This window comes from Cydia splendana, chromosome 23 (genome assembly GCF_910591565.1).
Source record: "Cydia splendana chromosome 23, ilCydSple1.2, whole genome shotgun sequence".
NCBI classification, from domain to species: domain Eukaryota; kingdom Metazoa; phylum Arthropoda; class Insecta; order Lepidoptera; family Tortricidae; genus Cydia; species Cydia splendana.
The window spans coordinates 5,227,269-5,371,447 of NC_085982.1; the positions used below are offsets into that span (position 1 = coordinate 5,227,269).

At 38.5% G+C, this 144,179-nt stretch overlaps 1 protein-coding gene across 1 annotated transcript; it reads left to right on the top strand.

Annotated features, from left to right (window-relative positions):
* The first annotated feature begins 2,090 nt into the window (after positions 1 to 2,090).
* On the top strand, positions 2,091 to 94,207 carry LOC134801896 (sex peptide receptor). Its single transcript, XM_063774548.1, has 6 exons — positions 2,091 to 2,102; positions 37,350 to 37,642; positions 38,573 to 38,810; positions 72,548 to 72,648; positions 88,165 to 88,303; positions 92,828 to 94,207. The coding sequence occupies exons 2-6, from the start codon at positions 37,389 to 37,391 to the stop codon at positions 93,374 to 93,376; spliced, it is 1,281 nt and encodes a 426-aa protein (XP_063630618.1). The 5' UTR covers positions 2,091 to 2,102; positions 37,350 to 37,388; the 3' UTR covers positions 93,377 to 94,207.
* Positions 94,208 to 144,179: the final 49,972 nt, after the last annotated feature.

Below are 144,179 nucleotides of genomic sequence, written 5' to 3' on the forward strand. Positions count from 1 at the left end.
TTGGCTACTTTTAGTTCAGTGGATACAGTCGTGCAATTAGGACTGAAGTAGATGGAATGCGTTTTATGAGAAAATTGCAAGATTGCTGTGGTATAGGTACCTTTAAACGTTAGTATAGTATATAGATATATAAACATAGTGCTTTGGGGTAACTTCGAAAGCGGGTTAATTTAGAAAATTGAAAATATACACGGTGGCTAAAAATAACTGCATTCCCGTTGCCAGGGAGTTTTTGGCTTATACTGAGCAACTTTTATTACCAACCCTCCCATAGAAAATGGACCAGCCAAAATGTATGAAACAGCCAAATTTTTTTTTCGCGTTTTCGGGTTTGGCCCCATAGTAAAAGTTAAAAGTGACGACGGGAATGTAGCTATTTTTTAGTTTTTAAGCCACCCTGTAGGTACATATAAATATAAAACCTGTCTTTAGTTGTCTGATTTCTAAATCATAAATCATAAATCATTTATTGTTTCGTGATAAACTTAGTGTACATACAGAAGTAACATGCTTAATACAAACATACATCATTACAAGTTGTTTACCACGAAATGGGAATTTCTCTAACTGATAATCTTTATTTGACCTTCATAATAGAACTAGAACTAGAACATAAACTAGAACTTCATAATATACCTACATATGTAGTACATATGTACCTACGTAGGTATATTATATGTAGTCCATGTCTCATGTTATATTAACTGGACATATTACCCCTCAGGGCAAATATTCTCTTCGCTGGACCACCGCAACACGGCATTCGCCTCACAGCGCGATTCAGGAATTGAATTAGAGATTCACTAGATATCAAAAAGTAAAGATATGTGACGTTCCACGCCAAAAGGTACCATTGCCCCGGCTGAATATTGAAGCGGCGTTGATAATAGCGTAAGCGTCAGCCGCCATAAAATGCCTTTTCCCGAGGAACGTCACATGTCTTTACTATTTCATACAATAATTGACAAATTTCATACAATGATTACAATAATTGATATTGAAAATGGAATTCCTTTCCCATATAAATTATTTTTCACATTTTTACTGTAATATCATTTCTTTAATAATATATTTTCATTTTATATAAATTGCATATGTTATGACCTTATGACATCATACGATATAGATATATTTTTTTTTTTTTTCAATAACTAGTATTTTGTATTGTTTGCAAGTTTGATTGTGATATTTGTAAGAATATTATTAATGTCAAAGTATGCACGCAGCATATTATTATTTAGGTTAGGCATTACATTAAATTTGTACATCCGCATTTGTGGATAAAACATAGTGATCGAAATGTATTAAAAGTACCACCTGTATTTATTACCTATGTTATACAAATAAATTTCTGATTTCTGATTTCTGATTTCTGATTTCATATCTAGTGAATCTCTAATTCATTTCCCGAATCGCGTCGTTAGATAGATCATCTTACGATAGATTTAAGATATGCAGCCCGATTGAGATTTCAAGGACTTGTTACGATTCAGGACTCTATCAAGAGATTTTTCCAACACTTTATATTTAAAACTCATCTCCTCTCTTATAAAAATCATGTCTATACCTAAGCAAAACCTCTTTTTGACGCTTAATATTGCCCCGTTCCTTAGAGTATTTAGTAACTGGAGACGTCATGGCTGTCATTTTCTGTACAAAACAGTCTGCCGATTTTTGCGGGGGAGGGGACGTCAAATGTATTGCTATTTCTACATGATTTCTACGTAACGTACAAATAGCCATCTCAAAAGTTTGCACAATTGTGCATGTGCAAGGTTTTCGGCAGAGGGGTAAGCTCTTAAAGGCGACTCCAGTTATTAAATGCTTTAAGGCGTTCGTAATCTAAAAAGGACCTAACTCCATATTCTTTCAAATGACATTAAGTCAATCTTCTTCTAAATAAAGTAGGTATTAAAAGGGAGAATTGCTAAGAGCAGGAGGCTATTCTAATTTCATAATTTGCTATGGTTTTGATTCGACGTCGACGATCATCTTGTTGTTTGGCGCTTCTCACGCACAACTTTCACTTCGTTTGACTACCGGTCTGGCCTAGTGGGTAGTGACCCTGCCTGCGAAGCCGATGGTCCTGGGTTCGAATCCCGGTAAGGGAATTTATTTGTGTGATGAACACAGACATTTGTTCCTGAGTTAAGGTTGTTTTCTATGTATGTAAGTATGTATTTATCTATATAAGTATGTTTATATCGTCGCCTAGCACCCATAGTACAAGCTTTGGTTAGTTCGGGGCTAAGTCGAACTGTGTAAGATGTCCCCAATAGTTATTTATTTATTCGTTTCATATGCACCAATCAGTAATGAAGCGTCTGGTTGACGTAACTGGTGACCGAAGACCTGGCGGCTACCTCGCACAACGTATCAGCATTGCGATACAGCGAGGAAATGCCGCCAGCATCCTTGGTACAATGCCTCAAGGGCCTATTTTAGATTTAAGCTAGTTATTAATTTCGTTTAGTAGTACCACTGTATATGTATATATTGTATGTAAATAAATGATTTGAACAATTTCTAGAAAAGGACTTAACGCCATATATTTTCCAATGACATTAAATCAATCTTCTTCTACTTAAAGTATTAAGGGAGAATTGGTAAGAGCAGGAGATTGATTTTAATTTCACAATTTTTTATGGTTTTGATTCGACCTCAACGATCATCTCTTGGTGATTGGCGCTTCTCCTTCATTTCGCATGCACTAATCAGAGGGCCTACCGCGAGCCACGTTCGACGTGTTGCCTCCCTGTCACACTTACGAACGAATTTACAAGTGCGACAGAGAGGCAAAACGTCGAACGTGGTTCGCGGTAGGCCCTCAGAGTGAGCGATCTTCAAAATCGTATCAGAATAAGATCAAAGCCGTAAAGTTGTTGAATCGGAATCGGCTCCGGGAGTGTTGTCTTCTTCTTCTTCCTCGCGTTATCCCGGTATTTTGCCACGGCTCATGACAACTAATCCCAAGAATTGGCGTGGGCACTAGTTTTTACGAGGCGACTGCCATCTGACCTTCCAACCCAGAGGGTAATCTAAGCCTTATTGGGATTAGTCCGGTTTCCTCACGATGTTTTCCTTCACCGAAAAGCGACTTGTAAATATCAAATGATATTTCGTAGGTACACTGAGAGAAAAATCATCACCAGGAATTAATAAACAGTTCTGTACTGGGGGAAAAAATGAAGTTTTAGTAGTAATCATGGAAGTTTCACTATTTCTGTAAAATTTATTTATTTCTACAAACAGCTCAGTAATACTAAATCTAATTTCAGCAAACAGACTTTAGTAAATGGAGCATTAAACAAAGTTCAGTATTTGTTACAATCCATTTTTATTACTACTAAAATTCTCCGATTTTTACTAGTAAAGTTTGTGATTTTTGGAAAAAAGCATCTGTGATTTCAAGTTATGATTTTAGTAAATGTCTCACTTACATAGTTTTGTAATATCTAAAAAACGAGTTCGCGGGAATAACATTACCCCATTTAAAATAACAATTCAGTTGTTACTATAGCGACATTACAAAGTTTACTGGTATTTAGTAGATAGACTTGTTGTGTTTATGTTCATTGTTGTACCAATCACTAAACGAGTTTTGTAATACCAACACAGCGAAACGAATGTTAGTGATTTTAGTAAAATTTACTACTTGCTACGTTCATTTGGTTAGAGTTAGTATTATGTCGGATGTCGGGCGGGCGTGTCTCGTGTCTTCTTTCTTTAAAACATACTTAAGTTAAATAATAAATTTAGGATATATTGTGGGCCATGGACATATTAACCCGCGACCTACTGTGTAGTTGGGGTCTACAGGAATATATTGTTCTGCAACTTCGAGCTAGCTGTTGTTATTCTAGTGATAATGACATCATAGGTAAATCTAAACTGTTTGCAATTCCAACCTCCCTAGCACAGGTGCGCCGCGAGAGCATGTTGCGCGCGTAATAACGACTAGTCTCTTTCTGACTGTATGAATAAGAAAGGAATGGGTAGAATATCTCGACAGGCTTTTATAGTGCCTCTTTAGTACAGAGATATACTACCAAATGCTTTTTTATTCATACAGACAGAAATAGAGACGGGTAGCTACCACGCGCGCGACATGCTCTCGCGGCGCCCGTTTGCAAGGGGCGGAGGAATTGCAAACAGTTTAGTTTTTGCCTGTGACGTCATTATCTCTAGAATAACAACAGCTAGCTTGGAATCGCAGTACAGTTTAGTAAAACCTATGACGTCATCGTCTCCGATATTGCTAAAGCACGCTTAGTTTTCACCCATGACGTCATCACCTCCGATATTGCTAAAGCACCTCTCGGAATAACAAAACCAAATTTCTGAAATATACTCTAGCAAACTTCAAATTACAAATATAGAAGTTGTATTTCCTACTAAATGGAAATTGCAAAAGTCAATTTGTTCCTATTAGTTGACTCTCCTTGTCCCCGGATTAAGTTTTATTTTTGTAATTCTAAGTGTTTTTTTGTTAGTTTTTTGTCTCAGTGTACATAAATTAAGTTCCGAAAAACTCATTAGTAGGAGCCGGGGTTTGAAACCGCGACCTCCGGATTGAAAGTCGCACGCTCTTACCGCTAGGCCACACCAGCGCTTTTTTTTCGGCTCCGGGAGTGTAGCTAAAAGCCGTAATATCCCGTTTTACATCAGAGATGATGTATGGCGCGTGCCGGGACGCGATCCCCGAATTTGTGATTGATTATTATAATGTTTGATCGGTAATTTTCTACTCGTGCAGGTAAAGGAGTGTTTTCAAAGGCATTTCTATTTAAAGTTGTGCCCATTTTTTTATTTCAACTTTATTGCTCAAAATATATACAACAATGTACAAATGGCGGACTTAATGCCAAATGGCATTCTCTACCAGTCAGCCATAGGGCCAAACGGACCTACAATTGGTGCAGAGAGAGAAATATATTGAGTGAATTAAAAAAAACCCAACTATACTTATAAACTACATAAATAAATAAAATATATATAAACTACCACACGTTTATAAAATACATACATACTATGAATATAATAATGATGGATATTATTCGAACTCGAGTTTTAGCAAATGCTTACGTAACACTTTACGTAACGTTTTTTTGCGTTAGAATTGAGAATTTTTATATTATTTCTACTCAGAATCACGAGCTTTTTCCATTTTTACTGAGAATAACGTGACCCGAAATTTTTGGTCCGTTTGGTCACGGTTTTCTATACAACCTCCTGTGACCGTAACAAAACGGACAAAAAAATTGTATGAAATTTTGGGGACACTTTTTTTCTTGTATTAGGATCGAAAGAGCTCGTGATTCTGAGTGGAAATAAATATAAAAATCTAAATGCAAGTTTGGGGTAAAACTTTAAATAGAAATGCCCTTGAGCAAACTGCAAAATATAATATTATGGCTGATGGTAAACGATACCCCGGTTTGACGGGTGTAATTTGGCTTGGCCTTTAAAAGTGCGGAAAACTAATACCAGACATAGTTAAATATATATTACTTAAATGTTTATGCCAGTTTTCATGTTAGGGGTCATCCATTAATTACATCACACGAATTTCTAGGTTTTTTGACCCCCTCCTCCCTAAGTTTGTGACTCCTCCCTCCCCATTATCACAACATACCAGGCCCCAATTTCACCACAGTGACAGGTGCGACAATTGTAAAATCACTGTTGCTGACGTCACAGGCATCCATGGGCTACGGTTACCACTTACCATCGGGCGGGCCGTATTCCTGTTTGCCACCATCATTGTATTATTTAAAAAAACTTTATTATATCGGAAAAAAACAGATATTTCTTTTGCGAAGTTTCTGACAATTGTCAAGATTTAGAAGAATTGTAGGTAATTCTTGACAGGTAATGAGGTATATGTCGGAATTTCGTGACAATTGTAGTGTTTCTTGTGACAATTGTCATAAACTTAGCAAGAGAAATATCTGTTTATTTCCGATATAATAAAGTTTTTTTTAATAAAACAATGATGGTGGCAAACAGGAATACGGCCCGCCCGATGCTAAGCGGTAACCGTAGCCCATGGATGCCTGTGACGTCAGCAACAGTGATGTTTTACAATTGTCGCACCTGTCACCGTGGTGAAATTGGAGCCAGGTCACATCGTCGACGACGACACACAGTAACTAATTTAAAATATTTAATTCGCTGTACAGTTAAATAACAGATTTTTGGAACAATAATCATTTATATTCGTTCAATTTTATTTCCTAATTAGTTTTGGGTTATAAAATTACTAATACCGGGTGTGGCCTGTAATATGAGCAAAAAATTAAACTGTAAGCTGTACTCCTCATACTGACCAACATTTGTTCAGCGACTTTTAAAAATAACTTGTAGTTTGATTTTTAATGCACTTTAAAGTTTATTCTAAGACGCAATGTATTGCGAATATTGTTATGTTTAAGGCATGACAAGCAACGTCAATCACAATGATATGGAGTGGCGATGGCGTCCATTGAAGATAATATTTATTTTGTATGAAAAATAGGGAGTCTAAAAACTTCATAATTTTTAAAAGTTGTTGAACAAAAGTGTCACCGTTTGAGGAGTACAATCTATGTTTTAATTATTTGCTGATGTTACAGGCCACACCCGGTATATCTTTTTTCAGAAATATTTTGATAAAATATTAATAATAGGTACAACCTACTTAATTCGATTTGCCGATTTCGTTGAAAAAATGTGACGTCACACCAGGGGGGGAGGGGTTTGCTAAATGTGACCATGTATGACAATGAGCGGAGGAGGGGGTCAAAAAACCTAGAAATTCGTGTGATGTAATTAATGGATGACCCTTAACATGAAAACTGGCATAAACATTTAAGTAATATATATTTAACTATGTCTAGTATTGTGTCACATTTTGTGGCCCCCTTCCGCCCCTAAATGTGTGATGTAATTAATGGATGACCCCTTAGCTTGTCGTTTTAAAAAGAGAGCACAATTTCAAATGTATGGAAGCGGCTTTATGGCGGCGGATTCGTGTGACTCTTAAGACGATTTTCATAAAAAAATATTTGTAGTTTAAATGTAATAAAGTCAAAACCTCATTAATACACGGATCCCTAAAAAACATAGCTTTTTGTGTGAAACACTGTTGAGCAAAACCGATGTACCCGGAAAAGCATCTTTAGTTTTTGAAATTGGCTAATGATAACGTATACTCATTGTACCGAATCCCGGGGCATCTGGTGCTGTATTCCTATCGCTTACTTAGCGGGTGCGAACGTTCGCCTCTTTTTTACAAGTCAAAAGTCAAAATATACTTTATTCATGTAAGCCTAGGAACAAGCACTTACGAATAGTTATTAGGTACATATTATCTTAATCTAATTATCAGAGCAATTTATTGCTGTTAATATTATTCCATATTATACAGATCAAACACTAAGAATTTCACAAAAGGATCATCAAACATAAAAAAAATTGAATTGATCCTGGTGTTTTTGGGTTCACTCAACTCAGAATCACTAGCATATTCAATCCTGATGCTAAAAAAATGTCCCAAATATTTGTATGAAAATTATACTTTCCACTGCGTCACGCACATACCTACAAACAAGTAATGTTTTCACACTAAAACGTGACGTAATGGAATGGACATTTTGCGACTACTTTTTTTAATGGTAGTATAGATAATGCTGTCGATTCTGAGTGGAATGAGCCCAAGAATGTCCAGATTTGAAAGAATCAGGTTTTCAATGTTTATTTTAGAAAACGCCCGGGTGCGTCGGGAATAACACGACCATAAGACACAATAGCACGCTGCCGTTGACGTCCCGGAAAAAAGTTTTGGTCCGTCCACGGTTAATGGAGTGAGAGGGCCCTTAAAATGTATCCTGGGCAACTTGCTGCAAAAATTGGTTATTATTTGTTATAAGTGTTTCACTAATCTGAGGCAGTTGGTAAAAAAGTTGCGGGAATTTCTAGTAAAAGGCAGCTGAGTTTTGAGACTACAACTAGTAAAATGTAATACTTACTTTACTTTATAAGTATAAATGTAATATTACTTATAAATTAACGTTACTTTACTTTACTACATTCTTCATATAATAAACATGAGCTTCCTATATCATAGTAATGTGGCGATAAACAGTATTATGCGAGTATCTTCTATCTATTTATCTATAGTCGGTCAAACTACTTTGTTAGTAGAAAAGGGCACGAAGTTAAATTTTGTATGGGACGATAACCCTTCGCGCCTACATCAGCCGCTTTATTCTACTGACGGAAACGACTTGACAGACTATAGTTTTACTACAGTACTCGTAGGTATTCAATATTGATGACTGTATTTTTTCTTTGTTTCAGGTATGACAAACAGCACAAAACGAATGGCACCATTCAATTTAAAAAACTACGGGTAAATTGTACCAATTCACCGGTTAACGTCACTTATTTTATCAAGGAAATTGGCAAATACACTGGCGACATCAACACGGCTGCAGTAATTACATTGTCACCTCGAATGTCACCTTTAACTTTATTAATCGAGCCCATCTAAGTACTCTAAGTTAACTCTGCGCCTTAGCACTCCGTCAATGTCACTTTTAGATTAGATGGATTCTAGACTTAGAGCATTTAATAACTGGAGTCGCCTTTAAGAGCTTACTCCTCTGCCGAAAAACTTGCACAATTGTGCAAACTTTTGTATGGACTGACATGGCTATTTGTACGTTACGTACAAATCATGTAGAAATAGCAACACTTTTGACATCCCCTCCCCCGCAAAAATCGGCAGACTGTTTCGTAAAGAAAATGACAGCGATGATCCAGTTACTAAATGCTGTAAGACTCTAGATGACTAAACGATTAGTTAGGGTTACGTACCCAAAGGGTAAAAACGGGACCCTATTACTAAGACTCCAATGTCCGTCTGTCTGTCTGTCTGTAACCAGGCTGTATTTTATGAACCGTGATAGCTAGACAGTTGATCACAGATGATGTATTTCTGTTGCCGCTATAACAATAAATACTAAAACGTACGGAACCCTCGGTGGGCGAGTCCGACTCGCACTTGTCCGGTTTTTCTTTAATAATGAACTACAACCTACAACTCAGTGAGGTTGCGGACTCCCAGCTCCATTTTAGTCGCCCCCTTAAGAGTTCGAATTATTCCTACCATAAAATATTCACTTTTTTTCAAGTAATTTCGCGTTTCGCTTATTTATGATACTTGTTGTGATTTCATTTAGAAACGACTTTCAGGGGCTTTTACGAAGAAGGAGACTAAAAATAGATATTGGGATTTTATATAAAGCTGAAAAGTATTTAAAATTGTTTCTTCAGGGAGGCATTCAAATTTTACCAGTGTATTGTTTTAATAATTTTGAATTCATTTTGCATTTTTTACTGGTGGTGAATATCTATCTAATCTATATATCTACCTAATACCTTTAAACGAGCAATTCTTGTTTATTTATTTATATATATCGTCGGGTGACAAGCAAAACTCACTGATTACCACCACAAGTTCATAGCCATAGTGAAGGTAGAAGGTAAGGTTAAGGTTCATAGCCATTAGTACTAAAAAAGGTCGATTTTAGTTTAAATATTTTTAGTAGGTAATTAGTGAGTTTTGCTTGTCGCCTGACGATATATTTCGGGAACGGAAACGGCTCTAACGATTTCTATGAAATTAGCTATATGGGGGTTTTCGGAGGCGATAAATCGATCTAGCTGGATCTTATCTCTGGGAAAAAATGCATTTTTGAGTTTTTATATTTTCCGAGCAAAGCTCGGTCTCCCAGATATTTATTTATTAAAACAACGTTTGCCGCCGTGTTGCTGCTGCGGTTATGATTTTCGATCCGTCACTAATTTTATCAAGGAAATTGACAGATCCTAGCGCTTAAGTTTTCATCTATTTTTTTTCCTCAGCCTTTTAAATGAAGATGGTATATACCGGGGTCTCCGAAACCCAGACTATAGAGTGTTCAAATATTACTTTGAGTTTTAAACAACTTTGATTGATAATATTTTGAATTTTATTATGTATGTACGTTAGTGATAACGCGTTATTGATGTACATCGTACAGTAATTACGGTCATCAATCAATCAATCATCACCACAGTAATTAATATCAAAAAACCGGTCAAGTGGGAGTCGGACTCGCGTTCCAAGGGTTCCGTACATTACCCAATTTTTAAAAATGTATTTTTTTATGTGGAGCGTGAATGAAATGTCTTTAAAAAACCCGTAGGGATTGGATCATAAACTAAGTAGGTAATTAAGTCCGACTCACGCTTGACTGCACATTTCTAATAGGTTTCTATACGTAAAGAACTATTTTGTGTATTTTTTACCCAGTAGTTTCGGTGACAAAGAGAGAGAGAGGGGGGGGGGGGGGTCGGACAGACAGACATACAAACGCACGAGTGATCCTATAAGGGTTCCGTTTTTCCTTTTGAGGTACGGAACCCTAAAAATTATAACACCTCATTCTACAAATAATGTCTAATTACTTTGAAATTAACTCTTATTTTAAAATGAAAATAATCCTTTTCTGACCTACTTATTTGACCCAATTAATATCGCTAAGGTTAAGCAGAACCCCATCACTCAAACGGTCTTCTTAGTGTCTAAATTTGCATTTAAACACACCTCATAAAAGGCTCATTACAATTCCTCTCGGATCACTTTACAATTGTCGAAATTTTACGTTAAAACCTCCAAAACAATACAAGCTAAAAACCACCCTGGGTTCTGATTGTCAAGGTGTAGATTGCAATGATAAGTGGTACAGTTAAGGGGCAAAATTGATTACGGTTAGCACATGAGATATGACGTGTTGCCGTGTTTTATGATACCAATAAATTTGGGTCGAACGTTTTGCTGAATTATAGATGAGCGTCAAATAACTTATTAGAGGGAACCTATGTTAAGTATGCCGCAGAATATACGAAGGCATATGTTAGGATATGATCTGAATACCTATTAGGAATTTTTTTTTACATATTTACATACAAGATATATACAGTGGTACTACTAAAAGAAATTAATAACTAGCTTAAATCTAAAATAGGCCCTTGAGGCATGTACCAAGGATGCTGGCGGTATTTCCTCGATGTATCGCAATGCTGATACGTTGTGCGAGGTAGCCGCCAGCTCTTCGGTCACCAGCTACGTCAACCAGACGCTTCGCGATTTCTGCGAACAACTTGTGCACGCTAGAACCCCATGGCCCTGGAGTTTCAGTATACAGTGTGGAAAAATAAGTCGGGCCCTGGAGGGAAACTACCTTAAATCCTTAAGTTGGCTCATTTTACTTAAAGGAGACGTTCCTTTATTTTTAAAAAGGAATAAAACTGCATTCAAAGATTTTTCTTTTTTTCTTCAATTTTGCTTGTCTAAAAATATTCTTGAGTACTAAATATTCGAGTTTATGGATATTTTGTACGACAGACGAGTGTAAGACCTAATGTTTCTTGGAGAAATGTTATCATTAACATTAACTGTATCGACTAGTAGAAAAAAATAGCGAGTGTTTATGTTTTGGAAGTATTACTCGGTTCGATTCCCGGTCGAGTCAAGCGAATTTAAAAAAAATCTTTGAATGCAGTTTTGTTTCTTTTTAAAAATAAAGGAATGTCTCCTTTAAGTAAAATGAGCCAACTTAAGGATTTAAGGTAGTTTCCCTCCAGGGCCCGACATATCTTTCCACACTGCATAGTAAAGAAATTTATTGACCCAAAAAAAAAACAACATAATAATAACAGCATAGGTACCTTCAGATTCACAGCGCAGGCTTCGTCATCATACAGACAGCTCATCCACCTCAGTATCAGTATTAGGTAGGTAAATTTGTATATAAATAAAATTGAAACCTAGTTTAGGTGTAGACCACTACCAAACCCTGTTATCAATGTTGCAATTCATTGAAATTTTGGGTTGACTAAACTGTCTACTGAGGGGGTAAAATAATTTAATAATATCAAATATCAGATATCGATTGAATCCACAAATTAAATAGCGTAAAAAGCGTTTAAATGTAAAAAAACTGGACAAATGTAAGTCGGACTCGCCCACCGAGGGTTCCGTACTTTTTAGTATTTATTATTAAAGCGGCTACAGAAATACATCATCTGTGAAAATTTCAACTGTCTAGCTATCACGGTTCATGAGATAGATAGCCTGGTGACAGACAGACAGACGGACAGTGGAGGCTTATTAATAGGGTCCCGTTTTTACCCTTTGGGTACGGAACCCTAAAAAACTACTATAACCCAACTTCTCCAAGAAACTCATTGGTACGAGTCGGGATTGGCTTTACGTTTGGAAGCATACGTTTACCGCTGGGTGGCCAGAGCGCTTGCCGAGCAAATTAATTAGCGAAGCTGTCATATTTAAATTTTATAGCCTATTGCGATTGTATATCATCGTTATAATAACAAATAGCTTTCCCAGTATTTTATTAAGAGTGTGATAATACTAGCATCTGCCTGCGACTTTATCTCTGTATTCTGACTGTCCTTAAGGCCCATATTCGTTTTGAAATACCTACCCAACGACATCACACACTGGTATATGGTTCAAACAAAAAAAAAATCTTACCCACTTTTCGTGTAGGGAAGCCACCCTACGAGAATTTTTATTTTACTTTTTATGTTACGACTTTGTCGGCGTAACTAATTTATATATCCATGCGAAATTGCAACTTTCTAGCACTACCGATCACGGAGCAAAGCCTCGGACAGACAGACGGACATGGCGAAACTAAATATAATAAGGGTTCCTAGTTGGCTATTGGAACTCTAAAAACTACGGTTGCGTGATTATGCGTAAAAAGTTATCTTTTACCGTCATTTGGCTTTCAGTTTGTCTTGTCTCAAAAAGTAGTCGCACTACTTGCATGTAAAATGAGCGATAAATTATCGCTCGATCAAACAGTGTAGGTAGGTAGGTATGCGTTGATCGATATTTGGGAAACACTACCGGATATCCGCGACAGAACAACGATTCCGCAATGGCGGTAGTAACATGCTATTCCTGAACACAATAGAGAGACACTGATTTAAGGTAATTTTCATTTTAACTTGAACTTTAAAGCGCGACTTGTTTCAGTAACGTCTAACCGTCACATTCCTGACAAAATGTATGGGGTTTGACATTGACTGTCAGTTTTGTGACGATTGCTAACCGGCCGTTAATGGTACACAGTTAAGTGAAAATGCCCGTTGTACAATTTAATAACATCATAGAGAGCTTACAATATGTGCGTAGATATTAATGCAGTTTAATATGTAACTGTTCATAATTAGACATTAAATCAAATGCCTTTCATTATGTGGTGGTCACATAAACTATGTACTAAGGTGGTGGTGCTGGTCGACGCGGTCCCAATACATGTCATCTTGAAACTTAAGTCATTGTCAATAGAGGTGACAGCAGGGTGCCATCTATTGGGCATTAGCATGTCGAGCACTGGTACCACCACCTTATTAACCGAGTTTTGTAAATCACCTCTTAAGCACTTTACAAGTAGGTACGCTGTACAGTCAGCAGCAGAAGTTGCTAAGCGGGCCAGGTGTTCAAAATGATCTTGTAGCGACTTTATTGTTAAGAGAATAAGAGCATGTCAAGGTAAATTTGAACACCTCGCCTAGCAACTTATGCTGCTGACTGTACGGGAAATGAGTACCTACGTTCGCGCGGTAGACAATTTTGTGGAATGATCCTGAATATAGAAATGATGCAAACTTAGGCTTTAATCAAAAATAATTTCGTTGGATTCCTCCATTGATAACGGGGTCTCTAAATATTCTATTTTAACCTCAAAGACACTTTACTAACTTTCACAGAACGGGAACGTTTTAAGACGAGAATTCTGAAACAATTTCACGGCCCGAAGTTCCAATACTTGTAAGTCTATCCAATTACAGAACAAAGAGGTTTTGGTATACATTATCAAAAAGGGTTTGGGGCGTAGATCGCCTATTATTAGATAGATCAGGGGTCAGCAAATGGCGGACCGCGGTCCGGATCCGGACCACCAACCTATTTTATTATTTGCTTATTTAATAAACTCAAGTAGAAATGGACCGCGATGGTCATTTTATTTTAAGAACCTGACCCCTGAAGAAAGTAATTGGTGACCCCTGAGATAGAGCATACATGCTGTTTTAAGTGTACGACCGAAGTTTCGGTTTCGGCAAGTTTCGGCATAAAAATCATGTTATGGCCGAAGGTCGGATTCGCCCAAAAAAACTGCTGAACCTTTCGGCCGCGCCGAAACTGTATTTTCGGTAGTGTCCGACCGATGTTTAGATGTTAGTTTCGGCATTAGAATGATATAAACCGGACCTTCGGCCAAAACTAGAACAAAACCGAACCTTCGGCTTCGGAAAAAAATCAGTTTCGGTCGGTCTCTACAGTTTTACAACGTCTGGTTGTACTTCGCGAGGTAAATACTAAACGACGTATATACTAAACGACTTTTGTTATAGGACCAACCTGATATGTAGTCGCAAAAAGTGACTGTTTTATAAATTTCCATCAGTTAAATCTTGATATTTTCTAAAAAAACAGCCATTTATGCAGCTCATAAGCGTAGTGCAGTTCAGTCCACGTTAACAATAAATACGCATGTAGGTAATTTACGAATATCAATAAAAACTGAGTTCTGAATGTGTAAAACGGGGGCGTCTTTTTAAACGCTTCAAAGTGCGTAGTGCAACTCAGTTGAATTAATGCTGATGACGGCGGCTCTTCTTGAAAACTTACAATGCGAAGCCTATGCTATGAAGTCTACGGTTCGGAGTGTTGATGGCGCCTTTATTATTTCAAAATGGGTATTTTTCGGTTACGGCTCTGAATGGGGGATGTAAACTGTTTTGTTGTCCTTTTTAATATTTCCCGCCAAAATAACTTCCCGTTAACTTCTTAGGTTTTTTGTGTTTTCATTTACATTTAGGTAGGGTAATTCGCCATTAACTGGCCACCAAGGCGGCTAGTTATTGAAGGCTGGCCAGTTATTGAAACCTTATACTAAAACGAATTCTGTTTATAGGTGAATAGAATTCATTTTTAGTTTAGGGTGGCCAGTTATTGGCCGGTGGCCAGTTACTGGTGAATTACTCCACTTATTTAAAAAAATTTTTTTTTTTTGCCCTAGTGCCTTTTTAAAGCGAAGAGTCTCCATTTCAGTTTGGGCAAAAACGATTTCGTATGTGCGATTGTTCGCCAATATACAGGTCACATTTCTAAACCGATTTTCGTGAAGTTTTGTTAACAGGTTCGATAGGTATTTATGGATTTTTTTTAAACATGACGGGGCCATGGGGCTTCGCAAGGTCTGCAGATTTGGTAACAAATCAAAATATTTTATTAAATACTAGCGGCTTCGCACGGGCTAACAAATTATACACCTGAAACTTCCTCAAGAATCATTTTATCGATAGGTGAAAACCGTATGAAAATCCGTTCAGTAGTTTTTGAGTTCATCGCGAACATACAAACACACAAACAGACAAACGCGGCGGGGGACTTTGTTTTATAAAGGGGCCCACTGATTAACAATCCGCCGGACGGTGTCGGCCTGTCAGTTGTTCGGAACTGTCAAAATTTTGTTCTAACGGACAGGCCGATACCGTCCGGCGGACTGTTAATCAGTGGGCCCCTTAAGGTGTAGTGATGTAATTTTGATTTGAGTTTTCTAAATTCTTCTTTACGAGTAGTAATAATGTAAGATCTATTTCAGTTTATAATAGACAATCAGTGTTCAAGCTCAACGGCTCGATTCGGGAAATGAATTAGAGATTCACTAGATATGAAATAGTAAAGATATGTGACGTTCCATGGCAAAAGGTACCTTATGGCGGCTGGTGCCGCGATTCGGGAAATCAATTAGAGATTCACTAGATATGAAATAGTATGGTTATGTGACGTTCCACGGCAAAAGGTACCTTATGGCGGCTGGCGCTAACGTCGCATAGCGCCGCAATAATATTGGAGCGACGTTAATAATAGCGTAAGGGCCAACCGCCATAAGGTACCTTTACCCGTGGGAGGCCACATATCTTTACTATATCGTATCTAGTTAATCTCTAATTCATTTTCCAAATCGCGCCGCCAGTAGCAATAGTATTCTAATTTCATAATTCTAGTTTCTACTGCAGCCATAATAAAAAAAAAACATTTATTTTTAACATACCTACCACAGAAATCCATAACAGGTTAGTCGAACATGTACAGTCGCCATCAGATATATCGGAGCGGCTAAGGTGTTCACAATATCTGAACACGCGCTCTAACGCCCTGACAATAGAGGCGTGTTCCGATATTTGTGAGCACCTTGGCCGCTCCGATATATCTGATGGCGACTGTACATGCAGGAACTTGTAATTATGACTATGACTATCTATTATACAATGCCCGCAGACGAAACTAGAATATTCATAAAACGCCCCAACAGTTTCAAACTCCAGAGTAGAGCTTACAAATTTATTCGCAACAAAGAACTATCGCAATTCATACAAACGCAAAACATAAACACGCAAAGAAGATAACACAACCAACTTCTGCTTCAACTTAAAACGTGAGAATAGTTTGTTTATTCTAAAGTTAGATAAACTAGAGATAACCGGGTTTTCTACTACAATCCAAAACAGCTTAACACACATGGTGTTTGCGTATAAAAAGGAGCCTTATGGCTATTGGCATTTACGTCACTTCACATTGTATAGATATTATTAATTAAATATTTTTTGTTGCTAGTGTGTTGGGAGCGCTAAGCGCCTTAAAGTTGAATTCTAATGTAAAGTATAAGTTTCTGCTATTTCATTCTTGTTTGACTCGGAATAACTTTATGGTCTTTAACATTGACAAGTCAATAATAAAGAATGGTAAAACCAGTACGATTCGTATCTCTATGAGCCTGAGATTTTGCTACATCACATCTACTAGAGTCTGTGCGATAAGAGAATAGTTGTGGAATGTATTGGGCCCCATACGTTTCACGACTCTTCTCTTTCCGCACAGACTCTAGAACTTTTTCTTTTAATTCAAGTACCTACAGTTACACACAATAAACTAAATATAATAACTTTCCCCAAATCACCCCCGGCATGGTCGTAAGAACGCTAGCGGCGTTACCCCTCTGCATCACCAAACTTAGCCTCTGTGCGAAGAAAGCGCCCTCTCCAGATCGAAGAACAGAATTATTAGAAAGATGTTTATTACCCGTTCGTATGTTACATTCTGTCCAACAGAACGGTGTGTTTTCAGCCTGTGGGTGAGTTACTTACGATCTACTTATATTTGTCTCAAAGATTTGTATAAGTATTATCAAACTGCACAACGGGACTTAATCGCGTATTTAAGTTTTAAGATTTACCTCCGACGTTTCGAGGACGGCGTTGTCCCCGTGGTCTCGAAACGTCGGAGGTAAATCTTAAAACTTAAATACGCGATTAAGTCCCGTTGTGCAGTTTGATAATGTTTAATAATCGTGAAAGTTTAAATCAGTGATTTGTATAAGTGTCAAGTAGTGTGTGCTGTAGGTATAATTGTTAGAATACGTACCTACAGGGTAAATTTATATAAATTTAAAATGTTGCTGAATATTGCCTTATCCTACTTACAACTATGTAATTACAACCGGGTAGGTGGAGCGGTTGTTCGCTTGCTGGGCAGCCTACTCCTGTCTTCTTTTGGTACGACTATAGAACGTATAAAATAAAGATAGACATTCTTTAAAAAATACGTGTCTCTGGTATTAAATACAGCTTTCACCGTTATAAAATCTAGGCAGCGGTTTGCAACGCCCTAGTTCCTAGCTTGTTTAAATTTGATCAAATTTGCTTAGTGATGCGGGCTTTAAATCTATTTTAGTTTATAAAATTACAGTCATGAGTTTCACGGAAGTGGTTTGCAAGTTTTTATTTCAGTCTTGAATAATATTATAAGTACTGAAAATAGGATTTGTGAGAGAGTAGATATTAGATATTTTAAAAGAGTAAATTGTAATAGTGTTGTTGTTAGGCGTTGTTGTTGTTAGGATGTCTCAAAACTACCTTGTCTCAATATTTTCAGAAATATTTTTCACTTAAGTACCTACTACTCATCTTATACAAAAAGTGTAATTTTGATATATTTCGGCCATTTAACTCTTGAAGTTTTCTATGAGCGGGACAATTTTTTACGGTCCCATTGCAAAAGTTTGTTTAAAATGGCCTTCATATAGAGCGACATAAAATAGTAGAAATAAAATAAAATGGAACTAAAATACTTCCATAGGCAATCCATAGGTACTAAATTGTTGCCATCATGTTTAAGCTTTTTACGTCAAAAATGTGACAGTTACGTAGGAAGTGGCGCCCTCAATAATTTTCTACAATTTCTTGTCGGACATATCTCCAGAATCCAGAATGGTGTGACTTGAATTTGTGTAACTTATGATCTTATTCACTGTAGGTACAAAATGCGTCCTGACTTTTATTATTTTTCATTTTAGGATTAGTCTTGGATTAGTATATCGATTTAGCCGGTTAGCAATCATTGTATCATAAATCTTTACTTACTGCCCGATTCGAACTTTAAGCTAAGTCAATTAATAGATCTAGAAACGATATGGATTAGATGTGTTAGTGTCAAAAGTGACGTTTTTGTTTGAAGAAACGTCACATTTGACACTGACATATCTAATCCATATCGTTTCTAGATCTATTATTTGACGTATCTTAAAGTTCGTTTCGGGCCGTTTTATTATTCAACTTGCCTAGAGTTAGACCAAGATAAGTCTGCAACGATTTTGATAGCACTCGCAGTGAAATTATGACGTATAAATAACACTTGCAATGCGTATGCTATCAAAATCGTTGCAGATTTATCTTGGTCTAACTCTATTAATTCTACTTTCGACAACGACAACGTTAACAATGATATCTCAAGTTAAATTCACTACCACAAACGCGGCCAGTGTCCTGTACGGTTACCATCAGTTTGTCACTGACATAAACGCCGTCGAGAACGTAATTTACTTTCTATACATCTCGCTCGCACTCGCATATTAGTGCAAACGGGATGTATAGAAAGTAAATTACGTTCTCGACGGCGTTTATGTCAGTGACAAACTGATGGTAACCGTACTGGGAACAATGCCTCAGGTAGGGTATTTCACTACCTATACTAGTCAAATCAGTTTATTTTTTCGAACAGTCAAAACGTTCTTTTTAGGGTTCCGTACCCAAAGGGTAAAACGGGACCCTATTACTAAGACTTCGCTGTCCGTCCGTCCGTCCGTCCGTCCGTCCGTCCGTCCGTCCGTCCGTCTGTCACCAGGCTGTATCTCACGAACCGTGATAGCTAGACAGTTGAAATTTTCACAGATGATGTATTTCTGTTGCCGCTATAACAACAAATACTAAAAACAGAATAAAATAAAGATTTAAATGGGGCTCCCATACAACAAACGTGATTTTTGACCAAAGTTAAGCAACGTCGGGAGTGGTCAGTACTTGGATGGGTGACCGTTTTTTTTTTGCTTTTTTTGGTTTTTTTTTTTTGCATTATGGTACGGAACCCTTCGTGCGCGAGTCTGACTCGCACTTGCCCGGTTTTTTTTTTTTTTTTTTTGGGTGTTCAACTAAGTTAGGATGTTTCTCCTTTCACTATTGCAATGACGCCGGGGCGTCCGGGGAAAAAGAGGGTGCCAGAGTCCAGAAGGGACTCAGGTCTTTGTTGTGATGATGTCTAAATGAGTCGGTGAGTCAGTCAGAAATAAAAACTGCTTAGGGAAGTGAATGTCAGTAGTCTGTGTAAGTTAGTAACATGAAATTGAACAGTGGAGAGAAGGATATCAACCCGGATCGTAGGGCGGAGCCGGGGATGACCGACTGACGGGTCCCGGGCTCTCACCCACTCTCCTTTTAGTAATGTTAGGGCGATACCTGCATGAAGGAGCACGCAAGACAGCACCCATTTCTTTGAGTTTAGACAATAAAGAGTCAAATTCTTCTTCTGACGCGTTTGTCACGTCAATTGACGGACCTACGGGAAAGCGCCTAGGCGGATTAAATGAACCTTTGTTTATGGCTATCGTGAGCTTATCCTCAGGGTCCTTGAGGACATGCTTAGGGCGTCTATTTCTTGAGGCAGAAACTGGATGTGGGGTGTATTTAACCATCTCCCTGATGAGGAGATTGGGGTTGTGGGGTGCTTTATCGAAGTATCGTCTCGATGTCATGTTCATGAAGTGAGCTATAGATGTTATTCGTAGATCTCGGTGGAGGTCGGCCACTCTGATATAAATCGGAGCGCCGACTGCACTCCTCAGAAATCTATTCTGCAGGATCTGGAACTTTTCGAGACGATGCTTCGATGTGTGTGCGAATACAACACTAGCGTAGGTTAGGATAGGTCTTACACATGTTTTATATATGGTAAGTTTGTTTCTTGTGGCCATTTTGCTACGAGGGTTAACCATTGGATGGAGCCGACCCATGACGAAGGCGGCCCTGTCACGAACGGTCTTAATATGGGATTTGAAATTTAGTTGTCTGTCAAGGGTGACCCCTAAATATTTAGTTTTGTCAGTCCAGTTTATGGGCCTGCCGTAGAGTTGGATGGGTGGGTGCAATTCCAGTTGTTTACTGTAATTTTGTCTCTTTCTAGAGAAGAGAACAGCCGCGCTTTTGTCTGGATTGACCTCAATTCTCCATCGGTCGAACCAACTCCCAAGGGAGTCGATAGCCCGCTGGAGAAGCGAGGTCAATCTTGAGGGGATGTGGGAGGAGGCGTAGATTGCGGTGTCGTCGGCAAAAAGGGAATAGTGAACTCCTGGGATCTTGGGGAGGTCATTAATATAGAGGGCAAAGAGAGTGGGAGACAAAACCGAGCCCTGCGGGACACCCGCTCTTACCGGGTGACGAACCGAAAGGGTTCCTTCGACTCTGTAGCTAAAGCATCGTTCTGACAAGAAGTCTCGCAGGATGTGTACGAGACTGTCTGGCATTTGGATCTCAAGCAGCTTGTAGAGCAAGCCGCTGTGCCAGACTTTGTCAAATGCTTTAGCTACGTCTAGGAATATGGCTCCTGTTGGAACCCCCTTCCAGTTCGTCAGCCAGTAGAGAATATGTTCAGTTAAGCGATGTACTTGGTGAATACACGAGTGCTGGGCTCTGAACCCGAATTGTTCTTGTATTAGTAGATCTCTGGAGTTCATCTCCTCCAATAACCGAATATGAATAATTTTTTCATACAGTTTGCCTAACGTATTTAGGAGGGAGATAGGTCTGTAGTTTGCTGGCTCATTACTTGGTTTTCCAATTTTTGGTATTCCTATAACTACTGCCACCTTCCAGGCTGCCGGGAAGTGACAGTTAGTCAGGGCAGCATTGTATATGTCTACTAGAATGTTAACCATGTTGTCCGGGAGTAAACGTAGCAGCCTGTTTGTGATGGTGTCTTCACCCGGGGCTTTTTTCGGTTTTAATTTCATTATTAGGAATTTGACCTCTGTAAAGGAAGTTAATCTAAGGGGGGGATCTTTAGGTGCAGTTGAGAGTCTATCGTCAACCATCTCTTCCACCAGCGGAATATAGTCAGGGTCTGTGGGTTCCTTGCCTGGAGAGCATTGAGATTCTAAGCTGGTCGCTAATGTTTCCGCTATTTCATCGTCAGTGAAGGCTGGGGTCGGGAGGTCAGGTCGGATCAATGGTGGCATAGAAACCACACAGTCTGCCTTGAAGGACCTCGCCAGCCTCCAGTACGCCTGGTGGCTGGGAGACAACTCCTCAAGGAAACCGTTCCATCTATCTTCTCTAAACTCCCTCACCCTGTCCTTCACCTGTCTTCGGAGTCTGTTGAGCGTGTTTTTATTTTCAGGCGAAGGAAACCTGTCGTATTCCCTGGTGGCAAAGTTTTTGTTTTTTATTAGATCCCTAATGTCATCTGGGAGACGCCATTTGTGGTCATCTTCAGCTGGTATTTCCTTTGAGCAATTGTCTATGATTTTACGGATGCCGTTAGTGAGGGAAGTAATGACAGACTCTACGTTACTTTTAGTGGTTAATGGGAGCTGAGAAATTTCGTTCAGAGGGCAGTCTTCCTTGTGTAATTCAATCCCTACGTTGACCCAGTTTGTGACTTTTTTGAGTACCGGTGTATGACTAGCAGGAGACCCTAGGCGGAGGATAACAGGACGGTGATCCGAGTCCATTTCATGGATGACTTGAATGGAACTCACCCTTAGGGCGATACCCTTCAGGCAAGCCACATCGAGGACGTCAGGTCTGTGTTGAGGGTTATGCGGGAAGTGGGTAGGCTCTAGTGGGGCCAACATATCTATGATAGGAGTGGAAAGCAAGAATTTATGTAAGTTTCTGCCATTTGAATTGGTAAAATTGCAGCCCCATTGGCTGTGCTTGGCATTGAGGTCGCCTGCCAGTATGACAGCCTCATCAATGCCAAACACCGCCTCAAGGTCGGATTTTACTATAGCTTTATCAGGTGGGAGGTAAGCGGAGATAATTCTTCCTACTATGGAATTTATATGAAACACCAGCATGTGACGTCACAATCAAATTACATACTCTTTATAGTTTGACACGGGTTTAAAAAAAGAAATTGTGTCTAAAAATAACTGCTGTCTACGTTTCTCTATTAATCTTCTGGTGCTTTATTTCATGCATGGTCTAAAATAATTTATTTTCAATACAGTCATTACCTGCCCTATTTAGGTTTAGACTTATGATCATGTGTTTAATCTCTGTTTTAATAAATATCTACTACAAACAGAAAACAAACAATTCCAACTGGGTAGTTGAACTGAATATTTACCAGCGTCGCGATAACGAACCGTTTAGCTTGTACAAACTTTCCCGTTTAACTTACACGGACTGAATTATTCGGTTTAAGTAGATTTTCGCACTGACCAATTACATGAGCACGTGGAGGAAAACTCGTACAGAGTTGAATTAGCTATTTTAATAGAGTGACTTAATGTAAAGGTCCAACCACACAGCACACGTAGTGCAGCACGGCGCCACAGAATAAATAATAGTACTAGGTACAGAAGACTCACTCTCTAACAAAACGCATCTGTTACGATCAGCACAGATATGGCCGCTAGGTGGCGACAGCGCCACGCGCGGCTTATGGCAAACCCCAAAATTGGGGCCGAACGGATGTACTTTTAGCTACCTGTAGCAAAGCGACGAAATCGCGGAGTGAGCCACGCCTGACCGCGCACGGCTGCGGCTTTCTGCATAGCAGTAGCCTAGCCTTTACACCGTGTGAAAATTCGATTTACGTACAGCACATAAGATCATAATGAGAAGATAAACATAATTTGTTATTAAAATCATTTATTTACATACAATACAGTGGTACTACTAAACGAAATTATTAACTAGCTTAAGTCTAAAACAGGCCTCTGAGGCATTATACCAAGGATGCTGGCGGCATTTCCTCGCTGTATCGCAATGCTGATATGTTGTGCGAGGTAGCCGCCAGCTCTTCGGTCACCAGTTACGTCAACCAGACGCTTCGCGATTTCTGCGAACAACTTATGCGCACTGGGACCCCATGGACCTAGAGTTTCTACTACAAATGGTACAAAATGGTACTTTAAACATAATTTTGACGAATGTAGCTTTAAAGTGTAATTTTCATCTTGAAATAGTTAAATCTAAATTTATCTAAATCATAATCTACTTTACCGTCCGGTGCGGTAATTAGCACTATACGTGCCTATGTCAGGGCTATATGTACTGTAAAACGTTGTACGATACACGTGCCAATAGGTGATCCGCAACTCGTATAGATATAAAACACTACCTTCGGTCGTGTTTCAATTTATTGCCACATGTTGCGAATTTCCTACTTTTCCCACTTTTCCCACTTGTATCGTAAGGAACTATATGAGGTGTACAATTTAACTTTAATTTATCATAATCATGATGATATTTCAATAACACTATACAAGGCCAATCAAATTTATTGCTTACCCAATCCCAGCAAGTTTGACGGTGAATCCAATTGAATACCTAACTAAATATAACTAATGACAGACCCCTCGGTCTTACCGGACAACTTAATATAGACCGTATGGGAGACAGACACAGTAGGCCAGCGAGATCTCCAAACTTTCACCAGAGGGTCATAGCTTAAATAAACCAATAGAAGAGACCAGTCAAGCATAGGGTCAAACAGAGACATAAATTCGGGAAAGCCTAATATTTTATTACAAAAATCTTAATCACGTGCGTAATCTGACCCACCACGTATTAAATAATAAATAAATAAATAAATAAATTTTCATTTATTCAAGTAACATATGACTCATACAATTTGTTAGTATACAGATATTATAAATTCTTATGTCTAATGTTAGTACAAACTTAATTATTTACACAAATTAAATATAGTACAGGCTGCAAGAAACATGCTTCTCACAGCAGTGCCTCAAGTATGGACAGTCGAACCTGTCCGCGATAGAACGCAGGATGGGGTTGGGGCTGGCCCGCACCCGGCGCGCCAGGGATGAGCATCGCTTGCGTATGGTCGCATAAAAGCAATCCATACGCGCCTCCGCAAACATCCCAGATGCGCTACAGCAGCGGGGCAGCCCCACCAGCACCCGGAACGCGTTGTTATATCGGACCCGGAGGGCTCCATATGCTCTCTGCGTATAATACTCCCATAAGCTGCATGTGTATAAGGATGTACAAAAGGCTCTAAACAATGTGACTTTAACTTCTCTTGTACATCGAGCAAACTTACGGGCGATCATGTTAGCCCTCACAGATAGAGCCCTCCGTTCCCGCTCTATATCCATATTATCCCTCATATCGGATGTCACAATATGGCCTAAATATTTAAAACTATTCACCCTCTCCAGTGGTGTGCCATTTAATTGTATTGAAGGTACCTCCCCTATCCTGTATCCTCTCGGCTCAAACACCATGTACTGCGTTTTGGTGACATTGTATCTAAGGCCATGCGCAGTCGCATACTTCTCACATACTAGAAGTAATTTACGTAGTCCGCAAGCCGACGCGCTGAGCAGAACCATGTCGTCTGCATAGCTTATGTTATTCACACATACTGAGTCAATATGACAGCCGACATGCATTCCGCCCAGCGCCTCGAGAAGCCCATTTATATACAAGTTAAAGAGTGTGGGCGAGGACAACCCTCCCTGCCTCACTCCACACTCCAACCTATACGGACTAGAGAGAATACCTGACCACCTAACGCGGTTGACCTGGTTTCCATACCTTAGAATACGAACGGTTTCGGGTGGTATAGTGCTAAACTTGGCTTTTATACCTGTTATTGGCTAAGTTTGAGTTGTGCCGTTCTTGAGAACGTTCTCCGGTTACTATGGGGAATATTCTCAAGCAAAAACGTTCCCTATGCAAAACAGAGTGTTCCCGTGAACGGCACAAATATGGCTAAGCCAGTGCCATAGGTATTCTCTCATTATCCCGCTTATGTGGGCCGATTTGGAATAGCTAACTGTACCTATAGGTAAACATCAGCTCAATGTACAGAAAAAACGTGAATATGTATGCAATGATATGTAGGTATGTACAGTCAGCAAAACTATTAGGTAATAGGTACTTACCTAGCGCTTAGCAAATGATATTTGACGTTACACAGGTAAAGGTACCTTACGGCGATTGGTACCTTTCGTCATGTAGCACCGCATTACTTAATTGGAGTGCCGTTAACAAACAGTGTAAGAGCCGACCGCCATTAAGGTACATTTACCCATGGAACGTCACTTAACGTATTCACTTTTCAAAAAGTGGTTAAACTTTGAAAAACCAGCGAACCTATAACAGGTAATGATGTAAATAATAATTTACTTTAAAACGAAGCCTGTCTCAGGCCTACTGTATTTTTTTCACCACCCGACTGACCAATCTGCGAGTAATGAATTACAGAGCTAAGATGGCCGCCATCAATTAGTGGTTTAGCTAACCAGAGGGCGCTAACGAAGGGCCACGCAATAATATAGCTACGAGCAAAATATAACGGAGATATATACTTTAATAAGATAAAGAAGACCAGTTTTTCCTTTCCCGTAAATAATAAATAAATATTATAGGACAAATTACACAAGTTGACTAAGTCCCACAGTAAGCTCAATAAGGCTTGTGTTTATGGGTACTTAGACAACGACATATGTATAATATATAAATACTTAAATACATAGAAAACACCCATGACTTAGGAACAAATATCCGTGCTCATCACACAAATAAATACCCTTAGCAGGATTTGAACCCGGGACCATCAGCTTCATAGGCAGGGTCACTAGTGTCACTACCCACTAGGCCAGACCCTTAGGAAAATAATTCCATACTTACTTAATAGTTTGCCTGAAGCCATAAGACGTGAAAATAATAAGCCTACATTTAAAACTATGTTAAAAAAAAAAACAACGGGTTGCACTCCGGGAGTGCCGACAGAAGTGAAAACTCAATAACTAGTATAAAATGTTTGCAGCACTATGTATAATTGACCCATCCTCCTTTCTATTGAAAAACTTTAGTTCCGAAATTGCTGGCCAGTGAACTTAAATTTGTAGCGTTAATTGTTTAAAATTCGAATAGAAATTGTAAAGTTACCTTGCAGACCTCGCATCTAAATATATTTGGTCATGATATTTTGAGTTTTATTCACCAGTACTAGAGTTCACTTTTAGTAGCGATTTCATCAAGATGAGACTTTATTGAATTATTGAATTATATTGGAGTGATATAAAGTTAGAATGTAACTGTGAGATCCTCGTATTTCAGCCCGTACAAGATTAGAGCTTTATTGCTTAATATAAAAGTCCAGTTTTAAATAATTGACCTGATTATGATACGTTATGACTAAAGTTCTTTGGTGAATAACATTGTCCGTCACACATGACATAAGTCACGCAAGCGCCCTGCGCCGCCTACATGAAACAGCCGGCTCAGGCATACATTTTCACCGTGCGGTAGAAAGAGAGGAGAGACGCCTTCGCGTTACGCGTTACGCTGTCCCGAGTTTATCATTTTTTCCCCACCTCAAAAAGTGCTCAGCGCCGCTAAAGAAGTTTTCACTTCAAAAACACTACCATAATATATTGTAGTAATTTAAACTTTAAATAAGTACATACAATTTATAAGTTATTAAGTTAATAACTAGAGACTGATGACCCCACAGTCAAACTCATTGTTGCGTTTTGCGGGGCTAGGGCTATGCCTATTTTTAAGAATAACTGTATTGTTATTAAATAAAATAAATAATAAAAATAATAGACAGGTCGTCAACGTCCCGTAAAAAGATCGAACACAGGAAACGAAATGCAACGTTCAAGATTTTTCACGATTTCGGTGCTGGGCCTAAAGGAAGGAAAGTTCATTCATCTCTCAAAATATGGGTAAATGTACGGAATATGTTCTGTATGATATATTTATACAGTAGATTTCAAAAATATGTTTACTCTTTTGACCTTACTCCTTTTTGTAATAAGGCGAAAAATCTCTGTCTTTCTGTCTGTCTGTTACCTCTTCGCGCTTAAATCGCTGAACGGATTTAGTTTAAATTTGGCATATAGATAGTTTGAGTCCCGGGAAAGGACAAGGACATAGAATAGTTTTTATGTCGGAAGTCATCCCTAAAGAGGGTGAAAAGGGGGGTGAGATTGAGAGAGTTAATGAATTGCCTAATATTGTTATAAGCCTAAGCTTATGCTCAAAATATATTATTGCTATTACACTTTATCCAGGCGCTATACTTACTCTAGTTGCTGTTACTGATTCCAAGCAGACGAAGTCGCGGGCAAAAGCTAGTGTAAATAATATGGGCCTACTGTATTTTCTCCACTGACCGACTGACCAACTATCTGTTAGTAATGAATTAAGATGGCCGACATCTATTAGAGCGATTTACCTAACGAGGGGCCGCTTCATAATATTGCTACTTGGAATATTAAGTTAATATAAACTTTAGTTCAGTCTGAGAGAAATAATTAAGCAAGGGTAACTATTACATTTAATAGGGCATTTAAAATGCCCTATTAAATTTCATAGTACAGTCACCATCAGATATATCGGAGCGGCCAACGTGTTCACAAATATCTGAGCACCTCTACAATCCAGACAACAATTTTTGAGCCATTACCATAACATCAACTTTTTCTAAAAGCACTATAATATTGTCTTACTTACTAGCTTTTGATAAGTTGATAACACTTATCAAAAGCTATCTCGACAATATTTCTTCCCCGACTGTAGAATTGGCCTGATGACAAATTTTGAAATCCCTTTTAGTATTGTCGGTACACTTGTACTGGTTCCGAAAAACACAATATTTCAGCTATACTTGGTCTAGCAGATCTTGTCAGTAGAAAAAGGCGGCAAATTTGAAAAATGTAGGCGCGAAGGGATATCGTCTCATAGAAAATTTGAATTTCGCGCCTTTTTCTACTGACAAGATTTGCTTGACCATCTATATATACTCATAAGATTTCACATAAATAATTGCATTTTTTTTATAGCTAGTTTAAACCTCGCGCGAAAACGCCTCGCAAGCCATTTGTGACGTCATTAATTAGTTGGTGGAAGGGTGACAAACATTATTTACATACTTACAGTTACGAATTTTCCCTTGAATCCGAATGATATTGTAAATTCAGCACCATATATTATGATTATTTACCATACATTACAAACATTAATCACAATAACTCATTGTATACAAAAACTCTCACACGGTTGCAATTTAAGATGAATTATTTAGATACCTAAATTTGCATTTCTGAGTGAAAATCACCGACGCCGGTTTTACTTTTTAATTTTTCATTTTTTCTGGTTACGACAGCCAACATGGCAATGATAGTTCCATTCAGCCAAATAATTAAAAAAGTTTTTTGGTGAAATATCATATTATTTAGCATTTTATTTATTTAATAACAAATAAATATTTACTTTACATCGTGTAATAATATTTTCTGGACGTAATAAATGTTTAGTGGCGAAATAACATTTTTTTTTTAACCTCCAAACTCTTTGGTGAGGATGTATGGATTACGGTCAATGAGGTTGTCTATGCTGCTCTAAGAAATACGTCATGGATTGATGACGTCACTCCTTATGTCGCTTCTGATTGGCCTTTCAGTCAAAATGGCTGATTGGAGAATTTTGCACTTTTATTTTATTGAATATATTAATAATCCTAATGTTTATACTGAGATTGGGCCATTTTTTAGAACCATATTAACATATGTTTCTTTGAAACTATTATTTCCATGATTCTTTGTTACTGTCATCAGGCCAATTTGGCACTCTGGTTTCGAAGGGAAAATTTAACACCTTGTTTTAATTACAAAATATCTGGGTGACATATAAAACATAAATAAAAACTCCAAAATGCGCGTTTTCCTAGAGATAAGACCTAGCTAGATCGATCGATTGCGACCCTGAAAACCCATATATATATAGCAAATTTCATCGAAAGAAGAGGAGCCGTTTCCGAGATCCCCGAAATATATATGTATACAGAATTGCTCGTTTAATATCTCTTGATGCAAAAATAAGTTGAACATCTTACGTATTCTTCGATGAACAAACGTTCGCGTGATGTAGGAATATTGATAGATGTAACAGCGACATCTACCAGTAAATTTAGTAAACACTTTAACTCGTAATTAGGTGTTTTATACACCGACATTTTTATAGAAGAATTGATTCTGGGATCGAAGCTCGCGAAGTATGGCTAAACTGAAGAAAAACCCCGTGTATCTTTAAAAATACGTAGTTTTTCTTGATATAAAGGGAAAATTTTCAACAACAATACCATTTTTTTTTATTATTCTTCGCAATGAGTTTCTAGACGAAATAACTTGAATTCCTACTAAATTCCCTATCGTAGAACTATGATATTTTATATGTAGATAAGCCATACACTAACATATCAAGCGAAAAAAATGATGCCAACCAATGCTGCCAACGACACGGCAGCATTAGTTACAATTTGTTTACAACTTCATACGCAAATGCGTAAAAGAGACGGCACAATTAAAAGAATACCTAACCAAAAAAGAGAGCTAGTGTTTGTCACTTGCGCGTGAATTTGGTAAATCAGTGATACCACCATAACACGACGGCAAACAGTGAATAAGGCGCGAAGCGTAAAACTTATTAAGAAAAAAAAATATCAAAGACTAAGATGTTTGACAGAAGGTGCAAATCATTTTAATGCAGTTGTATGTAGTAATGTACTCGCTACCGAAGTAAAAAGTTTTCATATTTAGTTATGTAAATAAAAGATATTATATTATACTCTTTATTCATCATTTTTCTTATACTATAGAAACATTTTGACAAAAAGCAAACTCAATAACAACAAAATCCTTTATTTTACTAACAATTTTATGTTATTAATAATTGTTACTGTGTGAGAAAATGAAATGCCTGACAATAAATACTAATTTTGTAGTAATCTTTGTATAAACAGCAATATACCTATTTACTTAATTGACGCGACCCGGACAATAATATGGCAGTAAAAAACTTCAATATTAAAATTGAAATTTAAGTATATTTCTTTTATTTGTACGACAAGCACCAAACAACGAATGCAACTTACCATGACGCGTCTGCTATGATAATCTATGTACGCAGTTGGTGCGTCCTTGTCATTCTCGCTGATGAGAACATAAACTTATCTCGTTCTGTCAGCCGGCGAAAATGGCGGCTGGGTTTATTTAATTCAAGATTAAACCGAAGAAAAACGGGTTATTTCAGCTTTTACTTACCAATGATATGTGACGCCGTCAATTTTTTTGCGCTTCCGCGGATAATTTGAGCATTTCAACATAACGCAGGTCAGCATTTTGTTGCTTAATACACGTTATTTGTGGAAAAGTATTAACCGGTGTACACATTCGCACTTGCGTCAGGCAGACTGAGACAAACTCGTACACATGACACGAGGTGAGTGCTTCAATTTTGGAACGTGTATAACACATCTACATATAAAATATCATAGTCGTAGAAATTTAAAAGGCACATTTTCTTAATTACAGTAGCCAATTAGGCCATTGTTAGCCCATAGATTACGAGCCTAAATCACGAATTTAAAAAATATCTCAATCTAGTTTTACTAACTCAAAAGGGGCCCATTGATTACCAGTTCGCCGGACGATATCAGCCTGTCAGTTAGTCGCAAAAGGTTCCAGTTCCGAACAACTGACAGGCTGATATCGTCCGGCGAACTGTTAATCTGTGGGCCCCTTGAAGTGACTTTCGAAGTAATTGTAGCGATTATACAAGCAATTATGTTGGTACAGTGTTCAGCCAGACATTCATAACACTGTAATAACTATCTCTCTGTGAATATGCATATGAATTAGAGACAAGCAATAAGTAAAGATTGTCAATCTGCACACTCAACAAAAAACGCTCCTACGCTAACGAGACAACCTAGCAAAGCGCCCTCTCTGCACGTAAGAAGGTCGGTGGGTAAACATTCGCACCTGAATGGCGGAATAGGGTATGTGACTACTAGTCAAATTAGTTTCTTTATTCGAACTGTCAAAACGATTTTGCTTCTATGGAATTTATATGAAACAATAGCATGTGACGTCAGAATCAAATTAGTGAATAGAATCAGGCGTTACTTTACGGTTTACGGAAATCCATTCTAATTAAAACCAAAATATTTACTTTGCAAATCCGCGAAAAGATAACAATCAAATTACCTTCTCTTCATAGTTTTATACGGGTTTTAAAATAGAATTTGTGTCAAAAAGTTTCTCTTTTAATCTCTGGTGCTTTATTTCATGGATGGTGTAAAATAATTTATTTTAAATACAGTCAAATACCCAATATTTCTGGTAGTTCGTCTGAATAAATATTGTACGAGTAGGTACTGAACTACTGACAGATGCAAGACTTGCAGATAAGTTTCATGAGATCACCGCATTAATGATGACTCACGCTAGGCCGGGCCGAGGCGTCCGACATGTCATTTTCTATGTCGGTTGATCGGTGATCACGTGGTGATTTCCATAGAAAACGAAGCGCCGGAAGCTCCGGCTCGGCCCCGGCCCGGTCTAGCGTAAGTCATCCTTTATTGACCAAGCGTTACCGAAGGTTCTCCTCTACAAGTCGGCGTCCTCAACCTTTGAGTATTTAGTAACATGGCCGTCATTCTCTCTACAAAACAGTCTGCCGATTTTTGCGGGGGAGGGGCACGTCAAATGTATGGCTATTTGTACGTAACGTGCAAATAGCCATGTCAGATAAACGTCAGTCCATACAAAAGTTTGCACAATTGTGCAAGGTTTTCGGCAGAGGGGTAAGCTCTTAAAGGCGACTCCGGTTATTTAAGCTCTAAGTCCTCAACCGATAATTTAAAAGTTTTTATTTGTAGATTCATTTTTTGAAAATTCTTCAAAATGGCGGAGCCATACATTTTTTCAGTTTTAAGTTATGCTCGCGAGGAAAAATATGAATAGACAGGTGTCTTAAGCGCCTTCCACAATATTTACGACTGGATTTGTGTGGATACTAGCAATCCTTTTTATTTAGCGGTCGCTGTATAATCTACATATGTAACTACCACTAACTTACATATGTACACACTACACTAACTTACATATGTCCGTGTAACGCCGACAACTTCCTTACCCGTAAGCCTTCAAGATTAAATCTCAGCCCTCTATTAACAGTGACAAATTATTCAAAGGTTGCCCGTAACGCCCAACTAGGAACTTTCAGAACATCATATGTTGAACCATCGTGCCGTTAAAAATTGGGCTTTAATCCGTAACTATACGGTTGAATTTTGAAGTAGCTTTAATTACAATTTGTAGATTTCAGTAGGTAGTTCTCGCCAAACCTGTCACTTTCAGATGATCCTATCTTATACAATCGAGTGGTCGAAAATTGTACTCTAATGCGTTACAATACGGTTGCATTTGCAAGTAATTTTCATTACGATTTGTGGGTTTTGGTAGATAGTTCTGATGTGTGTAGTGAATAACTTATATGAATAATTTATTTGGTAGGTAACTGGTGGCTTTAACTTTGAATATTTCCGACAACGACAAATGGGTCGTTTAAAGGGCGTTTCACACTATCCGACACGAAATCGACTACGAAATTAAACATTAAAATATCTGTGTCAACGACAATTTTTGTGTTAGAACACAAAGTGCGTGTAGACAGAAAGTCTAACAACTAAAGGATGCTTCACGCTAGAACGGTCCGGGTCCGGGCCGGGCCAGGGCATCCGACACTTCATTTTCTATGACGGGTAATCGGTGACCACATGAAGCTTTCTATAGAAAACTGAAATTTCGGACGCCACGGCCCGGACCCGGACCGTTTTAGCGTGAATCATCCTTAAATAAATAGATGTTGATATCGGAAAGGACCTCCGATTTTTTCAAACCCAAATTACAGATTCAAAACTGTTATTGATCTGATAAAAATTTCAGATCGTTTCTAGGGTTGCACTACCACACTTTGGCATCGCAAAGTCACTACAGAGTTAACAAACAGGCCAATTCGAGTTTTAGTTATTTGATCTGTTTCCGATATGATACTGATCTATCAGTGTCAAAAGTGACGTTTTTGTATGAAGAAATGACGAATAAACTTAGAGCATTTTAGTAACTGGAGACGCCTCGGCTGTCATTTTCTGTACAGAACAGTCTGCCGATTTTTGCAGGGGAGGGGCACGTCAATGTATGGCTATTACATAATTTTTACGTAACGTACAAATAGCCATGTCAGATAAACATCATATAAAATTTTCACAATTGTGCAAGGTTTTCGGCAGTCGGGAAAGCTTTTAAAGGCGACTCCGGTTTATTAAATGCTCTAAGCGAATAAATAAAACTCGAATTAGCCTAAAATTCTAAGACGCACGGTAGCGAAACTTGGTCGTTTAATCCCACTTAAATCTCAAAAGTTGTAAAATCAAGTTGATTATACTATTTAAGAGGCCAAACAAAGCTTGCTGTATAAACTTCGTCGAGAATTCAATTTAACGCTATCCAGACTCATTGTTGACGAAGGGACTGAGAGACAATCTTGTGAATCTTATAAATAAATCTAGTTTAACTTCTTAAGTTATTCTAGTCTATTATTTAACTATGAAGACGAAAATACGAGAAAACGGCGGCGGTATCATGGTCGCAGTTTTATCACTTGTCCTGTCATGCGTCACTTTCGCACTTACATACTTGTTAGAATGTGACAGGCTGATGACAGATGATAAAAAACCGACCATATTAGCCCTACAGGAACAGTTTGATAGAATGTCGTGTCTTGCAGTTTCTTAAGTGACTTATTTGACTTAAAGAGCCGCAATTGTCCCTCCAAAGAGCCGAGAGCCGTGTTTTACTGACTTTTTTACGAGCTTTTACTTAACTTGCATTGTATGTACCTATGTAACTATGTTTGTATTTGACCCACTTCCCGGTTTCCGATGAAGCTGAAAATTTGCATACGTGTATTAGTCGGGTAACAATGCAATATCAAAAAGAATAGATAGTATAGAGGGGTCCTGTCATTGTAAATTTTGTAGTCACTGTAAATTTACTGCCATCTATCGACATACGACTAAAACTCAAAATGAAAACGTATAAAGTTATCAAAAAATGTATATATATGGATAAATTATTTTATTATTTTTATATCATTTTGATCCATGTTCATTCACTGATATCTATGTGTTAAAATTGTTAAATATGAAACGGTGTCGTCACGCCATCTAGCCGAGGATAGGCTAAAGGTGTGTGCGGCATCTATTCGAGAATGACTTTTACTTGAATTCCGAGGCACGTTTTTTCCTTAGACTTTATTCGTCTTATACGAAGTTATATATGTCTTTGGCAATATTATGGTACCATGGAGCTGATCTGACAAGTTGATTAATACTAAGAGGCCAAACAAAGCTTGTTGTACAAACTTCGTTGGAAATTCAATTTAACGCTATCCAGGCTGATTGCTGACGAAGGGACTGAGAGACAATCTTGTGAATCTTATAAATAAATCTAGTTTAACTTCTTAAGTTAAGTGTATTATTTAACTATGAGAGACAAAAATACGAGAAATCAGCGGCGGTATCGTGGTCGTATTTTTATGACTTGTCATGTCATGCGTCACTTTGGCACTTACATACTTGTTAGAACGTGACAGGCATGATGACAGATGATAAAAAACCGACCATATTAGCCCTACAGGAACAGTTTGATAGAATGTCGTGTCATGCACTTTCTTAAGTGACTTAAAGAGCCGCAATTTATTGTCCCTCCAAAGAGCCGAGAGCCCCGTTTTACTGACTTTTTTACAAGCTCTTACTTAACTTGTATTGTATGTACCTATGTAACTATGTTTGTATTTGACACGCTTCCCGGTTTCCGATGAAGCTGAAAATTTGCATACGTGTATTAGTCGGGTAACAATGCAATATTAGGGTACCATGGAGCTGATCTGACAAGTTGATTATACTAAGAGGCCAAACAAAGCTTGTTGTATAAACTTCGTCGGGAATTCAATTTAACGCTATCCAGGCTGATTGTTAACGAAGGGACTGAGAGACAATCTTGTGAATCTTATAAATAAATCTAGTTTAACTTCTTAAGTTATTCTAGTCTATTATTTAACTATGAAGACAAAAATACGAGAAAACAAGAACATTTAGATAGAATGTCTAGTCTTGCTATTACTTGAGTGACTAACTTGACTTAAAGAGCCGCAATTGTCCCTTCAAAGAGCCGCGGTTTGCCGACTCTTTTACTATAATATTCTTATTTTTAAACAAGCAGATACGTCTGCGAGCGATATTCCAAATTTTCTATTAAACGAAAAAATTTAAAAATTTACGCTTCCGGCTGGGCTTGAACCCGCAACCTCCGCAACGGAACACGGATACCGGATTTTGGAGGTCGCGGGTTCAAGTCCTGCCGGAAGCGTAAATTTTTCCATTTTTTCCTTTAATAGAAAATTTATAATATTCTTGTACGTAATTATAATTAAAACAAAGAAATTTCCTTAAGACACGACATTCTATCATATTATATTAACAACAAGCATGTCGCTACAGGGATCAAAATTATATTTTCTTCGCCCTTAGGCCCCGTTCGCACGGCAGCTTTTTCAACGCGCGTTAAAAAAGCGTTTGAATGACACAAATGGATAACCATGTATGTATTCACACGAAGGCGGTTTTTAAGCGCGGCGCTTTTTTATCGAGCACTGTTCGATTTTCGGCGTTGAGCGTTGCCGTCAAATTGAATAGACCATACGGAACTCCGTGTATCTGTTCTCACAAGCGTTAAAAAAGCGCCGGCGCTGCTGTCAGTTGGCTGTCAAGTGTCAATTTTTGGTGTCAATCGTCAAGATTATTATTAGTTTCACCTTAAAAATGTCAACTTATGCTTACAAATTCCTGAAATATTCAAGCTATATTCAAATAATACGTCGTAATAGCAAATAAAGTATGGCTTTGCTGAGATGCGTACGTGGCAGTACGACTCACAAGTGATTTTTAAGCGTTCATATGAACACAAATATTGGAAACGGTAAAAAAGCGCCAACGTCGGGTTTTAACGCAACGCTTTTTAAGCTGTCGTGCGAATGGGGCCTAAATCATCAATTTAAATTGGAGTATGCATTTAATTAAGGAATATACAAACATATTTCCTTTTGCGTGGATCCATTTCACCGTTCAAATTGGCTTTAAAATGTTTCTAATAAAATGAAAATGAACGATGTTCCTTTGAAAATAGAAATGGTGACATTTGAAGTGGGTTTGTTTATCAAGTACCAATTTTCCGCATATATTTATGTTAAAAAAACTTAAATAAATATTCTTTATTGCGCCAATAAATAATTATGTAAATGGGTGAATCAACTTTTTTTAAGGCCGTCTGTTGTTACCTATATACCTAGTAATATTTTTATTTTAATGTTCGTTGTAGTTTTCAATATAAAATATTATTATTGGTACAATAGAGAATACTTACTTAGTGATGGTTTAAAAGTTAGTCCCTTCTTCTTCCTCGCGTTATCCCGGCATTTTGCCACGGCTTATTTGAGCCTGGGGTCCGCTTGACAACAAATCCCAAGAATTGTAGGCACTATTATATTTATACGAAAGCGACTGCCATCTGACCGAAATATCAAATGATATTTCGTACATAAGTTCCGTAAAACTCATTGGTACGAGCCGGGGTTTGAACCCGCGACCTCCGGATTGAAAGTCGCACGCTCTTACCGCTAGGCCACCGGGGCTTAAAAGTTAACGCTCCCAAAAACAATTTAGGTATCCCGATAAAAAAAAAACAAAATAATACAGCACCTTTTTCTCTTGTCCACAGATCAAAATGACATAACGCGATGAAAATTTAACAACCAACATGGAGGCTTCAAAAGAATGGCCTGACTTCTTCAACAGTACGAAGACCTTCAAATCCGGCGCGTTTGAAGAGCCGTACGGTGTGAATGACGTCATCGATGTGTCTTCGAAGATCAACTATACTTATTACGATAATTTGACTGCGCCCGATTATACGAACTTCACGACGGACAATTTTTGCGCGTCGAACTTCAGCCATGTTTATTTAAATGTGACTTGCGAATTCCCTATTGATTATGCTGAGCCTATGTATGGGTAAGTGTTTTGGTATGCTAATTAATATTATACTTAATTATTAGTTTCGCCGTTATACGCGCCACCAGCATGTGCATCCGAGGCACACGCCACCGCTTTAAGTCCACCGCCAGGTGGCTTGGGTTCGACGACGGTCCCGCCCTGCCACACATTGATTGAAACCCCTTTTCTACCCTACCTATGTATTATCTACCCCTTTGCCTATGTATTATGATTGTTATGATTTTTATTACTATATTAAATGGTGTGAGTTTACGTTTTACTTAAGAATGAACGACGCTATGCAAATAGGTACTTGCATTTTGGGATTAAAATGTAAAATGTTATTTTCAGAGTAGGTACCTTAATTTTTTGCAAAATATAAATGTGTAACAAAATTTAAAATTGATCTTTATAAATCTCTTAAAACTCACGAAGTCCGTTCCTAGTATCAACTAGTATAATTATATATGGAAAGGACAGCAAAAGAATGCAATCTAAATAGACTAAGGGTCTGTTGCACCAAACCGTCTGTCACCGTTAAAGCGTTCGCTAAATTTATATTTATGGGAAATTTCATACTTCCCTGCTGTTTGACGTTAATCAGTCTGTTAAATGTGGTTGGTGCAACTGGGCCTAAGTGTCAGTTGCACAAGCCACGCTTGACGGGGTGATCAGCGTTACCCAACAGTCGGTCTAGTTGCGTTCTCGCGCGCGACTCCATAGTCTCCATACATCTAGCGCGACGCACGCAACTCATGCTAGACCGCCAGAGAACAATGGAACTTTCCAGAAAATTAAATTTAGCTAACGTTTTACCGGTGACAGACAGTTTGGTGCAACCGATCCTAAGACGTCTATAGCTGTGGTTTACTCATAAGGAAGACCCATGTCAAATTGCTTCCAAACTGTATAATGTTTGACCTAATAAACTTTTTTATATCCTTCCAGATACATCGCACCGTTCCTGCTAGCCACCACCACCGTTGCCAACACACTCATCGTGGTCGTCCTGTCCCGCAGACACATGCGCACGCCCACCAACGTGGTGCTCATGGCCATGGCTCTTTGCGACATGTTCACGATGCTCTTCCCCGCCCCGTGGCTCTTTTATATGTACACGTTTGGGAACCACTACAAGCCATTAAGCCCCGTGACGGCGTGTCAAGCATGGAACTATATGAACGAGGTAAGTCATTAAAAACTGAAAAATCAAAAAAAAATATGGCCGCTATTTTAAACTTGTTAGTTAGTACTAGTAGTCCAATTTTCGCTGGACCAAATGTAAAATTATACTGAGAAAACAATCACATAAAACCAGCATAAATCTGCAAGATTCCAAAACAAACATAGATTCAAAATAGTTCAAAACTAAACATGCGCACTCCTACAAACGTGATGCTCATGGCCATGGCTCTTTGCGACATGTTCACGATGCACTTCCCCGCCCGTGGCTCTTTTATATGTACTCGTTTGGGAACCACTACAAGCCATTAAGCCCCGTGACGGCGTGTGAAGCTTGGAACTATACATATGAATGAGGTAAGTTATTTTCAAATAAACTTTATATAGGTCTGAAAAACGTAAAACTGCCATTGTGTAGGTACTTTTTAAATTTATAAATATAGATTCACACTAGATCAAGATGTAACGTTTATCCTAAGAAAATAATGACATAGACATGAGCATAGACCAATTGGTGTCATGTCGGTATTAGGTAGCTTATACTTAATCGAAGAAAATTTGGACCTATTTTATACTACACCGACAAAGAAAGCCAGAATAGGTATTCCAGTTTCCACAACAAATATATAAAAAAATCGGTCTAAATATGCATTACAGCACAATCCACGCCATAATATCCATAACCGATATTTTAAGAAAATGATCCTCCGATTTTGTCACCAGAGACTTATTTCATAACTCAAATCCGGCATTACTCTAATCCCACCAGCAATATTACTAACACCTTCTAAAAACAACTCCCGAAAGGCAAATTATTCTTACTTTACCGTAAGTAAGGAGACCATCAGACTAACAGACTCCGCAAATAGGAAGAATTTCGATTCAATGCTGCTGGGCACAGGGCTCCTCTCTTGTGCGAGAGGGCTCGGGCTATAGTCATCACGCTGGCCATTGCGGGTTGGGGACTACACGAACACCTTTGGTTTCCGTACGATGCTTTCCTTTACCGAACAGTTAGTGGTAAAAATATGAAATGATATTCCGTTCACACGTTCCGAAAACTCATTAGGTAGGTCCCCGGATTTGAACCCGCGACCTCCGGATTGAACGCGGACGTAAGGTCCACTCTCCAGCCTCAACATAAAATCAGAATTTTAAGAGTTAGTTATCCCCTGGACAAATAACACTAACCATGGTAACGAGTGACACTAACAACAATGATCCACCCTAATGCTCCATCTTGTAGATGAACTACTGATGTACGTACTTTTGGAAACTTTGCAAAATTATAACATTTTGGAGACTTCTCATATTTTTGTATGGAAATCGAAATTACTTTCAGTTTTTTCCTGTGAAAATTTCCTAAAATTACCGAGAACGTTCTGGAAACTTTCCGCCACTCGCACATATATAAGAAGAAGTGATCTGTGAAAGGGACTGATACATAATGACTGAGAGTAAAGTTAAACTTTCCTTTTAGAGAGAATAATAAAGGGAGTGACTGACTTTGAATCGATAGGGATTTAGAACCAATTTATTTTTGAACAATTCGTAATGGATGAATACAAATCCATCATTGTGACGTCAGTTGATTATGGCTCCTCTACACGATGACCTAGCGATGGACCAGCGAGATGGCCATGTGATGGTTGAGTGCACGCACTATGGAATAGGCCAAATGTAGATGCGTACGCACCATCGCTGGCCTACCTTTGATGTGCGGGCGAAAAACCGACACCGTGGCCATCTCATCGCCATCCCGCCGCACCATAAGCCATCCGACACCACTACCCTACTCTACACTCTGGCCCATCTTAGTGGGCCAGTATGATGGCCCATCGTGTAGAAGAGTCATTATATACGAGGAAGCAATGAGGCGTAAACGACTTGCCTGATGATAGTGATGATGAATAATTGAACACGGTAGTATAATTGTCCCCTGCCTAATATACGGCCACATCTCAAAATGTATGATAATAGGGAGTATTACTGCAATGTTCTGCCGCCAGAGTGCAGCACTAGTGCACATAGTAAACCATAGAGTAACTTATACATAGTAGGCCTTAAATAGTTTTTGGACAAGTTTTCACTATGACATTGATGCATCAAGGCGGTTTGTTTACAGGTGGCCTACCGCGAAACGCGAAAATCGAAATTTCGTTATCTGCCTCTCTATCGATCGAATGGGCATTTTTGTGTTTCTGGGCAGGCCCTTTTATTGTGCTAGTGACGCCCTCTACGCAGAGTTTTGCGAAAATTTTACTTTATTATTTTTAATTAATTTTAACAAACAGATACTGTCAAAATGACAGATAAAGACAAAATACTATTAGCTAATTAAGAGCCCATCAACGTGCACACTAGCGCCACTGCTAAATAATCGTGATCATTTAAATTTAATTAAAGATATTTAAAAAAGGGGGCCGCTACTTACTGTATTTTGTATTTAAATACTTTTTGAATACAACAAACTAGTTTTATGTTGCTGGATTCGTCAATCTATGCGTCCAAAGTAGCGGCCCCCTTTTTTCAATATCTTTCGTTAAATTTAATTAATCACGATTATTTAGCAGTGGCGCTAGTGGGCACGTTGATGGGCTCTTAAGGCTTGTAGCGCGTTTACGAATAACGCCATTAGTACAGTCAGCAGCAATCTTTGCTAAGCGGGCGAGGTGTTCAAAATGATCTTGACGCGACTTTATTCTTGAGAGAATAAGAGCGCGTCAAGGTAATTTTGAACACCTCGCCCGCTTACCAACTTCTGCTGCTAACTGTACGTAGGGGCAAGTAACGAATTCGTAATGTTCTTTATGCAACACTGAACATACTCGTACAACCTTCACGGCATGCACGCTCAGCCAATTTACTTTACCTACTAGTGCTTTTGCTTTTCCAATACTCCTATACTCGTTAAAAATACACGTATCTAAATGAAAAAGCTTACTAGAACACTTTAACGTACACTAACGGGTTTACTATTTATTGACTATACCAGGCGTGGCTCACTCCGCGATTTCGTCACCTTGCAACAGGTAGCTACAAGTACATCCGTTCCATACCAATTTTGGTGGCTAGCCATAAGCCGCGCGTGGCGCTGTCGCCACCTAACAAAACGCGTCTGTTACGATCAGGACAGTGTTAGAGACAATAGATCGATATTGTATACTTATTTATTTATTTATAATTTTTTTTTTTTTTTTTATTAATAAAACATTCGATATTTATAATGAATACCAAATAATGTTAATAATAAAATAACAATAGCAGTTAAATAATGTCACAATAATTGACTTTTTAGTTTACTTAATTCTCCTTTTTTTTTTCTCAAATGTATGAATCTTGTATACTTATTTATAAATCTACCTTTAATGTAGTTTAGTCATGTAAGCCTGACCTGTAATTTATATTATCAATAAAATATGAGTATGAGTAGAGACTGAGTCTTCTGTACCTAGAGGTACTATTATTTATTCTGTAATTATACCTACAGTTTTACAGAAATTTAGGTACAACGGCAAACTTAAGTTTGTACGTTCCTTAAGGAATAAGGGATTTCTGCCAGCGAACCAACTTAACCAATATAATTATAATCTAATTTTTACTAAGCAGAATGACAGATGGAGAGTTCCTATATCGATAATTGAGAATCGGCCTGATAGAAACTTTAAGATACGTCAAAAATTTGCTAAAGATACGGCATGGATCGGATATGTCAGAGTTAATAGTGACGTTTAATTCTTCAAACAAAAACATCACTTTTGACACTGACTCTCAAATTCGAACTTTAAGCAGGGGTGCGAAACTCCTGACTTCGGCCAAACACGACTCCGCTCGGCTCAGCATTGCTCCGAGCAATTATTAGGGTTGGCACCACTTGACTTCCTTTTGCGTGCACGACCACAGATAAGATAATCACTTGAATTTTGACAACCCTAATAGCCGAAAGGGATAGTGCCTTATATTAGAAAGGGAGAGCATGATTCGACCCTGAACCGCTGTCAAACTTCGGTTTTGTAGGAAGTTTCCTTTCTGTACGACAGGACTATTATTTATTCGTGCTTTAAGATGGATATGTCAGTGTCAAATGTGACGTTTCTTCAAACTAAAACGTCACTTTTGACACTAACATATCTAATCCATATCGTATCTAGCCGTAATATTTGACGTATCCTAAAGTTCGAATCGGGCCGTGAGACATCCAATTCATATCGTATCTTTAGCAAACTTTTGACGTATCTTAAAGTCCGAAGCAGGCCGTTTGTCATTAAATTTCGCCCCCTAAAGTGGAATAATATCTAATTATGTAGGTATTTAGTACGAGTATATTATTTACCTATTTATGTTCTTATATAGTTTATCCGTCGTATTTTATTGCGTCTCTATTGAGTCTTGATAGATGTTGATGGGCGGATATTTCAAGGCAAAATTAGACCGTTTTACATATGTGGCCATTTTCACTCAATAGTGTACCTTCCATTTACTTTTTTTCGATAATCCATCAACTTTTGGGTTATTTCTACTCAGAATAACGAGGACTATCGATTTAAAACGAAAAAAATGTGTCCCAAAAAAAAATTGTTTTGTAACGCATTTTCACATATATTTTGTATGGACCGTTACAAAACTGACACCCAAAATTTGTATGAAAACTTGGGATACTTTTTTCTTTGTCTCATTCAATAGTACTCGTGATTCTGAGTCGAAATAACCCAGAAGTTGATGGTTTTTTGCAAAAAAGTACCTAAATGGTACCATTTTTTCTGAAAACCCCCATGTACCTATTTGTTTATTTTCGCTTCATATTAACAAGTATTTTACACTCCTAGTATTTTACCTCCAAGTAATAGACCAAGAGCAGCGTTCCAATGCTAGTTAGCTACGTTATTGTTACGCAAATTGGTCTAGATGCCGGCTCGTGTCCATAATAAGCACGTTTACCCTATTGGCAGCGTAAAGACCTGTAATGGCAGTTTGCCCTAGTATCGGCTATTTTGCCTGAACTGTTTCCAGTTTTTTATAGCTTCAATCGCTTACACGTGTCCTATTTTACACCTTAGCCTGTTTAGAGAAATACCTAAGTAAGCTTAGTATTCACTACAATGGCTCCATACATGAGTTTATTAACTTGATGATAATAAATTGTATGGGAGATATTAGTACACCGTATTATTAATAAGATTGGAACGCACTACATAATTAAGCTTATAACAAATAGGCTTTCGCAAAGCTCGGTTAAAACTAATTATACATAAATGCGTTTTTATCTTTGTTTTTGTTTTTCGATCCTAAATCGAGAAAAAAGCTATGGTTAATATACAATAAATTGTGTCGAAATATTATCCATAACGTTAATATTCAGGGAGGAAAATGGGTACTACATTTGTATGGAGATGCGGTCATCCTATATCGTCTAACCCCCTTATTCATAAAGGCGCTACAAACCTCAATTAGCTAATAATCGTTTGTTTTTATCTGTCATTTTGACTAATGTATTTATAAGAAAGGGATAAAACATAATTTATCTAAATCGTGCCCGTAAAGTTTTATGAATCAAGCGAATATCTCGACTCCTATTCGACAAGTGACGTTTGACGTATCGTGTTGATCTCCCGTTGATATAGGAAAAATCATAAGTTCTCCAATACGTACAATGGCAAAATTTGACATTACCAATCCACAGTTAGATGACAACCAAACCAAACCGAACTAACCCCGAGTTTAGAGTTGAGTTTTGGTTGTACCAAATGACATTATCCACAGTGGATCGAATCAACACTTGATAGAATCAACATGTAATAAAATCAACTGTTGATTTAACGTGGATGCGAAATCTGACAGTGGACATTTCGAATTTGGCCCCTGATCTCCACAGTTTTTACCTGTCCTGTGTATGCACCAATCGTACCATTTGCACCAGGGATGTTGCTGATGCAGATTTTTTGACATCCGCGGACGCGGATGCGGATATTTAAAGGCTCACATCTGCGGATGCGGATGCGAATGTCAAGATTAGGTACTTAAAAAAACGTCAAATATTACATTTTTAGTAATTTTTATTATAAAAAAAACGAAACGTTCAGTATTTGAGCAAGAATATAGGTGCGTTATATTTAATAAACAGTAATTGGGCCGACTTTTCTGGATCTAGACGATTTCGTTATAGGTAGGTACCTAATGACGAAATTACCTAGCACTTACGCCGCCGCTAAGACGTTCCTGTACCGACTTGTTCGACATCCGCATCCGCATAAGCTCCGCATCGATTTTATGCGGATGCGGATGTTGAAAATAATGCGGAAGCTCCGCGGATGCGGATGCGGATGCGAATATTCGCAACATCCCTGATTCGCACCTATAATTTGGAATTTGCTACAAATAGGTATAACGTTGTTTATCGAAGGGTTCAATGCCTTTTGTAAAGCTTCGGAATACACAAGGCAAGTCAAATCAAATTACTTAACGTGCTCTGTACAAGCGGAAACGTGTCACTACAAGTTATGAACGCCCTGAGATACGCTACTTATAATGACAATACACCGTAGCATTGTAAAGGAAAGAGGTGACACGTCATAATTTCATAGAAGTTTGACGTTTAAATAACACTTGCACTGCGTGTGCTATTGAATTTGTTGCAGACTTATCTTGGTCTAACTCTGGGCAGTTTTGTTGTAACTTCAACCTTTTTTAAGGTCACGTAGCCAAACTGGCACAAACCAAACCCTTAGGGTTTCGTCATGTCCGTCCGTACGTCTCTATCCGTATGTTATAGCCATTTAACTCAAAAACTATATTAAGTTATTCAATCGTGTCAAAGTATTAAAACCAAAGACATAATAAAAGGTATAACAAAAAGTTACATTTTAATTAAATTTGAAATATAGGTGTATTTTGTGAGCCGCTACTTAGGTATTTCGGATAAAATAAATAAATAAATTATGTACGACATGCACTCCACACAATTAACTAAAAGCGAGGAAAATTCTGTAAAAAATCAACGGCACACCATTCGATAGGTATTTGAAAAATAACTTTAAGGTTGCTGAAACATTTTTGATTAACCGAATACTTTTGAAATTAATCGCTACGCAACTCCAAAAAAATTCGTCCCAATAACTTTTGATCCGGACGTACAAAAAAATTTAATAAAACTAAGGAAATATTTCACGAGTTAAACATTATCTTCCACGAGTGAACTCACTCCATGGCCCACATTCGAATTATACAGTCAGCAATGTCATTATGAATAAGGGCAGTCGCATCTGTGAGGCCCTTTTCTTTCACTGTGCCCGAAGGGGCCTCGCGCGAGGCCCCCTTGGGGCGCAAGGCCGTGGGCGAAGGTCCACTTCGCCCACGCCTAGCTACGCCACTGAATAAGGGGGTAAAAAAATAAATAAACGCGAAGTTCGAGTCATACTGATACAACAGGAAACAACCCACGTTATCTAATCTGTCTTAAAGGGCCATCAAAAAGCTGTCATCTGGAGTACTGTTTGTCAGACCCCCCCTCATTACTCAGAGAATCTGAGGAAAACGTTGAAAATAATGTTACCAATGACGTTACATAAAAAGATCGCTTTCAATGACTCTTTCAGCGAGTATACAGGGGTTTTCAGCAAAAATCGTACCATTTACTTTTTTTTCGAAAAACCATCAACTTTTAGGTTATTTAGACTCAGAATCACGAGTACTATTGAATGAGACAAAGAAAAAAGTGTCCCCAGGTTTTCATACAAATTTTGGGTGTCATTTTTGTTACGGTCCATATACAAAATGTATGTGACAAAACTGACATATATTTGGGACACATTTTTTTTTCTTTTTAAATCGATCGTCCTCGTCCTCGTGATTTTGAGTAAAAATAACCCAAAAGATGATAGATTTTCGAAAAAAAATAGTAGGTAAAAATATCCATACAGAGTGTTATCCCAGTTAAAACTTTCATACTTAAATTATTAAGTACGTAAAAATTTACAAAATTCTACCCTATAGTAAAACCTACTAGAAACAGACGCACGAGAAGTGGGCTTCGTTATAATACTCGAAGCCTGTTATAACTTTGCTGTCGACTGAGGGTGCACTGCAATTATAAAATTTTGACCCGGAAATATTCGCGGGATAAAATTATAAAAACGCTCGACGTATTTTCAAACTCTGGGAGTTTCATTCATTCATTCGTTCATTCCTAAAATATACATCACATCGAAATAAATTGCATATACTTAAAATAGACAGTGGTCACTCGCGGTAGGACTGGTCCATAAATTCAAAGTCGCTCAGCGAGCTATGGAAAGGGCTATGCTCGGAGTCTCTCTGAGGGATCGTATTCGAAATGAAGTCATCCGTCAGAGAACTAAAGTCGTCGACATAGCCCTCCGGATTAGCAAGCTGAAGTGGCAGTGGGCCGGTCATATTAGCCGTAGAACCGATAACCGTTGGGGTAGACGAGTTAAAAAAAAAACGCTTTTAGCGATCCGCGCATACAAGGAATGCTGTTATGAGTAAAAATGCAAACTTGCAACTATGACGTCTCATAAAAATAACGCTTTAAATGGTGTCTTAACAACGACAGGCAAACCAATTCTAATTTGCATGTCTTCTTAGAGCATTTAATAACTGGAGTGGCCATTAAGAGCTTACCCCTCTGCCGAAAAACATGCACAAATGTGCAAACTTTTGTATGGACTGACATGGCTATTTGTACGTTACGTACAAATCATGTAGAAATAGCAATACATTTGACGTCCCCTCCCCCGCGAAATTCGGCAGACTATTTCGTAAAGAAAATGACAGCGATGACATCTCCAGTTACTAAATGCTCTAAGACATGTCTTACGACATTCTTTCGGCTCGATTCGGGAAATGAATTAGAGATTAACTAGATATGATATAGTAAAGATATGTGACGTTCCACGGCAAAAGGTACCTTATGGCGGCTGACACCGCGATTCGGGAAATGAATTAGAGATTCACTAGATATGAAATAGTAAAGATATGTGACGTTCCACGGCAAAAGGTACCTTATGGCGGCTGGCGCTTACATCGCATAGCGCCGCAATAATATTGGAGCGGCGTTAATAATAGCGTAAGCGCCAACCGCCATAAGGTACCTTTACTCGCGGGACATCACATATCTTTACTATATCGTATCTAGTTAATCTGTAATTCATTTCCCGAATCGCGCCGTTTGTCACGTTATTTGTTTCCGCTTACATTTACTTATGACTAGAATCCATGTGCATACGATCTTAAAACCATCGTCCCGTCACTAGGCCCCCTGTATACTCAGCCATATCGTTATCACAAAGCATGTTCGCGCAAATATTTCTCGTTTTGATACAAACTTAACACAATGAAAACGTCGTAAGCGGCCACACGATTCTTTGTACACTTCAGTCATTTTCCCATGACGATGCAGATTTCTTTCTTCTTCCTCAATCCGTAGCCACCATGTTAGAAATAATCGGGAAATGGATTGTGCTTTAATCCCGAATATCATAAAGGAAGCGTGAGTATGCAAATATAATAGCTTTGTATTCTTTTTTTTGTACGTTTTTGTCGACAATTTCATTTTTGATACAAGCTTCTATAACAGACTTTTCTATTAACCCTTTCAGGCAAGGGGAACATATTTACCACCTTATTTTGTATTTTGTTCTTCATAATGATCAAAACCTTTGAAAAACTGACGACCTCGTGCTCATTTAAGCGTTAATCAGTCACCCATCGAGACGATTGTAACCACTAATAAGGTTGTATTGTTTTAATGAAATTTATACTATCAATCGAGGTGAAGTTATTGAGTGTTTGATCAAAAGTCGCAATGGCGGTCGTAACAAGCGAGTCCTGAAATATATCATAGAGAGCTTATAATATGTGTGTAGGTAAAGTAGTGTACTGTACGGAACTGTACATAATGAGTCACTATGTCACTATGTACCAGTGGCCTAAACTACTAGTTATAGGTACGTTTCGTTTCTCGATCTCTACAAAGGACTGTGTCTTGGCTGTGCCCTACCCATATCGACTTTCAGCGTTCACATCCACCTAGCAATAAGCAAGTTGCAGAACTTAAGGAACCTTCTCAAAATTTCCGAGAATTTATGAAAGTTCATGCCGAATTTGGCCTACAATTCGATAAGCATGCTATATATACGATAAATTTAATCACATTTCTTACAATCTCATACATATATTAGATTCCAACGGACACTTCTTAGTAAAGAAAATAAGCTAAAGAGTAATTAAACCATGTTCCTGTTGATGCTAATAACGCTCACTTCAAAGAAAAACATTCATACCACTAACGCCATACTGTTTTAAGCACTAAGTATCAAAATTGCAAAAAGAACTGCGATACAGTAAAAACTTTTTATTCCAATGACTTTAATTATAAAACTTACGTCAAAAGTGAATAGCGAACGAATATGGAACGAATAGAGTCGCTATGGATTGTGTTTTCATATTAATTATTAAATATTTATTTGATAGTATTGCATGAAATCTAGAAGAGCACCAATTTACAATTAGCTTTCACCGGCTTTCCCCACTGAAGTCGTTTTTTACTTCTTTAAAATTGATTAACTTTTTTAATAAAACCTTATTTTATATAACCGAAAATAGGTTAAAACTTAAAAATACATTAAAATAAAGGGAAAACTATATATCTAACCCAATTTTTTTTAATAAATTACCTATATGATAAACCTACAAAATAGGAATTTTAACTTCTTTGAAATAAATTAAGTTTATTATTAAGTGCCTTTTAGGCAAACATTTGTTTTTGAAACATTCTTTTTTGGAATGAGTTACTTATCGAATTTATTATAACAATCCTGTGATTGTTACTGTGTTTCTTCTCTCTCTGGAATTGAAGTAAATATGTTTACTTAAGTGATTGGTTTTAATAATATAATATAATAAAACAGCTCTAGATGTTATAGTCTATTCCGGTTCGCATGCTATGTCTTATTCATTTAAGGAAGTCGTATTAAATATATTATTTTATTTAAAAAAATGTATTAACCTAATACCATCATCATTCGATTTTTGTTCCTTGACAGCCTTTAAACGCCCAATCTCATCGATATGTTTTCACTATTTACGGCACCTTATTTCCTTGTAATAAGGCATAATAATATTTAACATGGCCCGATAGGTACTACAAGGCAGAATTCTTAACCTCAAAATTCCGCTTTTATAATGTTCTGTGAAGTGTCCGTGAATTTCTAATAACTAACGGGGCTTTGATTTCATGTTTGGAGTCTAACAATATACCACCCATGTTTATCGAGTGTTGGGCCAAACTTGTATGGGAGCGGAACATCATCCTTTTCATAAGAAAGTTCTCATGCAGGTTTCCACAGAAAGTTTCCGTTCAGATTAGGAATTATTACTGAATATTTACGACACTCATTGGCGTATATTTCAATTGTCATAGAAATCGAAACTAACTGTAATATTTGGCAATAAATGTGCAGAAAAAAATACCGAGGATATTTCATGGGAACTTAGCAATTTTTACCGTACCCAAAGGGTAAAAACGGGACGCTATTACTAAGACTCCGCTGTTCGTCTGTCCGTCTGTCTGTCCCTCTGTCTGTCTGTCTGTCTGTCTGTCTGTCTGTCACCAGTATCTCATATCTGTATCTCATGAACCGTGATAGCTAGGCAGTTGAAATTGTCAGAGATGATGTATTTCTGTTGCGGCTATAAACAACAACAATACTAAAAACAGAATACCTATCTATACATATAATAAAGCTGAAGACGGTCGAAAGTCTGTACATGGAAGATATTTAAAAAAAAGTTGGCTGGGGAAACTTAGAATCGATAACAGAACACGTTCCAAAAGTTTTTAGAATTTTTGTCTGTTTGTCTGTTTATCTGTTTGTCTGTTTATTTGAACGCGCATCACGTGAAAACGGCTGAACGGATTTTGATGAAAACTTTACTAATCTGTCGAGAAAATCCCCGGCCAGGTTATAGGCTATAAAAATTCAACCCCTAAAAGGGGGGGTAGCCACAACACTCGATTGACTTAAGTTTGCCCCTGAATCTTATGGCGCTACTTAGGAAAGAGGGGCAAACTTTTTTCAAATATGTGCTACCACTATTGAGTACCCTGGTAAACTACCAGATGGAGCTGAATTTAATACGTTGTGACATGAATAAGCCACCGAGGAAAGATTTTGCCACATTAACTCTAAGTTTAGAAGACACGGATATCAACAAAAATAATTGAATAATTATGTTGATTTAATAAATTGATATATATATCGAAAAATGTTCGCGCTCGCTTCGCTCGCGTTTTCAATAACTTTCTAAGATATGGCGACTGCAGCAGCATTACTCTGTTGAAACTTTGCTGCTGCAGCACTGTCAATTTTCGTGATAAAATGATGTGGCTGACTTCCATACTAAAAGTAAAAAATGTACAACTGTCTAACTGTCTATCATATTGGGTTTTTATATCGAAAAATTTTCGCGCTCGCTTCGCTCGCGTGTTCTATTACTTTCTGAGATATGGCGACTGCAGCAGCATTACTCTGTTGCAACGTTACTACTGTAGCACTGTCAATTTTCGTGATAAAATGATGTGACTGATTTCCATACTAAAAGTAAAAATGTACAACTGTCTATCAAATTGCGTTTTTATATCGAAAAATTTTCGTGCTCGCTTCGCTCGCGTTTTTAATCACTTTGTAATATATGGCGACTGCAGCAGCATTACTCTGTTGCAACGTTATTGCTGTAGCACTGTCAATTTTCGTGATAAAATGATGTGACTGATTTCCATACTAAAAGTAAAAATGTACAACTGTCTATCAAATTGCGTTTTTATATCGAAAAATTTTCGCGCTCGCTTCGCTCGCGTTTCAATAACTTTCTAAGATATAGCGACTGCAGCAGCATTACTCTGTTGCAACGTTGCTGCTGCAGCACTGTCAATTTTCGTGATAAAATGATGTGACTGATTTCTATACTAAAAGTAAAAATGTACAACTGTCTGTCAATTTGCGTTTTTATATCGAAAAATTTTCGCGCTCGCTTCGCTCGCATTTTCAATAACTTTCTAAGATATGGCGACTGCAGCAGCATTACTCTGTTGCAACGTTATTGCTGTAGCACTGTCAATTTTCGTGATAAAATGATGTGACTGATTTCCATACTAAAAGTAAAAATGTACAACTGTCTATCAAATTGCGTTTTTATATCGAAAAATTTTCGCGCTCGCTTCGCTCGCGTTTTTAAACACTTTTTAATATATGGCGACTGCAGCAGCATTATTCTGTTGCAACGTTACTTCTGTAGCACTGTCAATTTTCGTGATAAAATGATGTGACTGATTTCCATACTAAAAGTAAAAATGTAGAACTCTGTCTATCAAATTGCGTTTTTATATCGAAACATTTTCGCGCTCGCTTCGCTCGCGTTTTCAATCACTTTCTAAGCTATAGCGACTGCAGCAGTATTACTCTGTTGCAACGTTACTGCTGTAGCACTGTCAATTTTCGTGATAAAATGATGTGACTGATTTCCATACTAAAAGTAAAAATGTACAACTGTCTATAAAATTGCGTTTTTATATCGAAAAATTTTCGCGCCCGCTTCGCTCGCGTTTTCAATGACATTCTAAGATGTGATAAAGGTGACATTCGGGTGGCGACTGCAGCAGCATTAGGTACTCTGTTGCAACGTTACTGCTGCGGCACTGTCAATTGTCGTGATAAAATGATGTGATTAATTTCCATTCTCAGCTGTAATGCGGCAATGAACGTCACTCAATTTACCAAAAAAATTCAATGTAATATTGATGACCCTAGGGAGAGGGGGCACCATGGTCTAGAAATGCTTAGGGCATCAAAATATCTTAATCCGGCACTGGTCGTTTGCGGAGTCAAATGATTTGGGACTCGCATTTTATACGCATTACCATGCATTCCCGAAAACAATCGAATCATTCCCGAAAGTCTTGCAACGCATTGAGGTTACAAGGGGCACGTGTCTTCCTCAGGAGTCTGAAGAAGACCACCGTGAGTGGCGGTCTAGCCACAGGCAGGCCGCTTCGCTTTCGCTCGCGCGCGTATACCTTACGGCTTACTGTATCGTCCGATATACACCTACTACCTACTCTGTCGTTTAAATCACGTGTAAAATTTGAATAAGGGTGAAAAAACTATTGACTTTGGAGTGTAGTTTTATTTAGTGGTACCTAATTGTAAAATATCTGGACTACAGTCCTCTAGCATATCCCTCTGTCAACTTTACCTACTTCAAGTTCCGCCTCCAGGGGAGAGGGAGAGAAATTAGGATTAGAAATTAGCCGCTTACTGACACAGACCGAATTACACGCGGGCGGAGCCGCGGGCACAGCTAGTAATAAATAATTAAGTGGGGCTCGCATACAACAAATATGATTTTTTTGCGTAATGGTACGGAACCTTTTGTGCGCGAGTCCGACTTGCACTTGGCCGGTTTTTATTTATCTTTAAGAGATCAAGGGCGATTTCCTTTTGATTAGGTTTCCGATTTGCTCCCGCAATTTCCTTTTATTTCATTTCTTTGTGTTTACAGTTCAATTGTTTTATTTTTTATTATTTACGTAGGCTCGTGTAATATGAGTGAAAACGCTAAATTGAGAGCTCTTTTTGATGAAGGATCCTTTGTCCATTGTTCATATATTTGGTCCATCCTCATGTTTTTATTAAAAGGTTCCCTTGGATACGCGCTAAAATAAAAATCGAGATTATTGTTTTAAATTTTTGCTTAAATTCTTTTTATACATTTATTCTTTTATAACTTAAAATCCTTGTGAAAAATAGTATCCGCATTCCTCAAGGGTGGTAAAAAATTTAACGCGCATCTTAAATTGAAAGCTAAAATTGATATTGCAATATTTTTTTATACATTTGGGTGAAAAATTGTATTTACGTTATAAATTTAAGTATGAATAATGAATTCTATTTTGATAGCTACAAGTAATACCGCAATACTTGATATCGAAGTAATTATGAATGAAAAACTTTTTTTTAATACCTCTTCACGCTTAAACCGCCGAACCACTTATGTAGTTGGAATTAAGTATGGAGATAGTTTGAGGGTAGTTTCATCCCAAAAATGACAACTAACTGATATTATGATATCGTTATATTACCAGGGGTGCGAAACTCCTGACTTCGGCCAAACTCGGCTCTGCTCGGCTCAGCATTGCTCCGAGCAATTATTAGGGTTGGCACCACTTGACTTCTTTTTGCGTGCCCGACCACAGATAAGATAATCACTTGAATTTTGACAACCCTAAATAGCCGAAAGGGATAGTGCCATATATTAGAAAGGGATAGCAGGTATCGACCCTGAACCGCTGTCAAACTTCGGTTTTGTAGGAAGTTTCCTTTCTGTACGGCAGTAATATTATTTATTCTGTGATATTACGCATCACGTTCGAATTGGCCTGTTTTATCAAAATAAATAAGCCTCGTGTTTTCCTTTATTCTGTGCATTATTCCCTTTAGTTTTCTTCCCTTTTTTGCTCTTTTCTGCAAAAGAGCCTGTATTAAAACAGGCTAGTATCAGCCTATTGTGCACAGGCTTTTGTTCATACCAACCATAGCTCGTTCATTGAAATCCGCAGCTGGTAAGGGTAGAAAATGTCTATAATTTTTCTTATATACTTATCTATTTATTTACCTTTTGATTTTTGATCCTGGAGATATTGAACTCTTGAATTACTATTAATTATTCAAGCTTAGAAAGTTACAATTTGATAATTATTGGAAAGTAGATACCTATAGTTGGTCAAACCAAATTTGTCAGTAAATAAGAACAATAAAAACTATACTCATCCTTTTCTTTTGAGTGCTAGTACTAGTGTAAGACAAAGATAGTATATTCTCTCTGTCTATGTTTGAAATTAGACAATCCTTTGACAAACTATATTAATTTATTCTTCGCTATTATAACTATTACTCGTATTCAGTGATTTTCAGTAATAATTGAAGATATTTTCAAATAATATCACGCACAAAGGCGAAAAAAAATACAATAAAATCATTAATATTCAGCCAATGAACACAATCTACAAATTTGTAGCTACTAATTTATTTTATTTAATGTTTAAATGACTTAATTCTAATGTTGTTTTACCTATCTGCAAATTGGAATTATTTTACAATATTACAAGAAAAAATACGGCGTTATAATTGATATTAATTTGCGTATCAAATCAATTTGTTCGTCGAAATGGAATGGATTATTTCGTTTTGAGCTATTGCTTTCATTTTAAATTGTATAATTATTTGACTCATCGAAGCTTGAACTGAGAAATATTTCGAATCCATACTTAATATAAATACGAAAATTTGTCTGTCTGTTAGCTCTTCACGCTTAAACTGCTGAACCATTTAGTTTCAATTTGGTATAAAATAAGTATAGTTTCAGTCCCGGGGAAGGACATAGGATAGTTTTTTTTTATCCCCGAAGAGGGTTAAAAGAGGGTAGAAGTGATATATCGCCTGATAATTGATGTACGCATATGCTCAAATTACACCACATTAATTATTAATTATTGCCATAACACTTTATCCAGGCGTCATAGTTGTCTCTCAAATAAGAGAGTGTAGAATCAATAATAAGCAGATTAGATAAAAAATAAGCTACCCAAATGATTATTCAATGCAGACAAAGTCGCAGTCAAAAGCTAGTAAGTACGTTCGCGAAGTAGGTTCAGAGTAAGGTAAATAAGGGTTGGAAATTATCATCTTTTATATATGCCCTTGAGCATCTAAAGCGAGCCACAGACCTACAGACATCCCTTGCGGCATATTACGCATATGCTTATTCGCGAATATCATATGGCCTGGTCCTTTGGGGACATAGCTACGAAATAGCTACGATATTGATAAAATATTTATTCTGCAAAAAATGCATCAGAATTCTAGTAAACATAGATTTGAGTCGTGTAAACCCTATTTTATCAAACATGAAATACTGACCGTTGCATCTATGTACATATTTGAATCATGTTTTGTTAGAAAACACTAAAACTTATATTCACTCAAAGATACAACTCAAATTAAAAGAAATAATCGTAATGTTAACCAACTAAAAGTGCCTTTTTCGAAATTAAAACTTGTCACATGTAGCCCCCATTATAATATGACTATAAAAATCTATAATCACCTTCCAAACTCTATCAAAGATCTGGAAAATGTAAGTCAATTTAAAAAACAGCTGAAACTGTTTTTAATCAGTGGATGTTTTTATAATATTAAATAATTTTTTGACCAAGTCAGTAAATGAAAATATTACCGGGCTTTGTTTATAAGTAAGGAAATAATTAGTGTCCGACCGAAGGTTCGGTTTCGGTTTCGGTTTCGGCCAGGTTCGGCCAAAAAATCATGTTTCGGCTGTAGTTTCGGTTTCGGCCAAAAAACGGCCGAACCTTTCGGCCGGGCCGAAACTTACGAAATGGTACTTCGTACTATGAAACTAAACTATGTGACAAAGACCAAAAGTTGGGGAATAAGTAGGACAACAATATTAATATGTACCTACATATACTGATTCATGTATAGGTACAGAAATGAATTGGTTTATTATAAAACACAATTCCACTAATGAGGGCGCCACTATATAGACGGTCGATGCAGTCTTAAGAGGCTGTTAATACCTATAACGCGCACACTGTCTAATTAGACACTCATCTACTCAGATACAATTGTATCGGAGTAAATGAGATAGCACTGTCGTATGTTACTGGGTCTGGGGAAAAGAATGATAAGAAAACTCATCATCTTCCTCGCGTAATCCCGGAATTTGACATTGGTTGGAGTCTGTGCTCAACTACTTATCCTGCAGCCTGAAGCACGGCTTTGACTTCGCATGAAAGTTCGCCTCACTGGGGCACTTCGGACGTTTAGGCCCAGGTGAAGATCGGTACCCGGCCTTGCGATATTGTCAACAAAAAATTCGCGCTCGCTGCGCTCGCGTTTTTGGTTGACCTTGTATCTACATGTTGGCTTGACTGGTGAATGAATAGAGTTAGACCAAGAAAGTTCTACAATTATTTTGATAGCATATGCAGTGCAACTAGTGCAAATGTTATCTATACGTTACAATTTCACAGAAGTTTTGACGTTTAAAATAACAATTGCACTGCGTGTGTTATCAAAATCGTTGCAGAATTATCTTGGTCTAACTCAAGTAATTTTCTTAAAAAACTGCTTAAGTAACATCAATTTCAAGGACATTGGGTGTTGAGTTGTTGACAGCCCCATAATATGTGTGTAAAAGCGGTTTTATGACATTTTTTCAACGATTTTAACAACGTTCGGTTTCGGTTTCGGTTTCGGCCGAAATTAGAGCCAAGCCGAACATTCGGTTTCGGTTTCGGCAAAAAAACATGTTTCGGTCGGACACTAGAAATAATGTAATAATGCTATCAAATGATCATGTGTGAATGTATGTATAATATTAATTTAATGAAATGTGTATAATAATTGTAATCAAATCACCTACTTTATGTTCCATACCATCCATGTATGTAATGTGATATGCAATAAAGTACTAAAAAATATTAACTTAATTTCACGAAATTTCCATAAACCACAGTGTTCGTGGTCGTGGTCAAACCGGGTGGACTGGTGACTACCGATATGACATAATCCGTTTAAATTGATTTATTTCATAAATTACTACCGCGGTGACCGGATATATTACTTTTGTAAGCCTATTAGAATAATTGTTAATTCTGTCAATTATTATACTTATAGAGGTTATTGTGTTTAGGTATATGTTTTTACCCAAAATTAGCCAAAATATAGTTATAATTATAGCCTCGGTAGAGAGTACCATTTTGTAGCATTTGGTGTTGAAACTCTAGGTCCATGGGGTCCCAGCGCGCATAAGTTGTTCGCAGAAATCGCGAAGCGTCTGGTTGACGTAACTGGTGACCGAAGAGCTGGCGGCTACCTCGCACAACGTATCAGCATTGCGATACAGCGAGGAAATGCCGCCAGCATCCTTGGTACAATGCCTCAAGGGCCTATTTTAGATTTAAGCTAGTTATTAATTTCGTTTAGTAGTACCACTGTATATATATTGTATCACACCGTTATAATTTAGAGGGACAAAATGTCTAACTACTTATTCATTGATATAGGATGTTACGTGTCATGTACTTACCGTAAAACGGGGTGAGTAGGTTTCGCGGGGAGAGGTGGGTTATGAATGGGGAGAGAAGGTTCGAGAGGGGGGTGAGAAGGGATTTTAAGGCTACTGCTACAAAAATAATGTATTCCAATTTATAATGGAGCTATAGTAATACGCATAATAAAAAAAATCGATCCAACAATCTTCCAAAATCACCTTTGTATGAAAACCCCTCTCACCCCAAATACGAGGCATTACGGGGTGAGGTGGGTTTTCCTCTTTATCGTCAAAGTTATGAAATGGAACTACCCAAATAAAATAAAAACTAAAATACAAACGTCCGGAACACTTATTATATACACCATTCAGTTTTCATATGTAAAATAAAATGTTATCGAGGTTTGAATTTCAGTTTTTACCCTACTCACCCCATTTTACGGTATTGTTAAATGTCAAAAAGTATAGCCATTTACTCGACGATAGGCCAAAGGTATGGTGCCATCTTTTCGAGCGATGGCGCCATACCTTGGCCTACCCTAGGTGGCGATACTTTTGACATTTAACGAATTTAACACATATCAGTGAAAAAATAAGGATCAAAGTCAAATGGCGTTCTAAAGTGTTAATCATTCGTGTCGAAAGATAGCTGTAAATGTACTGACTACATAATTTACTGCGACAATATTCCTCTAGTCTACATTCTCTCTGGCTTTACCTACACGTGTAACTAACCTAGTTACTGATATTAAATGCTTCCTCTGAACTATGACCTTTACCTGAACCTTATAAAAGAGCAGGACAATAAAAACATGTTTCGCCTTCCAATTGTTCCTTCAGAAGATTGATCAATCGGGATGTTGTTTGTATTTAATAGTTATTTTCATCACACCAGCTGGTGTAGGCTCTCTTTATTGTTCAAAAACTGATAAGAAAGTTGCATTTTATCCACATGTGAGGCAGTAATCAAATGCAAATTTTGAGTCGTTTTCTTGAGTTTGCTGGTAGAATTGACTTTTAAATGATGATTTTGAATAATAAATATTTAATACTGAATCGATTTGCTTTGATTTTGTTTGATATTTTACAGTTAGTATTTTCCTTGTGTTGGTGGCAAAATTTGTTTAACCTTTGCGCCTTTTGACACCCTCGCAACGCTCAAGATTCCATTTTTCGAATGGAATGGATTCCATAATGGCTCGCTGGCTCTTTTAGGATGCAACTGCGAAATAACTAAAGATAAAAAGGATACAGCGTTTGCTAGAAAAGTTCTTACTGATTGGAAAATCTTTCAGTCACGTTTTCTCACTTTTTCAAACTTTAAAACTTGACTTTTTACATTCGTTTTACTTAACTAAGGCGTTTCCAAATCGAAATCACTTACTAAGCACTAAAACTCAAATCTTTGTTACATATCACTGGAAAACTATCCTTATCATCCATACTTAAAGTTGGTATTACTTTTGAAACGCCTCCGGTCTTCGAGATAGCAAGCGCAAAGTCATTTGCGGTTGAAGCATTGGCAGATTGGCAGTAATAGTGCTGAACTATGGTTTTGACAGCTGCAAAATTAAGTTGGTGTAAGGTTCTCAATGACAAGAAAGTCGATCGAGAAGCGTTTGATTTGAGATGAATGTAGTTTCTTTAAAAAGCTTGAACTATTGGAAGTACTTCTGGAAATTCCACGTTAAGTATGATTTAGAGTAAACTATACTTTCAATCCCTTCCTAAAGTTGCCCTTCCTGCATTCCTTATTTGATTCAGCAGTGATGACTTTGCTATTAAATGAACAAAGCCTTTCAAAGGGCCAATCATTTGTTAGTTTAGGTATACTGTTTAAGTTAGTTATATAAGTACATAATTATATAGTTCGTCAAAGGACTGTCTCATTTCAATCACAGTCAGAGAGAATCATACTATCTTTGTCTTACACTAGAACTAGCACCCAAAAGAAAAGTATGAGTATAGTTTTCCTGGTTCTTACTGACAAATTTGTTTGACCAACTATATAAATGTACCTACATATGTTGAAATTGAGTCGGTGATCAAGAACCCATTTTTCTAATTCAGTAATCGATGGCGATCGCATTTATATAACACTAACACAACTTAGTTCTTTTTTATAATAGGTAGGTACTTAACATATGTATGTATTATATCATATATGCTTTAAGTAAAAACTTATTTTCACTAGTTAAAACTAGTTTTCACGGTTTCCGCCAGAGGTAATAAATGGGTGTGACGACGAGCGAAGCGAGGAGGAGCGTGTTAGGTTAACCGTAACCAAACAGCGTTACATATAGTCAGTCAAACAACACTTGTCAGTAGAAAAAGGCGAAAATTAAAAAAATCTATGGGACGATTACCCTTCGCGCCTACTTTTAAGTTTTCCGCTTTTTTCTACTGACGGAAATGGCTTGACAGACTATATTATATTAAGCTAGCTACCACAGAGTGAATAGACTAAAGACAGAGATGAATATGTCATCATCTCTCACTTGAAACCCTTTTCCCAAAGCGCCCTTTGTGGTGAGAAATGGCACTTTTAAACTCAATCTATCTGAGAGCTAGGTTTCACCCTTAGGAAATTATATTTCGGTTCAGTAACTTTTAAACTCCAAGCATAAGTATAATAAATGTATCGTGTTGTCGTGTAAGATCGGGCGTTTTTTTATTCGATTTATGAAACTGGAATTATTAATTATGGTAACTACTAATTAAATCAATTTATGCGAGCAAGTAACGATAGGTAAGCAGTTCCTTTAAAGTATTCATAACCTATCAGTAAGAGCGTGCGGCTTTCAATATGGAGGTAGCGGGTTTAAACGCCGGCTCGTACCAATGAGTGTTTCGGAACTTATGAGCGATGTAGGTAATTAATTGATATTTGCCAGTCGCTTTTCGGTGAAGGAAAACATCGTGAGGAAACCGGACTACATTATTCCAACAAGGCCTAGTTTCTTCTGTGGGCTAGAAGGTCAGATGGCAGTTGCTTTCGTAAAAACCTAATGCCTATGCCAATTTTTGGGATTAGTTGCAAAGCGGACCCCAGGCTTGAGCCGTGGCAAAAAGCCGGGACAACGCGAGGAAGATAATCTTGCTCTATATTGTCCCCCATTTCCATAAGTATTTTTAGATTTGAATAACTTTAACTGTCAACAAGAAACTACTTAGAATATATTTTGAAAACTCGTGTAGGCTAACCGCAATACAAATTGCATTCACTTCGCCTTTTATTGGCTCCAAGCAATGTAATAGCATTCAGATACTTTTCTACCGTTCGCACACTGTAAAATAGAATTTTATTTAACTTGGCCGACATTTTTCTAGCTTTTATTTTAACTTGCAAATTTTAAAAATATAGGTGTAACACTTAACCCTTTAAATGACAAACCTAAACATAATTTTTATAGGACTTTTTATCGACTGGGATATGGACCGACCCGACCGTGATTACCTTTTGTATTATTTTAGAGCTCCCGATATTGAAAACTCTAGCTAGTGAAACTAACCGTGAATCATTCAAAAATGTTAATTTTCATTGAAACTTTATATAAAAAAATAAATAATTTCTTTATTCAGACAAATACAGTCCACATTTGTTAATCTGCTACTTATAAACTAGGTTAATTTGCAGATTTTATATTTTTAGGACTATAAAGTGACGATGTGGCTTGAATCGTGTATTTTTTTAATCTGGACCGTTAAAGGTTTAACTCAGATTAGTCCGAAGTTTATGTAATATTTGCTGAGACCTTGTCCCCCATGTGATATTTGGTGATATTCGGCTTTTATTAGGTCCTTACCTATGAAATTGGCGTTTTTGTTCATAGATATAAGTCTGATCCTAGTTTTTTTTTTTTTACAAAAGTACATACACAATTACAATAAAACTACAGTGCACTCAATAAACAACGATTTTACATACAATTAATTGTTATTTTTTATTGTTAAGTGTTCAGAATTAAGCCTTGAAAATAGGTCTTTTCATGTGCTGTCGGTTCGAGTATTAAAATTACTTATATTTTTCTAATGGTACCAATTTTCAAGAAATGGAGATATTGAAAACATACCTTAAAGGTGTCAAAAATTACTGGAAAAATTTTGTTTGGTTTGAATTAGCCATCAAAAAAATATCCGCAAAATTAATTGTATGGAAATTCGTGTTTCGTTGAAATTCTCCGAACAAAACGCCAATTTCATAGGTAATGACCTAATATTTTTCCTTTCAAAATAATTTGGAAATCACTACTTTATTTAACTCAAAGCGTTGCATATATTTACGACACGTCACAACTGTCATAAGCAGGGATCGTACATTTTCCAGCATTTTTGGTGCACGAAGTGTTGTTAACGGAATTGGTATAAATAATTTCAACCCTAATAATTAATTAGCGTTTATTACCTTAATATTAACCTCAATTTACCATTTCAGTTGAAATTATCTATACTCTGCTGCACCAAAAATGCTGGAAAATGTACGATCACTGGTCATCATGACCACGATGTACCTTTTTAATAAATAATACATTGCCGCTCAAAAGAAAAATCAAAAATTAATTACGATTTGGTAGTTAAGCTAAGAGTAAGTATTTAAATTAAATTTTTCTTTACAATCGTTTCATATCTCTAAAACTACGTCTTGTTTAAGTTTGCGTTTATATCAACAACTCACGATGTAGGTATAATGGATAAACGCTAAACGCGATAGACACAAATGAATAAATTTCAATACTTTCAATCCAATCTAGTAAATAAGAAATGTAAAAGCGGTACATGTTTCCGTGACCATTCTCAATTCACGGACGATACATGAATCTTCCATTTTATAGACCACTTTAAGATCCCCTAGAACCTTTCTAGAAACTCCCAGAAAGAAATAGAACACGTTAACCGTAGACCATTTAGCGGGAACGGAAATTGGAGCTCGGCTCTGTCAGTCGAAAACCTACTTTCAAACTACGAATATAAGGTCCAAAGTTGTATGTACAGTCACGTCAAAAAATATCGATATGTACATAGAGCCAAAATTATGTATACGCGACCTTATTGCCCATATGTTAAGGTAGTGTATACATAATTTGGCACTTTGTCCGTATCGATAGTTTTTAGACGTGAGCGTACTGGAAGTGTATCTTGCTTTATTGGTATTGGAATTTGTGCTTTAAAACTAGGAAGGTAAAGTCTTTTTTTAAATAAGGGAGGCGGGTAAAATGCAGTAGCCAAGACAGCAATTTCCTAGTACAGGATGCGGTGGATGTATGGACCAGGGCAGGATGTATTACTTAATAAGTATGCACTTTGTAAATGCAATAAAGTTTGTGGTTTTTGTAGGCAAGTTGTTTAGTTTTAATGTTTATAGGTATTCAAAGGGATTTAAGTGTATAAATGTTGAATAAAAAGCATGTTTGTTATTTTAACGGTAATTTTCGGAAAATGTTTCTGCAATCGTATCTATTTACCACCAAATATTAGGTATATGGAGCTGTGTTCAAATAGAAATGCTTTCTACATGGGTCAATTAAACTACAAAAGTATGATATATATTATACAAACTAAACGAAGCTAATGCCGTGATATTTTCGCACGTGTATTGTACAACGTTTTACAGTACTTATGGCCCTTTAAATTTTTGACATCCGCACGTATTGTCCTTAATCACTAGGGCGGTAAATTAGCACCATAGGTAGGTACTGTAATAGTTATTTACGATACAAGTGCGGAAAAGAGGAAATTCGAACGACATGTTTTAAATCGACACGAGTTACCTATTAGCACGTGTATCGTACAACGTTTTACAGTACATATGGCCCTTTAAACTTTTGACATACGCACGAAAAGTGCTATTTTACGCACTAATGCAGGAAAATAGGACCATATGTATGTACTGTAAATATAGTTTAATTAGGGCGAGCGAAGCGAGCCCTATCACTATTCGACAAACTATGCATTCTTGTGGTACACTTTACGGAAAAACTACTGCACTGTTAGGTTTGAGATTTAACATAGTAATTTAAATTCATGTCTAGATGTGTTATCAAACATAAAAATATCATTTTATAACCCTAAAAAAACAAAATAAAGTAATAACACTTTGTATTACTACTAGCGCCATCTGTTGGCAAAATAATGAATCAACATTCGTGATAATGTTAATTATTCATTTCTCTAACAGATGGCGTTAGTACTGTAAGTAGTGATGATGAGGATATCCTGTTATCCCTCATCAGGGACATAGGACCCGCACGAAACAAAGTATGGGCTCATGCTTGAGCGAGTTCAACGAAAATTCGCTAGGTACGTTTATAAACGGACTTATGGATACTATCCATACCTCTTTCCATCCCGCTTTGTCCTGGGAATGGTAGGCCTCGGTACTTTGGAGCTCAGACGAAAACTGATGTTAATAGTGCATTACCATTCCCTGATTCATGGCGGGATCGACAATCCCACTATTTTGGGCCGGGTGGGTCTAGTAGTTCCCACGCCGAGCTTCCGTTTGGAAGGTACGAGTACTGGTGGCGCGCGTTGCCGGCGCCTCCTGGCGAGCCCTGAGACACGCACTGTGTACTCGTATGCCGCAAACGCGCCCACCGCCCGAGCCATCTCTCTAATAAATAATATACTCACCCAGGGGGCCGATTTTTGAATTTCGAGCGTTCGATTTCGTCACTCGGAATTCGGTGGAAAACAGCGAAATGTAATTTTTTTAAATACGAGCAATAGAAATTGGGAATCGAGTGGTATTGACCACTCGTTTTCAATTCTATTAGTAGAATTTAAGTGCCGGGTACTGGAGATATTAATGTACGAAATACACGAAATCGAGCGGTCGAAATTCAAAAATCGGCCCCCAGGTCCCGGTTGCCGACTTATTCACTGACAGGTTGGGGAAATTTATCAAAGCCACCATGATTGTCTGCTCTAAACCATACCGAACTTGGTAGTTAATATTAAATTTTTACCTTTGTTTAAGGCTATGCCGCTATTTGTATTTGTTTTCCTATCTGCTCTATATTTCTATTTGTTTTGTTTTCACTGTATTTGTGTTTTACTTCTTTGAATTTATAATTTGTTAATGTGTCATATGTTCTATTTACCGTGTAAGCGAATTGGTAAACTACCTACTGTAAGCTTATATGAGAGAAATAAATGGTATTGTATTGTATCGTATAGGGCTCTCAGAAGGGATTTCCATTCTTCGCGGTCCAGCGCGGCCTCCTCCAGCTCCGCCCAGCCGAGGTTACTGGTTACGAGGTTACTGGTTACGAGGTTACTGTTAGAGGACTGTTAGTAGTAAATAAATAAATAAATATTGGACATTCTTATACAAATTGACTAAGCCCCACAGTAAGCTCAAGAAGGCTTGTGTTGTGGGTACTCAGACAACGATACCTATGTGGTGTTTTCAATTTCAATAATGTCGATGCTGCTTACGCCATTAACAACGATGAATACAAAAGTGGGTTAAATTTTTGGATTCAGACCCACCTCGCTTCGCTTGGTTTGATTCCCGATTCCGCAATTAAGTTTCTGTGAATACCTACTAGAACAATCAATCTTGCTGTAGGTATATTATTCACTGCGGAGGTCAGTTTACTCGTATGTTTTGTGACGCTGTTGAACTGATCAGTCATGTTGTGTTAGCAAACTTAAATCGAGCATTTTCAGTTCGAGAAACAGTTTTGGCGCCGTACATTTATTACGTAAGACAATTTTGGGGTGGAGCGGGGTCGAACATATCTTATTTTTTCTTACAAGGGGGTTTTCATAGTTCTGGCGTAAGATCACAAAGATGCGTTTTTTTTTTAATTTCTATGAAAGTAATTTAAAATAATAATAATACTTCCACACTATGCTATCAAACACGGTGCAGAGTAAGCTTAAACGAGCTCAAGTACCTTTGTACACAAATTAACATTCATACAAATATTTTTTTGAATAATAAACACTAAAACAGACCAAACCTGTACTCATTTTTTCCTTTAGATTCTTACGTAATATATGGTAATATAGGGTCAACCTATTCTTAATATATCTTACATAGGGGAGGGAGGGGGTCAAAAACTGTCAAAAATTGTCTTACGTAATTAATGAATGGCGCCTTTAGTGTTACTATTGCTTGGAACTGCTAAAATTATAAATAAATATAAGCATAATATTAATACAAACTTCAGTGACTTAGGGCCGATACACGACTGCAACTTGTATGGGAACTGCACGCCGACTGCACGCCAATTGCAACGTCGGTGTGCAGTTTAACAAAATGACCCAGAACCCTGGCAGTTTCTAGTGGAACTCAGGATTGGTGCAACAAAGGCACATTATGTTTTGGTCATCCGACTCATCTTGATGAGCACTTAGGAGAGTAGTACCCAAGATAGAGCTGATGCTGAAACCTAGCAGTACCTAGTGGAGCTCGGGTTTGGTGCAACATATATAGACACACGCTGTTTTGGATATCCGACTCGTCATGTGACCACTGGGGTAGACCAGTACCCAAGATAGCTGATGGTGAACCCTGACAGGACCTAGTGGAGCTCGGGTTTGAATTGGATCAAAGTCGCGGTCCGGTATGTCTAGGTAGAAAAACTCCGCGAGCCCTTACAAAGCTCTGCTTTTTGCTAGTATATGTATTTACACTAACATGAATGTAATGAGAACCCACGGAGTCAGAAGGGAGTGCATAATTGGCAAAGTTGGCTACGGGCAACGTACACGTTAAACGTTGTAACGCATGTCATAGACTACATACTCGTAATAGTGAGATACGCCACACTCAGTTATGTATATATTTAGGTCAGCAAGTACCGTGAGCTCAGCACTTTTTTATCTAATACGCAATAAATAAATAAAATAAAAAATAAAATGCATTTATTTCAAACTACAGTTTGGGTCCATAATTTGTTAGTATACTATTACATTAAACTTACAACTTAAATAACTATCTTAGGACTTAAACTTAGATGTAGGTGAGACCAGTGCTTTATCAGGCCACTGTCCCACCTATCGGCCACGACCAGGAGACTGTGGCGGCTGTCACGCACCCTGCGGAGCGTCGCGGCGCAGCGCTTGAGAGCGTGGCATAAAATCCGTCCACATGCGCGTCGGCAAACATGCTGCAAACATGCGGCAAACAAAAAAAATATGCTGACGATGAAATATTTTAGTGATAAACATTTTTTATATTTATCTTTGCACCTACCTACTATAACCTACGTACCATACATATTAACCACTACCCAAAGGTTGTCTGGAAGAGATCGCTCTTTAGTGATAAGACTGCCTATTGATACCTGTACCTTATTGTTTTTGTATGTTTCTCTACATGTACTTGTATTGTAAATTGTGTGAGCTGTACAATAAAGAATATTGTACTGTATTATATGTATGTACTAGCGACCCGCCCCGGCTTCGCATGGGGTTACACAAAATCTTAACAAATTATACACCTAATCCTGCCTCAAGAATCACTCTATTGGTAGGTGAAAACCGCATGAAAATCCGTTCAGTAGTTTTTGAGTTTATCGCGAACATAATACAAACACACAGACAGACGCGGCGGGGGACTTTGTTTTATAAGGTTTAGTGATGTCTGAGTACATATTTATGCAGTGTTCCTCAGTAGCGTCAAAACTGCTGACAGAATTTAGAGAATGAGCTATGAGGTGTAAATACTATTGATTGATTCATTTGTACAACGCGAGTGACATAGGCTTGACATTGTAGCTGACTTTGAAAGAGGTTTTTTCCAGAAACAAATCCGTAGTCGGTTTATAAGTTTTTTAGGATTCCCTACCCAAAAGGTAAAAACGGGACCCTACCTATTACTAAGACTTGTTGATTGTCTGTCTGTCCGTCAGTCAGTCTGTCTGTCACCAGGCTGTAACTCATGAACAGTGATCTAGACAGTTGAAATTTTCATAGATGATGTATTTCAGTTGCCGCTATAACAACAAATACTAAAAAGTACGGAACCCTCGATGGGCGAGTCCGACTCGCACTTGTCCGGTTTTTCTTTATAAAGAATGGCGTATCTGCTAACGTAATATTATGCAATCTGTTTAATGACGCTCGGAGCTCGGGGCAATCGAGCGTAGGTAGTCAGCAGCAGAAGTTGCTAAGCAGGCGAGGTGTTCAAAATAATCGTGATGCGACTTTATTGTTAAGAGAATAAGAGCGTGTCAAGGTAATTTTGAACACCTCGCCCGCTTAAAAACTTCTGCTCCTGACTGTACTTTAATTGTTGACGCGCGCCTTTGTAAGTTTGTATACTACGATATTGAAACTGCACCTTGTTTGCTTGGAAATTACCTTTCTCATGTGCATGCATAGCAGTTTCCTGGCTGTTTTGATACTAGTGTTATAATAGGGAATATTAGGCAAAGCTCTGCTGTAGGTGGCACCTTTGTGGCACATACAGTAAACAAACCACATTGACACACGTCAATCACATGGCCTACCGCGAAACAAGAAAATCCAAATTTCGTTATCTAATCTCTCTATCACTCTTGCATATTCGAGCGAATATGAGGCAGATAACTAAATTTAGATTTTCGCGTTTACCGGTAGGCCCTTGTTAACAAACCTCCTTGATGCATCAATTATTTGATGTCATATTTTATTGTCTGTGGAAACTTGTCAAAAAACAGTTTAAGGCACAGTATGTATAAGTTAGTCTATGAATTTACTGAGTCGGTAGTGCTGCACTCTGGCGGCAGGACATTGCAGTAATATCCCCTATTGGCACATTACGTGACTGTGTCGTAAATTCAAAGGGCGTTAAGTACTGTAAAACGGTGTACGGTACATGTGCGAATAGGTAATTCGCAACTCGTGTCGATTTAAAACACGACCGAAGGGAGGGAATTTATCGCCACTCTATTTTTCGCACTTGTATCGTAATGTATCGTAATTTCGCACTTATATCGCACTATATATTATACATATACATACATATTATAAAACTAGCATAGGTACATATTATAAAAATATATTTTAAAAACTAAACAATACAAATCACATTATGGCTGCGATGCATTACGCAACCCCGCAGTGTGTGTGTACTATACACGGTGTGGCCTGTAACATGAGCAAAGAATTAAAACATAGATTGTACTCCTCAAACGGTGACACTTTTGTTCAACAACTTTTAAAAATTATGAAGTATTTAGACTCCCTATTTTTCATACAAAATAAATATTATCTTCAATGGACGCCATCGCCACGCCATATTATTGTGATTGACGTTGCTTGTCACGCCTTAAACATACCAAAATTCGCAATACATTGCGTCTTAGAATAAACTTTAAAGTATAATAAAAATCAAACCACAAGTTATTTTTAAAAGTCGCTGAACAAATGTTGGTCAGTATGAGGAGTACAGCCTACAGTTTAATTTTTTGCTCATGTTACAGGCCACACCCGGTATATTTTTCACATCACCTACTCGGAAAAAGGCTTTTTCTTCCCCGCTAGGAGGGATCAAAGTGGCACTTTTCCTCCCTGCTAGGGGGATCAAAGTGGCACTTTTCTGTTCTAGAACACTGTTTTTGTTATTTTTTGCATTTTTTTTTAGCTTGAATAATATTTTGAAACAATAATTGTGTCAACACTAAGATTTTTTTATTTTCCTCATAGTTGATGTGAAAAGCAGTATGTGTCACACGGTATCAAAATTATTTCGTCTTGGGCGTTAACACTTGAATCCCTAATTATTACGCTCAGTGAGGAACGTAGATTGTAGAATCCATCGCTTCATTCAGGATTCAATGTACGCCCTTGACGGAAATATATCATTTTGATCCCTTGTAACACAAACTACTAATATGTACAGTCGCCATCAGATATATCGGAGCGGCCAAGGTGCTCACAAATATCGGAACACGCCTCTATTGTCAGGGCGTTAGAGCGCGTGTTCAGATATTGTGAACACCTTGGCCGCTCCGATATATCTGATGGCGACTGTACTTAGTTATTATCAGCAATTCTAAGGACTGTACACCATAAAATTTGGCTATGCATGATCTTTTTACCGAACACAAACAGATACCTATACGACGAGCCAGTGGCGTAGCTAGGGGGGGGCGGCGGGGGCGGTCCGCCCCGGGTGTCACCCATTTAGGGGTGACACCCGACCGCAAACATCAGTAGTGCCACCTATAAAAATTCGCAAAATGAAAGCGATGGAGTAAATCCTGAGCTATTTAAGATAAATTACAATTACTCTTTTTAAATATATTTTACAATTTTGATTGAATTTTGGGGTGACACCCACAATTTCCGCACCGGGTGCCACCCATGCTAGCTACGCCACTGCGACGAGCGAAGCGTATTTTTATTATAGGTAGGTACATAATAGTATTAATAGAATTACGCTCTTCATTTTTAAATGTAAGTTCCCTGTCGTCATTTAAAATGATAACGATTCCAAATTCAAACAGTATACCGGCTGTCAACTGCCAATATCCGTTGAAGACGGTTGACAAGGTGAATTGGAGTCTATTGATTCAGCGATAAGATCTAAACTTGATTGATTGAGGTCGGTCTAGGGCTAGGCTGTCATATTCTGACGGCGAGCTATTTATTGTGAAATGGACTAGAGTCAGACCAAGAATAGTCTGCAGCGGATTTGATAGCCCACGCAGTGAAAGTGTTATTTTAAACGTCAAACTTCCATGAAATTATGATGTATAAATGACACTTGCACTGCGTGGGCTATCAAATCCGCTGCAGACTTTTTTTGGTCTGACTCTATCTAGAAACCCACACTCTAAGTACTAATCTGCCCGATTCGAACTTTAAGATACGTCAATTAATAGATCTAGAAACGATATGGATTAGATGTGTCAGTGTTAAAAGTGACATTTTTGTTTGAAGAAACGTCACATTTGACACTGACATATCTAATCGATATCGTTTCTAGATCTATTAATTGACGTATTTTAAAGTTCGAATTGGGCCGAATGTTAAGCTATGTTACGCACTATGTTACATATGTAGTGCATAATTATTATCCATCGTATTTTCTCGGAAATGTTCGTATTTGTCATGCTACTTAAGCAAGCTCTTGACTTTTTGTACCGAGACTGACTGAAATAGCAAGACACGTTCGTACGTTTCCGTGAAAATACGATGGAACATGATGATTATGCACTACATCTGTAGGATATTGTAGCACAACGTTTGACATTGACAGTGACAGAGGAGATGCCACAGTAGGCAATGTTTATTGGTAACACTGACGCACAAACCGACAACAATCACTGTGTTAATAGACATTGAACTATTTTAGAACCGACACAGAGAATCAGTATTTGCGCCATGAGTTGATGTTGTTTTGACATCAAAAAACTATAGAAGCGGAGCGTGAATGTCGCGACCTAAACGCGTAAGCGCCCATGAATTTTACGGCGCTTACGACGTTTTAGTCGCGTGGTTGTAATTGCGACTTCATTTTTTGGTATGGCATCTCCATAATAATAATAACTCAATGGTTATAAGCTAGGCATAATTTCTAAATAATTTCTTATAAAGTACAGCTTTAAAAACAATCCGCGGTCCGAATTCAACACAATTTTGTAGGCGCCAAAAGAAACGTTTCATTGTACTGAGATTAAATGCTACTAATTCAAACCCATTTTTGACAGACTTCAGATAACAATTGAGCCCAAAGCCTGTCCCCTGGAGCGTAAATTTTTATGATCGACCTAATAAATCCGAATTACACGTTTATCTCTTCAAAATGGAGGCAGAACGCTCGAAGCGGATTAAAAAGTCCATTTTTTACGAATGTACAATCAGCTGCAGAGAGAGGTGACCCCCCTGCATAGACATTTATTTGCAGGGGGGGGCCACCTCTCTCTGCAGCTGACTGTACTATCGACCGGTTTGAAAAGTATTAAACATTATTTCAAAGGAATATGGTTCACCGATGGTTAGTTAAATCATTTAACTTAAATGTTACTATTATACATCGTTGAGCCAAACACTCGCTACACGCGAATATTTATTTATTTATGTATTTAATTAGAAATTTAAATCAGGCAACAAGGCCCATATTACAAATACCTTACAAACTAACATACTTCTATGTATTTTATAAACTTAAAACTAAACACTATTGCGGCGTGGCGTGGCTCCGTTGCATCGGCTGCTCTTGTGTCTTGTGTGTTGAATACGTACAGCGAGCGTGTGTACCTCTAGTGCATAATTATGTCTCATCGTATTGTCTTGCTGTCCTGTCTTCCTATTTCAGTCAGTCTCGGAACAAAAAGTACTGAGTTCGACTGAAGTAGCATTACAACTACGAACGTTTCCGAGAAAATACGATAGAAAATAAATATGCACTACATCTGTTGTGTGACCTCTGTCACCCCTGCGGCGGGCGGCGTCCTGTCTCTTATTTAATTAATCGTTTCGCGTAAGTACAGCTAATTACCGTACTACCGGATTTTACGCAAAAGAGCCAGATTACAAAATTCGACAAAGTTACTGGATTATAATGTTTAACACAACTAATAATGTAATAATGTATAATATTTATAATAAATTGAATGTACCTAATTCTAATGCCTAAACCTTCGTTGTTCGCAGGTCATCCCAGCTATGTTCCACACGGCGAGCATCTGGCTGACACTAGCGCTGGCCGTACAGCGATACATCTACGTATGCCACGCGCCTGTAGCGAGGACCTGGTAAATATCATCTTACCTTAGACAGCACATCCCAGCTATGTTCCACACGGCGAGCATCTGGCTGACACTAGCGCTGGCCGTACAGCGATACATCTACGTCTGCCACGCGCCTGTAGCGAGGACCTGGTAAATATCATCTTACCTTAGACAGCACATCCCAGCTATGTTCCACACGGCGAGCATCTGGCTGACACTAGCGCTGGCCGTACAGCGATACATCTACGTATGCCACGCGCCTGTAGCGAGGACCTGGTAAATATCATCTTACCTTAGACAGCACATCCCAGCTATGTTCCACACGGCGAGCATCTGGCTGACACTAGCGCTGGCCGTACAGCGATACATCTACGTATGCCACGCGCCTGTAGCGAGGACCTGGTAAATATCATCTTACCTTAGACAGCACATCCCAGCTATGTTCCACACGGCGAGCATCTGGCTGACACTAGCGCTGGCCGTACAGCGATACATCTACGTATGCCACGCGCCTGTAGCGAGGACCTGGTAAATATCATCTTACCTTAGACAGCACATCCCAGCTATGTTCCACACAGCGAGCATCTAGCTGACACTAGCGCTGGCCGTACAGCGATACATGTACGTATGCCACGCGCCTGTAGCGAGGACCTGGTAATTATCTTATTTATACCGCTTTATTAATATAATTGTGACGTTATCTATGAAAAGGGACCTTATTGTCGATGGCGCTTACGCCATTAACGATGCTCCGATATAAATACATTGCTGCGCGACGCTATGCGGCATAAGCGCCATCGACAATAAGGTCCCTTTTCATAGATAATGCCCCAAAGTAAGGCTAGCGTCCGCGAAGAATTTCGTTCATTAACCCGCCTTTTCAATCTTGACAAATTTAGATCTTAAAAACTTTACTCAAGTTATCTCGGAACTAACAATCAAAAATCATAACGGGTCTTCGAAATGTCAAGTTGTGGGTAGTCACATGTGAAAGTTGAATGTAAGAACTTTGCTTCGCTTCGCTCGCTCGTTTGATAAAGTCCTATTTAGACGGATCCAGAACATGCATGGGATTTTCGTTACATTGCGATATTTGGGCGTTCGACTGAATTCTTGTACTCTGCCTGTAGTAATGTATTGAATATTGCATGTAAGTTCTTGCGCCGTGTAAGTGGGCCTTAAATGACAAACTATGTGACGTTCCACAGGAAAAGGTACCTTATGGCGGCTGGCGCTTATGTAGCATAGCACCGCAATAGTATTAGAGCGACGTTAATAATAGCGTAAGCGCAAACCGCCATTTATCCGTATAATATTTTCTCATTAGTATAAAATTTTCCATTCACAATCCGCTCCAAGGATGTTTGCCAGATACATAAGCATGTATTGTCTCAGGTATGCCGCCATAATGTGATATATTTAGGGAATTCCACAGGAATGGAACGCTAGCGGTATTTCTGAAATATTCCGTGTATGACTGCCCAAATGTCAGGGTTGAAATGTGTATGCGGTCATAACATAATACCCGGTAATTACCTGCCTTAAATAATAGGAATTCCCTTATTATTTATGATTTATAAGAAATTTAATATTTGATGCAAGCTTAGGCCAGTCAAATTAGATAAAAAAAACCGTATCAAAGCAAGCTGCAAATCGTCTTTTAATATCTTCATTTGGTTCTAAATTAGTGTAATCCGAGTTGGCTCCATCCCAGGAATTGTAAAAAAAAATTCCGCTCACTCTTTTAGTTTTTTTTTGCTTCCGGTTGAAATGTCATTCATATCAATATTAAAGAGGGTTAAATTCTGAGGTGGCACCAGCAATGGGATATATGCCATATGTATTTATCGCAGACTTAAGGATGACTCACGTTAGAGCGAGCCGTGTCCAGGCCGGAGCTTCCGACCAATCGTTTTAGAAAGCATCACGTGATCGCCTGTCATGTCATAGAAAAGGCCCGGTCTAACGTGAGTCATCTTTTTTTTTTTTAAACAAAAGGGGACGAAGTGACATGACCACTTCTCCATTCAAACATAGTCCCAATTTTCCTCTCTGGGATCAATCGAGGCGACGTTTTCTTGACTATCAAATGCCGTAATGGCGGTCGTATCATGCGGTTCCTGAAACACCATAGAGAGCTTATACTTTATGGGGCATTATCTATGAAAAGGGACCTTATTGTCGACGGCACTTACGCCGCATAGCGTCGCGCGGCATTGTTTTATATCGGAGCATCGTTAATAATGGCGTAAGCGCCATCGACAATAAGGTCCCTTTTCATAGATAACTCCCCATATATGTGTAGATAAAGCAGTATATCTAACTGTACATAATTAGGCATTATGTAACAGTCACATAAACTACTATTAAACACTCTGTACTGAATTTCTCCGTAAAGAAATCTTGTCCGTCGGCATAGAGAAATATAGTAAGAATAGAGTGCTCACTCCATACATCATTTAGGTACCAAAACGACTATTATTTTCGCAGTCGACATCTAGCATCGAGTAGCGGAATTATCAGTAGGTACCGCTACTTGATACTAGAATGCTCTAGTATCGCGACTCACGAAAATTGTATTGAACAACAATTTACAACTAATATTAAAAGCAGAAGGAGTTGTAAATAGATTTCCGGTTAATCCGGTTATAATATTAGCTGAAAATTGTCGAGCCTTAGACTTTACGGTCGTTGCAACATCTATTGTCACGTAGCAGTACTGATAATTCCGCTACTCGATGCTAGATGTCGACTACGGAAATAATAGTCGTTTTGCTACTAAAACTAATGTAATATGGAGTGAGCACTCTATGTATTTTTTTCTCTATGCCGTCGGTGACGTCATTCACCAGTTGCGTGTCCATAAACAAGCCGCAATAAACAGGATGTAACGCTGATATTTTATTTGGCCGCATTTTATTGCGATCGTAAATTTCAGCTGAAATACTAGCTACTATAAAGTTACCGGAGAAAAAGTAACTACATAATAGGTAGTTTTACTTCGCTCTATTTAAGTACTCGTCTCATCTTCACTTGATATTTACCGGTCGCTTTTCGGTGAAGGAAAACGAGAGGAAACCGCACTAATCCCAACAAGGCCTAGTTTCCCTTCTGCGTTGAAAGGTCAGATGGCAGTCGCTTTCGTAAAAACTAGTGCTTACGCTAATTCTAGGGATTAGTTGCCAAGCGGACCCCAGGCTCCCATGAGCCGTGGCAAAATGCCGGGATAACGCGAGGAAGATGATGATATTGATGATTTAAGTACTCGCCTACAACCACTTAAGAACGAAAGAAGAAGTAGGTACGAAAGGAGTGCCTCGCGTCCGTTGGCTCGTTGGGTGGACATTCGGAAGATTGCGAGTCACTTCTGGATGAGATTGGCTCAGGACCGGGACAAGTGGCGTACTTGAAAAGAGGCCTATGCTCAGGAGTGGGCGATAAAAGGCTGATATGATGATGAGGAAGTACGCGCTTCTGTCCGCGATTTCGTGACGTTCACTACAGCTGTTAAACTGCAACCCCCATTGGATTATTAATATTAACCATCCGTGTCATCCGTGTGTCAAATAAGATTGCCGCAACCACGGAAATGTAAAAAATGAACACGGTTCACAATAGTTTCCATTCATGTCCATTTTGTGCAAAGTTACCGGAGACGGACTCTACCTTCCTGCAACTTACAAAATGCAAAATAGAGTATTTGACTGTATTTAAAATAAAATGACTTTACACCATGCATGAAATGAAGCACCAGAAGATTAATAGAGAAACGTAGACAGCAGTTATTTTTAGACACAATTTATATTTTAAAATCCGTATAAAACTATAAAGAGTAGGTAATTTGATTGTGACCTCACATGCTAGTGTTTCATATAAATTCCATAATAGCAAAATCGTTTTGACAGCTCTAAAAAAGAAACTAATTTGACTAGTAGTCAAATACCCTATTGTTAGATTTACATTTTGAATGCGGCTGCAGCAGCGTTGCAGAAGTTGGACAACGGGCGTAGACGCTGTAGACACCGTCAATCTGCTTGATAAAATGAGTGACAGCGCCTCCTTATAATTCCTTTGTTTTTGCCCATTAATATTGTTTAAAGTGTAATATCGATAGCTTATTATACCGTAAACTAATGTGGTAGTGTGCAGTGAATAGAGAATTAATCTTGAAGCGCGTTTAACCACCATTGTGGAGTCGACAGCCGGTAGTCCACGTGCTACTTGTAAAGTCCAGCTATCGCTTTACAAGAGCCAATAAAATCACCGTACACTGTCTTGTACTACCCGTATAATTTTAGTAGTATTTAAAGCTCCCAATACCTTGATGCTGGCGAAATAGTCCCACTGGGCTGAAGCCATCATTTTAAAAGAATGAATGACAGCAATACGGCGACGACAGCAGCGCAATTTATCAAGGGAATTGACAGTGTAATCGCGTTGGACGTTACGAGGAAAAATGCGACGTCCCATGGATAAATGTACCTTATGGCAGTTGGCGCTTACGCCATTATTAATGCCGCTCCAATACTATTGCGGTGCTATACGACACAAGCGCCAGCCGCCATAAGGTACCTTTACCCGTCGAACGTCAGAAATATCCATATATAGCCCCGCATGTAGGTACAATCCCGCAGATTTCTTTTCCTAGAGCGCTCATACGAGGCCGATTTGACTAACCAATTTGTGCACGCGAAATGCAATGAGAGTCGAGTCAATAAGCACCACATGCGCACATCACAAGGTTACTACCCTTATCAAATTCTTAAATCAGGAGGGCATTTCTATTAGAAAGTTGTACCAAATTTTTTTGTGTTAGAATTGGAAATTTTATATTATTTCTACTCAGAATCACGAGCTTTTCCATTTTTCCTGAGAAAAAACGTGTCCCAAAACTTTTGGTCCGTTTGGTTACGGATTTCAATACAACCGTAACAAAACGGACGACAAAAATTTGCATGAAATTTTCGGGACACTTTTTTTCTTGTATTAGGATCGAAAGAGCTCGTGATTCTTCATCTGAGTGGAAATAATATAAAAATTCAAAAATCTAAAATGCAAGGTGGGTACTACAACCTTAAATAGAAATGCCCAGAATCGACCCCCACGACTGTTCAGAATTAAGTTTACGTTACAAGACTTACAAGACAGCTGTAAACAGGCGGCCCTTGCTTTTCCTGGCGCTAATAAAGAGGCGGCATAAATATTGATCACTTGCCTACTAGACAAAGCATACTCGCGGTCACCACTTTTTGGCGTTCCCAAACGCGGTTACCAAATTATACAGGTACATTAGTAGTAGAGGATCCCTTAACGGGATAAGTTCGCCTTTGTACACATTTACTGTTTTCTCTCTGTGTTATTACTTATTTTGTGCAATAAAGTGTTTACTACTACTACTACTGCTTCACACACTACATACAGGGAGACATACACGACACACTACATTTACAGGGAGAGCAATTAATTTTATGTCCGTCCACATTTATTATCTGTAGTGTATCATTTATTATTTGTCTGTGTATTAGACCTTCATATTTGATCTCATTTAAAAAAACTCGTACTAATTTGGCTTGTAATTTCAAATCGGCGGAGTAAGATGCATTGCGATTGATGTCAAAATAAAATAAAATAAATTTGTTTAAAAATACTTTTCAAACAACAGGAGCTAAACATTGGCTTTTTTTTACAATGCAGTTATATTACAAGTTACAAACTTTCATAAATTATAAATAAATAATAAATTGTGTATTAAAAAATTTATTTTAAAACTACTTTTATTCCTTAAAATTTAGTAAATGTTGTGCTGTAACATTTAACAAACAAGTGAAAGCACGTGTGGTGACCACCAATATTGTCTTTACCATAAGGGCACACGGGGCCCGTGCCTAGGGCCCCCATCCTCGGGGGGCCCCGAAGGACAGAAGGTAACACTAGAACACTACATTTGATTACCATAATAAATAGAAGATCATATTAGAAAAATGTTAGTTTAATTTGCTTTCTTTACTTTCCAAAAGGGCCCCTAATTCTTTTGTATCCAAGGGCCCTAGCTAGCATAGTTTAAGACGGCCTTGGTGACATTGTAATTGCTTCATTGCGGAGTCTATATAACAAGTAGTCTGCCTGCATAAATTAGGACGGAACTTAAATCGCATGCCTTTGCCTTCGGAATTACAAACGGTTAGGAAATCATCAGGATTAGGCCCTTAAGCTGTCAACACGGATTCTCGTAAGCCTTTGGGTCGTATGTGACACAGCTCGGGTCATATGTGACAGGTTGGGTCATATGTGACACGGTTTTCCCTTGAAAAATGAATTTCAACATGTTTCTTTCACGGTTTTTATAAAGGTTTTTTGGAGATTTTTCTCCGTAAAGAAGAATTCTTAATTATGGTTTTATATTTTTTTATTGCAATATACCGGATGTGGCCTGTAATATATGAGCAAAAAATTTAACAGTAGGCTGTACTAGTGTACTCCTCATACTGACCAACATTTGTTGAGCAACTTTTAAAAATAAATTGTGGTTTGATTTTTAATACACTTTAAAGTTTATTCTAAGACGCAATGTATTGCGAATTTTGTTATGAATGAATGAATGAATGAAAACATTTATTTTCAGGCAACTATTGGCCCATAGATAAATACCTTAAAACTAGCATACATATTATTACAAAATATATCTTAAAACTAAAAACACAATTATGGCTGCGATGCAGTTCGCAACCCCGCAGTGTCAGGGAGCCGGCCGCGGAACCGCCGGAACTTGACACCCTTCGGCCAAAACTCCTCCTTGGTGAAGGTCGCTAGATGTTCAGTCGGAACGCTCAGCACAAAAGAATTAAAATTCACACTGTGTGTGTGTGTTATGTTTAAGGCGTGACAAGCAACGTCAATCACAATGATATGGCGTGGCGATGGCGTCCATTGAAGATAATATTTATTTTGTATGAAAAATAGGGAGTCTAAATACTTCATAATTTTTAAAAGTTGTTGAGCAAAAGTGTCACCGTTTGAGGAGTACAATTTATGTTTTAATTATTTGCTCGTGTTACAGGCCACACCGTGTATAATGTGATATAATGTACGGTTAGGTAGGTATGTACAGTCGCCATCAGATATATCGGAGCGGCCAAGGTGCTCACAAATATCGGAACACGCCTCTATTGTCAGGGCGTTAGAGCGCGTGTTCAGATATTGTGAACACCTTGGCCGCTCCGATATATCTGATGGCGACTGTACAACATAAAATAAACAAATTGATCAGTAGTAAGACAAATTAGTGTTCTCCTAAATAGAGTTCCACCGATAACATATTAGGTACAAACTTTACTACGGAACTCTAAATAACATACAAGGTGGCCAAAAAATAAGTGCATTCCCGTTGCCAGGGAGGTTTTGGGATTATACTATACTCAATACTGAGCAACTTTTACTATGGGACCAACCCCGAAATCGCGACGGGTGGGAGAGGGGACCGAGGCTTTGTGGAATTTGTCGCACAACATCTCACCAGAAGGGGAGGTGGTGCCAAAACTCCTCAAAAACACCTCAAGTAATTACTGATCGCCCCCAATATACCTTTCGGAATATATACCCTAAGGGCCACTTGCACCATTCATTAACCCGGTTAAACCTGGAGTTACCATGGTTACCAGTACAATTTCACTCTGGGTTAACGGTTTAACCGGTTAACCCCAGGTTAGTGGAATGGTGCAACTGACGCTAAGCGCCACTTGCACCATTCCACTACCCCGGGGTTAACCGGTTAAACCTGGAGTTACCATGGTTACCAGTACAATTTGACACTGGTTTAACGGTTTAACCTCTTAACCCCGGGTTAGTCGAATGGTGCAAGTGCCGCTAAGCGGACTTATATTAGGTACAACCAAGAAATACCCAAGAAACTAGAGACAAGAAGGAAGTCTCAAAATTAATCTGGAAGATAAACTCATTGCTATGCTAAACCCACTTGGACCATTAACCATTTTACGTAAGCCGTCGGCCGGGTTTGATTCGTTTTTAATATTCCTGCCTTTTGATAAGGGTGTAAACCGGTTTATATCTGTCGTATACTTTATAGCTTTAGAAACAAGTGCTAAGAGGAATATGATATCTAATCAAACATCAAACATCAAACATCAACATTTATTCAGCAAATAGGCCACAAGGGCACTTTTACACGTCAACATGGAATTTACATACAAGCAAAAAAAAACACATCAAAAATTATCAAATTCAAACTAAAGTATTACGATTTCTTAGAGATGTAAAAACTTAAAAAGTCTTTAAATGTTGAACTACAAAGAAAACTAGAAGTAGGTAATATAATTTAAAAAAACAGTATACAAAAACAAAAATTTAATGATTAACTACAACATTTTTACAGGTTATCTGTAACCAGACACATATAGATACAGATGTAGTGCGTAATGATTTTCCATCGTATTTTCACGGAAACGTACAAACGTGTCTTGCTATTTCAGTCAGACTCGTTACAAGTACTGAGGTTGACTGAAGTAGCATGACAAATACGGTGAACGTTTCCGAGAAAATACGATGGAAAACAATTATGCGCTACATCTGTAAATTATCGCGAGCTCGGAATACAGACAGACGCGGCGGGGGACTTTGTTTTATAAGGTGTACGTGTGTGTGTGTGTGTGTAGTGTAAGTGTGTGTGGTGTTTTATACAGGGTGGCTAAAAAATAACTGCATTCTCGTTGCCAGGCCGGTTTTGGGATTATACTGAGCAACCTTTACTATGGGCCCATCCGTGAAATCGCGAAAAAAAATTTGGCATTTTCATACATGTTGGCTGGTCCATTTTCCATGGGAGGTTTTTTTTTTGACTGGTCGAGTATACCAATAGGCAGTAAGGCCGCCATTGTATATAGATTATTTTTGTTTTTATGCAATAAAGTTAATAATATGTGTGCAGTAATAAATAATTAATAAGTAATTTGTATGTTTAACTGTTCACATTTCTATCTGTTATATAATAAAATTGTGTTATTTATATTATATAGCACTAAACAAGTACAACTAGGGAAAAAAAGTCTTGATCAAATCATTCAATAAGCCTAAGGTTGCTAAAAACGGTTTCATTTAGTGAATACTTTTGGAAATAATCACTCCGAAACTCAAAAATAAACCCTTTGAAAACAACGGACGTGTACAAACGGCCTTACGCTAATTTCGTTTATCATTTCAGAGTACGAAAAGTTTAACAATTAATTCACAATATTTTGTCGTTGAGATACCCAATCAGAATTAAATTATAACAACTTGGTAACTTGTTTGAGACTTGTTCTTATTGAAAACTTACTTGAACTTAGTACTTATTTTAAGATTTTGTTATTAATAACGTAAAGCAATTAGAAGGTTTTATATTAGTCCCTTGTTTTTGCCAAGTTTCATTTCGATGCGAAATGTCCGCACAAAATTGAAAAGAAAGTTTGATTAAATTTTTATTACGAATTTGGAATACAAGTCATTGAACTAAAATTAGAACATTGTTTCGACCGAAAAATATTTTTCGTTGAATATATGTAGAAATATCGTTATTACGTTTACAAGGATATGCTGCGAAACATCATGTGGTGGTCGCTTTAGTTTTGAGATTAGAATGGATTTTCATACAACATTTCCATTTAGTTCGGCCGAAATACCTACCTACATACATAGACAACATCCATAACTAGGAACAAATATTCGTGTTCACACACAAGTAAGTACCCTTATCGGGATTTGAACCCAGGACCTCCTGGTTCGTAGGCAACTAGCCTAGTCGGTAATGACACTAGTGACCCAGTGTCATTAATACCGACTAGGCTAGCTGCCTGACTCGAAGTTTAAGATACTTACGTCACGTTTGCTACAGCAAATCTTTTACGTATCTTAGGCTGTTAAAATTAATGACCGGCCATGTCAAATTTTCCGGCCTCTGTAGTAATATTATTGTGGGTCGGGCGAACACAAACAACTCATAATATCTTTAAAAACTTATATTTTTGGAAAAACACAGAACCAGAAAGCGTCATGTCGTACGTCCAAAATCAGTCTCCCCGAATGCCCGGTTACAATTCATGGCCATGGCGTGTTGCTATTCCTTTTACAATTTCAATTTCAATTTCAATTTATTAACGCAAAATGCAATTTTACAGGACTAGCCTAAGTCATTACATTTCTTATACCTAAGTTCAATTATAAATAATACTAATAATAATCAAAATAAAACAAAACGATTACATACAGATCATGTCATACAATAGATCGAATTTAAACATTTAAATCATTTGGTTAGTAACTCGCATATTTTCAAACAATCTTTCTCAATAACCGTCCAGCCGTCCGCAAACAAATCGCAGGAGTGTTGCACAGCACCGAGCTTATTGAGCGTGTTCAGCGCTCGGCAAACGGGCGAGTTGCGCCGCGAGACCGTGCGGGCAGGCGGGACCGCGAAGAGACGCAGCCGGTCAGCACGAAACCGGGTACGCTCGTCCGGGACAAATAGTCGACACGCCTCGCCAACTAACTCGGGGCAGTCCAGGCAACCACGCAGGATACGAAGCACGGTTATCAGCTGGTCGAACAGTCTGCGCGTCACTAGTGCGTTGTATCCTAGCGTGCCCTGCAGGTACGCTGTCGGATACATAAAAGGATAGTACCCGTACAGTTTCCTGAAGAGAGTACGCAGAAAACGTTTCTGAACCTTCTCCAGCATTAGCATGTAGGTTGTCTCGTAAGGACTCCACACGCACGAGCTTGCTTCCAGTTTGGATCGTACCAGAGCAGAGTACAAAACTTTAAAGACCCCTACATGCGTAAAGTCTTTGCAGATACGTGTAACAAACCCCAAGCGCTTAAACCCTTCCGTAACCAGAGACCGCATATGGTCATGAAAAGTAAGACCTGGATCAAAGAGCACCCCCAGGTCCTTCATAGAATGGGTGCGGGATAGAGACTCGCAATCAATGAGGTAGTTCGACAGTATTCCTTGCTTAGCCCTAGTGAAACTCATGACATGGCACTTAGCCACATTAAGAGAAAGGCGGTTTTTAACACTCCACCGATATATCGCATCCAGGTTACGCTGCATGTATTGGCAATCTGACGGGGTTTTGATATCAACCACGACTTTTATGTCGTCAGCATATATTAGAAGTTTACCATCAACCAGACAGCTCGAAAGATCATTCACCATAATAGAGAAGAGAAAGGGCCCTAGCAAGGATCCCTGACTAACACCAGATCTCGTTGGGTACGGATCGGAGTCGAAGCAACCAAGCCTGACGAATTGTTTGCGATCTTTCAGGTAGCTGGCAAATAATTTTAGGAGTAATGGGTCAAAACCTATCGCGGAGAGCTTCTCTAAAAGGATATCGTTGTCAACCTGGTCAAACGCTTTTCTGAAATCAAGGTATGCAACGTCAACTTGGCATCCTTCGTCCAGTTTATCCGAGACGTGGTTGACGAGCGAGAGAAGGTTTGTGTTGACAGAGCGGCCTTTTCTGAACCCATGCTGCGCATCACTTAAATAAGGATCCACCAAAGTGTACAGTTTAGAGTGCAAAACACTCTCGAAAACCTTAGCGAAAGAGCTCAGGATGGCAATGGGACGGTAGTTTTCGGCTCGTGACTTTTCACCCGACTTTAGGATTGGTGTCACTCTCGAAGTCTTCCAACTATGAGGATAGGTGCCAGACTTGAGCGCTAGATTGAATACATGGGCTAGAGGACCCGAAAGTTGGGATTTAAAGGCTTTAATTATAAAAGCGGGCACATTGTCCGGTCCAAGCGCACATTTCGGTTTAAGTTTATCAACTCCGAGTTCCACCTCACACTCAGAAAACCCAGAAATGCTTATGTGACGATCACTGCCAATAGCTCCTGCTAATTCGGCACTTAGCTTTGGCTCGCAGGAGAGGAAAACACTACTGAAGTAGTCCGCAAAGGCCCCCGCCGCTGCTTGTCCACTGAACATCCGGTCCCCACAAATAATACTGGACTCATATCCGCCCTTGTTACGTAGGTTCGACACATGTTGCCAAAAGGATTTTGGGTTCGTTTTTAGGCGTCGCTGAATATCATAGATGTAGGCATCATACGCTGCGGAAACTCTTCTTTTTATATCAGCCCTAAGCTCGCAATACAGACCATATACGTATGAGTCACGGGTGGCTTTCCACTGCCTGTGCAAATCACCCTTCCTCTTTAGGTCCTTGATTATGTCTGCGGAGAACCAGGTTGGATATACTCTGGTAGCTTTCCTACTACGACTCTTTTTGGGAACGCATGCATCGAAACAGCTGTACAATAAAGCGTACACATTTCGCCTGCAGAAACGTGCCGTCAGGACCATTGCGAGAGTGCCAGCTGACACCCCTGCCAAAGAGCTTTTTAAAAAACTCGGCATTCTTACACTGCCTGCAATAGTAATCATGCAGGTAGCGATATACGTGAGAGGAAACTTAGACACTTATAAAACGAAAGAGATGGGGTCAAATTACAATACGCGTAATGCTAGGAAACTTGTAGGGATTAGTAGGAAATTAAAGAAGTCAAATAAATTAACTCATGTAATGGGACCTACTGTCTATAATAAACTGCCACAAAACGTTATTGACGCACCAAGTTTGTGCAACTTTAAGCACCGTTTAAAGAACTGGCTCGTCGATCACCCGTTCTACACCTATGGGGAGTTCATGATACATACAGGGTCAGTGCGTATCTGAGCCGCATTGTAGTCAGTAACAAACTGTTATTTATTAAATGTATAATATTAATTTTACCTCATTTGACATTAAATATTTCTGTTGACTAATTTAAAATTGTAATTTTTAATCTTAGAATCGTATCACATTTACTATTATATTAATTTTAAATGTAATTGTTGACTTTTGTTTTTGAACTATTTTAAATTTTGATCTCAACATTATTTAGACATGTAAATCGGTTTGTTTTTAATATTAATTGTAATTTTAATATTGATCTTAATTTTATATTTTCAATCTTTATTCTTGATCTCAATCTAATTTTAAACTTTTTCTAATTGTAATTCGACATGTGAGTAAGTTTTGTTTTAATTTTCGATTATAATTGTACATATTATTTTAAGTTTAATTTTAATTTTTGATCTCAATTTTAACTGTATAATTCTAATTTTATTTGACATGTAAATTGGCTTTATGAATAAATGAGTATGAGTATGAGTATGAGTACAATTGCTCAACCGCCCCGTCTACGCATTTTTCAGCCAGCACGGCACTCCAATCAACCTTGGTGACTCGGTCGTACAACATAGGAAAGTCGGCCCTCTTTGCGAGATCGCGACAGTGGCTTCGTCACCCTTGTTAGTTTTCCAGCCGGGGGCGGGGTGGCGTCGACCTCGTTGTACGCGCCCGGTGGAACGTTGAAACCATTCACTGACTTGGGTCCCTGCCGGCCAAGCATCAGCAGACATAAAGCGCTCAAAGAGACTTTCAGGAACTAAAATGATGAAAGACGCATAGTTTTCATGGAGTAGCTTTAATTTATCAACTTTGAAATTGGCAACATGACATATCTATACTTTACACCCACTGACACTCGGCGTCATACTCTCTCATTCACACATCGTTAATTCAACAGTTCGTTCTATCACTCACTCGTTCACTCCTTACGTTCCAATCCGCGCATCCTACATTAAATATTCCTGAATTTTCTGTTTCTCCGATAACCTTATTTCTTTCCGTCGTTTAAATTCGCGCCAAGAGGAAACAATCTATTAAAAGAATAAAATTTATAAACCTAGACATTTGCAAGAAAATCCCACGTTACTGCCGATACAGTGAAATTTTATCGTAAAAGTATCTGACATTTAAATGTTACCTAACAATTTATGACTTTGAATAAATCACTTCTTTTCACTTGATTTGATGTTTTATTTATGAGGTAAATACAAGTTTGGATTTTCAGATTGTATTTTGTAAGTGGGCCTTAAGCACCCTTAACAGATTATTGAATGATAACTTATTTTTTAATACAGTTGCTCACAAAGTGCTACTTTACGTAGCTGTTTAGCGTGCGGAAAGTTGGTTATGTCGAACTAGTGCTTTTTACTTTTCCAATTTTTTTAAATTTATACTTGTTCCAATTCACGACTACTTATTGATGAGTGTTAATATTAGTTTCCTTTAAACGTCGTAATCAGCATAAAAACCTACTGTTAATGTAAGAATATGAAAAATATACATATTTCATATTTTAATACTTACCTCTTCATCATTATAACACGTTTATTTTTTAATATTGAATATTGAAAATTCCGTTCTTAATAAGGTGTCTGAATGGAACGGAATAGCTGCCAAACGCCCATAGATATAATATACTTAAAGACGACGTCTAAGCGAGCTGTCACTGTTACCACTTTTGTTTAGTGTACGATTAACAATGTTTTACTTATTTTTTCGCAACTGTATTAAAAAACGTCGTTCGATACACGTGCGGAAATGTCATTCTTCACTCGTCCCGAGTCTTCCCACTCGCCTGCGGCTCGTGGCAAGATATCTCGGTACTCGTGAAGTAATGACATACCTTCCGCACTAGCATCGAAATGTACTATTTTCTTATCATCTTATCTCTTTAAAAAAGAAAGTAATAAGCAAGAATATTCTGGCGCGTGTCATTCTGAAACGCTTGATAAAATATTTCAGGAATTCAATTCGTTACCTATAATATTTCATGAAGCCTTCTTGAGATGTTAGGCATCGCAAAAATATATGCTAAAGAACAGAGGCAAGGAAAACATTTTCACTCTCATAGAGTTTGACAAAATATTTTAAGATTTTCCCATGTGTTAGTACCTACGGTTTTGTGCGAGTTGAACACTCGTCAGCGCTGTTTAAATGATAATAAAACACCTACAAGGGTCAAACAGATCACTGTGTTATGTCTTTCCTGTAGACATACACAAGAGTTAAGGGCTATAAAGGTTAATTTTCTTATTTAACCCTTATCCACGTGAAAAGGTCCTCCTTTTATTTAGAGAACTATGATAAAATCATTGCTTACATGCCCACAAGCTGTTAACTATTGCCCACAGGAGAGAAAAATGTGCTGTTCGCGATAACACACTAGTTTTCTCTCCTGTGGGCAATAGTTAACAGCTTGTGGGCATGTAAGTAATGATTTTATCATAGTTCTTTAAATAAAGAGAGGACCTTTTCACGTGGATAAGGGTTAAATAAGAAAATTAACCTTTATAGCCCTTAACTCTTGTGTATGTCTACAGGAAAGACATAACACACTGATCTGTTTGACCCACAAATCTCCTCTACCTCATGATCACGATTCACGAACGAAATTTAATAAGCAATAGTAACTAAATAACCTCCTTGTGTCTCAATCCTCAGTATTGAGGGTCGTGACCTCCCTTTTGAATCACCTTCTCTCTCACGATCTCTCTCCATCTGGTTCTGTCCTTGGCGGTGTAGAGAGCCACGTGGACTGTGGAGTCAAGAGCGGAACTAAATAACACCAAACCTTAATTTGTTACAGGTGCACAATGCCGCGCGTCACGAAATGCCTGATCTACATCGGCATAGCGGCGTTCCTGCACCAGCTTCCTCGCTTCTTCGACCGCCAGTTCATCCCTCACCACACCGTCTGGCGTGGACACTACGAAGACGTGTGCAGGGTATGTAGCCAGGGTTTAGTAGTTACATGTATCTAAGGAGGAGGCGATCGGTTGTGAAAGAGGCTGGCTCAACTGGAATCCGCTGGAAAGAGCTGGAAGTAGCCGCTCAAGATTGTGACAAATGGAGGATTCTTCTGCGAGCCCTATGTCCCTAATGAGGAATAACAGCAATGCATCATGTATCTAAGAGTCCCAACTGTCTGTGATAGACACATCGGCATAGTGACCTGCACCAGCTACCTCGCTTCTTCGACCGCCAGTTCATCCCTCACCACACCGTCTGGCGTGGACACTACGAAGACGTGTGCAGGGTATGTAGCCAGGGTTTAGTAGTTACATGTATCTAAGGAGGAGGCGATCGGTTGTGAAAGAGGCTGGCTCAAATGGAATCCGCTGGAAAGAGCTGGAAGTAGCCGCTCAAGATTGTGACAAATGGAGGATTCTTCTGCGAGCCCTATGTCCCTAATGAGGAATAACAGCAATGCATCATGTATCTAAGAGTCCCAACTGTCTGTGATAGACACATCGGCATAGTGACCTGCACCAGCTACCTCGCTTCTTCGACCGCCAGTTCATCCCGCACCACACCGTCTGGCGTGGACACTACGAAGATGTGTGCAAGGTATGTCGCCAAGGTTTAGTAGTTACATGTACCTAAGGGTCCCAACTGTCTGTGATAGACGCATCGGCATAGTGACATGCACCAGCTGCCTCGCTTCTTCGACCGCCAGTTCATCCCTCACCACACCGTCTGGCGTGGTCACTTCGAAGATGTGTGCAGGGTATGTAGCCAAGGTTTAGTAGTTACATGTACCTAAGTGTCCCAACTGTCTGTGATAGACACATCGGCATAGTGACCTGCACCAGCTGCCTCGCTTCTTCGACCGGCAGTTCATCCCTCACCACACCGTCTGGCGTGGACACTACGAAGATGTGTGCAGGGTATGTAGCCAAAGTTTAGTAGTTACATGTACCTAAGTGTCCCAACTGTCTGTGATAGACACATCGGCATAGTGACCTGCACCAGCTGCCTCGCTTCTTCGACCGGCAGTTCATCCCGCACCACACCGTCTGGCGTGGTCACTTCGAAGATGTGTGCAGGGTATGTAGCCAAGGTTTAGTAGTTACATGTACCTAAGTGTCCCAACTGTCTGTGATAGACACATCGGCATAGTGACCTGCACCAGCTGCCTCGCTTCTTCGACCGGCAGTTCATCCCTCACCACACCGTCTGGCGTGGACACTACGAAGATGTGTGCAGGGTATGTAGCCAAGGTTTAGTAGTTACATGTATCTCAGGGTCCCAACTGTCTGTGATAGACACATCGGCATAGTGACCTGCACCAGCTGCCTCGCTTCTTCGACCGGCAGTTCATCCCTCACCACACCGTCTGGCGTGGACACTACGAAGATGTGTGCAGGGTATGTAGCCAAAGTTTAGTAGTTACATGTACCTAAGTGTCCCAACTGTCTGTGATAGACACATCGGCATAGTGACCTGCACCAGCTGCCTCGCTTCTTCGACCGGCAGTTCATCCCTCACCACACCGTCTGGCGTGGACACTACGAAGATGTGTGCAGGGTATGTAGCCAAGGTTTAGTAGTTACATGTATCTCAGGGTCCCAACTGTCTGTGATAGACACATCGGCATAGTGACCTGCACCAGCTGCCTCGCTTCTTCGACCGGCAGTTCATCCCTCACCACACCGTCTGGCGTGGACACTACGAAGATGTGTGCAGGGTATGTAGCCAAGGTTTAGTAGTTACATGTATCTCAGGGTCCCAACTGTCTGTGATAGACACATCGGCATAGTGACCTGCACCAGCTGCCTCGCTTCTTCGACCGGCAGTTCATCCCTCACCACACCGTCTGGCGTGGACACTACGAAGATGTGTGCAGGGTATGTAGCCAAAGTTTAGTAGTTACATGTACCTAAGTGTCCCAACTGTCTGTGATAGACACATCGGCATAGTGACCTGCACCAGCTGCCGCGCTTCTTCGACCGCCAGTTCATCCCTCACCATACCGTCTTACTGAGGGAAGTAGTGTCATAAGGTGCAAATTTTGGTATCGGATGAATTCACTTAGCACAGATGTAATATACGTATAGCTAAGCTATTTGAGCCCGGTAGACATCCGCCACCCCCTGGTAGGTAGGCAGGGGGGGCAGTCAAAGTAATTTGTAATGGATTCAAGCTTTCAACTCCTTTTTAACCACGTTAGAGGATGAATTTTTAAAAACGCTTAAATTACTTTTCTTGTATTCTAATAATATGCACGTATAAAAAGTTTCAAGCCCCACACTCGAAAAAATTTTTAATCTCCATACAAATTTTCATCCCCTATTTCGCCACCTTAGGGGATGAATTTTCAAAAACGCTGAAATTAGTTTTCTTGTATTTTAATAGTATATATTTTAACGAAGTTTGTAATTCGTAGCTTAAAATAAAACATGAACCCCATACAAACTTTCATCCCCTTTTTCACCCCCTTAGGGGTTGAATTTTCTAGTTTCGACTGATAATAGTAATAGTTGAATAAAAAAATAGCACCCCGATTTTGATTAATTCGTCAATATTTTTATTTTTTCTATTAAACTGTACATCAAAGGTCTCAAAAATGAATTCCTCATGCCCGATTTATCTGGAAATGATACCAAACTCGAGGTGGTAGGTAAATAGAAGCCGATATGCGGCGTGTAACTTTGGATGCTCCCCTGCCTACCCACCAGGGGGTGGCGGATGGCTACCGGGCTGGATTGGTTTAGCTTTACGTATACTACATCTGTGAATTCATCCGATACCAAAATTTGCACGTCCCATACATTTGGTGACACTACTTCCGTCACAGATGTATGCAGGGTATGTACAATCACCACACGGGATTGTTATTCCATTTAGGGTTCTTGCTAAATCCAAACCTAATACTAAATTATTTATTAATAAATTTCCTACAAATAAGACACATTAAAAAGATTATACAAATACATATCTAGTTACAACTAGTCCAAAAAAAAAACAATAATTAAAACAATACTTAATCTATCCTCCACCACTAAACATAAAACTAATACACAACAAAACCATACATCAAATAGGCACAAAAGACAAAAACACAAGCAATCATAAAAAATAAAAATAAAAAAACACATAAAACCAAACTAGGTACTCAAATAACCCACCCCGAGTCACTCCAGGCGCAAAAGTTCCCACCACACTCGCTGCGTTTCCGCGTTGAGTCGCAATAGATAACCTTTGCACCAGGAATGATCCGGTGCGGGGATCAAGACCCCTCTCACGCAAGCGACTCCCGAGCTCCCTAAAGAAGGACAGTGCCTCCAAGCACCAACACCCAGCGGTCTCCACCGCGAGCAGAACAAACAAATAACCACCCAAGCACGCATACTTTTCCCGCTTTCTAAGAGCGGCTATCTCGGCAGCTGCCCCTGCTAAATTGGAAATTCTATAGCGTAAGTATTGAACAACCAATTTAGCTAGGACCCTAAATGGCGCAACAATCGCGGAGCGTGATGGTACATTGTACATCCAGGGTTTAATCCTCAACATCATCCTTTCAGCCTTTTATTGGCCACTGTTAAGCATAGCCCTCTCTTTGAGTACGATACGACCACTTATCGCGTTCCAGAGTAATCTTATTCAGAAGTGCACTCGTCAAGGCTTTGTCAAGGATGCTATGTAATAAACAAATCAAATGCATTGAAATGGGTACGGGTATAACTCGTACCACTCGTGGTATGCCAGGCAACGTCTGGTACGAGCACCGTTCTATATTGGATCGGTAGTAATTTGATTTAATTTACATTTTAACACGCTATAGGCACGCTGAGCGCTTGAATACATGCAAATAAAAATGGTAGTTTTATAAATAGAAAAAATAGTTTTAGAAATAGATAGTTTGAAGTATTTTATAAAATACGACTTGGAAGCTCAAGTAGTAACATTATTTACCTACTTATTAATTTGGCCACCATAATCGAATTTAAACTTCTGTGAGACATACTAACATTGTAAAATTTGACGGTTTATAGACTCACTTGTTTTAAGTCACTCGCGAGACATATTTCGGAGAGCCTAGGTCTCCTTTCTCAAGCATGCACTAACACAGCGAGCAGCTTTCACGATAGCCTTGTATCGCGTACTACAGTCGTGAGTCTAAACCGTAAAATTATTCAATATTGGCTAACATATCTTTATGTGCTTAAACTTTGAACAAGAAGAAACATTGACATGCAATTATTCGGGTCAAATCTTACAATCTAAATTAAACCACTACCCATTATGTAATTGAGCTGAAACTTCACATACATACTATGTAAATTCGGTGACAATAAAATACATATGTACCATTGAGCTGATCTGATGATGGGCACAGGCGGTGGCCATAGTAACTCTGTGATAGAACAACGCAACGTGTTTTGTTCTGTTAAAGTACAGTCAGCGATAAAAGCTTATACCAAAAATTCTTTTTAAACACAAAACTTATTTGTTTGTTGTTGTTTCAGATACAAATAGCTCCATGGGTGCACTCGCTCTCCCTGGACGCCTATTTCATCTCCTACTTCGGCTTCCGCGTACTCTTCGTGCACCTCATCCCCTGCACGTCCCTCGTGGTCCTCAACATCCTCCTCTTCAGGGCCATGCGCACCGCTCAACTCAACCGGCAGAAACTCTTCAAGGAAAACAGGAAGTCAGAGTGCAAGAGACTCAGGGATTCCAACTGCACAACCCTAATGTTGATAGTCGTTGTCACTGTATTCCTTCTAGTAGAAATCCCTGTCGCCGTTGTCACTATCTTGCACATTATATCTAGCAGTTTAGTCGAGATTTTAGACTATCATATTGCGAATATTCTCATTCTTATCACGAATTTCTTCATCATTGTGTCGTATCCCATCAACTTTGCTATATACTGCGGCATGTCCAGGCAATTTAGGGAGACTTTTAAGGAGTTATTTATTAGAGGAGCGGTTACTAGTAGGAAAAATGGCGGATCTAGTAGATATTCCCTAGTTAACGGTCCTAGGACTTGCACTAATGAAACTGTGCTTTAGATAATTATGGAGATTTTTGTATATAAACTGTGCTATTTTCACTGATAGATTGTAGATTCTGTTTGTCTATTTTATATAGCTATAATAGACATATCAATATGTAGAAATTTTGGCGATTTTTTTGAGCGGCCTTTGTGTTATAAAATAAAATATCTATTAATAGTTGTAGCGCATAAAAATATTGAATGTTGTAATTTTGTACATTTTCAGTTACTTTTTTGTGACTTTGGCAGTTACCTGATTATGAAATATTTAGTAAATAATTGTTGTTTTTTTTTTGTTAATGATCAGCTAATGTCAAAGTCCGCGAATGGAGAGCCCCCATTCACAAAAAGTAGCAGAAATTAAATTGATTGTAAAATATAGATGTTGATAAAATTGTTTTCTTTTATTTCTGTAAATATATATATTTAAAATATAAACGTTTCTTATATATTGGAAACGTATAACGTTGTAAAAAGAATATGTAGATGTATTATTTATGTAAAACATTATGAGCTATCCTACCCGATTCGAACTTTGATATGTCAAATAATACGTCTAGATATGAATTAGTTAGATATTATGTCAGTGTCAAAAGTGACTTTTTGTTTGAAGAAACGTCACTTTTGACACTGACATATCTAATCCATATCGTATCTAGACGTATAATTTGACGTATCTTAAAGTTCGAATCGGGCCGCTTGTGTTACACTCAAAATATATATAAATGTGACTTGTGTGCTTATTTGACTGTGCGTTGTCTAAATTGGAATGAATTTTGTATTAAGGACCATGGCGAATTAAAACATCATTTAGGTTCACTGTAACTGAATAAAGAATTGTAATTATTACGTTTTGTTTAAATCTGTAACTTCCTAGATATAGATGGTCAAGCAAATCTTGTCAGTAGAAAAAGGCGCGAAATTCAAATTTTCTATGAGACGACATCCCTTCGCGCCTACATTTTTCAAATTTGCCGCCTTTTTCTACTGACAAGATCTGCTTGACCAAGTATATGTAATCACGTTGGATATCCTCTAGCATTTTAGGGTGGTTTTAGACTATAGTTCGTTTTTTTTAGCATTAGGAATAAGGCAAACAATCTTGATGTGTCTTTTAATTGAAAAACACATTTTAAAACTAAGTTACGGCAAATATGTAACAATTATGAATCTAATACGATCAGTTATATTCTTCTGCTTTCATAAGTAATATTAGTCACTGATTTTTAAAAAGCGTTTTTCAATTAAAAGACATGTCAAGATCGCTTACCTTTTTTCAAGTTATTTCTAATGCTAAAAAATGAACTATAGCTTTACCTTTTTTATACTCGCTATATTAGCTCGTTTTTGGAAGCGCGTGTCCCCAAATGTCAAATAGTGTGGACATGAAAAAGAAACCTTTATTAGGGAATATTACGCGAAACTCTGCGTAGGTGGCGCCACTACCACTATCTGTCACAATCGGGGGTCTACCGCGAAACAAGAAAATCGAAATTTCGTTATCCAACCACTCTTGCATATTCGAGCGATAAATAGGCAGATAACTAAATTTCGATTTTCGCGTTTCCCGGTAGGCCCTTGTTAACAAACCGCCTTGATGCATCAACGTCATATTTTATAGTCTGTGAAAACTTGTCAAAAAAACAGTTTAAGGCACAGTATGTATAAGTTACTCTATGAGTTTACTAGAGGCGGTAGTGCTGCACTCTGGCGGCAGAACATTGCAGTAATATTCCCTATTAACAAACATATTCTACCAAATTTGAGGACTGTTCTAAAGATTTCGAGGTTAGTCCTAGTCCATAGGCGTGTATGCTTCACATTCACGCTCGCGTGGTCAAAGGTAGGGTGAGAGAGATAGAGATATGACCCCGGTCGTCAGTTTGGTTTGCGTCTAAGTACTTACTAATATAGACAAACCCCCTTATTCATGAAACTTTTCGGGCCTGAATTAGTTAAATTATATTTTATCACTTTCTTACAAATATGTAAGTCAAAATGACAGATAAAGACAAACGATTCATAGCTAATTCAGGCCAGTAACGTTTTTATGAATAACGCCATAAAAGGACGGTAAAGCCGTGAGCCTTGTTAAATTATCATACTAATCTAACAAGCCTGAGATATTAGGGGTTTATTTACACAAGTATGTAGTCGAAAACCCGAGAGCAAGGGTCACTAATAGGCACGCGGCCGTGTAGGCAAACTTCGTTAATACGTGCTCATACTTACCAGGGAAATTAATAAACTTGCAAACGTTATTACTAGCAAGACCTGCCTATATAGTTTAAGGGATAGGGACCGTGCGCGTTGGAGGATCTGCCATCTTGTGGCCTGAATCGTAAACATATGTGCACATGTACATTGCCAAAGCAAGTGCTACTATCTACCGTTCTCCTCGGTACGTTTCCTTGTGCATAGTAGGTTCTGCCATCTTGTGGGCTACATCGGAAGCATAAACGACACATTTACGCCTCGCGCCAAAAATCTGACGGCTCCTATGCTGCCCCCTATAGATCATGCACGGGGCCTATAGCTAAAGCTCACGGACTCCGTCGGTTGGGCCACTTTGAGAGAATGGATGAAGATCGGAACGTTAAAAGAGCGTACGTAACGTACCTGGACCTTAGAGCATTTAGTAACTGGAGACGCCTTGGCTGTCATTTTCTGTACAAAACAGTCTGCCGATTTTTGCGGCGGAAGGGCACGTCATATGTATGGCTATTTGTCTGAGAGGATATAACCAAACGGAGACGCCATGTCTGTAATTTTCGGTACAAAACAGTCTGACGATTTTTGCGGGGGAGGGGCACGTCAAATGTATACGTAACGTAAAAATTTAAAATAGCCATGTCAGATAAACGCTAGTATACAATGTGTATAACCATTGGCCGACTATTTTCGACTGAGGGGAACGCCTGTTAAAGGCCACTCCGTTTGGTTATATCATCTAAGTTTTAGTACATGATTCGTATGTAACGTACAAATAGCCATGTCAGATAAACGTCAGTCCATACAAAAGTACACTCTATCAAAAACTATCGTTATCTAGTTTGCGTCAGGAACAGCTACATCTTTGAGGTAATTTGGACAACAAACTAAACATACTACATATATACTATGATACTACATATCGGCTTGAATACTGTTATTAATTAGCTTCAAAATCAACAAGACCTTTGAAGTTCTGTTACCAGGCGAGTTAATACGGCACTACATTACGTTATATTACAATAAGTGTTCTGTGCGAACGCTACGTAGCATTTAATTAAACAATATTAAATTCTGGCATGATATATTATTATTTTGAAGTAATTATTGGCATCCAAATTGCCATTGAGCTAATATTACGGAAGCTAGAGAGTACTTAAATTAATTAAGAATGTAAATGCTTATAGTCAGACCAAGACAAGTCTGCAACGATTTTGATAGCACACGCAGTGCAAGTGTTATTTTAAACGAACTTCCATAAGAAATTATGACGTATAGATAACACTTGATCTAACTCTACCTACAACGTCGTTGGCCTCGTCATTGTTGTAGATTTTATGCCGGAAGTTTTGAGTAATTTAGCACTACCTTATAAACCAAATCGAGTTTTCATTATTCGATTATGAAGTTTTAGTCTTTATAAGGCAGAGGGAATATATTTCCCACCTGATTTTGAACTTTATTTCAAAGTGATTGGGTTCTATGTTGCATAATTTCTGACACCCTTATGCCTTATAAAGGGTTCAATAATTAATTATTGTTTAAACTACCTAATTTTTGGGATGAAGAAATATCACTTTTGACACTGTTAAATTGCAACAACCCATTGGAAACAGGTCGAACAACTAAAACTCGAATTAAAACCAAAATATTATTTTGCTAATCCGCAAAGCGCGCGTTTATACGTATCGCGCGCTTGCGTTTGTCTTTTCGCGCATTACCAAAGTAATATTTTGATTTTAATTAATATGGATTTCCGCAAAGGAACGCCTGATTCTATTCACTACCTATTTGAAAACTCGAATTAGCCTGACGAGAAACAAACGGCTCAATTAACGCCGTCATGTGGAGAGAATATTTTTAGGCAAGCTGAATTCTTTATAAGTTTATACATTTGCTGGTAGAACTTTCGGCGCGATTTGGGAAATGAATTAGAGATTAACTAGATACGATATAGTAAAGATATGTGACGTTCCACGGCAAAAGGTACATTATGGCGGCTGGCGCCGCGATTCGGGAAATTAATTAGATATTCACTAGATATGAAATAGTAAAGTAATGTGACGTTCCACGGCAAAAGGTACCTTACGGCGGCTGGCGCTTACGTCGCATAGCGCCGCAATAAAATTGGAGCGACGTTAACAATAGCGTAAGCGCCAACCGCCATAAGGTACCTTTACCCGTGGGACGTCACATATCTTTACTATATCGTATCTAGTTAATCCCTAATTCATTTCCCGAATCGCGCCGAAAGTTCTACCAGCAAATGTATAAACTTATAAAGAATTCAGCTTGCCTAAAAATAGTCTCTCCACATGAGGGCGTTAATTCCATTACGCCGCCACTAATACATATTGTATTATCTCGTATGAGTCCATAAAGTATATTGTTATTAGTTTACGAACCACCCCCTGCTGAGCACGTGTTATGGAGGGTATTACAGAATTTATAGAAGTGTATACCGTAAAATGTGCCCACTTTGCCTCCTATCGGGTAAATGTGTAACAGTTTTTGTATAAAACTATATATATACAGTTATCTAAATATATAAACGTGAAAGACCTGACTGACTGACTGACTTAAATCAACGCACAGCCCAAACCGCTGAGACTAGAAAGTCCAAATTTGGCAACTAGATTCCTTATAAGGTCTAGGGGTGCACTAAGAAAGGATTTTTCAAAATTAATCCCCTAAAGGAGTGAAATGGGGGTCCAAAGTTTGTATGGGGAAACAAGATTAGTTAGACTATTTTATTCCAAATTTCACAGGAGTATTCCTAAAGATAAATGAGTAAACACGTGTTTCAGGTTTTTTGAAAATTGAACCCCTAAGAGGGGGAAAAGTCCCCAATAGGGTTGATATCTCAAAATATCAATATGGGTATCGTTTTCATAGTATTTTGAGACGCTAATAACAAAAATGGCATCAAAATTAAAATTAACGTAGCCGAAGTGAACAATCATCCGCTGGTGGGGGTGCAATGGGGTTGAAATTTCAAAATATCAATATGGGTATCATTTCCATGGTTTTGTGGGATTAGTTAGACTATTTTATTCCAAATTTCACAGGAGTATTCCTAAAGATAAATGAGTAAACACGTGTTTCAGGTTTTTTGAAAATTGAACCCCTAAGAGGGGGAAAAGTCCCCAATAGGGTTGATATCTCAAAATATCAATATGGGTATCGTTTTCATTGTATTTTGAGACGCTAATTACAAAAATGGCATCAAAATTAAAATTAACGTATCCGAAGTGAACAATCATCCCCTGGTGGGGGTGCAATGGGGTTGAAATTTCAAAATATAAATATGGGTATCATTTCCACGGTTTTGTGGGACGCTAATTACAAAAATTACAAAAATGGGATCAAAATTAAAATATAACGTAGCCGACGTGAACTATGGCCCCTGGTGGGGAATGCTAATTACGAAGATAGCGTAGACGGTTGTAACATACACGCTGATTTACAACCACACGTGATCCAGACTTTTGAGAATGCAATCCCTTAAAGTGAATTTTTTGAGCTACAAAATTATAAGATTACAAATACATTCTCTTAAATATATATCTAAATATATAAACGTGAAAGACCTGACTGACTGACTGACTGACTTAAATCAACGCACAGCCCAAACCGCTGGGACTAGAAAGTCCAAATTTGGCAACTAGATTCCTTATAAGGTCTAGGTGTCCACTAAGAAAGGATTTTTCAATATTCATCCCCTAAAGGAGTGAAATGGGGGTCCAAAGTTTGTATGGGGAAACAAGATAAGTTAGACTATTTTATTCCAAATTTCACAGGAGTATTCCTAAAGATAAATGAGTAAACACGTGTTTCAGGTTTTTTGAAAATTGAACCCCTAAGAGGGGGAAAAGTCCCCAATAGGGTTGATATCTCAAAATATCAATATGGGTATCGTTTTCATAGTATTTTGAGCCGCTAATAACAAAAATAGCATCGAAATTAAAATTAACGTAGCCGAAGTGAACAATCATCCCCCTGGTGGGGGTGCAATGGGGTTGAAATTTCAAAATATCAATATGGGTATCATTTTCATGGTTTTGTGGGACGCTAATTACAAAAATGGGATCAAAATTAAAATATGACGTAGCCGACGTGAACTATGGCCCCTGGTGGGGAATGCTAATTACGAAGATAGCATAGACGGTTGTAACATACACGCTGATTTACAGCCACACGTGATCCAGACTTATGAGAATTCAATCCCTTAAAGTAAATTTTTTAGCTACAAAATTATAAGAATACAAATACCTTCTAATAATTGAACAGTACACAAACATCGTTTTTAAAATAATTATCATCTTAAACGGTTTGTTTACATTCAAAATACCTAAAACCATTAAAGTACTTTACTAGATTATTAAAAAAACTCTCCTGCGCGTGCGAAGCCGCGGGCAAAAGCTAGTCTAAATATATAAACGTGAAAGACCTGACTGACTGACTGACTTAAATCAACGCACAGCCCAAACCGCTGGGTCTAGAAAGTCCAAATTTGGCAACTAGATTCCTTATAAGGTCTACGGGTGCACTAAGAAAGGATTTTTCAAAATTAATCCCCTAAAGGAGTGAAATGGGGGTCCAAAGTTTGTATGGGGAAACAAGATTAGTTAGACTATTTTATTCCAAATTTCACAGGAGTATTCCTAAAGATAAATGAGTAAACACGTGTTTCAGGTTTTTTGAAAATTTAACCCCTAAGAGGGGGAAAAGTCCCCAATAGGGTTGATATCTCAAAATATCAATATGGGTATCGTTTTCATTGTATTTTGAGACGCTAATAACAAAAATGGCATCAAAATTAAAATTAACGTATCCGAAGTGAACAATTATCCCCTGGTGGGGGTGCAATGGGGTTGAAATTTCAAAATATAAATATGGGTATCATTTCCACGGTTTTGTGGGACGCTAATTACAAAAATTACAAAAATGGGATCAAAATTAAAATATAACTTAGCCGACGTGAACTATGGCCCCTGGTGGGGAATGCTAATTACGAAGATAGCGTAGACGGTTGTAACATACACGCTGATTTACAGCCACACGTGATCCAGACTTTTGAGAATGCAATCCCTTAAAGTAAATTTTTTGAGCTACAAAATTATAAGATTATAAATACATTCTCTTAAATATATATCTAAATATATAAACGTGAAAGACCTGACTGACTGACTGACTTAAATCAACGCACAGCCCAAACCGCTGGGACTAGAAAGTCCAAATTTGGCAACTAGATTCCTTATAAGGTCTAGGTGTCCACTAAGAAAGGATTTTTCAATATTCATCCCCTAAAGGAGTGAAATGGGGGTCCAAAGTGTGTATGGGGAAACAAGATAAGTTAAGACTATTTTATTCCAAATTTCACAGGAGTATTCCTAAAGATAAATGAGTAAACACGTGTTTCAGGTTTTTTGAAAATTGAACCCCTAAGAGGGGGAAAAGTCCCCAATAGGGTTCATATCTCAAAATATCAATATGGGTATCGTTTTCATAGTATTTTGAGCCGCTAATAACAAAAATAGCATCAAAATTAAAATTAACGTAACCGAAGTGAACAATCATCCCCCTGGTGGGGGTGCAATGGGGTTGAAATTTCAAAATATCAATATGGGTATCATTTCCATGGTTTTGTGGGACGCTAATTACAAAAATTACAAAATGGGATCAAAATTAAAATATAACGTAGCCGACGTGAACTATGGCCGCTGGTGGGGAATGCTAATTACGAAGATAGCATAGACGGTTGTAACATACACGCTGATTTACAGCCACACGTGATCCAGACTTATGAGAATTCAATCCCTTAAAGTTTACATACAAAAATATATACAGTGGTACTACTAAACGAAATTAATAACTAGCTTAAATCTAAAATAGGCCCTTGAGGCATTGTACCAAGGATGCTGGCGGCATTTCCTCGCTGTATTGCAATGCTGATACGTTGTGCGAGGTAGCCGCCAGCTCTTTGGTCACCAGTTACGTCAACCAGACGCTTCGCGATTTCTGCGAACAACTTATGCGCGCTGGGACCCCATGGACCTAGAGTTTCAACACCAAATGGTACAAAATGGTACTCTCTACCGAGGCTCTTATATTTGTTACGTTTTAGAATTTCGGCGCTTTCCGCCGCTCCGCCCGCTTTTACAGTAGTCCGTTGGAGGTGGGACGGTGCCAGTGTGTCTACGCAGGTAGCATCCCACACCAACATCCGTCCCAAGCTCCAAGGAACTAAGGACACTCCATCGGGCCTCTTGCCATCATCTCTGATAATGCCAGTCGGCTCAAGAAGAGCAGGCACATTGATGGTGGCAAGAGACCGACGGACTATGTCATTAAGCGACGCATGTCTCGAAAAACGGCCTGCACTTTTTTGACAAGATAATCCGTGGTGTCCCAGTCGGTCCACGTCCGTGCCACAAGAGCATATGTGTGGCGTACACACCGAAACCCCGAGTCGCAAACCAGTCGCCAGTCTAAGGGAGGCCGGATCCAAGAAAGTACCAGTATTGGGCGAAGGATGGGCATGTAGCCAGTAACCGGCTTCCCGGGCTCCGACCGCCAAAAGCCTCGCGCGGTCTGGACCTGTACAGTTGTTTAGGAGAGTATTGTAAGTTACATCACAGTAAACATTATCCCAACTCCTTTGTGAATTTGGGTTGTCTGGAAATTGTTTGCCTGGGCAAGCAATTTTAAAAGCATTTTTGGCGTCCTCAAAGCCCGCGATCTCACAGTTTGTGGGCAAAGCCCTTAAGATATTTCCTATGAGACCAGACGTGCTATGAGTGGACGCCAAAAAGGCTGGGGAAGCCACACTGGAAATTTTGCGAATTCCTAAACCTCCAAACCGAATGGGGAGGGACGCTTGAGACCAGGAAGGCTCACTTAGCTGAATGTTTAGAATCGTCTCTAAACTAATTTTGATCAAATCATCTATGGGCGACAATAAATTTTGATGTTTCCAGAAAGGACAACAGCGGAGCACATACGTAAATGTTTTTATGGTTATCTTAGAAATAAAAAAAAAATCCCTTAAAGTAAATTTTTTAGCTACAAAATTATAAGATTACAAATACCTTCTAATAATTGAACAGTACACAAACATCGTTTTTAAAATAATTATCATCTTAAACGGTTTGTTTACATTCAAAATACCTAAAACCATTAAAGTACACAGATTATTAAAAAAACTCTCCTGCGCGTGCGAAGCCGCGGGCAAAAGCTAGTACTACTATATATACCTATTGTGGACGCTCACTAAGGGCTGTGCATAAAATACGAAAGAGCCCTGGAGTGCACCATGATGCTCGGCATTAAACTGCAAGACCGAGTGAGGAATGTCGAAATCCGATGCCGCACCAAGGTGCGAGACGTGGGTGACGTCATCACCAAGCTTCAATGGAGTTGGGCGGGACATGTTGCTAGGCAGAGTGATGGCAGGTGGACCAAAATTTTGACGGATTGGTGGCCACTTTCGGATGAAAGAAGCGCCTGGCGTCCGTTGTTGGCTCGTTGGGTGGATGACATTCGGAAAATCGCGGGGCACTTTTGGATGAGACTAGCCCAGGACCGGGATAAGTGGCGTACACGAAGAGAGGCCTATGCTCAGCAGTGGGCGACTGAAGGCTAGAATGGTGATGATGATGATGATATACCTATTACTAGGTAGGTATATACAATTAGAGCTTATAAAATATAAGTCCTAACTTTATAAGCTCTAACTGTAAAAAGCCAACATCTTGGTCAAACAGTACGGCTTGGCCGTTTCGTTGCAGTCACATAAACACTCCCTCGGTGGACTTGTTGTACTAAGTAGTAACACAGGTCTTTCAAATTCTGAAAGTATCATTACGGGACTATCCATATGACAGCAACGAAACGGCCAAGCCGTACTTAGGGTTGCCAGATCGAAAGGCGCTATTATCGGGAAACAATATACATTTTTCTGGATTTTGGGATTTAAGTCGGGAAAAAAAAATTAGAGATGCCACGATTGCCACGATGCCATGATTCGGCAACTATTCGATATTCGGCCTATTCGGGCACTTTGCCCAATATTCGGTATTCGGCCGAATGTTGCCTACTATTCGGCCGAATACCGAATATCTGTTGCATCTACCTAAAAAGAAAAATTACAAAAAAAATAACCAGAAACTAGGTATATTTAATATTTAAAATATATTCTTGGAAAGTAGTTAAATACGAAGGCACGTTTTTGAGCATTTATTGATTACAAAATATTTTATTTATATCATGGGTCTGATTTGATTGACTCTAATATACATTCATTAATTCTGTTCAACATAAAAATATATCTTAGCAAACGTAGTGCTTTGATGGCGAACAGTTTGCATAATAATTGTGACTCAAAATGTTCGCATGTCATGTCGAATATTCGGTATTCGGCCGAGAGAGATTCGGCCAAATACACTATTCGGGGCATCTCTAAAAAAATACATTCAAATTAAAGTAATTGTATTAAAAACAACGATATTTTACATTATTGGCACTACGTCAGCTCGCTCGCTCGACGACAGTTCGGAACTTGAAATTATTGTTTTATAAGGTGAAGCTGTTTTTCGGGACAGTTTACACTTTGTCGGGAATCGGGAACACCTGCTAAAAATCGGGAGAATCCCGCCAAATCCCGACCATCTGGCAACCCTAGCCGTACTGTTTCACCAAGATGTTGGCTTTATACTGTTAGAGCTTATAAAGTTAGAACTTACAGAGTCTTGGTACCTACTACGGGATCTGATAACTTTTTCGTGTAAAAACTTTATGCGCCTATAGTCTTGGCAACACTTTACATGAAATGTTCTTGGTAGGATCATATTTTCTATAAGAAGAACAATAATAGACCCAATACCTGCTGCGACCGGTTCATGGGTGTCTATTGTTGCGCCTGTGAACGGGTTCCAGCAGGCGTTCTACATGACATTAAAGCCCTCCAAAGGGCCTCTACGTGTTGGATCTATATCCCCATGCAAGCCTGTCAAAAGACGCGGGAAAGACAGTGAAATCCAAAATGGAGATACAATAATAATGTCTAAGGTCGTTGAGATTACTAGTCTCGCCGTAACCCTTATTATTCAGCCAAAGCAAATCTAACATACATATAAACAGAATAAATTCTCCCTAAACAAATCTACCCAAATATGCAATTCCAATCGGTACATATTCAAAAGAGTTAATTTCGCTAAAAAGGTACCCGAAAATCCTTCTATTTGTATTGACACAGAATAGTCGTACCACAATGAGTCTACTTTATTTTAACGTTAATTCAATAAATCTAACTTTTCTCAACATGTATTAATTCATAAACGCGTTAGAGTCAGACCGAGAAAAGCCTGCAGCGATTTTGATAGCCCACGCAGTGCAAGTGTCATTTTAAACGTCAAACTTCTATGAGATTATGACGTGTAAATAACACTTGCATTGCGTGGGCTATCAAAATCGCTGCAGACTTTTCTTGGTCAAACTCTATTAGCCTAAATTAGCTATGAATCGTTTGTCATTTTCATTTTATCTTTCGTTTTGACTTATGTGTTTGTAAGAAAGAGCGGTCGTCCCCTTTCCTCTTAAGAATCCCACTTTTCTAAAATTATTCTTCTAGATTCACATGTCTTACAGATTGAACTTCAAACTCAGTGAACTATCTTCAAAGACACAATTCTGCGTATACATCTAACCCGTTAAATTTGAAGCCACCCCTTTACCAATATGAAGAGGATTGGTTATCGAAGAATGTATTGAAAACATAATCGAAAGACGAATATATATAACCAAGGGTGGGTGTGTTTATTCGAATAGAAGGACGTCCTTACGTAATGTAGGCACACCTTGGACACTGGCGATCAAATGTATGAAACAAACTCATTCCTACGCACACAGTCTAAGCTCGTGTAGGTGAACGCGTACCTTGCTTGTGTGAGTGAGATAAGACGTGCTAGGGTTCCCGCCATTTTGTTGTCAAGTTCGATGACCTCAATGACTCAAAACTCATTGCGCGTATTAGGAAGAAATAAGAATCGTATTAGGCTGTGAGGTGGGTATCTAAGCTCGATTTCTACAATAGTTTCCTATTTTGAATCAGTTTAAACGAAGTTACAAAAATTTTGTAAGGAAATTCAGGCCACAAAAATATTACGTAAGTTGAAAACAAGATTTTTTGTTCATATAGATATTTTGTTGTTTTCAGTGTGATCTGATAGGTTATGTAAATATTTGTTTAATGTTTGAATATTTTACGTGGCCTCCGCTCTGCGCACCGCGTCGTCGCGTCCTTGCCAGCCGGTAACTGTGAGGTAACCGAGAGCGGGTGGGCGGCACTTTCAACGAGAGGCAGGGAGTGTCCATACTGTACGTTAGTACTATTTATTATACTGTGATGTAGGTTAGGTATGTTATTTAGGGGTTGTGCACAAATCACGCAAGGTGTTTTCGGCTACTTTTTGATCGCGCTCGCGCTCCAAAATTTCGTAAAATAGACTCGTTATTTTGAAGTGCGGAGTGAAGATATATATAGATATAAGATATACATATATATAGATACTAGCTTTTGCCCGCGGCTTCGCACGCGCAGGAGAGTTTTTTTAATAATCTGTGTACTTTAATGGTTTTAGGTATTTTGAATGTAAACAAACCGTTTAAGATGATAATTATTTTAAAAACGATGTTTGTGTACTGTTCAATTATTAGAAGGTATTTGTAATCTTATAATTTTGTAGCTAAAAAATTTACTTTAAGGGATTTTTTTTTTATTTCTAAGATAACCATAAAAACATTTACGCATGTGCTCCGCTGTTGTCCTTTCTGGAAACATCAAAATTTATTGTCGCCCATAGATGATTTGATCAAAATTAGTTTAGAGACGATTCTAAACATTCAGCTAAGTGAGCCTTCCTGGTCTCAAGCGTCCCTCCCCATTCGGTTTGGAGGTTTAGGAATTCGCAAAATTTCCAGTGTGGCTTCCCCAGCCTTTTTGGCGTCCACTCATAGCACGTCTGGTCTCATAGGAAATATCTTAAGGGCTTTGCCCACAAACTGTGAGATCGCGGGCTTTGAGGACGCCAAAAATGCTTTTAAAATTGCTTGCCCAGGCAAACAATTTCCAGACAACCCAAATTCACAAAGGAGTTGGGATAATGTTTACTGTGATGTAACTTACAATACTCTCCTAAACAACTGTACAGGTCCAGACCGCGCGAGGCTTTTGGCGGTCGGAGCCCGGGAAGCCGGTTACTGGCTACATGCCCATCCTTCGCCCAATACTGGTACTTTCTTGGATCCGGCCTCCCTTAGACTGGCGACTGGTTTGCGACTCGGGGTTTCGGTGTGTACGCCACACATATGCTCTTGTGGCACGGACGTGGACCGACTGGGACACCACGGATTATCTTGTCAAAAAAGTGCAGGCCGTTTTTCGAGACATGCGTCGCTTAATGACATAGTCCGTCGGTCTCTTGCCACCATCAATGTGCCTGCTCTTCTTGAGCCGACTGGCATTATCAGAGATGATGGCAAGAGGCCCGATGGAGTGTCCTTAGTTCCTTGGAGCTTGGGACGGATGTTGGTGTGGGATGCTACCTGCGTAGACACACTGGCACCGTCCCACCTCCAACGGACTACTGTAAAAGCGGGCGGAGCGGCGGAAAGCGCCGAAATTCTAAAACGTAACAAATATAAGAGCCTCGGTAGAGAGTACCATTTTGTACCATTTGGTGTTGAAACTCTAGGTCCATGGGGTCCCAGCGCGCATAAGTTGTTCGCAGAAATCGCGAAGCGTCTGGTTGACGTAACTGGTGACCAAAGAGCTGGCGGCTACCTCGCACAACGTATCAGCATTGCAATACAGCGAGGAAATGCCGCCAGCATCCTTGGTACAATGCCTCAAGGGCCTATTTTAGATTTAAGCTAGTTATTAATTTCGTTTAGTAGTACCACTGTATATATTTTTGTATGTAAACTTTAAGGGATTGAATTCTCATAAGTCTGGATCACGTGTGGCTGTAAATCAGCGTGTATGTTACAACCGTCTATGCTATCTTCGTAATTAGCATTCCCCACCAGCGGCCATAGTTCACGTCGGCTACGTTATATTTTAATTTTGATCCCATTTTGTAATTTTTGTAATTAGCGTCCCACAAAACCATGGAAATGATACCCATATTGATATTTTGAAATTTCAACCCCATTGCACCCCCACCAGGGGGATGATTGTTCACTTCGGTTACGTTAATTTTAATTTTGATGCTATTTTTGTTATTAGCGGCTCAAAATACTATGAAAACGATACCCATATTGATATTTTGAGATATGAACCCTATTGGGGACTTTTCCCCCTCTTAGGGGTTCAATTTTCAAAAAACCTGAAACACGTGTTTACTCATTTATCTTTAGGAATACTCCTGTGAAATTTGGAATAAAATAGTCTTAACTTATCTTGTTTCCCCATACACACTTTGGACCCCCATTTCACTCCTTTAGGGGATGAATATTGAAAAATCCTTTCTTAGTGGACACCTAGACCTTATAAGGAATCTAGTTGCCAAATTTGGACTTTCTAGTCCCAGCGGTTTGGGCTGTGCGTTGATTTAAGTCAGTCAGTCAGTCAGGTCTTTCACGTTTATATATTTAGATATATATTTAAGAGAATGTATTTATAATCTTATAATTTTGTAGCTCAAAAAATTTACTTTAAGGGATTGCATTCTCAAAAGTCTGGATCACGTGTGGCTGTAAATCAGCGTGTATGTTACAACCGTCTACGCTATCTTCGTAATTAGCATTCCCCACCAGGGGCCATAGTTCACGTCGGCTAAGTTATATTTTAATTTTGATCCCATTTTTGTAATTTTTGTAATTAGCGTCCCACAAAACCGTGGAAATGATACCCATATTTATATTTTGAAATTTCAACCCCATTGCACCCCCACCAGGGGATAATTGTTCACTTCGGATACGTTAATTTTAATTTTGATGCCATTTTTGTTATTAGCGTCTCAAAATACAATGAAAACGATACCCATATTGATATTTTGAGATATCAACCCTATTGGGGACTTTTCCCCCTCTTAGGGGTTAAATTTTCAAAAAACCTGAAACACGTGTTTACTCATTTATCTTTAGGAATACTCCTGTGAAATTTGGAATAAAATAGTCTAACTAATCTTGTTTCCCCATACAAACTTTGGACCCCCATTTCACTCCTTTAGGGGATTAATTTTGAAAAATCCTTTCTTAGTGCACCCGTAGACCTTATAAGGAATCTAGTTGCCAAATTTGGACTTTCTAGACCCAGCGGTTTGGGCTGTGCGTTGATTTAAGTCAGTCAGTCAGTCAGGTCTTTCACGTTTATATATTTAGAAGACTAGCTTTTGCCCGCGGCTTCGCACGCGCAGGAGAGTTTTTTTAATAATCTAGTAAAGTTCTTTAATGGTTTTAGGTATTTTGAATGTAAACAAACCGTTTAAGATGATAATTATTTTAAAAACGATGTTTGTGTACTGTTCAATTATTAGAAGGTATTTGTATTCTTATAATTTTGTAGCTAAAAAATTTACTTTAAGGGATTGAATTCTCATAAGTCTGGATCACGTGTGGCTGTAAATCAGCGTGTATGTTACAACCGTCTATGCTATCTTCGTAATTAGCATTCCCCACCAGGGGCCATAGTTCACGTCGGCTACGTCATATTTTAATTTTGATCCCATTTTTGTAATTAGCGTCCCACAAAACCATGAAAATGATACCCATATTGATATTTTGAAATTTCAACCCCATTGCACCCCCACCAGGGGGATGATTGTTCACTTCGGCTACGTTAATTTTAATTTCGATGCTATTTTTGTTATTAGCGGCTCAAAATACTATGAAAACGATACCCATATTGATATTTTGAGATATCAACCCTATTGGGGACTTTTCCCCCTCTTAGGGGTTCAATTTTCAAAAAACCTGAAACACGTGTTTACTCATTTATCTTTAGGAATACTCCTGTGAAATTTGGAATAAAATAGTCTAACTAATCCCACAAAACCATGGAAATGATACCCATATTGATATTTTGAAATTTCAACCCCATTGCACCCCCACCAGCGGATGATTGTTCACTTCGGCTACGTTAATTTTAATTTTGATGCCATTTTTGTTATTAGCGTCTCAAAATACTATGAAAACGATACCCATATTGATATTTTGAGATATCAACCCTATTGGGGACTTTTCCCCCTCTTAGGGGTTCAATTTTCAAAAAACCTGAAACACGTGTTTACTCATTTATCTTTAGGAATACTCCTGTGAAATTTGGAATAAAATAGTCTAACTAATCTTGTTTCCCCATACAAACTTTGGACCCCCATTTCACTCCTTTAGGGGATTAATTTTGAAAAATCCTTTCTTAGTGCACCCCTAGACCTTATAAGGAATCTAGTTGCCAAATTTGGACTTTCTAGTCTCAGCGGTTTGGGCTGTGCGTTGATTTAAGTCAGTCAGTCAGTCAGGTCTTTCACGTTTATATATTTAGATTATATATTTAGATAACACTATAAAATAACATTAGAAACAATATAAACCGAACTCAAGGTGTTTACCCATTTTTTTTCATTTCCCTAAATTCTCCCTAATATATTTACACTAATCTAAGATTATAGCGATTTCAATCACTATAGCTTAGGGGATTGAGTAATAAATACACTTTGCCGGCATTTTGGGCGCCATTTTATGTCCGCCATAATGAAATGGTGTCGAGGGTGTGGAGTAGACATGTTTACGAGTTTTGAGAATATTAGCGGTCACTTTATCATACAAACGTTCGCGACCGTTTTCGTTTCGGGATTTTTCTGTGTTTTTTTAAGTGTTTCTCTAGTTTTAATAGTTATGTTTCGGTACCCGAAGGTGGTGAAGGGGATGGCAACTGTCATTGATTTCTATATTTTCTATAGATGGCGCCAGCAAAGGTTTCCCTCTTATCCTGGCCCAAAAACATGAATTTGACACGATTGACAGGAATAGGTTTATCCCATCAATCGTGTCAAACGGCACTAGCACCTACAATAAAGATCTTCTATCTGACAGCTAAAAGCCCTCTATCTATCTACCTATAGGTAGGTACTAAATACGAGGATATGTAAATGTTGCTGGATTCGTCAATCTATACGTCCAAAGTTAAAACGGCCGTTTTTGTTTTGAGTTCATAGATCGACGAATCCAGCAACATAAAAACTAGTTTGATGTATTCAAAAGGTACTTATATACACAATACAGTACGTAGCGGTCCCCTTTTTTAAATACCTGTCGTTAAATTTAAATAATCTCGATTATTTAGCAGTGGCGCTATGCACGTTGATGGGCTCTTAACATTTCGTACAAGTTAATGCTCGAAATAGAATTTTAATTTTACGTTTTCCCCTTGATTTGCGGATGCTAGGTTGCGTGACAGTCGTGCACGTAGCGAATAATAGACAGTTTTCGCCGGAAACACACAAGACATTTCCTCAGTGCCGTAATAACAAGCCATTTTCTGGGCAAAGGCCTTTGAGAAGCGAGGGACCGTAATTTTGTAAATATTTACGCGAAAACATTGTAGAAGATAATGTTTGGGATATGAAGTGAATATTCTGTTAGCGTAGTAATTAACTAAAAATTAAAGATAAACCAAAATGTAAGGTAGGTAGAGTTAGACCAAGAAAAGTCTGCAGCGATTTTGATAGCCCACGCAGTGCAAATGTTATTTATACGTCATAATTTCATAGAAGTTTGACGTTTAAAATAGCACTCGCACTACGTGGGCTATCAAAATCTCTGCAGACTTTCTTGGTCTAACTTTAGGTAAACACATATATATACCTCTCGTGTCGAATAATTTTATTGTCCCTATGACAGTTCCTTCAAGTCTCTTTTGATTGGACTTAATTTAAAAAATAATTGAAGAAAAATACTTATGTTTTTATCATATTTTTATTACTTCTCTCTCTCTCTCTCTCTCTCTCTTTTCCTACTCGTAGCTATCTATCCCACATGGTGGTAGGGTCAGCTTTCCTGCTTAACCTTCTCCACCTCGCCCTGTCCACGACATCGTCCTCGGATAATCTGCACTCACTCATGTCCTTTAGCGCTACATCCTTCCATCTTGTTCTGGGTCTGCCCCTAGATCTTCGACCTGGGATGGAAAGTTCTGCTCTCCTGCATTTTTAACTTAATTAAATTAAATGTTACTCAAGGCCTCAAGGGCCTATTTTAGATTTAAGCTAGTTATTAATTTCGTTTAGTAGTACCACTGTATATATATTGTATGTAAATAAATGTTTTCTATAAAATGTTACATTTCTTAATAAATTAATGTGTTATACTTCAAAATAATTTTTACAAACATTTTAGGTGATAGCTACGCCATATTAGAATTTAACTGTCATAGGGAACATCATTAGACGCGAGAAGAAATAAAAGAAAGCGTATCTGTAAGAAAGTATATTTCTGAAGAAAGCGAAGAAAGTGTATCTGTAAGAAAGTGTATTTCTGAAGAAAGTGTATCTGTAAGAAAGTGTATTTCTGAAGAAAGTGAAGAAAGTGTATCTGTAACTACTTTTAAGTTATTTCGCCTTTACTGAAAAGTAGGAGAGAGTAGAGTTATGTTAAAAGGCAAAGTTTTATATTTTTACGGTATGTATATTACTGGTTATATTCTCTTTGGGTATATTAGGGTAACTAAACTACTTATTAAAATATTCCGGACATCAAAATTTCGTAGCTACAAATTCTGACCACAGAGCACATTTTCGACGCCGCAAGTCGGTTACTAGTCGAAATGTGTCGGTCCTTAATTTTATATCATCATAAAGTTTGCGATGCACGGTACATATTTCCAATTTTATGACGTCCGGGACCGGCGAGTGCTTAGCGATAAAATTTGAAGCGAATTCTAACACTAGAAAACTTGTTTGGACTATTTATAGGATGTTCTACGCTTCATGTGTTTGCTAGAGAGCTATAACTTTGTTTTATAACCAACTATATATATTTAGGTATTTAAATAAAATTAAACAAAATCTACCATCAAATGGCTCCTTAAGCCAGGGTAGATGAAAACATTACACGATCACATAATGTAGGTTAACGTCAGGTCGTTCAGTGACAGATCCAGGTAGGGTTGCCAGATGGTCGGGATTTGGCGGGATTCTCCCGATTTTTAGCAGGTGTTCCCGATTCCCGACAAAGTGTAAACTGTCCCGAAAAACAGCTTCACGTTATAAAACAATAATTTCAAGTTCCGAACTGTCGTCGAGCGAGCGAGCTGACGTAGTGCCAATAATGTAAAATATCGTTGTTTTTAATACAATTACTTTAATTTGAATGTATTTTTTTAGAGATGCCCCGAATAGTGTATTTGGCCGAATCTCTCTCGGCCGAATACCGAATATTCGGCATGACATGCGAGCATTTTGAGTCACAATTATTATGCAAACGGTTCGCCATCAAAGCACTACGTTTGCTAAGATATATTTTTATGTTGAACAGAATTAATGAATGTATATTAGAGTCAATCAAATCAGACCCATGATAAAAATAAAATATTTTGTAATCAATAAATGCTCAAAAACGTGCCTTCGTATTTAACTACTTTCCAAGAATATATTTTAAATATTAAATATACCTAGTTTTTGGTTATTTTTTTTGTAATTTTTCTTTTTAGGTAGATGCAACAGATATTCGGTATTCGGCCGAATAGTAGGCAACATTCGGCCGAATACCGAATATTGGGCAAAGTGTCCGAATTGGCCGAATACCGAATAGTTGCCGAATCATGGCATCGTGGCAATAGTGGCATCTCTAATTTTTTTTTTCCCGACTTAAGTCCCAAAATCCCGAAAAATTTATATTGTTTCCCGATAATAGCGCCTTTCGATCTGGCAACCCTAGATCCAGGCGATTTTGTATTTGGTTGGTTAACCAATAAATGTTAAAACTACCCGAAATAGACAAATTTTACCTAAAAATAAAATTTATATTAAGTTACTTACCTTGTTCCAAGCCTTCAAATTGAGATGGCGACATTCGTTTCATACTGGCAACACCACAGTTCCGATGACGTCAGGCGCAATACCGGCTTTTATAACGGGTTTTTTCCATGCTTTTTCGAATCCAGCTGGCAGGCTGCGCGCCAATGCTCAGGTCATTGGACTCTCAATTTGATTATCTTGACCTACCGTCCAATAGTATGACGGTGGACGGTAGGTAGCCACTGTAGATAGACAGGTGGCAAAATAGCCACTGTGGGTAGACAGGTGGCGAAATTTTGTTATGTAAACAAACACAGTATTCAGAGTTGCTGAAGGTACTTGTTTTGTTTACAGAGGTAGCAGGTATTTCATTGACATAGCTGAAAAGACAAGCTTAAAACTAAACCCTAATGCTGAAATAAAAACTTTAATAAATAATACTTACTCTTGCTGAAATATAAGTATTATAATTATGATAAAATGCGTATCTGAATGAAATTAATCGTGTAGAGAAAATAAAATCTAAAATTTTACAAAATGCCAGCAGGCAGCAATGAAATCAGGCTTGGAACAAGGTAAGTAACTTAATATAAATTTTATTTTTAGGTAAAATTTGTCTATTAAGTTGACTGTACCTTGTTCCAAGCCTTCAAATTGAGAAGTGTTTGTTATCGACTGCTGGATGAGAAAGGATTGTTAATATTAAAAAGATCGCCAATGTGAATAAAAGACTAGATAGATTTATAAGAAAACCTGTATTGCATTACTATAAAAATCAACTAACACCTGATTGGTATGACCTTATATTAATTAATATTGATTAGAATACGTGTATTATATCGTATCAAAACATCTATCTAAAGGATTAGAATGTGAATTAAGAGTATTAACTGTTTTTCTATAAAACTTATGAAATGTAGTCGCACTTTGCCAATTGCCTCTTTCTAAGATATCATTAATATTATGATTATCAAGCCAGCCCGACGAAGCAACTGCGGAACGGACACTGCCCGCACTACTGTTTATATTAGCGTCTTTGAGGACTGCCTTTACCCATCCACCAATGATGGTTCGTGAAGCTGGCTTTACAGGACCACATATAGAAATAAATAGGTTATTTATATTCCCTCTTCGGTTCTGAGACAAGGAAATTAATAATTTTATCCAATAAACGGGATCTATATTTTTATTGTAATCACACGTTAACAATTTCCAACCAGATTGCCTGCGCGATGAACTGTCCGTCTTGGAACCGAATTCGGGCCAAAATATAATACAGTCAGAATCAATCTTACAACTGGAATCATTTATACTCAATAACGTCAGGTCGTGTACGCGTCGCCCTGAACAAAGCAATAACAAAATCGCACATCTCTTAGACACCTCAAATAAACTGGTTTGTACAGGTTCGTTATTCTCCAAATAAGTACACAAATCTCTCACATCCCATATACTCTCCTTACGAGACATTGGTCTACTCAAAGCTATAGCTTTCAAAGCCTGGCGAACAACTATATGCGAGCTCAGCGGTGGGCCTGAACGTACGGGACAAAAAGTTGAGACAACAGATTTGTGTAGGCAAATTGTACTATGCGATAACTTTTCTATTAAGTGTAAGTCTGTAAGAAATCTGGCCAAATCTTGCGGTTCTGGATTGTCTCTGGCGACATTATGGGCAGTACACCATCTGCACCACCTTAGCCACGCTGGCTTATAAGAAGCTAACGAGGATTTTCGCCAACCGCTTGCAAGTAAATCCTTTTGCTTATCGTTCCAAGTACCTAGCAATGCGGCCCACCCTGTATCAGCCAGACTTCTAAAGCTATCCGCTTGATATCGATTGGAGGTCTCAGAGTCTGCGTGTCTACTAACCGGTTCTCCAGGTCCCGAATTTCTATTGGAGGGGCCGGGGATCGGCTCTTCAGGTCGCTGCGCCAAAACACCTCCCAATTCGGCACGATCAATAGGTACATACTCTCTGCGTCGTTCAGGTGACAGAGAACTCTCGGGATTAGACACGGGGGAGGAAATATCCACGCCAGTTGATACTCCCATCTCTGACTGAACGCATCGACGAAGGACGCATCCGGATCCGTCTGGTCTAGAGTCGCATATGCCGGAACCACATGGGCTCTTCTCGACGCGAAAAGGTCTATTTGCGGTGTACCCCAAACCTTGAATATCTGGTGCGTCGCTGGCGACAGCAGGTGCCACTCCGACTGACCGCGAAACCTTGAGAGTCTGTCTGCTTCCGTGTTGTATCTGCCGGGAATGAACTGGATTGTCATGTGAACGTGATAGCGGTCCAGCGCATCCAGTACCCGATAAGTCATCTCCATCATATGCTGTGACCTCGTACCGCCTTCGTTGCGCAGATATGACACAACCGTTCGATTGTCCGACATAATCATTAGAGACGATTGCGTCAGTGAGTGGCTCTGTGATGTTATTACCTTCTGTACTGCCATCATCTCTAGGAGATTTGAATGTTGACGAGCCTCCCACTGCGACCATTGGCCAGCTAACTGCTTGTTGTTGAGCAGAGCGCCCCAGCCCTGGCCTGAAGCGTCCGTAGTCAAAAAGAACTGGGGCGCTGGAGGGTGAAGAGGAGATGTGGCAGTTACGTTGTTGATCCACCAATCCAGCTCGTTGTATAGGGTTACTGGAAGCTTTACCTTCGTTCTTGGGGACATGTGCAGCAGCTGGTTGCAAAACGTCATCAACAGCCTGCTGTTGAGTCGACCCTTCGGAACAACGAAGCTGGCAAAGTTCACTAGACCCAGCAAAGATTGGACCTGTTTTAATGAAGCGCACCTGTGATTTACCATCTGTCGGCACTTTTGCACAACATTTTGAATCTTTGCTTCTGGGAGTGACTTCAAGTTGCTCCAAGGGTCCCACCGAATACCCAGGAACTCCATGGACTTCTGGGGCATTAAGACGGACTTTCCGTAATTTATAGTCCAGCCTAGACCCTCGAGAATCTGTAGGGTGAGTCTTACTTGATTCTGAAGCAATGATCGGCTCTGGCATGCAAGAAGAAAGTCGTCCAAATATACGATGACCCTGATACCGCTAGATCTCAGCACTTCCGCAATCCAGTTGGTGACTAGAGCAAATGTCCTCGGAGATGATGCGAGACCGAACGGCAAGGAGGTCACCTGCCAAAGCCTGTGCTGAAACATTACCCTCAGGAATCTCCGGTGTGAGGCCTTGACTGGAATATGAAAGTATGCGTTGTAGAGATCGAGCTTTACGAGCCAATCTCGTGGTTGAAGAAAATCTGGGATCTTGTACATATTGATGAGGTGAAATTTGGCCACATATATGTACTGGTTTAGCTGTCTTAGGTTGAAGACTGGGCGTACGCTCCCCCCTTTCTTTGGAACCAGAAACATGTTCGATACAAAACTTGGGGTCAACGAAGCCGGCTCTAGCACACCCTGTTCTATCATGCCTTTCATTTGAACGATCATTTCCGGACTTTCCTTCGTGAATAATTTTGATGAAAGTCGGGAGGTGTGAACTAGAGGCGGTTTTTTGACAAAGGGTATCCGGTACCCAGACAGAATTTTGACTATGTAGTCTGGAGCCCCCATGGCTTTCCATTGGTTTATATAAAGCTCCAGTTGACCCGCTTGGAAGTTGAGATAGTCAGTCGTAGCGCCTGCGAGATCGCTTACCTTGCCTGTTCCTGTAATATTTGTCGCTTCGTTGATTGGATCGAAATGGCCCAGCCTTTCGCTTTCTGTCCTGAGGAGCCTGAGCGGGAGCAGCAGAGGGCCCAGGATACACGCGGAAACCAGAATAGTCCGCAGCCTTCTTGCTCTGCTCCGGCTGTGAGACTCCTTGCGCAGGAGCTCGTTTGCTAGCAACTCCTTGCGCAGGAGTGCGTGGACAGAAAAATACCTTGTCAATTCCGCCATTCTTCGCTATACAGTCAGAAAACCGCTTGTCATCGAAGAGGTGCTCCTGTGTTGGAGGGATCTTTCGAAGAGATTCCTTCATGTAGCGGTCCTTGACGAAGTGCAGTACTCCATCTCTCCGTTGCTGGATAATGTCTGCGCGACGGCCACAGACCATCTGCAAGAGGTCCAAGTGAATGCGAGAATAGTCACCCTCCGAGAACACCTCGTTGATTTTGTCTGCTACCGCCTCCACCGTGCAATCACCATGCGAACTTATCCAAGCCACGAAGGTCTCAAAGCCAGCTTTCAATTTCTCATTTTGTATGATGAGAGCATGAGACACCGCAGCTAGAGTCTTTTCCGTAACGGCGAAGGCACGGTTACGATCAAAAGACTTTATCATGTCCTTGCTCTCCAAGTCAGTAAAGCCAGGCGATGACACGTACGTATTCTGAGCATCTATGTACCGTACCTGCGCTGCGACCAGTCGTTTGAATTGAAATGCTGCAACTTGTCCAAAATATCAGCATGCTCCTTCGAGGTTATCGCGCCCGCTGACTTGAGGGTAGTCTCAAGTTTGAAACTAATATCCTTTGCAGGCCCCGGGACAGGCACCGGAGGAGCCTCTGGAGTCTCCAGATCTTCAGGCGAGACAATTGATAGCACGTCCGAATCACTGGAGTATTCCCGCGGGCGAGTAGAGAAATTGTCACGTAAAGACCTTACCTCGTGGGCCAATTTGGACACTACATCCTCTAACCTGGTCATCCGCTCATGCTCAGTTAAAGCCGTTGCACCCGGATCATGTTGAACTTTATTTGAACTCTCCATAATGGAACTGAAATTATTTAGAAAATTACTTCGAAAATTTTCTAAACTTATAGGTGTTTCCTCTGCCAGAAACAAATCGCCAATGACCTGAGCATTGGCGCGCAGCCTGCCAGCTGGATTCGAAAAAGCATGGAAAAAACCCGTTATAAAACCCGGTATTGCGCCTGACGTCATCGGAACTGTGGTGTTGCCAGTATGAAACGAATGTCGCCATCTCAATTTGAAGGCTTGGAACAAGGTACAGTCAACTTAATGTACAAATTGTTTGTTTACTTTTATTTAAATACTGTCACGCATGGTATAATAATATACTCCGCCTGGTACTCCATTCCGAGATTCGCGTATGACCTAACTGACACGCGCCTACGTCATCATGCTGTTTACAGGTTCTCAAACTTTGAAATGTGGGAGAATTTTAACCAACGGTGAAAATTATTTTAACGGCATTCATTTTAAGTTATTCATGTAGAAACATAGTAAAATAAAACAAATCTAATGTATTAAATTAAACTTTATTTATCTTTACAAGACAAACGTTTAAAAAACTAATTCACAGTTACACATTAATTACCAAGCTTACGACGTGAAAAGTTTGGAAAACACTGCGACTGCTGACACTGAGCGAGAAGGAAATAACAATTAACACGCGTTCGACAAGGATGACGGTCAGGGCATGAAGTTATCTAGATCCGAATTGTCAAATGTACACAGCGCTATCCTGTGTTGCCAGTAGTATAAACAGAATTACCCGAAAGTCTGAATTTCTTTCGTGAATCGGAAGATATTGCTAACGAGTAATTAAAAATGACGTGTTATTGTAAAATTTAAGCTAAAATACATATAAATGAAAATTATAAAATTATAAAGAAATATTTTAACTTATTAACCATAGGTATAATGTACCCATGTAACATGTTATGTTGAAATAAAGTGGCAATGTTATTGTGACGTAGGCCCGTGTCACTCTGGGAATGGAAGACCATGTTTTATTAGACCATGTTGTCACGGTGATTTTCCTAGCCCGGCTGGGGCTTTGCCCAGAGGAAACCCACGGACAATTAAAGTTACTAAATTAACCAATCTAAATCTTACCAAAAGCTCAAGCAGGTGCTTACACTTATTTCCATCAAACTATTCAGGGGTTTCTAAAGGATGTCAAAATGAAATGTTAGTTTTGTGACACATAATTTATTTCTATTCTCACACTGAGGAAGTTGTTCTACAAGTAAATCATTTATCAAGCTAGCATTAAGCACCTTATATTTATAATGTCAGACGATAGAGCCGGGTCGTGCCAATAATGGTTCTACAATGATTTACAAGCAGACCTATCTAAGTTTGTTAGTCCCTAAATTATCATTTGCCATCACATACGATCTCATAAATTCTCTAACTTTAAATTTGGAAAATGCTTCTAGAATGGAAGGAAAGCGTACACCAACCTCATAACAATATTGCACCGCGGAGCACCACAGAAGGCCTAAGGCCTCAGCTTGAAGGTGTCGTCTCCTCCACCCAGCAGAAGAGCGAAATTCTCATGGCGAACAGCTCACCAGATACACTTGAAGTTTGATGGAATGGACAGACTTCCATACTCCGAAATGACAGCAACATAACAGTAACGTAACATAACATAACATAACACCCAGTCAGCTGAAAGAAACATTTCAACATTAACAACTAGAAACATGTGGTATCTTAACCTTTCAAGGGACATTATAATATTCTGAGTTTCTTACCAGCTGGAAATTCCTAGAGTGGATTCATCTCACAGCTCTGACTAACCCACCCAACCACATTGTTTCACCAGCAGACTGGAAACAAAACGAATGGTCAAATATGCAGGGACAAGGATTTAACAAAGGAATTAAACCTGTAGACACCATTACATTCTACTTACTGTTGATGGCAAAATAACTACTATCTGAGCTTCCTAGCTCATGGATGCAGCGGCTGCTGCCTAACCAAAACTCGGATCGATGCTACCAGAGCATGATGTTTATCGCTTCACTCTTCTATGTAAAAGTTGCCCATCCAGGGCGAAAGCTAACCAGGAAATCATCTCAAGCCTAACTGTCCCTGGGATAACACAATCAAAATAACAGTAACTAATGAAATCCATGGAATAATTTTATATGTAAGTTCGACATATATAAATAAATCATATTTAATTATTTAAATATATTTCAACCTTTTTTGTATTTATATATTAAGTCTTGATTTAAATATTTATTTAATATTATTCCATCAATTTAGGATTTAATTTGAAGTAGCAACACCATCAGATTTAATTAGTTTCTAATTGGCCAAATGGTTGTCATTTGTTTTGTTGCTACATCAATGACTTCCTTGCCATAAAACAAAACTATACTATATTCGAGACAATCCTAAAAACGTTAAACTGAATCATTCATGTAAAGTGCCGTGTCACAATACCTAAAGATACAGCGGAGGTATAGAGTTACACCAACCCAAGTCTGCAGCGATTTTGATAGCACACGCAGAGCAAGTGTTATTTTAAACGTCAAACTTCTATGAAATTATGACGTATTAAATAACACTTGCCCTGCGTATGCCATGAAAATCGTTGCAGACTTTTCTTGGTCTAACTTTAGCTTCTGCCCACGTGGACTGATGATGATGATTAATGAAAACAACCATAACCATATGTCCTTCCCCGGGCCTCAAACTATCTACCTACCAAATTTATTCTACGTCGGATAAACGGACTAAGTGTAAAGACGTAACAGACAGACAGACAGATAGAGTTACTTTGGCATTTATACATTATATATACAGGGTGTCCCTAGCCATTGGACAAAGCCGAAATGTACTAATGCATTAGGGTATTTAGAACCAGTATACAAAGTATCATAACAATAGGTGTAGCGGTTACGAAGAAATTAACAAATTACGATTTTTTTACTTTGGAGCAATCTGTATGTGTTAGTAGCTCCTGAGGTAATAAATAGTATGAAACCTTCTTCGACCGTTTTGATTATCTTTTTTATTTATGGCATTAATAAGATTCTGACTTTTGACAAATGTCATCATTGCCGCACATTTTCAAACAAATGTTTCGTTTATGTTTCTTTTTGTTGTCGATTATTGGAAATAACTTTTGTTTGATAATTTGTTTTTTTATCTTTTGTTCTAATTTAAAAAATATTACCGTTAGAGCATTTCTGAGAAGTAACCCTACGTGGGATTTCAGGGTTTGTCCAATGGCTAAGGTCACCCTGTATATTAATAGGCCTAGAGTTGAATTTTTATTAGAAAAATTAATAAGTAAGTAAATGATAAATGTTTTGAAGACTATCTTACTCAGACCGTAGGTCAATATTCATTCGTCATTAAAAAGGTAAGTACCTATTGATATTTTAATCATAAATATGTAAAGACGTGTTAATATTTATTAATATAAATTATTAAAGGACAAGAACAGGAATATAAAATTAAAACTAACTACTAAGTTATTTTATAACTAAAATTAAAAATATCTATCAAAATTTGGTGCCCTTGGGAGGGTGCCCAACACGCAGGCAGCGTTCCCGCGCTGGATTGCGATTGCAATGTTAAGACCCTAAGCTCTTAAAATTCACATATGCGTCAGTATACTTAGGAGGTATCAATATGTTTTTTAATATACCTTTCATATCTTACGGGAAAAGAAAAGGAAACAAAAGTTAACACAATTTTGCAATAAAATAAAGCTTTGCATACCAGCATAAAAGTATAACGGAAATATACGAATGTAATTTAACTTCGAGAATAAACTTTTTTTTATTATATACTTGTATACTTGCAGGAAAATTGATAAGGCGCCAAAAAATGCGGAAATGGACTTCGGAAACAGATTAAATAACACAATAAATACAACACTCTTACATAAACATGAATAATATATTTTAGCATTTACTTTTATCAGTTTGTTTGTTCTTTATTTGCTTCATAAGATACAAGTATCATGCAAAATTGTATACAATAAAAATAAACTTAGCCTAAATCATGCATAACATTCAAAATGAAATCGAGAATAACATAAATTGACAAAAGGCTGATAAATGTCCTAACAAACCTAAACATGTCATATTTAAAATTTTAAAATATAAACGCTATATAAGTATATTTTATTAAATGACAAGAGCACTTCTTTGAGAATACTCGCAGGTCTTCAGATTCTTTAATTTCATCTGGTAGATGGTTAAATACTTTAATTGCTGTGTAGTTGATGCTTTTTTGGAAGTGAACAAAATTCGACCGTGGTAGTGTTAAATAGTGATTCCGTCTCAACGAGTAACTTTGAGTTTGGTTTACCAATTTGTATGAGCTCTTATTTTTGTAAATATATCTGGCAACTTGGTAAATGTACATTCCAATGACGGTATTAATACCATGCTTAGTGAATAGAGGTCTATGTGTAGTAGGATAACATTTTTCTATAATTCTAATGCATTTTTTTTGTATTAGTAGTATTTTGTTTACACTTAGTACTATTTCCCCACACTTCAATAGCATATTTGATTAGGCTTTCTACGTAGGAAAAATAAATAATTTTAAGTGTATTTACATCAACGACTTTTGCCATAGTTTTTAATGAGTAACAGGCTTTTGCAAGTATTTTGGAGATGTAGTCTATCTGATTATGCCACTTCAGGTATGTATCTAACTCGATGCCCAGGAAACGAGTGGAATCTGTTTTATTTATGGGTAAATCCAAGATAACATCATCAGAGTTCACGGCTCGTCTGAAAATAATATAAAAACTTTTTTCATAATTTAACTTTAAACCATTTGCATCAAACCAATTACATATGTTATTCCAATTATGTTTTGTTAACTCCTGTAGTAAATTATATGACTGAGCTTTGAATATTATATCGATAGATTATGTTCTGTTTAATTTTTGTAATTATTTTGCGGTCCTCCCTTATTATTATGCGTAGAGTAAATTCGAATACCACATGTAGAAATCTAGTGAAAGTCGAAAGTTTTCTAAATTAAATTTTATTAAAGGATTAAGAGGAAGCCTTTGGTATCTTATATTTCGGGGATCTCGGAAACGGCTCTAACGATTTCGATGAAATTGGCGATGTGAGGGTTTTTAGGGGCGAAAATTCGATCTAGCTAGATCTTATTCCTGGGAAAATGCGCATTTTTGAGTTTTTATTTGTTTTCCGAGCAAAGCTCGGTCTCCCAGATATTTGTATAAACCGTTACAAATTTTATGAAAGTTACTCTAATGTCACCCATTCACTTGATTTTCAGTTCGAATTCCAAGAAATTGTGCATTTTTTGACGGTGCAAGAAAAAGCACGTCGACAATAGGTGTAAGAAAATTTCTAACGCATGGTAAAAATCTAAGAAGTGACGCATCTCTAGTACCTATTAAGTAATCTGTGCTCAAGTTTGGAACTTCGGATCTGGAATTCCGGAATTGATATAGTCATTAAAAGTTTCAGGTGGAAAAATGGGCTCCGGAAAATCGGACTGTGATAAATTCTTATTAACTCGGAGGCACCATTTTTCCGAGAAAATTTGTTTGAATGAAGTAATTTTGAACCAATCTTATTTTTATTGCAATCGTAGCGGCTTTTCTTTTGACTGCCAATGAAGCTTAAAATTTGCATACATATGTAAGTCCGCTGATAATGCAATATTATAGTACGGAGCTGATCTGATGATGGAGACAGGAGGCCATAGGAACTCTGTGATAAAAAAACAACGCAACCTCATTGTGTTGGGGGTTTTTAGAATTGTCTCGATGAGTATTAGTTGCCTGTGGAAAGAGTTACAGTTGCCATCCAAATGTACCCTAAATATCCGATATGCGAGCGACCTGAGTGCACGGTGCACCGAACACTTTAGCGTTTGCTGAGTGCTCCGATGGATGCTCGCCAGGCTCGCCACTTTGATCGTACACTTTGAATGCCATTTGACATAATAATTCAGCCTATATACGTCCCACTGGCACAGGCCTCCTCTCACGCGCGAGAGGGGTTGAGCTACAGTTCCCACGCTAGCCCAACGCGTATTGGGGGCTTCACATACACCTGAATTTCTTCGCAGATGTATGCAGGTTACCTCACGATGTTTTCCTTCGCCGAAAAGCTAGTGGTAAATATGAAATGATATTACGTATAATAATAAGTTCCGAAAAAGTCATTGGTACGAGAAAGAATTTGAACCCGCGACCTCCGGATTGAAAGTTGGACGTCATATCCACTCGGCCACCACCGCTTCTATTCGACGCCATTTGACATGAAATCGGGAAGTCCATCCATACTAATTTGCTAATATTATAAATGCGGAAGTGTGTCTATCTTTCAATGTGTTACCTCTTTACGATTTAGTTAAAATTTGGTACATATAGAGATAGTTTGAGTCCCGAGAAGGACTAAATCATCCCTTAAGAGGGTGAAAATTATCTCATTTCCACCCGAAAGCGAGATAATTGATGCATCGCCTGATAATTGATGTGAGCATTATGCTCAAATTGAATGATTACCTTTACACTTTACCAGGCGTTATAATTGTTTCTCAAATAAGGAAGTCTGTATAGGAAATTAATAAGAAGCAGAGTTGGCACATGAAAGCATAGATGTAAGTAAATTGAGGTAGATATGGTACCAGGCGCACGATTGTGAGCCATTAAATATAGGTTCCGGAACCTATATTTAGTTAGGCGTATGGGTGACGCCAACCTGTCAAGCTGTCAAAATCGTTGGATCAATTTTTAATTTTGTCAACTATGAACGTCACACGTCTACATAAATAAAAGGTCATTGCATGAAAGTAATGAAACTATAGTCCGTAGCTACAGCTACGACCAATCTGCTACGTCGTAGAACCTCTACGGATTGCCTACGTAGTACACTTCACATACAAAAGGCTCTCGAGGAGACTATTCAAGAAGATTCAGGCCACAGGTCTAGAATGTAAACGATTGCCTGTCAAATATCAATGCTACGACCAAAAATGATGTAAAATGTCAGTGGAAGTATTAAATAGGGTATTTGACTACTAGTCAAATCAGTTTCTTTTTTCGAACTGTCAAAACGATTTTGCTACTATGGAATTTATATGAAACGCTAGCATGTGACGTCATGATCAATTTACCTACTCTTTATAGTATTTACGGGTTTTAAAATATAAATTTTGTCTAAAAATATCTTATGTCTACGTTTCTCTATTAATCTTCTGGTGCTTTATTTCATGCATGTTGTAAAATAATTTATTTTAAATACAGTCAAATACACTATTCAGAAATAAAATGAGATTGCGTTTTTTTTTCGCTTTTGTAACAGTAAGTATATTCCAAGCATTAATTCATAAGTTAGGATTCTCTACGGTAGATACTTTTGCCAACCCTGATTTTCAATTAATTGCAACATTAATAGAGTTAAACCAAGATAACTCTGCAGTGATTTTAATAGCACGGACAGTGCAAGTGTTATTTTAAACGTCAAACTTCTATGACATTATGACGTTTATATAACACTTTCACAGTTTGTGCTATCAAAATTGATGCAGAATTATCTTGGTCTAACTATAACGGGGTTTAGAAATAAGCATACACGTAACATGTAAAACCATACCTTAGGTAGGGGAGACCGAGGTGAGTTGTGACAGAGGAGAGTTGTGATATTGTCGATTTTTTGGAATCTAATAACTGTTAGTGAGCTCGCAACAGTGTGCGTTTGTTAGCTCGCAACTTGAACTAACAAACGCGCGCTATTGCGACCTAGGTTTTAGTTAATAGATTCCAAAAAATCGACAATGTCACAACTCTCCTCTGTCACAACTCACCTCGGTCTCCCCTACCAATACTACCAATTAAGTAAACATACAAATTACTTATAAACTAAAATAAATGTAAAGCTTATACCATACACACTAGGGTAAGCGAATGTGGCATTCGACTGTGCAGTTTTGTAACCAGCTTCAATTGTGCAGTTGAACTGTACGGCAAACTGCAGTTGAACTGCACGGCAAACTGTGCAGTTGAACTGTACGGCAAACTGTGCAGTTGGACTGTACGGCAAACTGCAGTTGAACTGAACGGCAAACTGTGCAGTTGAACTGTACGGCAAACTGTGCAGTTGGACTGTACGGCAAACTGTGCAGTTGAACTGTACGGCAAACTGTGCAGTTGAACTGTACGGCAAACTGCGCAGGCGTACCCAGTTATATGGCCAGCTTGAATGAGTTAAACTAAATACCTAATACTACTACTTAATAATACAATATTAACCCCCACTCTGTTTTTCCCCCGGACCAAATGTGCAAAAATGCTGGAGCTAACCTCACTGAATGGCGAGTGATATGGTACCTATGTTTTTATATAATGTACGCACATAGGTACTACACTTCACAATCACAAAACACAAACACCATATCCCGACCAGAACAATTGCACACCCGGAAACAACGTGTATACCTAGCGCCTCGTTTCCAGGAACATAAACTATTATATAAAAAAACGTGCACAGTATACACTTACACAACTAATCCAGTTTGAACCAATAACAACTGCTTCGCAGAACTCATATTTCTCCCAGTACCGTTCCATTTCAGTTTTAAGCCCAGATTTACGCTGAGGTCAGTTCACTACATCTGAGACTTCGCTTAATAAATAATTACCGTAAAATGGGGTGAGTAGGGTCAAAACTGAAATTCAAACCTCGATAACATTATATTTTTACATATGAAAACTGAATGGTGTATATAATAAGTGTTCAATCCGGACGTTTGTATTTTAGTTTTTATTTTATTTTGGGTAGTTCTATTTCATAACTTTGACGATAAAGAGGAAAACCCACCTCACCCCGTATTTGGGGTGAGAGGGGTTTTCATACAAAGGTGATTTTGGAAGATTGTTGGATCGATTTTTTTTTATTATGCGTATTACTATAGCTCCATTTTAAATTGGAATACATTATTTTTGTAGCAGTAGCCTTAAAATCCCTTCTCACCCCCCTCTCAAACCTTCTCTCCCCATTCATAACCCACCTCTCCCCGCGAAACCTACTCACCCCGTTTTAAGGTACTTACGCTATTGTAGATTCACGGAATAAATAGGTACAGAAGGTTCACTCACTAATACAGCGCGTCTATTACGAGAGATACAAGCGCAAATAATCGTATTTATCTCGAAATTAGCTCGTTACAAAGCATATTCAAATTAAACTTTCTCGCTTTTTATTAGGTACTTCGAGTACAAACACTAGGTATAAAGTGCCAATTGTGTAGCGCTGCGAAATATTACCAAGTATAATAAATACTCTCTTCTTCCTCTTCGTGTTCTTCATTACTGAAGATCGTGCCTGTCTTGAAATGCCTTCACCGAAGCCTCGACGAGCTGCTTCCATTTCACCCTGTCTTCGGCTTGTCTAAGGGCAGTAGTGACAGTAAGTCCTGTTATATTCCTTATTTGATCGGACCAGCGGGTGGGTGACCGTCCTCTCGGCCTGCTGCCATCCACTTTTCCAACAGCAACCAGTTTATCTAGGTTATCTAGCTGTCTTCGAGCAATATGTCCAAAATAGCTCAGGACTCGTTGGTAACAGATTGTGGACAGTCTGGATTTGATAATAAATACTAATAACTCTTTAATTACGCCGAACAAAGTAAGTATAAGTATAAGTACACGCTTTAGATTATTGTTGCGTGTGTCAAGCGTATAAAAGTGTAGTAAAATAATATTGCAATAAAAGTTAGTGTGGGGAATAACATGAATAAATACTTAGTATAATTTTAGAATATAATAGAATAGAATAGAGTAGAGTAGAGTAGAGTAGAGTAGAGTAGAACAGAACAGAATATAATTCTTTATTGCGGAACCATGGTACATATAGTTCTTACAGTAAAAATTTGTGGAAACACATGGCACCCTACCTCTTATACAATAATATAGGTATGTACCTATATGTAGTAGGTTCTTCATAAAAGGAGTGTTTGAGGTTTTGAAAGGATCCATTTTATGTTATTTACGAGATATAAAACAATAATAAAATAAATCAGGAGATATAATAATGGGTGTCTATTGTTGCGCCTGTGAACGGGTTCCAACAGGCGTTCTACATGACATTAAAGCTCCCCAAAGGGCCTCTACGTGTTGGATCTATATCCCTACGCAAGCCTATCAAAAGACCGGGATTTATAGGCCCGTGAAATCCAAAATATAATAATAATATATAATTCTGCAAAATATAGTATAAATATTATTGAAGTCACGAAGAAATTGCTCAAAATATTTGAACACAGCACTATTGCTAAGACTCAAGCCATCAGGGTGCCAGTTTAGATATTTTTGAGTACTGTACTGTCTCAATATTTTTATAGCTTCTGCCCGCGCCTTTGTCAGCTTGGAATGAGGATGATGATGATTGATAAAAACTATCCTGTCCTCCTCCTTGCCTCAAACTATCTCCATACCAAACTTCATCTAGAAGAACAGAATACAAGACAATTTCGTATTTATAATTTTAATAGGGATAATGTAGGATTACGTATTAGCAGTATTAGTTATAATAATAAGAAGTATGGAAATACTTACAAGTGCAAGTGTTTGGGTCCCTTTGTTTCACATAAAGTTTTTAGTCATAATGTATTGTTTGTCATATTATCATTAGTCCTAAAACTGAAACCGTTAACTTTTCAGGATTTTCATAAGGTTATCTTTTATCTTATAGATAGGTACCTATGTAGGTAGGCTATAGGTAAGTAGGTAGGTGGATAGGGTATAGTTTAGGTTAGGTCTGTTTTATGGCAATCCTGAAAAGTTACGCGTTTCTACACCAAACAAATTATGAGGAACGAAAGTGTGGACAAACAATAGATTATGACTTAAAACTTTTTGGGAAACAATTACAAACAAAACAAACTAAACAAAACAAGAGACCCGCAAGTATTTCCATCCCGCAAATATTATCAAGTATTTTTACCCCGTCACTAAACAAGAGAATGGGTGTTGTCGAACAATGCCGTACCTAATAAAAACATTGGCAATAAGCACAACGACTCTGACCTAGATATCCGAGGGCGTACCTAACCGGTTTATGCTTTATTTTACTAACTATGTAGTTGCAACACTAGTGATTAGACTACATTAATTCATACTATGCCGTATTCGAACAATGCTTATAAGATGTCACAGCGATACGATACCGATCTGTCAGTGTCAAAAGTGACAATTCTTCTATTATAAATAGGTCATTCTTTTTGTCAGATTTTGATAAGGTACTTAAGTATGAAAAGCTCCTCATACTTTAAGTCGTTCAAAATTTAAGAAGACAAAGTCTAAATGATGACTTGATGATGATGATGATGAATCAAGCCAGAACGGTCCGGGTTCAGGCCACGGCCCGGCATGCCGTCCGACACTTCATTTTCCATCACGTGATCACTGGTCACCCGTCATTGTGTATTGGTTAGAATGGCTAGAATGGGGTGGCAACTGTCAAACGTTTGCATAGATGGCGTGATCATGGCTTGCCCCTTTTTCTATGAGATTTGCAGACTTTTCTCGGTCTGACTCTAACCCCTTATTACATCGGATACCGAGTATTTATCAAATGAACATCCGATATCCAATAAAAGTCTGAGAGCAAAGGGTGTCGATGTGCATCAACCCCATTTCATTCTGAATATTTCACGAAGCCATTTCCCTCATTTTTTTACAAAAAAAGGCAATGAATCACAGATCACATAATAATACGTCACAGACATGCTACTCCAGAACAGAATAATTATATAATTAAGTACTTTGTAAAGTCTCCCAAGGATCATAGTCAGATAGTCACTTAAATAAAATTTGTTATTGTTAGACTAAGAAAAGTCTGCAGCGATTTTGATAGCCCACACAGTGCAAGTGTTATTTTAAATGTCAGACTTCTACGAAATTTTGACGTATAAATAACACTTTCACTGCGTGAGCTAAGACATATTATGCAATTTTGATTTGTCAGAATAAGGATTCAAAATGGAATAGATCGAAAAGTCTTTTTATAGCCCCCCCCAGGGTGGCTAGACTTAGAGCATTTAATAACCGGAGTCGCCTTTAAGAGCTTACCCCTCTGTCGAAAACCTTGCACAATTGTGCAAGCTTTTGTATGGACTGACATGACATACCTATTTGTCAAGTACGTTACGTACAAATCATGTAGAAATAGCAATACATTCGACATCCCTTCCCCCGCAAAAAATCGGCAGACTGTTTTGTACAGAAAATGACAGCCAAGGCGTCTCCAGTTACTAAATGCTCTATGTGTCTAGACGATTTAGAACTTTCTTTTTCAGGTATCTAGGCAGTTTTTAATTTTGTCAAGCTCTATTTTGCCAGGAAATCTTCTAGGTAAAGTGGTATCACCGGCGCCGCTTCTAAAACTCACGTTTTGCATTATTATATTACCTGCCGAGTTAAACTTAACAAAAAAATCCACGAGTTATGTTTTCGTGAGTATACAAAGGAAATAAATTTTAGCTGTCAACATGTTTAATTTTAATGTCAAACGAATAAATGGGTAGTCTTGAATTTATGGAATAAATATAATAAATTCCAATAAAAATGTCAATGGAGCATTCCATGAAATTGTCTACCGTTTGTCCCGTACAAACACAAATTTTCTGAAGATTTGCAGGTATAAGAGTTTCCTTTTCTATGACAAATAGTCAAAAATATGCACAGAAAAATAACCGCCTGCTTTAAATGCCGAAAAAAAGTCGCAACTCAGGAAATATACTGAATGCGTTTGTACGGGACAGCTCGTAGAATGTTCTCAATGTTATAGAGTGGTATATCTGCTATATGTAATAGGTTAAGTAATCTGTGACCGAACCGTGATATCGCGTTTCGAAACCTTTTCTCGTTTTAATCTTATTCCAGTAGGTATGGAAGTAAATTAGATTTTTTAAGGCTTTGACAACGTTGTTATTAGTCTACCCCAAAGAGTAAAGTAAGTATATTCGGTCTACCCTACCCGTAATGTATGATTAAAAAAAGGTACGGGAACGGTTGGATCTTTGCAATGTCAATTTGATTTGACATTTTCGATACCAAATCCGGAACAAATTTACGAAGAATTCTTCTGGAAATGCGAATGAAAAGCACCAAACAGCTCGAAAAATTCATAGCCCACATCTAAGTACATTCTTCAGCTAGCTGGCTGTAGCCTGTAGCGACTGGCATCTGGTGGACAGACAAAAACAGGATGCAGGGGCCCACCGATTACCAGTTCGCCGGACGATATCAGCCTGTCAGTTAAACGCAAAAGGTGACAGTTCCGAACAATTGACAGACTGATATCGTCCGGCGAACTGGACCCCTATTCGACTAGCGATAACTCACGTATCCAGTTGATCTCCCGTTGATGTGGGAAAAATTGTGAGTTGTCGAATACGTGCTGTCAAAATTTGACATTAGCAATCCACAGTTAGGTGACAACCTTTTCCTTTCATCTACTCGAAGATTAGCTGGAAGAGATCCCTTTGTTCGCATGTGTACTTTCATTACTGTAATTTATTTTTGTAAACCTGTGCTGTGTACAATAAAGTAATTACTAGGACTACTACAACCAAACCAAACCGAAGAACCGAAACACCCCGAGTTTAGAGCTGAGTTTTGGTTGTACCGAATGATATTATCCACAGTTGATCTCTTAGAGGATAGTAGCCATTAACAGGCGTTCCCCTCTGTCGAAAATAGGCGGCCAATGGTTATACATACACATAGTATGGACTGACTGACTATTTTTACGTTACGTATACATTTGACGTGAGGGGCACATCAAATGTATACGTAATGTAAAAATAGCCCGCAAAAATCGGCAGACTATTTTGTACCGAAAATTAGAGACATGGCGTCTTCGTTTAGTTATATCCTCTAAGGTTGATCGAATCAAATCTTAATAGAATCGACATGCGATTAAATCAAGAGTTGAGTCACAGAATAACTAATAGTAGTACCGTAGTTGATTTGTTTCATTTTATGTGGATGCGAAATCTGACAGTTGTACATCTCGAACAAGGCCCCCGGTAAGCAGTGGGCCCCTTTCGGAAGTACTGCTACGTGTTTAGTGGCAAATATCGGATGTACCTATCCTGCTTACGAAACAATTCCAACACACCATATAGTTATTCCAGAGAGGTCATCCTCCACGCAATACCTTATGTCTCGAGTTCCCGTTACCTATATACACCTTTACCAGCTATTGCCTATTACCGGTCCCAGGCCCAAATCTACTAAATAGCCAGGTATGGACAACAAGTGTTGTAAAAACAAGCATTACTTGAACTAGAAACACCCATTGGGCCTAATGTCCGCTATTACTGGCCAGAGACTAGTCAATAATAAGGAATATTAATAAATAAATATTTAGGGACAATCTTATACAGATCAACCTTGTCCCAGAAATCACCAAAGCTTGTACCAACTATGGTACCATAGAGTAATACCTATAAGTAAAGAAATAGTGGTAACTCCATACATCAGTAAAGCTTTCTTACCAAAACACGCGTTATTTCGTAGTCGACATCTAACGTCAACGTAGTGGAACTATCAGCACCCCTACTTGACACCAGTACGGTTACCATCAGTTTGTCACTGACATAAACGCCGTCGAGAACGTAATTTACTTTCTATACATCCCGTTTGCACTAATATGCGAGTGCGAGCGAGATGTATAGAAAGTAAATTACGTTCTCGACGGCGTTTATGTCAGTGACAAACTGATGGTAACCGTACAGATGTCACAAGTGTAACTACTGACGAAAAATGTACTACTAAAACAATTTACAACTAATATTATTAGCAGAAGGGGTTGAAAATGGACTTCCAGTTAATCCGGTTATAATATTAGCTGAATATAATTGAGCATTAGATTTTTCGTTCGCCGAGACATCTATTGTCAACTAGCAGTACTGACTGATAAATTCCGCTACATGTCGACGCTAGATGTCGACTACGAAATAACGCGCCGGATTCGAACCGGGGACCTCCTGCTTCGGAGGCAGGGTCACTAACTAACGACTTGGCTGGGATTATATGAACAGGCTTCTTGCAACCAGAGAGCTGGCCATTATTTCGCTCAGCGAATTAAGTATCGCCATTCACTGAGGAAATACGGCTAGATTTCTGGAACTTTGCTCGTTGAAGGCGATCTGATACCTTTAGTATGTTTTTTAATGTTTTGTTGTTAATGAATAAGTAAATATGAATCGCCATATAAATTCACCTTAAAAGCATAAGGTTTGTTACTAAATATACATTTTGAAACCAGGTTGCATTTGATGCATAAAATAAGCAAAAAATATTTAAATATCAAAAGCGATTTCTCCTAAGACTCACGGTTCTAGCTATATTACTTATTCAGTACAATGAAATTTAAATCATACTCAATCGGAACAGAGTACCATTTGTTTTGTTTCATTCAATTTTTAAAACAAAACAGAGACAAATCTTTTCCTACACTATAGTGTTCAAATTTAAGTGGAGAATATTGGAATTTTCTTGTATGGCTAGTCCTAAGGACGTGATTAGTGATGTGACCTTAGAAGACCGACACATGCATAGCAAACGCGACTCTCTAATCTCTCTATTAGAAATAACCAGTCTGTATTACATAATTGTCTCCGGTTTGAGCGAAACCTTACAAGAAATCACCAGAATTGTAAAAGTTTTCGTCATAATCGTTATCGTTGACGAAGTTTTGCACCGATTCTTCTTTTGGCGTATTACGATAAATCGTCAGTGGGTTAAACTATGATGGTTATACAAAACGACATAATAAGAATAGAATGCCATTTTTTATAACACTTTAAACTCTCGTGTTTTGTACACATATTTAATTAATTACACAAACAGATATACCGCGATATAATTTCATTGTTTTTACCTTAAATTCCGACCTTTCAGCTGAGTTGCACCAGCTGTGGTCACGGAAAGACTTTTTTTTTTAATTTATCAGAGAAGACAGACGAGACCACGAGGACAAAACGTCTTCGAATTTAAGTATACGAGTATCGTAAAATAGGGTGAGTAGGGTCAAAACTGAAATTCAAACCTCGATAACATTTTATTTTTACATATGAAAACTGAATGGTGTATATAAATAAGTGTTCCGGACGTTTGTATTTTAGTTTTTATTTTATTTTGGGTAGTTCCTTTGACGATAAAGAGGAAAACCCACCTCACCCCGTAGTGCCTCGTATTTGGGATGAGAGGGGTTTTCATACAAAGGTGATTTTGGAATTAAATTGGAATACATTATTTTTGTAGCAGTAGCCTTAAAATCTCTTCTCACCCCCCTCTCAAACCTTCTCTCCCCATTCATAACCCACCTCTCCCCGCGAAACCTACTCACCCCGTTTTACGGTAAGTCCCGATTTCGTGTTAGTAAGTATTTGCTAAAATTTGCCATGACATATGGTAACATTTTTCTACGTATTATCCTACCTTTCCCACACATATTTCATCATATCAAAACTATTTTATATGCATCGAAAAACCTACATACACCAACAATACTAGCCCTAACATAATTAATGGAGCGGCAAAGTTGAGCTAACTAGTTTTAGACGGAAATAACTAGATTCCTGATCCGGTTACGTCCGGTTAGGGAAGGCTCGGATTTTAGCGTTTAGTGATACGCTAAATTATATTAAAGTATACTATGGTGTAATACAACTTTACTTCATAGTTTTAGAACTAACTAACTTTACTAGCGACCCGCCGCGGCATCGCACGGGTTACACAAAACCTTAACAAATTATACAACTAAACCTTCCTCAAGAATCACTCTGATAGTTAAAAACCGCATGAAAATCCGTTCAGTAGTTTTTAGGGTTCCGTACCCAAAGGGTAAAACGGGACCCTATTACTAAGACTTCGCTGTCCGTCCGTCCGTCCGTCCGTCTGTCCATCCGTCCGTCCGTCCGTCTGTCTGTCACCAGGCTGTATCTCAAGAACCGTGATAGCTAGACAGTTGAAATTTTCACAGATGATGTATTTCTGTTGCCGCTATAACAACAAATACTAAAAACAGTATAAAATAATTTAGTTTACCGTGAACATATACACAGCACAAACAGACAGACGCGGCGTTTGTTTTATAAGGCGTAGTGACTAAAACAGTATGTTTTATAAGGCCCTTTGTTAATAGAATATTTGTCACTACACAGCCGCTAAGAATGGCTCTTTATTCTTTGAAATCAGAGTGCAAATTAGAGACGGGCCGAATTGGTAATTATTCGGTATTCGACATATTTTGCAATGTTCGTTTTCGGCCTAATAGTTCGGTTCGAACTGCCGAATATTTACCGAATAAACAATTTTTCTTTAACGGCATTCGCTAGTTGCGCTGATACAGTTCGCGATCAGGGGCCTTACCATGATGTCCTTATTGCGATTTTGTTTAAGACCTAAACAGAATCGCAATAAGGTCATCATGGTAAGGCCCTTGGTATGAGACGATTCCGTTTCTTTTCATAAACATTTCAGAGATGGGTCAAAAACACGTTATGAGTGAATACCACCCTACACAACAACTTCCTTTGTCAAACAAATAACTATTTAACTTTTTCTGTTCTATGTGCCGATATCCCTTCGCGCCTACATTTTTCATATTTGTCGCCTTTTTCTACGTCTGCTTGACCAACTTTACTTCAAGGGCTACAAAGCAACTTAAAAGTTTCCTTGTCAGTGGCTATATTTTTAAAGAGCACTGATAACAGTGATAACAATCAGAATTCAGCCAGACATTGAAGAAAAAACATTGTATTCGTATTATCGCGATTCTCGGCACTAAATTGCGTCTATTGTTTGACAAAGATGCCAATTCTGATTTACAATTTGTAAAGTCTACATCTTGTTTCGATAGGACCTTGAATCGTGTCTTCAAACATGTACATACAGTCGACGTCAAAGATATGTTTACACTTTTGCACCTTACTCCTTTGTAATAAGGCGAAAAATGTAAACATCTTTGACGTCATCTGTACAATTGTACACGCGTACCAATAACTTCCTGCAAGAAGCCCATTGACAGCCCCGTGTGCAAAAGCGTGCATAGCCTCCTAAGGCCCAGCCATACAAATTAAAAATCCAGAATTTGCCACTGAAATTTTAACCTTTAGTGCAGGGAATAGAGTTAAGTTTTGGTTTTATTTGAAAATGTTACGAAACAAAACAAATGCGACTCTGTTCCAATTGGATACGATTTAAATTTCATCAAACTGAATAAGCATTATAGGTAGGACCTTGGGCCTTAGAAGGACAAGAGCAAAGGAAACAACAAAACATTTTCTAGACTGTAAACAGGTAGAAGTATACAGTGGCAGATACCTAGGCTTTCTCCTAGACTGTAAACAAGTAGAAGTATACAGTGGCAGATACCTAGGCATTCTCCTAGACCGTAAACAGGTAGAAGTATACAGTGGCAGATACCTAGGCTTTCTCCTAGACTGTAAACAAGTAGAAGTATACAGTGGCAGATACCTAGGCATTCTCCTAGACTGTAAACAGGTAGAAATATACAGTGGCAGATACCTAGGAATTCTCCTAAACTGTAAACTGGTACCTAGAATACGGGAGCAAAATATTTACCTAGCCTAGGGACTTAGTGCACACTAAAGGATGACGTTAGACCGGGCCGTGTCCGGGCCGGAGCTTCCGGCGCATACGCTTACGGCAATTTCCGATAAAATTTGGTGAATAAAGTTCCCTATTATGAGCAGCTCTTCAAACCATCCAAATTTTACCGAAATGTGACGATAATAAATAAATAAATAAATATTATAGGGACATTGTAGCCGCCGTGCAGGTCAGGATCTCGACGACTCAAATAAAAAGCTTCGATTTGAAGTAAACTGTTATAATCTTCCAAGGTACTGGTTACACACGGACTTTCTTGACTAAACGGTTAGATGTAGTTAGGTGGCGGTTAGGTGTAGTTAGATGTAATTGTAAGGAGGCTGATGAGAGAGTACTCATACTCAGACAACGATATACAAACACATAAATACATAGGAAACATCCATGACTCAGGGACAAATATCTGTGCTCATCAGACAAATAAATGCCCTTACCGGGATTCGAACCCAGGACCATCGGCTTCGCAGGCATCAGGGTCACTAGCAGCTAGGCCAGACCGGTCGTTCAAAAGTAAAGAAATCAACCACAAAACAACAGGCGGTCTAGCATAAGTCTTGCTAGCAGGCCAGACCCGTTTTATTAGGCATCTCAGGCAGGTACTTAGTGCGTAAAACGCCTAATAATATCAATGTCAAATTTTCCAATCAGAATCAGCCCCGTTATGGCCCTATTGTGCATTGGCGAGAAAAGAGACAAAAGAACTGGTTTACACGAAAAACACGAGAAATAATTAAAGGAAAAAGTCTAGATCTTCAAAGGATGACACTCTTTAAAAAATCATTTTTTTATTAGCCTACTTTGGTGTCCCACTGCTGGCCAAAGGCTTCACCTCGTTATTATAAGGGGAATTTGGACCGTAAGCCCACCACGCTGGTCCAGTGCGGGTTGGTGGGTGAGCTCTTTAAAATACTATAAATAAAATCGTCAGGTGACAAGCAAAACTCACTAATTACTACCACAAGTTAATAGCCATAGTGAACCATATTAATACCTTAATAAGGTTGATTTTTGTTCAATATTTATTTAGTAATTAATGAGTTTTGCTTGTCACCTGACGAAATACTTTGTTAATCTCTTAAGGCCCAACGTTAAAAAAATTGTAATCAAACGAAATAAAAGAAATGCAACTCTGTTCCAATAGGGTATTTGACTACTATTCAAATCAGTTTCTTTTTTCGAACTGTCAAAACGATTTTGCTACTATGGAATTTATATAAAACACTAGCATGTGACGTCATCGTCACAATCAAATTACCTACTCTTTATACATACATATACGGGTTTTAAAATAGAAATTGTGTCTAACAATAACTGCTGTCTACGTTTATCTTTTAATTTTCTGGTGCTCCAGTTAAGTTGGTGGTTAAACGCGTTTCAAGTTTAATTCTTCAATATCTGCATGCCTCTACATTGGTTTATCTACTGCATAAAAGGCACTATTATTACACTTTAATTTAAACAATAATAATGAGCTAAAAACAAAGGAATTAGTCACGAGGCGTGATCCTGATCACCAAAGGGCAGTAAAACCAAGTAGACACCTAATACATCTTTGAAGTTACCCCGTCCTTTTACTTTTTTAGTGTTTTCCTTTTTATTTCAGTTATCTCCGCTAATTATTATACGTCCCAATTAATTATTGGAGCTGAAACTACAGCACAAAGACTTGTAATTAAGGGTACCAGCATGCCGCTCAAAGAACAGGAAAAGACGGACCGAGCGCGCAGACTACATATTTGAGCAGAGCTTTCATTTGACCCTGTGTATGGGCACACTTCTCTTCTCTGTCGTATCGCTCTTGACAGAGCGGTCGTAGTCATCGGTAGTGGGGTGGACACAGCTCTCCCGCCATCTCTCCCTGTTGGCAGACTGTCTGGCACAGTCAGATACGCGGTTTCCCACTGCGGATTTTATTTGGTCAGTCCAGCGCATAGGTGATCTGCCGCGCGATCTGGTTCCCTCCCCTCTTCCTTTTACGACCAGTCGCTCTATGGAGTCGTTATCTCGCCTAGAGACATGGCCAAAGTACTGCAGTATGCGCGACAGTATTACGGTCGATGGTCGATAAACGCTGTATGATGATGATGCCGAGCTCCTGGAGTATGGACACGTTGGTGCGGAAATCCGACATGCATCTTCCTCCGACACACTTATTATAGGCAAAAATGATACTCTATCATCTCTTAAATTATTTTGTTGCATTTGTTTCTTACGCAATATTTTTATTTTTAATGCGCCCGTATCCCACGCTAGGGATGGCAATAGGTGCGAAAAATTGACGCATCTATCAAGAAGTCCTTTACAGCATTTTTTTTTCTTTAGCAATGTCCAAGATGCAGAACACTCTCAAAATGCCCGAAATTTCTGGTAAATTTCATCAGAAAATTCTTATGCAAGTTTCCACTTAGAGTCTTAGACAGTTCCCGATTTTTTTTTTCACAATCCATAACTCCCGCGGGTACAATGTAGGCCTTTGTCCTTCAGTACACCGGCATGAAATAAGGTATTTTTCGAGCAAGTGTGATGAAAACTAACTTTAAGAAGGTTTGGCAATACGTGCTCGTGCAAGAAACACTACAGAGTACATTTTCAGAAACTTTGCAATTTTGAAAATTATCTTTAGCACATTGCTGGTTTTCTGCAACTTCACTGTACCGTCAATTTTGTCTGTGTTTGCTACACGGCGGAAAATCCGCCATTTTGAACACGTCCCGTCGTATGTATGTCTGTCTTTCTTCCGTGAAGCTGCACCGAACGTGATTTAAGGCACAGATTCCCGGGTATTTCTGAGGTTAGATATTATATTTCTACGTTCCTTTAAATACTAATGGATAAATTACTTGGCTTTTTATAGAAATACAAAAATATAATGCATGTATTGTATTAGAAATTAACTAAAAGAAAAGAACCTAAAATATTAGTTATCACTTTTAGGTAGGTATATATATGCCCTAGCAACTGATATGTTTGAAGACATGCCACTTTTTACTCGCAGACAGGTAGAAAGGTTCGAAGGACCACTTTGTTTAAAGAAGTTGCTATCGTTACCTATTTTGCGTTTGTAACAGCGCCATCTCTTAGGAAATTTGAACAACACACTAAGTAACTCCATATCGGCTCGAACAGTATCGATCTATATCAAAAATACTTAAAATTTTCTCTTAAATGTCTCATGGTTGATCCATTACTATAGAATGATACACGGCGCGATTCGGGAAATGAATTAGGGATCCACTAGATATGAAATAGTAAAGATGTGTGACGTTCCACGGCAAAAGGTACCATTGCCCCGGCTGAATATTGGAGCGACGTTAATAATAGCGTAAGCGCCAGCCGCCATAAGGTACCTTTTGCCGTGGAAGGTCACATATATTTACTATTTCATATCTAGTGAATCTCTAATTCATTTCCCGAATCGCGCCGACAGACTGTTTTACGTCTTTAGGGGTTAAACGCTTCAAACTAAATTAATATTTCAACAAAACGTAAGATTCCTCCAGATTTCTGCCATATTTTCTCAAATCCCGGAGCGGCCTTTGACATAATCTAGATCCAGACGTATTCGCGGTGCAATCTCTGAAGACAGGCTCTTTCCTTACGAATAAGAATTGTCAAGCGTATATGTTTCTTTTGAAAGTTGATATTTTTAGTAAAATACAAGGAAATAAGATCGTTTTTATTCACAAAATATATAGGTTTAAAGATGTCTTCTTAGTCGCTTCTACCGCCTCACTAGATTTTATGTTGATAAAGTTTTTGAAAATTTGAGATTACAGCTCACAGAGCCACTAGTTTCAACGTAGGGATTACACATTTCAATCAATAGGGATTATTACTGCAATGTTCTGCCGACAGAGTGCAGCACTAATTTGTTTAGTAAACCATAGAGTAACTTAAACATACTAGGCCTTAAACAGTTTTTTGACAATTTTTAGGGTTCCGTACCTCAAAAGGAAAAAACGGAACCCTTATAGGATCACTCGTGCGTCTGTCTGTTGTCTGTCTGTCTGTCTGTCTGTCTGTCTGTCCGTCTGTCACAGCCGATTTTCTCCGGAACTACTGGACCAATCAAGTTGAAATTTGGTACACATATGTAAGTTTGTGACCCGAATACGGACATGTAACGTAAACAAATGAATTTTAAACATGGGGGCCACTTTTGGGGGGTAAATGAAAAAATGAAAAAAAATTTTTTTTCAAACTATATCATGTTATATATCAAATGAAAGAGCTTATTGTAAGGATTTCAAATATTTTTTTTTTATAATTTTCGAATCAACAGTTTAGAAGTTATTCAAGAAAATAGGCAAAAAATTACCATTCCCCCCCCCCTTATCTCCGAAACTACTAGATCTAAAATTTTGAAAAAAATACATAAAATAGGTCTATACCTATAGATGACAGGAAAACCTATTAGAAATGTACAGTCAAGCGTGAGTCGGACTTAATTACAGTTTTTAATCCGACCCCTACGGATTTTTTAAAGAGATTTCACTCACGTTTCACATAAAAAATACATTGTTAACAGTGCCGGATTACTTAGAGTAGTAGTTTTCTTAGAGTAATTGGTGATAATTTTCTGATAAGATAATCATTTTAAATATTTAACGGTCTTACCTACTTACGAGTAATTGTAAGGTCAAATTAAAAATAATGTTTAAAAAAAATGTTAAATTGAGAGCTAGCTTAAAGTTTTTTGTACTCGTCGACTTTAATGGTTGAATTAATAAAGACTTTGTAACCAATAAGCAAAACAAGCACATGCTTACGGCACCACGTTCAGGGAGGGCACCAAAATGCCAGGTTGAAAAAGGTGAACAAATTTTAAAATTAGGGACAGACACATCGTTTTTACCACACGATTTTTTTAACTGTCCAAAAGCTAATTTGCATAAATAATGGCGCGTAATTCTTTGGGAAACAATCGGTAGCAGTAGAAGAGTCGTGATTACATGCATAGATTCGATTTCAACCCACTCTTTTGCGGTTCGGCGTTAGGTCTTATGCGAGGCCTTCTGCCTTACGGCAAAGTTGATCTTCTGCCTTAATTACACTTGGGCGTGGATCCAAATCCAAGCTTTCCTCTTTCGCAGCTGGGCCTACTGCCTTTCTCACACTTCGCCAATTCAATTCCAAGCTCTGCTTTCTTGCATATTTTATGCATGAAAACAACCTCGCTGAGACCCTTAAATATCGAGCCCTATGCGAAGCTAGGCTGATAGAAAACTGTCCCATCCCTTCTCTGTATGAAATCCTGGATTCGCGCCTGGTTGGGACTAAAACTAAAATTGCGTTTTTATATCGAAAAATTTTCGCGCTCGCTTCGCTCGCGTTTTCAATAACTTTATAAGGTATGATAAAGGCGACATTCGGGTGGCGACTGCAGCAACATTACTCTGTTGCAACGTTACTGCTGCGCAGTACTGTCAACTTCCGTGATAAAATGATGTGACTGATTTCCATACTAAAAGTAAAAAAGTACAACTGTCTATCATATTGCGTTTTTATATCGAAAAATTTCCGCGCTCGCTTCGCTCGCGTTTCTATTACTTTCTACGCTATGATAAAGGTGACATTCGGGTGGCGACTGCAACAGCATTAGGTACTCTGTTGCAACATTACTGCTGCAGCACTGTCAATTTTCGTGATAAAATGATGTGACTGATTTCCATTCTCAGCTGTAATGCGGCAATGAACTTCTCTCAATTTACCAAAAAATCAATGTAATCTTGATGACCCTAGGGAGAGGGGGCACCTAGAAATGCTTAGGGCATCAAAATATCTTAATCCGGCACTGATTGTTAAAAATTGCGTAATATACGGAACCCTTGGAACGCGAGTCCGACTCGCACTTGGCCGGTTTTTCACTATGACATTGATGTATCAAGGCGGTTTGTTTACAGGTGGCCTACCGCGAAACGCGAAAATCGAAATTTCTTTATATCTGCCTCTCTATCGATCGAATAAGCAAGAGTGATAGAGAGGCAGAAACCGAACTTTCGACTGTCGTGTTTCACGGTACGGTAGGCCATGTGATTGAGTTAGTGACGCCCTCTACCACAGAATAATTAATAGTACTACCGTACAGAAAGGAAACTTCCTACAAAAACGAAGTTTGACAGCGGTTCAGGGTCGAATCATGCTGTCCCTTTCTAATATATGGCACTATCCCTTTCGGCTATTTAGGGTTGTCAAAAATCAAGTGATTATCTTATCTGTGGTCGTTCACGCAAAAGGAAGTCAATTGATGGTGCCAACCCTAATAATTGCTCGGAGCAATGCTAAGCCGAGCGGAGCCGAGTTTGACCGGAGTCGGGAGTTTCGCACCCCTGCCTCTACGCAGAGTTTTGCGTAATATTCCCTATTACGGTCTAGATACTTAGATGAGCTATATGGTTGTCTGCCTTGTCATCGAGGTGAAAAAGAAACTATTAATAACAAAAAACCGGCCAAGTGCGAGACGGATTCACGCATGAAGGGTTCCGTACTATTATCAAAAAATCACGTCTGTTGTATGGGAGCCACTTAATAATTATTTTATTCTGTTTTTAGTAAGCATTTGTTGTTATAGCGGCAACAGAAATACATCATCTGTGAAAATTTCAACTGTCAACTAGCACGGTTCATGAAGATACAGCGTCACAGAATAAATAATAGTACTAGGTACAGAAGACTCACTCTCTAACAAAACGCGTCTGTTACGATCAGATATGGCCGGTAGGTGGCGACAGCGCCACGCGCGGCTTATGGCAAACCCCAAAATTGGGGCCGAACGGATGTACTTTTAGCTACCTGTAGCAAAGCGACGAAATCGCGGAGTGAGCCACGCCTGACAGCGTGGCGACAGACAGTCAGACAGTCAAACAGACGGACAGTCGAGTCTTAGTAATAGGGTACTCGTCCCGTTTTTATTCTTTTGGTACGGAACCCTAAAAACTATGTTTTAGACCTTCATTAATAACCGTCAAATCCAGCACATATAATATTTATTGTGGTCCGCAAATCGACCGAGTGTCCGAGGCTTATTTCGCGCTTGGACGAAAATAAATTACTTATTTTACTGTATAAAGGGAGAAAAATGAACATTAGTGACATTTATTTTGTGGCAGTTTTATCCTCTTACGATCTGAGCTATACATATATATGTACTAGTAACACTTAGTTATGAATCTAAACTGAAAATCATAATTAGATTCCAAAAACAGT

Bases quoted from the DNA above. Each gene is read 5' to 3' on its own strand.
- LOC134801896 (XM_063774548.1), top strand. From the start codon at position 37,389: ATGGAGGCTTCAAAAGAATGGCCTGACTTCTTCAACAGTACGAAGACC. The intron at 37,643-38,572 runs GTAAGTGTTTTG...ATATCCTTCCAG, and splicing joins TATGCTGAGCCTATGTATGG to ATACATCGCACCGTTCCTGC. The intron at 72,649-88,164 runs GTAAATATCATC...AATTTGTTACAG, and splicing joins GCGCCTGTAGCGAGGACCTG to GTGCACAATGCCGCGCGTCA.